At 46.8% G+C, this 142494-nt stretch overlaps 3 protein-coding genes, 1 long non-coding RNA gene and 1 pseudogene across 8 annotated transcripts in view; 3 read left to right on the top strand and 2 right to left on the bottom strand.

Annotated features, from left to right (window-relative positions):
• The window catches only part of LOC147028551 (uncharacterized), a 119924-nt gene extending 108607 nt beyond the window's left edge, over positions 1-11317 (bottom strand). For both annotated transcript variants that reach the window (XR_015057604.1, XR_015057605.1), the window contains exons 1-3: positions 10715-11317; positions 9742-9826; positions 6235-6352 (exon numbers count right to left, since the gene is read on the bottom strand). This is a non-coding gene — a long non-coding RNA (uncharacterized LOC147028551). The remainder of the gene's footprint in view (positions 1-6234; positions 6353-9741; positions 9827-10714) is intronic.
• Positions 11318-20815: 9498 nt separating this feature from the next.
• OTUD3 (OTU deubiquitinase 3) lies at positions 20816-83769 on the bottom strand. Of its 3 annotated transcripts, none has more exons than XM_085879084.1 (7): positions 83475-83769; positions 59840-59988; positions 59590-59702; positions 42017-42139; positions 37344-37386; positions 33431-33597; positions 20816-21981 (listed from the first exon to the last, which is right to left on the bottom strand). In XM_085879084.1, the coding sequence occupies exons 1-7, from the start codon at positions 83681-83683 to the stop codon at positions 21808-21810; spliced, it is 978 nt and encodes a 325-aa protein (XP_085735210.1). In that variant the 5' UTR covers positions 83684-83769; the 3' UTR covers positions 20816-21807. The 3 variants fall into 3 exon arrangements, with proteins under 3 accessions (XP_085735210.1, XP_085735211.1, XP_085735212.1); XM_085879085.1 differs by having other exon boundaries at positions 59590-59699; XM_085879086.1 differs by lacking the exon at positions 83475-83769 and adding an exon at positions 61994-62960.
• A 691-nt stretch (positions 83770-84460) lies between these two features.
• LOC147028549 (uncharacterized) lies at positions 84461-97892 on the top strand. 2 transcript variants are annotated; one of them, XM_085879077.1, is made up of 2 exons: positions 84461-84896; positions 95198-97892. In XM_085879077.1, the coding sequence occupies exon 2, from the start codon at positions 95548-95550 to the stop codon at positions 97711-97713; it is 2166 nt and encodes a 721-aa protein (XP_085735203.1). In that variant the 5' UTR covers positions 84461-84896; positions 95198-95547; the 3' UTR covers positions 97714-97892. The 2 variants fall into 2 exon arrangements, with proteins under 2 accessions (XP_085735203.1, XP_085735202.1); XM_085879076.1 differs by having other exon boundaries at positions 89099-97892.
• Positions 97893-99378: 1486 nt separating this feature from the next.
• Positions 99379-142494, top strand: part of PDCD6IP (programmed cell death 6 interacting protein) — a 98664-nt gene continuing 55548 nt past the window's right edge. Inside the window, exons 1-4 of the mRNA XM_085879059.1 lie at positions 99379-99652; positions 116363-116417; positions 132796-132865; positions 134199-134326. Coding sequence (XP_085735185.1) covers positions 99453-99652; positions 116363-116417; positions 132796-132865; positions 134199-134326 — 453 coding nt within the window. The 5' untranslated portion in view covers positions 99379-99452. The remainder of the gene's footprint in view (positions 99653-116362; positions 116418-132795; positions 132866-134198; positions 134327-142494) is intronic.
• The window catches only part of LOC147028548 (uncharacterized), an 8302-nt pseudogene continuing 849 nt past the window's right edge, over positions 135042-142494 (top strand).

The following is a 142494-nucleotide window of genomic DNA, read 5'->3' as shown; positions in this document are numbered from 1 at the left end:
CTTTGATCGATTTTGACCAAAATCTAATCAGCACTAGCCCTCACCTTCCTGAATCACGTGGTGTAATTTGACATTGGTAGCTTCTTCCATTCTCGAGTTATCTGTACCAAACCATCAAAAATCGAATATTTGACCTCACTGTGACCTTGACCTTTGATCGATTTTGACCAAAATCTAATCAGCACGAGCCATCACCCTCCTGAATCACGTGGTGTAATTTGACATTGGTAGCTTCTTCCGTTCTCGAGTTATCGTGCCTACAAACAAACAAACAAACTAACAAACAAACAAACAGAAACGGAAGGCATCAATATACTTACGAAATCTAAAGATTTCGTAAGTAACAAACAGAAAGGGGTGAAAACAGTAATCTCCGATCTTCGATGGCGGAGGTTGATAAAAGTTCAACCGAGCTTAGAAAAAACAAAAAAAACATTTCAGTTCGGTTTAAGTTTTACATTTATATATACTAGTGTGGGCCCGTAGTTGCGTGCCCGTAGGTGCGTGCCAGAATGTGCAGCTTCATTCCTTCGCTCTCGTAAACGACGACTGGATTGGGGCATTGTTTCAATTAGATCGGACCAACCGTATCATAAATGGCCATAACTTGGGAAACACCTGGGAAACATACTCAGGTCCCCAGCATCAATTGTGACGTCATATCAAACGAAGAAGAAAAATTGTGACGCCCCCTCTCTCTCGCCCCCCCCTCTCTCGCCCCCCTCTCTCGCCACCCCTCTCTCCCCCCTCCCCTTCACCCCTCTCTCTCGCCCCCACTCTCACCCCCTCTCCCGTCCCCCTCTCTTGAATTGTGATTCCCCTCTGTCTCACCCCCCTCTCTCTCTCCCCTCTCTTGCCCCCGTCTCTTTCGCCCCTGTCTCTGTAAATGTATTCACAAATGTCTACCAAGCACAACAATTAATTCAAACCTTGGGGAAAAACAGCTTTCAAACCCTTGGGAAACAGCTGTTTCCCTTGAGAAAATTCAAACCTTGGGATTAATTAATAATTTGAACAATTAATTCAAACCTTGGGAAAAAAACAGCTTTCAAACCTTTGGAAACACTTGAGAAACAGCTGAAACGGATGAAGAACGATATCAAACCTTGAAAAGGCACATACTCAGGTCTCCAGCGTCAATTGTGACGTCATACCAAACGAAGAGAAGAAGAAGAAGAATTGTGACAGAAATCGTGCAAAAAAAATTAAAATAAAATAAACATTAATTGTGACGTCATTCGTGATGTTATAGCATTATGTCTTGTCATTGGTTGACAGACGTTATTGGTCATTATTGGTTGACAGACAATATATAGGTGGTTATTGGTTGACAGACATTGGTCATTGTTTCACGTTATTCTTTTTATTACTGCCAAATATTGTGCAATTATTATCTTGCCAAAACGAAGTTTTTGCAAGATATGTTATTCAGCTTGTATGTTTTTTTTTTTGTTTTTTTTTGTTTGTTTGTCTGTAAACACGTATAAAAAATTCTGCAGAGCACAGTTATCATTGGAAATTTTTGTAACTTCGCGTATCAGAGGCCTATAGAGGTCCCTTTCAGCGCATAAAATTTTCAAGGTCAAGGTCAAAGGTCAAGGTCACTTTGTCACCAATCAGGGGAGTCGACGAAACCCTTATTTTTTGAGTAATTTTGATCGGATCGTCTTCAAACTTCATGGGAATATAGTTCATGGTCTGGCGCTCAGCTGATTAATTTTTGGTGGCAATCGGCCTTGACCTTCATGGTTAGCGCTGGAGGTCGAAAGTTTTTGACCCCAAGGTCAAATTTTGAAATATTAGGTACCATATCATGTAATACCTCAAATTGAACACCTCGATGAGTGCTTTCTAGATATGTCAAGCTTGAGACATTATGACGTCATTTGGTGACGTTATGAGACAAACGCATATTTTTCATGGTTACTCTGTAGAACAATTCGATTCTCATCGGAATCTCTCGTAGGCAGATATTCCTCAAGGAGTCGCTCCTGGTGGATAGCAGCTCTGTTCACCTCAGTGTGACCTTTAAGAAGTCACACGTGGTCACCTTTTGGCAAGATACGGGTCACCCTGTGGGTGAAATTGGTTTGTTAATTATTATTATTAATATGCTGTTATCATTGTTCTGAGATATCTTTGCTAAAAAATGGCATGATAAAGTGGAGCGACACTTCAGCTGCGATATATACACCTTTCCAACACTGGAAAAAAGCAATAAAATGGCCGTAACTGGGGAACCGCTCGTCCGATTAATATCAAACCTTGAAAAGGCACATCCGCGGGTCCCCAGCAATATACCTGGCAAGTTTCAATCAGATCGGACCAGTGATTGTCAAGAAACGGCGGTCACAGACAGCAGACACACACACACACACAGATTGCTGGAATTATAGATAGATTGTTAAAGGTTGTGGAAATTCACAGAACACCATTCAGGTTCCCCGAAGATCAGTTATGTCGATAAGTGTGTGTTCCAGGTTAGATTTCCCCACCGATGTATAACGGGCTGTGAACCTTTGAGTTAGCCATTATTCTTTTCTGTCTTTTATTTCAAACAAACAGCATCTCTTCAACGACACCACTGCAACTACGCCACCTCCACCACCACAACAGCATCTCAACAACCATGCCATCCCCACCACAGCGCTAACCACACTGCAACGACATCCACTTGTGGCAGGGTGATTTCAACCACGTCCGCTTGTGGCAGGGTGATTTCAACACGGCCGCGTTTGACGGCAGGAACGGATCAGGAGGCGAACAGGGACTATAAGAGGCCGCGTTCGCTCGTTGAAAACCAGTTGAGTAAAAGTGGAGCTCTGGAGACAAGTAGAGCTCTGGAGATAGGTTGAGTTGGGAGTTGGTGGAGTCCAGTTGAGTTGGGAGTTGGTGGAGTCCAGTTGAGTTGGGAGTTGGTGGAGTCCAGTCGAGTTCGGGAAGAGAGTTGAGGGAGTCCAGTCGAGTCCGGGCTTAGAGAGAGAGCTAGGAGGCAATGGAGAGCTGTTCGGTGTTGGTGTGGAGAGCTGGAGAGTTCGGAGGTTGGAGTGCGGGCAGAGACACCGAGGGTCGCCGAACCAGAGTCCAGCGAGTCACTATGAGGGTGGCCAGGGAGCCCGCCCGGTCCCTCGGAGCCCCTTCGGTCATCCCAGCTCCGAGGAACATTAAAGGCTTACGAGCCCTGTTCTATCTTTCCTTTCTGGGGTTTTTGCATGAAAGTCTGTGGCGCCTTGTCTACCAAGTAGAATTGTTATAAGTGCATGTACGTAGTAAATAGATATCAGCTGTAGGTTTTTGCCCGTGTCATGTCCCATCCTCCCATTCATTGCAGACGTGTAAAAATAAATGTCCCCATTGTTGAAATGTCACCTGCTCGTTGCGTCCTTTCCTGCCATTGACTGCCATAATTGCGTTCGGAATAAATAGCTGGCTGATTAATAGCCGATAAACCGTACATCTGGTCCGACGGGGCTTGGCGATATAAAACCGCTCGGCAATCACAAACGGAACGAGCTGCTTGAAGCGGCTCGTTTTCGTGCAGGCTCCGTTGAGGTGTAAATCCCCGGCATTTCTGTCTGCGCGAATAATTAGCTACATCGACAATTCGGCGATCGACTCTGTAGCGCGTGGACTGAAAAATTTTGGCTGGTTTATGGTGTAGTTAACAACACCCATAGCGGGGTTTCGGCATTGATCCGAAAAGCTGCGACAAGATTGCTCGTTCGGTGGGCGCGCACGGCCGCAATTTAGCTAAAGGCGGTCGCCCGCACGCCGGGTGGGTGAGAATCCACAGCAAAATATATATATATATAGTTTTTTTTTTAAGCTCGGTTTAAGTTTTATTTAGGTATTATATATATATATATATATATATATATATATATATATTTTTTTTTTTTTTTTTTTTTAAGCTCATTTTAAGTTTTATATATGAGGCGCCACGAGGAGGAGTGATGCAAGGACCACATCGGCCATTTTGGAGTTAATGCCATATAGCACTATTTTAACCCTTCCCCTATCATCATCATATCATTAAAAAATGTTTCTTCCATCACTCCTCGCCGAGCCTCATATATATATATATATATATATATATATATATATATATATATATATATATATATATATATATATATATATATATATATATATATATATATATATATATATATATATATATCGTCGGATTTATACAATTCAATTTCATAAACCATAGATAAGTCGATTTTGGGTACAAGTTGAAAAAAGTTTTGACTTTTTGCCAAAAAATACGGTATACAGCTGCATTACAATTTTCTCTCCGAAAAGTTTATTCATGTCACACCAAGGATTATTGGCTTTTATGGCTGCCGAGGCACAGACATGTGTATTAATATTCCCAGATCTTTTTCTTCTTCAGTGTCCTTCAGCTGAGATTTCCGCATCTCGTAGATGTGGTGTGGGCTGTGGCTTGCTTACGTGCATTACTCCACGTTTGTCACCTCCACCACCGAAGGTGGAAGGAGGTTATGTTTTAACCCCTCTCTGTCTGTTTGTCTGTTTGTTTGTGTGCAGGATATCTCAAAAAGTTGCAGACGGATTCGGACGAAACTTGGTGGACATGTTGGGTGTGTGACGAGAAAGAATCGATAAATTTTTCTTTTTAAATCCAGATCCGGATTTGATCATTTTAAAGTGATTCTTCACCCATTGAGAGATCGAGCTTACCCAATATATTGTTACGAATTTGGAAACCTATCGCACACAACATTCAGGTCCTATAGATTAGTTATATCGGTAAGTTTGTGTTTTATAGATAGCTTCCTTTCCCTCGTCTGATGGGTAAATAAACATTCATGCGCTGTGACATATATCTTCATAGTTAGGATTTCCCTTTATTGGAAAACCTCATCTTCCGCAACGACAGCAACAAAACGACCATTGCGTTGCGGCAGTGCTGCAGAGAATGAGAACAGCCCCGGGATTCTCCACGGCTCGTTTCGCTAAGCACGCGAAGCGACTCGTTTCGTTCGAGTTCCGTCGAGGGTGAATTTCCCCGGTAGATTCCCCGCGTGGATACTTCGGTATATAGAAATTTGGCTATTCACCCTATTCCACACGGGTGACCTGTTGGCGATCTTCAGTCCAGTCAGGACACGTCGGCTCCGGACTGACGACCTAAATTCCGGGCGATCGGTCGAGCCGACGCTGCAGCTCCATCTCGCAGTCGTGCCCGCGGCCGACGTCCGGCCGCGCAACAATATCGCATGATACAGTATTTGAAGAATTTATTGGCCCTGATATGTTCTCATGGATCAGGCATTGCGGGGCGGAGGTCTGCACTCCACCGAATGTCCTTCTAGTTTAAGTTAAGATCACTTGTCATATTTTCAGCCCAAGTCTGGAGGAGGTTTATGTCTTCTAATTCCTTGTTGGTCGGATACTTCATGTGATGTTTTGGTGTCTCCACAAATTTGCTGTTCAGTCTCCTCATGTCAAAACGCAATAAGACAACTTATAAACCACACTCTATATTGTAGTGCGTCAGAAAAACATACGGACAAGACAATTGTCGGGGATCCATTCAAGTTTGGCTTACGTCATCCCAAAACCTTTGGTAACACAGTGTTTGTTGTGTTGGCTTAAACTGACACATCCACGATTATTAACTGGAAACAAATGTATTAACCACCAGTTCGCTTTCTCTTAGTCATTGATGACAGCAATGGTGCTTCATTTTATAAAGCAACAAAACTAATAGCAATACCAAACCTTCTCAACTCACCTGAAATGGCCACTTTATGAAGGCCAACTTCTTGTCCTTTGAAATAATTTGCAAAAACAATCGTTTGAGATTGCTTCAATCAGGTGAATTACCAGTGAAATGGGAGGCTGTGGTTTGCTTTTACCTGGTGGTATTGACTACCAATACGAACACTAACACCGGAGTTGCTAGTCCCATTCCCTTATCTGGAACAGTTAAATCACCAAGAGCACTATTACTATTTTCATAATCCATCCCTGCGTCCAAAGACATTTCATCTCGGGTGACATAGCCATCTTATCTCGTTCTTCAGGTTTCATAGCCTGCCCTTTTAGCTCATAAATGTAATGAGTCTTCTTATTGTTTCGTATCCAGCAAAAGGTTGTGGGGTAGCATCAGTGGCTGAGGGCACGGCTGTGCTGCTGATGCGATGCCCTCTGTATGTTCGTGCAGGAATTTGGAATTTGTTCAGAGTGCCGGCGAGAGCTCACCTCCTCTTTGTGAAGGACCCCGTGGCATCTTTAACTTCCACCAACTAATGCCGGTAGACGGGACGTCCAGTTTACGGTCTGTCGGAGGAACGGCGTACACATTGATGAATCCCTCTACCTGTGAAACACCAGGATGACAGTTTATAGCTGGGTCAGGACTCAAATCCATGTTAGACAGCATAGAGGCGAGTGTGCATACATCCAAGGCTCTCAGCCATCCTGCCAGCACAAAGTACTGAGTAATAGTCAGCAACACCCAAACCACAGGTGCTCTAGTCATTATAGTGGGGCAACTTAGCTAAATATAGCATAACAATTGTGCATTTTGTGAGGAAAGCACCAAATTTGGCACACTAGTAGCCTAACATATTATGAACAGATTTGGATATTGGGCCATCTCAAATTCAGCCGCTGATGGCTGTGGCAGCCATTTTCCACTGCCATCAAAAATTTTGAGATGGCCCAATATCCAAATCTGGTCATAATATGTTAGGCTACTAGTGTGCCAAATTTGGTGCTTTCCTCACAAAATGCACAATTGTTATGCTAAGTTGCCCCACTATTACACCACTGAGTCTAACCACTCACAATATGCCACTGGATTGTCGTCTATCACATAGAGAACATACCCTGAGATACTTAACATCACTTTTGGAGATTTGGGGTTTTTTTTGGCTCAATAGATTTAATTTTATTATGAACAATACCAATTCCACATCACATCCTCAGTCTTCGACACAGCCACAATCCACTGACTGCATGGAGTATTGAACACAACCGAAGACTTTGATTTCTTATGTGCTTGTCACGTGATATTTGCTTCCCAGGAGCCAGAGTATTCCACCACACATTCATATCACACGACAAATATATCACCGCCGAGACTTTTATCATCTTTTTGAAGGTGTGGGCACTTTCTGAATGCTTGCATGACAACCATGACAATCAGTGTCCTATGTTCCACACGTGACTGTACGATGGAGCATTTTATATTAACACATCAGATTCGATTCTGTGACGCGTCATTTGCATTTCATAGTTTTTCCTCCGTTTCAAAAAATTACTACATATATATATATATATATATATATATATATATATATATATATATATATATATATATATATATATATATATATATATATATATATATTGTTGTGAATTCGCGCCCGCCGGCGTGCGAGTGGCCACGTAACTCGAATCGCGGCACGTCGCCCACCGGACGGACAATTCTGTCGTGACCCTCTCGGACTAACGCCGGGAGCTAGTCACGGGTGGGCCTTTCGGCCTCACCACGACCGTGCCAATCGGCCCCCCGCGTGGGATAGGGTTGTTCGCCAAACTCGACCTACCTAAGTACCCACGCGGAGGGTAGACCGGGCGATCGCACCTCGCCGCAGGTCGACTCCGGACACGGGCCACTTAAGCGACCCGTTCCGTACTAGCGGGATAACCGAGCGGTGTTATCGTCGGCCTCGACGGTTCCGATTAATTATCGGGCGTATTAAGCCCACTACCAACCCTTTACGTGAAGCAAGACGGAGATTCAATTAAAGAAAAGACGAAGCGAAACGGGAAAAACAGTTCAACATGAGGCACATTTATTCCGCGGAAAACAGAGAGCACACATATACAATTACAACAATTATGCACCAAAAGCAGATGCTACAAAAGAAACACAACAATGCAGATCTACAACCGACTACGCGTGCACACGGCAACACTTACACAGTTTTACTTTACAGACGGCGCCGACAACACATTCACTCAAAAGCAAAAGAAAAGGGCCACCCTCAAAGACAAGGGGACAGACGGGCCTGTGGGCCGCGAGACCGGGTGGACCGTACCCGTGTCATTGATGATGAGCTGCAAATGTGGCGGCGCCCCGACTCCGCGCTCCTTCGCGGGTTTCGTTGGCACTGCTTGGAGTGGGGTGGGAACAGGGCCCCCTTTTCGCACTATCTCAGCGCGGGGGGAAAAAAGGGGGGAATTGTTGATGCTCTGGGGAAAGAGGATAGCTGGCTTGCTTGGGTCCCGCGACGAGCGACTCCACTGCAACCTCGTCGCCGACCGCCGTCTTCCTTGCCTCGGACCCGAGCTATCCGGTCCCTCCGCAATTCTCCTCAGCCGACTGCAGCAAATCACCTCGACCGCGCTCCAGGCTCCAGGCTTCCTCTCTCTGCAGCTCCCCGACAGACTCCGAACGCCAACAGACTCCGACCTCCGACAGACTGACTCTCCTCCAGACCCGACTTGACTGCCTCGACCTTTTCTCCAACTCGCCTTGACTCTTCTCCAACTGACTGCCTCCAACTCCCTCCGACCCAAACTGACTCTACTCGCCCCGTGCTCGGCGCTTTATAGTCCGGCAGGAGAACCCATATGCAAATTTCTGGATCAGAACGAGCTCGGGAGTGGAGCCACGCTCGCCCATTGGATGGAGAAAAAGGGGCGTGAGTCTCCCCTGATCCTCGAATTTGCATATATCGATTCTACTCCGACGCGCCTGGAGGCGGGGCCAAACCGCCTCGAGCTTGCTGATTGGACGGATCAGAAGTGGGCGTGTATCATTCCTGATCCGACTTCTCCTCGGAAAGGCCGCTATTTGCACCCGCGGCTCCGCGCGCGTCCCACACGAGGCCATGACAGCCTGACGCTCGGTGCCCACAAGCGGTGCGGGAATGGCCGCAGAAGGAGAGGCGAAGGTTGTGGAGGGTTTAAAGTGCTGGTCCATGGCCATGGCGACGTTTGGAATGGCGGCGATGCGATGTTTGCGGGAGCGAGTTGTGAAGGTAAAGGTCGTGGCTGTTGGTGTTGTTGTTGTTGTGAAGCGGCGTTGCGGTTGGTTTGTTGTTGTGTGATGGCGGTTGAGACGTGGTTGGTTCAAAATAAAGATAGAACAGAAAAACGACTATCTCAAAGGGTCGCAGCCCAAATGAATCACATTTATTCCCTCTAAACAACGGGTTTGGGGCTAACTACACATGTACTTACAGAGATATCTCACCTACGGGACCTGAATGGTGGTTTGCGAATTTCCTCAACCGCAACAATATATATATATATATATATATATATATATATATATATATATATATATATATATATATATATATATATGTACTGAAATCAATGCCAAGATAAATTGAATGTTGGCTAAACTGTAAAGGTGGCTGGCTTAAGATCCTGGAGTCTTAAGTTGAAGGCAGTCGTGTTATTGAATTAACAACAGGTGGGTTGAATCATTATGTTCATCCTTCCAAGGTCGGCAAAATGACTTGCAGCTTACTGGTAACACGGGGCACTGCATCAGTGGCACATCCTTGATTCCAGAAAATGATGCAACCAGGCAGCCACAGGCCGCACACAAATAAATAAATAAATAAATAAATAAATAAATAAATGCCGAGCTTTCTCAAACCACGATTTCAAACAAAAATTTGTCAAAATAGTAAAGATATGTATCCATATTCTTTAACTTATTATGTGTATGAGCTGAGTACCCACCAGACAGGTGATCTTGGTTCCGACCATGCAACACATTCTTCTGATGTATACCTTTATTTGGGCGGTGTTTCGGCAACTGACAGCTCTGTATGGGCAAACAACAAACAAACCTGGGTTTCGTGCATGAAGCAAAAACATACCTACTGGGTACAATTCAAAACACCTCATTGCACTGGAAAATGTGGGGACAGGAATACTGTACTGTAAATGGTGGAGACTTGTAATACCCTCCCCAACCTGGAGGGGACGCGACACAATACACATTTACATCGAGAATTTGCATCCTTCCCCCCAGACCACCAGCAAAGATAAAAACATCCCTTTACATTAATTGGGGTCATGCTGATCTTCTGTAGCAAGTCTGGATGGAATTGGCCCAGAACTGTAGGAGGAATATTATGACTCACACACACACACACACACACACACACACACACACACACACACACACACACACACACACACACACACACACACACACACACACACACACACACACACACACACACACCACACACACACACACACACGTTCATGAATTATGGTGAGGATGATTGACTGACACTTTGTCGAAACAGAATAAATGAAGGTTGAATACATTTGAGAGAAATATAATAAAATTGATGTGTGCAGTCTGACTGTGCTCAGGAGTGCATCACAACACTGTTGGGAAAGGGTTGACTCAAACATAATTAATAAACCAAATAAATCAATTCCAAATGGGGTTGAGGCAGTTCTCAAGGCAAAAGGGGGGGGGTCACACTGATTACTGATTACTGTATACGTAAAGACAGATTTGATTTCTCCAATTATTATAATAAATGTTGTATTTTCAAGAGTTCATGGAAATCACTTGAAAGTGCTTTCGGTTTCATATTAGAATGATTTATTTTATCACAAAGTGTTATCACAGATTTATGAACTAGGAACAACAACATATATGTTGCCGCAGAAAATGCTAAATAACACTGACCCAGTGGTACAGACGAGTTCTTCTGGACTACGTTCACACCTGCTGAGTGTATCTGGCACTGAGAACACGCTACGACACGTGCGTTCGGCACAATGTGGGAATGCCACGTCACAGAGAGCGAGACCACGAGAGAGAGAGGGTCACGGTCCGACATCCCTTGCATCCAGCGACCTGTCCTTCACCTGTTCTACCTTGCCGTTTCTTGCTTTCTGTCACGTTAACCCAATCTGGTGCTCCATCGGAATGCGAGTGGCATTATAAAATCTGCGGTTTAGCACTCGGTGAGCACTCAGCCGAAACAGAGACGAAAGAAAAGTTGTGAACGTGCTCCCACATAGTTCGTTCCCTGCAAGTTGTCATCGCCGTCATAGTCAAAGTGGTGCAGTGGGAAGGATAAGGGCAAGAAAGGGCCCTGGTACACGACAACAGAGTAGGATGGGCTCTACATGTCGCTTGTGGAGATTGAGATTTGTGTGACACGTGCTGGTAGCGCTTGCGATTGGTGCCGCATGGTACTGTATGTATGGTCACGCACTATAACGACAGATGGATAACACGAGAGGTGAAACTGAGGCCTTCAATGGAAAAGCATCGTGGGCTGAATAAGGCAAACCTTGGACACAAATGCATTTGTGACCTGTTTTGTCCTCCATTTTGTCGTGAACACCCTCTGTCACCCCTTTGTAAAAACTGTGACATTGCCTTTGTGTGCGGAGTGTTAATTTGTTTCCTTTCTCCCTTTTTACAGAATGCGTGAAAGTCACCATGGGTGATACAGCTGTAATGGCAATGATGGAGCACAAACAGATCCACCAGACACTTAAGGCTTGCATCATTTGCTGTAAAATGTGTAATCAAGTAAGAGTACTGTAAATGTACGTGGTATAACTTCAGTGTTGTCAGCTAATATGATAAAAGGAGATGTCACAGTTTCTACAAGGGGGTGACAATACATTGTGGCTACCCTGTAGGTAAGGGTGACGTCAAAAGCATTCTGTCCAAGGTTCGCAAAGTTTGTTCATAATGCCAGAGAGGCTTCATTCGCCCGTGTTCCGCACCATGTGATACAAGGTACGCAAAAAGGAGTCACAAATAAAATGGAGTGAACTTGTTTTACCATGATCCTTCGAAGGATCAAATCATACGGTTGCATTAGCTCACAAAAAAAATGTAGTTATAAAAAAATCAAACAAACTTTTTTTTATGCGTTTATAAAGGAAACTTTGAAAGACCTTGAATTTTTAATGGAATGAACAACCTTTGATACATACCATGAGTGATGAAGGTTGCGGTCAAGTTTCATCGAAATTGTGTGTGTAGTTTCAGAGAAGCTGAAAGTGTCACTTTCACAATGCCTTGGACCTTTAATGGGTTAGTTTGAAGATTGTGACTTCATGTGAACAAAAGATGTGGAAGAAGAAAATTATGACTGAATGGAAAAATGATGAAAAAAAAAAAAATTGATATATATTCACAGTTGTAAGAAATATTGAAAACACAGAAGCAACTATCGCTGTTCTAAACAAATGAAATCACACTGAAATAATAAAAAAACGACATTTAAACAAGTAAGCAGTCACAATTTGGGAGTGAATGGTGCTCATTTTGTAGTGTAATCTCTGCCAAGGTCGTGCGATATTCGGGGAAATCTACAGGACGTCGATCGAGCTACGGCTCACTGGTTTGGGAAGTAAGGAGAATCAACTGATGTTTCAGGCGTTGACCCTTCGTCGGAGCGTAGATGAAATGTTCAAGCCCTAAACATCTGCTTCTCAATTTTTTCCATCGGTGCTTTCGAATACTTCGATCAACACTGTCGATTCCATCCACTGTTGTACCTGTCTTCAGACACAGATCGACACGAGCTTCTGAGACCTGGATTAAGGCCAGTGGACCATCCTCATCTGATACAAGTCAGGCAGATTCCATTAAAATGTACCTGTCCTGATTCTTGCACGACTTGGGTGAATAATCAAGGAGATGATGGCCCAAGTAGGGAAAAAGATAAGGCCAAACTTTCTCTTGTAATCACTGCTGTTCTGGTGCAGCTCAGGTGAGTAGCGCCTCCTTGTGTCACTCTCACAGTTTCTGTTTGCGATATTTTTGAAATGGAAATTATTTTCCTCGCATGGTGTTTGGAAACACCTTCTTAACCTAAGTTTGGTAACCCCAAGTATGTCTTCTTTGCGCGCGTGATCTAACCAAATTCTTTTTTTTTGGTTTAGAAAACTGGGCAACACCAAAATCTTCCAAAACGCACATTCGCCTCAAAGCTGTCTAGCCTGGGTTTGAATCCCGGTGTTTCACAGGTAAGTTCATCGAGGTGTCTGCCGTCTCTCAGATGGACATTAAACTGGGTGTCCCATCTGCCATCATAAGTTGATGGACGTTAAAGATCCCATGGTGTACTTCACGAAGAGAGTAGGCGAGCTATCGTCGGTACCATGAACAAATTCCAAATTCCTGCCTTAACTACTGTTGTGAGGGAGATTGAAAACCACCCAGCATGACCCTTGGCCAGGAAACTGCTTCAGCAAAACCAATGCTCTGTAACACGGAGTATGGTACATGAATCAGTCAAATTACATGACAAAATAGAACATTGAAGCAAGGCAAAACTCCATTAGATGCTGAGACCAAAGGCATTCAAAAAGGTTTTCAGGATAGGGTATTGTTGTTACCCGAGAACCGTTATATATTAACATGTATGCTGGTGCACCCTTATACTCTACAGTAGCCAAATGGCTGGTGGACTTTCAGCTTTGAGTTTCTTAAAGATAGGTGACCCCAGCTCAGGATATTCAGCAGATGTGGTCAAAGTACAAACTGTTGGGTCAAGAAGTTTTAAGGTTGTCAAAATATCCACAGAACATGGAATTTCTCAAGGTCGAGTTTTCACGAGCATCCAGGAGCACTTCACATGGCTACGGTCTCAGCAAGATGAGTCCCTATATTAGATCTCAGCAATTAAGATTGACAGCAATGGTGGTCTTATGGAAGCTTAGCTGCCGGGGTAGCTATCATTTCTTGAAGCGCGACTATGTCGCTGATACAGTGCCCCTCTACCAGTACACACACTGGAACTGGTACTCATTTCGCCGACCTCGGAAGGATGACGGGCTGAGTCAACCCACTGGTGTATTAATTCAGCGACCAATGGGGCTTGAACTCAGGACCCTAGGATCCTAAGCCGCCACCCTAACCACTCAGCCAACACCAGGCTCATTGACAGCAATGACTGGCATCATGTCAACTAACTTCTTGAACTGGTCAACACAATCAGCCAACTCCACGACTTGTTTAGTAACTGCTGATGTAGTTTAACCACTGGGATTGAAACACCCAATTGGAATCCATGAAATGGAAGCACAAGGGGTTTTGCAATCAACCGTCACCGAAGGTTGATCAGCATCTCAAGGAGATGGGGATGGACCAGGCATCTGCCTGTGGGATGGCCAGACGGAGGCCCCTGGAGTGGACGCAGCGACGCGCTGCTCCGGCGCATGCTCCCATACCTAACCAGACCTGACCTTCACCGAGCAAGATTGTGCTCTGATGAAAGGTTAATGTTTAAAAAGTCAGCTTCTCCTTGCTTCCCATAGTGGTGAGCATTGTTCGATCAACATTCTGTTGATTCCATCTATTGTTTAGTGAGATCATGACCTCGATATTAATTGACTATTACACCCTCTCCCTACAGGAGCGGCGGGAAAGATCATCTAATTATCCTCTCTCAGTTATACAGATGACAGTAGATCTCGGTGTGGGTCCACTAATTTGTGGGGGATGCAATAAGCATACAATTCCTCAAGAACGTCGGGTTTCCTCCCTTTCAGTTTAGTGTTAAACAGTTGCAGCGACTTTAAAAAAGGTAAATCACTCGTGTTTGTGGTTTATAATTTCTTTACTTCTCGTGGCGGTGTGCCACAAAACACCAAACAAATTTGTTATTCTTAGCAGCCTTGGAAAAACGCCACAATTAGCTATCTTTCTACAGATATACAACTTAACACAGATTTCACCCAAGGTGGAAAACCACCTTGGGGATGGGGGAAGGGGAGGGTGCGAGGAAATGACGTAGCTACAACCTCCATCATGTGACCCTTAATCCTCCTGTCAAATTTGGTTGAGATTTGCTAAGTAACAACCGACTGAATTCTGGTTAAAGAGACAGACAGACACAAAATTGCATATTTTAGTTCGATGCCAAGGGTATCCTGCTGATTGCCTCACAAAACTACAATCACCTGGGACTATTATGCCATCCTCAAGAAAAATGGAAGGACAAATGCCAAGGGGTGTTGACCAAACATGTGCTCCTCCTTCATGACAAAGTGTCTGTGCAAAAGGGCCTGCGACCAGGGCCGGATTTACCATGTGAGGGGCCGTGGGCACAATGATTGTGGGGAGGGGGGGGCCCAAATTTGGAGATTAATCAACAACTTAAATTATAACTGCTTTTTCATCAACAACTGAACTTGTATCTATAGATTTGGCAGATCCTGATCAGGAATGATTTGGCATACATGTTCACAAATCTTATATATTATTTCCGAGTTTGTGGTTTCGTGTCGCGCTATCTTCGACTTTGTTCTGTGCTCGAGCAACGTGATATTTGGCTTACATTATCTCAAAGACCATATGAGGTGCATGGTACAAAAAAAGTAAATAAAATGGTTCTGAAACAGTGAAATCGTATTCCACTTACTGCATTAAAGTAAAATTACTACCGATACTCTGCATCAGTTCCTTTCTCAAACACACCCACCCCAACATGTCGCGCAGAGCGCGGGTTATGCTAGTCACAATTAAATCTGACAATATGACAAGATGGACGGATTGTTATTGATATGGCTGATGACTTATCTCTGAGCTCATTCCAAAATGAAATCACAAAAATGCTGTTGCTGCAAGAGTAAGAGATAGAGATGGACCAATATAAGAAAATAACAAACGACGCGCTGTCATTAATCAGACTGCGAACTTCGACTAAAAATCTTCCAACTTCTAAAAACCCTCTGGACAAGAGAAATCCGAAATGGTGATTAATAGCCGACTTCCAGCGACCGCAAACATACGGCAGTGTGATCCACATCAATGAACATACACACAGTGCCTTAATCAATGGACAAGCTTCCTGCGCGACTTCGAACTCAGATATGATGCTGTCCACCTGCATGGAATTGAGCACATCGGATTCGGTTGAAATGAGGGTCAGATTGACCAGTCTCTGCTGCCCCATCGTGGAGCGAAGTTGGTTCTTGATAAGCTTGAGTTTCGAAAACGAGCTCTCCCCAGAGCAGTTCGACACCATCAGTGAGAGGTAAATCCGAAACAGCACTTCCACGTTTGGGAAAGTATCGGTGAGTTTTCGCTCGATGAGAAAACTGTACATCTCGAGTTCAGTACGGCTCGAGTCTGGCTCTGACTCCTTCATCATGGCTTGGAACTGAATCATTTCTTCTGTGAGGTCAGGTGATATATCTTCCCGATACAGCTTGACGAGCTTCGAGCATGACTCTCGAATCTGCTCCACTTCGAGTTGAACAAGAGCACGCAGGAATCCAAATCTGTCGCTCATCTCGCTGAAAGCGTTTGCACGCTTTTCCAGCTGCGACAGCAGTACGTCGATCACTGCAACGTATCCACTGATGCGAAAGGACTCCTTGGCGTCTAGTTCTACTTCTGGAGTGTGTCCGTAGTCCAAGGGAGCGAGGCGGACATTACGCTTTCGTCTACGCGATCCGCGAGTGATTTTCCTCCGTATCTGAGCGCTCCACTCCATCAACAACGAATGTATCAAACTGATCGCGTAATGACTGCACGAAGCTCGCCAGTGACTTGAGGAGCTGCACGGCTGTGTTGAGATCGGTAGCTTGCAACTGAAGGGTTTTACTCATACGATCAAATCTACCAAGGACAGTAGACCAGAAACCAGCATAGAACCCTATCTTGAGCGTGCACATCGTTTGGTGAAGTGTCTCGGCGGTGTTTCTCGTTTCACTATTCAGTTCTTCATTGTTTGCGATTTCATCGAGGACATCCATGATTTCGCTGTAACCGTCTACAAGAGCTCGGGTTGTATCAGAATGAGCCGACCAGCGAGTGTTGCTGAAGCGCTTTGGTACTTGCAGACCTTTGGCTTTCAGGGCATCAAATAATCTGGCGTAGCGCGACGTGGAAGCTGTAAAAAATACATACACTTGTTCCATGAATTCAAAGAATGCTGCTGCAGGTCTACAGCATCCCACGGCCGACTGACCGACTAAGTTCAGTGAGTGCGTCATGCATGGCACAAATATTGCGAGAGGGTTCTCCTGTTTGATCATTCCCTGCATCCCATTGTATCGGTCACTCATATTAGATGCATTATCGTAAGATCGTCCTCGGCAGTTAGCGATGTCCAATCCAGTGGCTTTCAAAAAATCCAGTAATGCCGTCGCTTGCTGGAGTCCAGTGTGTCTTGTGTTGCTCAGAAAGGTCATGAAACACTCCAATGGAGGCTCGTTCTCGATGTATCGTAGAATAACTGTGAGCTGGTCGATGTGGCTTATGTCTGGAGTAGAATCGACTGACACAGAGAAGTATTTTGCCTCTTTCACACGAGCGACGATGTTATCCTGAACAGATTTTCCGATGATGGAGACCAACTCTTCACATGTCGTAGATTATAAGTCGTTGGTGTGGCCACTACCTTGGTTGGCATATTTCTGAATGTGCTACGCCAAAAATGGATCGTATTCCGCAAGTAATTCCATTAAACCAAGGTAGTTACCATTCGTCCGTGACCCAACAATTTCATCCGATCCACGGAACGCTAGACCACGTTCAGCGAGAAACGATATCGCGCTCACACTTCGTTTCAGCACCTCCCTCCAATAGGACGCAATCTCACTCAACTGTTTGACGAGTTCAGTGTCCACACGACCTGCGGATGTTGCTCTGTCTGACAAGCAGATGATATTCGCACAATGTACATGCGAACGCTCATGCACCTCCATAGAACGACTGGCATGCTTCCAGTCATTGAATCCTTCCCCGCCCAGGGCAGTAGCACCTCCAAAGAGCTTGCAAGCAATGCAGTACAGTTTTCCGGTTGATGTGGAGAAGCAAAGCCAGGACCTTTTCACGGACTCTCCGTTTTGTAGTCTACGGTAAAAAAGATTCTTGGAGCAGCAGCGTTTCCTTCCTTCAACGAGCTGTATGGATGAATCAAAGGGACCAGTCCAATTCTGCAGGGGCTCCAAATCTCGTGATGACCAGAAGTCGATAATCTCTGACGACGGTCGATCAGGAGGCCAACATCCAATGTCATTGGCAAAGCATGTTCTTCATTGGTGGAACCTTCCCAGATGTTGGGGAAATCTTGACGCTGGGGTTGAGTTGCCAAATCCGCTTGTTCTGTCTCTGTTGGTGTTCCAGCCTCTGTCATGGACGAATCACCTGTTTGTGCAGGAGTGAAAAACTCTGAGATTTTCTGGGTCTTGTCGACGACGGCCTTGTGTCTTTCATCTTTTTCCTTGGAACGTTTCCGCTTTTGAGCACCACCGTCATGTTTCCGTGGAACCTTGGATTTGTGCCTGTCGTCACCGAAGCCGCTCATTGTGGTTTCTGTAGCTGGGAGGTACCGAGTAACCGAGATATCGTCAGAGTGCACGTGGGACGTACCACAATCACGAACCACAAGTATTGAAAAGTAGGTTCTGGTAACCTTCGGTAAGTCTGCTAATACGGAGGATAACGATGAACAGCGGATCCAGGAAAATACTGTGATCAAACGGCTTGGATGAAACGAGACACCGAAGTTCCCTTTGTGCACAATGTTTATTAATATAATGGCACGAATAACAAAAGTCTCTCTCAGCGAGCAAAGACAATATGGCGACGGTTCACTTCCACCAACCGACATGAAACCGGAAGCTCTCACCATATCCGGTGGGAAAACGCCAAGAAAGTGAGAATTACAGGCTTGCACTACACCGACATGGTATTCATAAATTGCATGAAACATTCATGGGCATAAGAGTACCAAACGTTCATACATATGGTGAAACAGCAAAGACTTTCTAACAAGAATGTTTCACAAACCTGGAACAAAGAAAGTCACACCGTGTTACTGTGCTGTGCGCGCCAGTAAGCAGGGTACTGACGGCGTTCCCTGCCAGCCGCAGTTTCAGTGTGTACAACACTACCCCTGCCGGCCGTGTGCTGTGCTGGCCTGGCCTAGTTTTACCACGTCGACTTTCACATTTTCACCCCTCCTCTGGCTGGACCTCTGTATTCCGTCTGTGCTTGCTGGGCTCTGGCGGGCAGTGCTGTTAGTTGACCACGCTCAACCATCCGAAGCATCGATCCAAAACAGGATCTGAATGCAGGTCCCCAATGCACGAGGCTTGCCCCGGGAATTTTTGACCACGTTGGATCCGATCTGTGGACCGTAGAAGAAACGGCTTGAAAAAGCCAAAGGTTGAAAAGGACCCTCACAATGACGGACAATTTTGAAAAGATATCCTTACAAAGAGTTTACAATCTTCATTCACCGACAATAAAACTTTACAAGCACATTTTCAAGGGATTTTCAAAATGTCATCGAAATTGTGGGGGGGCCTCGAAATGTGGGGGGGGGGCCCGGGGACATGGCTCCACCTGGCCATCCCTAAATCCGGTAATGCCTGCGACACCCAGGCTACTATTTGTGACCATGGGTTCGAGCAGCAAGATCATCCACTGCACAACCTGGACCAGGCCCCAATAACCATTTTCTGTTTCAACATTTAAAATCCCAACCGCGTGCCTGCCGATTCGCAGACAAGTGAATGACTGAACTTCTGTGGCATATCTGATGGAGCAATCTTAAAAAAAAAACAAGCTCAAATGAGCCAAGATCCTCATCCTCTTAATGATGACGTCATAAAAACGAATATGACGTCATTGTGATGTATCAGGTTTGCGATAAATTATCTGTGCTAATGCCCGGCTTGATTCCCGCAAACAAAATTCAAACAGCTTGCCTAGTTTCGGAGATAATGGTATAGGCGATTTCTATTAGCGGCGATATTGTGACGTCAACTTTTTTTCAAGGAAGAATTTCCAAAATCGGAGATGGTTACTGCCTGCACGTGGGCTTTCTGCATATACATGGCAAGTTTCACGAAGATCCGATGAAAACTCTGGGTTGTGAAACAAAAAATGTCAAAACATAGGAATGACGTAATAAAATGTATATGACGTCATAGTGATATCATATGTGCGGTAATTAATCTCTGCTAATGCCCTGTTCGATTCCCGCAAACAGAATTCAAAAAGCTTGCCTAGTTTCGGAGATAATTTTTTAGGTGATTTCCATTAGCGGAGATATTTTGACGTCATAACTTTTTTCTATGAGGAATTTTCAAAATCGGAGATGGTTACTGTCTGCGCAGGGTATTTTTACATGTATATGCCAAGTTTCAGGAAGTTTCAATGAAAACTGTATGCTGTGAAACAAACTAGTTTCGGAGATAATGGTATAGGAGATTTCCATTTGCGGAGATATTTTGACGTCATTACTTTTTTTCTCGGAAGAATTCGGAGATGGTTATTGCATATACATGGCAAGTTTCACGAAGATCCGATGAAAACTCTGGGTTGTGAAACAAAAAAAAAATGTCCAAAAATAGGAATGACGTCATAAAAATTGATATGACATCATAGTGATGTATCATATGTGCGGTAATTCATCTCTAATGCCCTGTTCGATTCCCGCAAACAGAATTCAAAAAGCTTGTCAAGTTTGAGAAACTGTAGGTTGTGAAACAAAAAAGTCCACAAGAACAACAACGTGAGTAAGACTTCGAGATCCTCCATGAGGAACTAAAAAAATATTGAAGCTTCCGTTTTACTAGTGTAAACGGCCTGAAGGACAAATGGAGCATGTTCATTGAGGTCAAGAGACCCAGATCAAATATTAAATAAACGTTGGTGTGTCTTGGAATATTTTGAGTACCGCATTCATCGAACATTTGCAAAAACTCTTGCAGTTTAACATTTGAGAAAGAGTTCGCAAGGGAAGTTATAAATACCAGACAACCTGTGGACTGTAACTTACTGCACAGACAACAGTTGCAGCTCAACCTGTTAACGTTTATTGCACATCCATCCCCAATACCGTCTTATGCGCTTCTGACATTAAAGCACACTGGAAGATATGTGATACATTGCTACCTGTGACAACTCCTTAAATGAGACATGTTTTTTTTTTTCCATAAAACAAAAAAAGAAAATGTTCTTTTGAAAAATTTACCTGAAAAATTATACAGCCCAAAATAGTGATGTGTTATTGAAGCCATTTCTTTCAAAATTAATGCCTGTTAGAAAAACACCAATGGTAGGGATGAGAGCAGGGAAACAACTCAATAATTTATTACTATTATTATTATATTTTTTTTTAGGAACGACTGAAATGCATACTCAGATTACACACAAATGAATTATAACCACAAGGCAAGATATGACTTGCCTTGCAACGAGTTACTGAAGCCTTGCAACTTTTTCCATAAAGATGTGATGATAAAGAATCGCAGTTTTCTGGTTTTGAAAACTGATTGTAGTTTCCCTTTAAGTAAATAATCAGGACATACTGGTAAGATAAACAATGTAAAGATACGATTTATGGGGCCTGCTGGTCACAATGAACATGGTGCTTGAACAAAAGAAAAGGCAAGGCGAGCACCGTCGCACACATCAAAAGGGACACTGGAAATATGATGCGACAGCCAGAAAAGGAAAAAACAAACAAGGGAACTATTTGACTACAGTGCAAAATGTCATCTTTAGTACAACCATGTTATCAAGATAAAGCCAAAAATAGGTCATAATGTGCAAAACCCCCCAAAAAAATTTAAATCACTTGCTTCAAACCAAGCACTTAGCAAAACCCTGGCATAACTAAAATGCAATCCTCAGCCTATTAATTAATCAGCAAAAGTGCAACGTTGTGTATGAAAACAGTGCTCCCTCCATCTCGAGTAAAACAAGTGCAGCTTGTGCCACCATTGATCGAAAAGTCTAACAGCACAATGTTTGAAACTCCCTTGTGTTGCATGGTTTGGTATTTATATCCGCAGGGTAGCCAAAGTACGAACAACGGTGGACGACACATCCTCGGCATTGCAGTTCCCCCTCAAAGCAGCGGCTTCTGCACTTTTTGCAAGCTTCTGCCGACGTCGCTCTTCTGATTGTCGTTTCTTCTGCAGCCTCTTCTGTTGCTTCTTTAACCTCCCAGTGAACTGTGTGGAAAGTGGGGATGGAGAAGCTATACCAGTCAAGGAAAACTGAGATTTCGTATATTAACCCTTACACAGTAGTACACCAGCTTGTAATTACAATCTCACACATTGCAAAAGACGAAATTTAAAAACCTAAATCGAGCACTGCCCTTCTTCAGTCATCCTAGCCACAACGTTTACTCACAAGAGGAGTACACCTTAATGTGATATAATTCACTCAACACTTCTGAAGCATTTAAATTAGCACTGCTAAGACAGGCAAACAAGCAGCACAATTTCTTTTGCCTCTGCTGACAAGGGCAGAGTGGTGTTTGTAATGATCCGAGATGGTTACACTGATAAGGTCACGAGGCTCGTTGACGATTGCAACATTTATGAAAAGGTTGCAGTGAGACTCAACACAGAAAGCAACCACAAAAGCTAACCAACCTCAAGGTTGGCAATGTTAAGATCAGCAGGAGGATTGGATAACACAATTTAGTACAACAAGGAAGTCACCCAAAGGATATATGGCCTTCACAAGATCCATAAATATGGTGTTCCTTTGAAGCCCTAAGTGTTATCTGCAAATACATCTTTCTCCCTGCTTTACAGATTTTTAGAACATATGGTTGGCAGGTTGGTGAAAGAGAAATGCAATCCAAGTATTAAGGAAGAATTTTGCAAGGACTATTTGTGGTGTAGATGGAAACTGCTATTCTTGGACATGCAAGTCAAATACAATAGGAATGCACACCTACCTTCGGCATTTAACTCTGGACTCACACAGTCAGCTCGGAATGAATGACATACAAAGGATTTTGATAGGTTTTTACACTCTCTCCTCCAACTGACATGAGAATGTTCTGTCGTGACCTCCACCACCAAAGGTGGTCGGGGGTTATGTTTTCACCCCTCTCTATCTGTCTGTGTCTGTGAGCAGGATATCTCAAAACGTTGTGGACGGATTCAGACGAAACTCGGTGGACACATTGGGTGTGTGAAAAGGACAAATTGTTTCGATTTTGGTGAAGATCCAGATTCGGATACGACAAATTAATTTTTTTTTTTTTTTTAAGTCATTCTTTACCATTGAGAGATAGGATCAAAAATGATATCGATCACGATATCTCAAAAAGTTATGCAAAGGTTATGACAAAAACTTGGTGGATGAATTTAACAGTGTGACAAGAACATAAGCCGATTAGATTTTAGTGAAGGTCTGGATGCAGATCCGGCCTATCAGTGGGATACAAAACAAACTGTTGAGTCTGTTGGAGGTATGTGCTCTACCGAGTGCTATTCGAGTTACCTCCGCCACCGAAGGTGGATGGAGGGTTATGTTTTCATCTCTATCTGTCTTTTTGACTGTGAGCAGGATATCTCCGGATGAAATTTGGTGGACAGGTTAGGTCTGCAACAAGGACAAACTGATTAGATTTTGGTGAAGATCAGGATACAAGAAAATATATATATATATATATATATATATATATATATATATATATATATATATATATATATATATATATATATATATATATATATATATATATATATATATATAGTGATTCTTCACTACAGACAGGGCAAAAAACGATATATAGAAGGATATCTCAAAAAGTTGGTGGACAGGTTGGGTGTGTGACAAAGAAGAATTGATTCGATTTTGATGAAGATCTGAATCCGGATCCAGTTCTGAAAAATTTTAAAGTGATTATTCACCTTTGAGAAATGAGGCCAAAAACCATATGCAGCATGATATCTCAAAAAGTTGTGGACAAATGACAAAACTAGGTGGATGAGCTGCTTTGGAGACAACAAGCCAATTAGATTTTGGTTCAGGTCCAGATCCAGATCCAGTCTGTCAGTGGGATACAAAATGTAAACTGTTCAGCCTGGTGGAGGTATGCGCTCTACCAAGTGCCGTTCTAATTATTTTTGCTTTCCCTCGGCAGACAACCAAAGGGGATTATTCTTCTAACCACTCCTCATTTGACCCTTTGAACCCTGAGTTCCATGGACTTTCGGCTGCTCCACCCTGGGCTCCCTGGAGAAAAATCCAGCCGCTCTGGTATATGAAGGTTTGAATAGCGGCTGGTTTGCCGGCCGCTCAGGTACAGGGAGGTTTGAATAGCGGCTGGTAAAATGGCCACTCGGGTTCAAAGGGTAAAAGGTAATCATTTTTATGCTATTCACACAGTTTGCATCTGGCGAGATGTGGATCTCTGCTAAGATAGCAAGAAATCCATTCTTTTTCAGGTGATATTAAATGCACTATGCTTTGGTCTATGATAAGGTGTTGCATGGCAATTATATAAACAACCAATAAATAAGGAATCTGGATTTAAAAAAAACAAATTCACAAACCAACTTTACAGCATGGCCATCTTGATTGTAAAGGATGGGCAAACTAAATCAAGAAATGGAATGGTATAAAACAAAATGATAATTAAATGCAAGTGAAATGGAGGTGTGTTTTTCATCCTGAGGAAAGCATGTAAAAACAAGTGAAATCCTTCAATACAGCGCGTGTGGTGAAGCAAATGAGTACACTAATGTTAAAATATGCAATTTATGCTTTTTCAGTTGAAAAACAATAAAAAGCGTTCTTAATATTTGAAATGTAAAAATCTCTTTATTATTGTGATAAGCACATATATATATATATATATTGTTGTGGTTACCAAATTCGCAAACCACCATTCAGGTCCCTTAGGTGAGGTATCTCGGTAAGTATATGTGTAGTTAGGCCCAAACCCGTTGTCTAGTGGGAATACATGTCATTCATGCGTGCTGCGACTCTTCAGGATAGCCGTTTTTCTTTTACTATCTTTATTTTGGACCAACTGCCATTGTTACCACCACCAACCACAACATCAACCACCCACCGCGGCGCCGCTTCACGTCACACCTCGCAACCGTCGCATCGCCACCGTTCTTGCGCCGCTTGTGAGTACCGGTGTTGGACTCGTGCAGGGCGCGCGCCGAACAGCGTGTACAAAACCACGGATTTTCCGCTTCAAAAACGGATCAAAAACGACACACGCCCACTTTTGTTCCGTCCAATCGGTGAGCGAGGGGCGATTTGGCCCCGCCTCCAGGGCGTTGGAGGGCGATCGCTATATGCAAATTTATGGATCAAAAAGCATTCACGCCCACTTTTTCTCGGGCCAATGGGGAGCGAGGTGAAAGGTCGGAGGCAGAGGGTCAAAGATGAGAGAGCGAAGCCACGGGGCTTATATAAGCGACCGCGTTCGTCAAGAATAGAGAGTTAAGACTTCGCAGTCGGTGGAGTTGGGAAGAAGAAGCAAGAAGGAGTTGGTCGTCGTCGTGTGCGTTGGAGTCGGAGCGAAGGGGACGGAGCTGTGGAGAGGCGGCGAGGGCAGACGAGGGGGTGCTCGCGTCGTGCCGGGAGCTGCACACCAGGGAGGCCGACGGCGCGACCTGGCCGAGGTGGAGACGCTCGTCGCGGGACTCGAGGCAGAGTAGAAATCCTCCCTTCCCCGAGCATCAGCAACCCCCTCCTGTTTCCCCCCGCGCTGAGATAGTGCGACCAAGGGGGCCCCTTTCCCACCCCCTACCAGACACTGTCCGCGAGGCCCGCGGAGTTGAGGCACCATCGCCGCTCCGCGTCTCATCACCAGACGGGTAGGCCCGACCCGGTCTCGGCCTCAGGCCCGCCTCATCCTTGAGGGTTCTCTTTTCTTTTGTTTTTGGGAATGTGTGTTGGCGGCGCCGTCTGTGAAGTAAAATTGTATAAGTGTTGCCGTGTGCTCGCGTAATCGGTATTAGATCTGCATTGTCGCATTTGCTTTTTGTGTAAAATTGCATTGTGTTTCTTTCCTTTTCTATGTGCTTTTGGTGGAATTGAATATGTGTGCTTTCCGTTCATCGCGAATAAATGTGCTTTGTGTTGAACTGTTTCCCGCTTCGCTTCGTCATTTCTTTCATTGAATCCTCATCTTGCTTCACGTAAAGGGTTGGTAGTGGGCTGAATACGCCCGATAATTAATCGAACTGTCGAGGCCGACGATAACACCGCTCGGTTATCCCGATAGTACGGAACGGGTCGCTTAAGTGGCCCGTGTCCGAAGTCGACCTGCGGCGTGGTGCAATCGCCCGGTATACCCTCCGTGTGGGTACTTAGGTAGGTCGAATTTGGCGAGCAACCCTATCCCACGCGGGGGCTGATTGGCTCGATCGCGGTGAGACCGAAAGGTCCAACCGTGACTGGTTCCCGGCGTTAGTCCGAGAGGGTCACGACTGGATTGTCCGTCCGGTGGGCGACGTGCCGCGATTCGAGTTACGTGGCCGTCAGCACGCCGGCGGGCGCGAATCCGCAACAATATATATATATATATAGATATATAGATATATATATATATAGATATATATATATAGATATATATATATATATATATATATATATATATATATATATATATATATATATATATATATATATATATATATATATATATATATATATATATATATATATATATATATAAAACAGAAGGAATGAAATCGTTCGATACAGCGTGGTAGGGGGCCGCAAAAGAATGATGTAAAAAAAAATAATCATAAAGTTAATGTATAGACAAACAAATGAGTAAAAATGTAAGCTTTGCTGATGAAAAGATGAAAGCAAAGCTAAAATATTTGTTGAGCAAAACATTGAAACAGTGGTTTCACCAACTACATAATATTAGTTATATTGTTATTATATAAAATATAGACGAACACATTTTGAATTTAAGCATATTTAATTTTGGCATATTTTGAATGTACAGTATAAAGTTATGAAAATAATTCAAGATGTCCCTGGTTGAAAGAACCACTTATCACTTTGCCACCAATATCTGCCATAATTGTAAGTAGATTTCAACTACTAATGCATGACGAAACACTTGTTTATGGCTAATATTAAAGAGAATGATGGCATAAGAAGAACTTTGCTTTCAGCGTTCGGTGCGAAATGCCATGGTGGGTGGAAATGACCTCTTTCGTTCGTTCGTACATCAGAGGGGAGCGTTTCTTGGTTTTTTTCCGTCAAGCAATAAATTCAATGGTTTTCACATATATATAACACGTTAGTTTCACAAATTTCCATTGAAATACTCGGGTATTTCCGTCAATTGTTGCCATTTCCGTCTAGGTTATGCACCGCCATCTACTGGACGGCCGTCATTGGCTGTCACTTGAGGCGCGTGGTGGGGGGGGGGGGGACACCGGAGACATGGTAGACACTGGGGACATTTCAAACTCGGTGCAATTGTATACCAGCGCACGCGCTGAAAAAAGAAATCTGTGAAAAACAACACAAAAATAAAAGCAATACAATATGAATAAGATAAATTAATGCAGGTGGGAAACCTGCCTCAACTTGGGGAGGGTGAGCAGGCGAAGGCATCTTGAGTAACGTGTGTGACCTGGTGTGGCCAAGGGAAGACAAAGGTCGAAGAGGGCAGGAGGAACAAGGCCACATGTAAAATTGTATGAAATAGAGGACATACCAACTTGCCGCTGATGGGAGAGTGACCAACAGTCTTTGGGAATCCTCTTCCTGTCTTGAGATACCCATGGAGCAGAAGGCCTTGTTTTCAAACGCCTAAAGAGCAGCAACGTAGGAAGCAGGAACACCAGCTCTGAGTGGGAAGCCATACTTCATGGAGCTCTGTATGAAAGTTTTGTGCACCGTGAGAAGCTTGGTGTGGCTCAGAAATTCCTCAACTCTATGAAGAATACCCAGATGGTGACTGGCCTTTGAGGCTTGCTTGGTGATATGAAAGACCAAAGAGTTCCAGTGGCATTACAGAGAAGTGGATTGGATCGTTTGATTGCCGATCATTGTGGAGAGACTGTGACAGCATGTAACTTTCCAGCATTGAAGGTCATGTTCCGAGCAGCTGACCAGCAGCTTAGCTTTCTCAGGTCTGAAAATAATTCAACAGCAGCCAACCTTTCACACCGAGTAATCGGTAAAATGGTAAGGTTGGTTTTCAAGATAATCCAATAGATCAAGAATAACATTGGGCCGAAGACATTGCCTTGTGGAACTCCAGCTTCAAGGGAAAGGACACCATCAAAGGTCACTCACTGTTTTCACTCATAAAGTTAACCAGACAACCAGTTGGGCAGATGGCCCTGAATAAAAAAAAAAAAAGGACAACTTGGAAATGAAGGCTGGATGCCAGACAGCATCAAAGACTCAAGATCTATCCAAAGAGATGGCCCTAACCTCTTGCTTGTGGTTAAGTGCATCGATCCACTACTGTGTCAGAATAAAAAAATACATCCAATCTGGAATGGTCATGTCAGATGCCAAACTAGTTGTCAGACATTAGCAGTTGGAGAGGAGATAGTGTCGTGGGTCAGCTACAATGATGAACTCTTTGCTTATGATGGGGAGAAGCCCAATAGGTCTGCAGCTGAGGGGATCAGTTTTGGAAACTTTCTTATTTATAGGAGTGATGTTTGCCACTTCAAGAAGGAGGAAGTTGCCCATCAAAGAAGGACCTGTGAAAAAGAGAGGGTACAAGACTGAAATGCAATTATTAAGGATTGGAGCACCAATGCCATCACGACTGGTTGTAGACGAGGTGGTGAGGTGGGTATGAAACATTGTCATGTTGGACAGGCTGGGTACAGGAAGTGATGGTTTGGGTCCTTGACCATTTAAGAAAACAAAAACTCAAGAACTCTGCTTTTTCTCAAGGAATGTCCAACAGGACTCCATCATTTAGGAGGGGAGAATCATAAAGGGAAATGTGTACCAGAAACAGACCTGACATCCCACCAAGTTTTGGAGGATTATGAGAGTCTGTAGAACTTGGATCATAAATGATCCTGATGTTAGGGACTCTGGCTCTTCATAGAACAGATATACAATGGTTCCTAGCCATACGGAAAGACCGCAAGATACCACTTTTGTCGATGAAATTTGTTTTCACTTTTTAACAAGTAAAATGAGGATGAAAAGTATAATGAGGCAAAAATGGAAAATGGAAAAAGGAAAATGCAAGGGAATGGTGAGGAAATAAAGAAGTAGCAAAGGAGTTAAATGAGGTTACAGAGGGTGTTGAACACATGGCCAAAAAATGATGAAAACAAAACGATCAAGCAGCAGACAATTACATGAGGGCTCTCTCTTTATTTTAAGACTGTAAATTAGAACGAGAGTGGGAATGCGGATGGTTAGAGACAATGAGAGGAATGACCAGGTGTGTGTGTGTGTGTGTGTGTGTGTGTGTGTGTGTGTGTGTGTGTGTGTGTGTGTGTGTGTGTGTGTGTGTGTGTGTGTGTGTGTGTGTGTGTGTGTGTGTGTGTGTGTGTGTGTGTGTGTGTGTGTGTGTGTGTGTGTGTGTGTGTGTGTAAATGGTTAAATGGGTAAGCAAAAAAGGTCGAGGCAGAGCACACATGATCATAATAACTGCACAGGCATGCAAGGTGACATGGCACGAAGAACAATCGATATGAACAAAGGTAGAGACCATATACAACAACAGAGAGAAATCCGGAATAATAAAGCTTTGGAATTGAGTCACACGGAGCAAGGATATAAGGATACACAAGGAAGCCATTCCGTCCATCATGCCTGCACTGCACCAACCCCAGAAACCATCACCAATCCACACAAAAGCTACATGCACGTCCTGCTAATACCCCCTGTACCCTTCTATCTCCAATGCATCTCGGTGTTCGTCTTCTTTTTGTATAAAGAATCAAGGCTCTCTTTGCTGATGCTCAAGCCTTTGCTCAAGGCTCTCTTTGCAAATCTCTTTGCTGATGACTCCACCCTCTGCCGTACCATCTGTCATCCCTCAGACCGGCAAGCAACAGCTTCTTCGCTCACTGCAGATGTGGATAAAATCACAAACTGGTCCAACACGTGGAACATGTCTTTCAATCCGGACAAATCTCACACTCACTATGTCTCTCTGAAAGGACCGTTTAGAACCCCCCCCCCCATCCACTTTCTCAACAATCCTCTGGAAAAAGTCTTCTTTCTTTCAAGCTTCTGGGTCTCACTATCTGCTATGACCTTTCCTGGGAAAGCCACATTTCAAACCTGGCCCCCAAAGCCAGTCGCCGACTGGGAATCCTCCATCGTGCAAAGTCCTTCCTCGGCCCACCTGAGCTCCTAACCACTTCCAAAGCCTTCGTCTGCAGCCTGATGGAGTAATGCTCTCCCCTCTGGGCTGGTGCTCCTGCCTCGCACCTTTCTCGGATTCACGCTGTGGAAACCAAGGCATTTCGGATCATTGGCATCTCCCGCAATGAGGCCGAGTCTTTGGGCCTCTCACCCTCTCTCACCGCAGGCAGGTCGGTGGTAGTTCGTCTTTTTCTGTCTCCTCTCCAGTCTCACCCCCCTGCTCTCTCTGCGATTTGTCCCCACCACATTTCTGCAGGGCACTCAAGGTCCGCCAACAACCCCCTTCTGGTAAAACTACCAAAATCACGAATCGCTGCTCATCTTCACTCTTTCATTCCTCTTTTTTCCCGCCTTTGGAATAAACTTCCTCACTCTGTTCAATCCCATTCTTCCCTCCAGGCCTTCAAAACAGCTGTTCACCACCACCTGTCATCCCCCGTCCAAATACTTCTTTTCTACCCCCGTTTATCCACCCCAAGCCCACCTCCTTCAAATTCCCTGCTTTTCTTCCTGAAAGTCCCTGTAATGTCCATCTTGTATTCCCCATGTTGTCTGGCCCATTCCTCCCCCTTCCACAGATCTCCTAATGTCTCTGTTCCCCACTGTTTTGTCCTTCCCACTCCCACCCCTCTTGTCTCATGCTCCCCTTGCTGTGTATTGTGTGTTAGCTCTCATACGAGCCTCGACAAGGTATACAAAAAAAAAGAAAGCTCATGAAAGAGTGAGAACATGAACGGATCAGGCGCAACGGAACAAAAGAGAACAGTAGAAAGAGAAGGGGGCAGGGCCGAGAGAGAAAATAGATGGAGACAGACAACAAGGGATGCGGATAAGGATGAGGGGTAGGTGAGAATGTAGAGGTGAACAAGATAGATACAGTATTCTCTCAGGAAGAAAAAAAACTGGAAATTTGTGGGTGGGCAGAGGGGGTGGTTTAACTAGGGTAGAAAAGATCATGGTTTTGGATGGGGGATGATCTGAGATGGTGGTGAACAGCTGTCTTGAAGAACGAGATTAAAGAGAATGTGGAAGTTCCTTCCACAGGTGGGAAGAAAGAGCATTGAATGAGTATAGGTGACCAGTGATTCTGGATTTTGGGAGTTTTACGAGAAGGAGATTGTTGGTGGACTGCGTGCACCTTGCAGATAACTGGGGAGCGAGGGAGGACAATTCACGGAGAGAGAGCAGAGGGTGCAAGACCAGAAAGGAGGGGGAAGAATATGGAGACCACTGACCTGTCTGTGATGGCAAAGTAATAGGCCCGTGGATTCAGCTTCATCACGGTAGATTCCAATGATCTTGAAGGCCTTGCTTTCCAATGCATTAAGCTGAGCAAGGTGTGAGTATTTCCAATTTAAACCTATCTATGTACTATTTCTGCTGGCAGTACCTTTCTTGAGAGCAGGGAAAAAAAATAGGAGTCCTCTGCTGGAAACCAGAAACCATTCTGGCTGTTCTGTTCTGTGTTCTCATTTGTCCATAAGCTTCAACTTTGTATACAAAAACAAATAAACATCAATATAATTGATGTTTTGCATGTGGTGCAGAGAGTTCATGGTTGGGGCTTCTCGTGAAAACAAGAGTCCAATAATACAAAGTGAATAGTTGCTTCCATCACAACCATAACACGTTTTATTGAATAAGACTATAATGCCATGAAACAGCATAAGATGCCAACTGTGTCGCCAGCATACAACGTACATCTTTAGCAAAGGATGCAAAGTGTGCACCCTGGTGCTAATTACAAGTTTTGAATAAATATATAATTACACATAATTTTAGAGTTTTATTTTCCTATCCAAGCCTGGTGTTGGCTTAACAGTTGTGGTGACTGGCTTAGGATCTTAGGGTCTTGAGTTTGAGCCCCTGTCATCCCATTAAAATAACACCAGGTGAGTTGACTCAGCATGACATCCTTCCGAGGTCAGCAAAAACGAGTACCAGCTTACTGGGAAGAATGAGCCATTCGAGTATCCTGTGTTGGAGTGGCGAACCATCCATGATAGCGCCCCTGAGCTAAGGAAAAAATGCCTCAGGAGCCCTTTGCATAGGAAGATGTGAAACAAGTGGTTCGTCTTTTCTCCTTTCTCCGATCCATAGATTTATTTGTGTTCACAAATCATTAAAATAATTATTGTAATCCGACTATAATGGAGCAAACGTGGATGTCATCACAACTCCAAAATTGACATTTAACAGTTGTTGGGCCAATGTCGAGGTTCTAAACCTGGTTCCAACCCCAATGCTGCTTTAGGTGCAGACGAGCACGTACTTTAGCCTTGCTCCGATAAACTGAGAAGGGTACTCCTGCCTGGAAGGCGGGAGTGCCCGCTAGTTGTGAAAATGATTGCAAGTTTTCATAACATTAACTGCTGCTGGAAACATACCATTTGGAGAAAATCAATTGCATCGAATTAAATATACTGTATTTGTTCTTCAGCCAAGACCTCAACACATATCCTTTCCATTAATTCTCTTTTTTTCTCTCTGCTCCCTTCATCACATTTACACTCTTCATAGCTTCCCTAACTCCAACCCTCCTTAACCCATGCATGGGATATTCTCCTGGATCCCTGGTCTCACTGCTCAACAATTAAGATGTTACAGGGAGACCTGTGTGGTGGGCTGGCAATCTGTGCGGTGGGCTGGCAATCTGTGCGGTGGGCTGGCAATCTGTGCGGTGGGCTGGCAATCTGTGCGGTTGGCTGGCAACCTGTGCGGTTGGCTGGTAACCTGCTCACCCTGATGATGTTTCTGAGACCAGAATTACCATTCCGTACAAGGTGAATGTCCATCCGTGCATGGACATCAACAATGCAGAGATGCCACTGCCCTTAGCAATGAAAATTACCCCCCGGTTGGGAGATGATGGTCATCTCTGTTTTGACCGTATCACATCGATGATTTTTCCAACTTTGAAGACACGTGACTCGATAACCAGGACGAATTTCAAAAAACCGGCCTGACCAAATTTAGATATTGTTCCATATTATCAGAATCCGAAGGAATTTCGAAGATCGGTCATAAACGGTGGAGGAGATAGATTTTGAAAATGGACGATTTTGCAACTTTGGAGTGACCTTGACCTTCAATCGGGTCAAAGGTCATACCGTCGTGCATCCCTCCCCTCATTGACGTCTACCCACATCAAAATATCAAGAAAATCGGAAGAAAAAAATGGGGACGGACGGACATCGAGACTGGTTTTATTAGGTCATCTCGTTAGAGATGACCTAAAAAAGGAGCTTAAAGGATCGAGGTGTGAGTGCAGAACAACAATGTACATTTAATAGGGAGAGAAAACAGATGTACCTTGTTTTTGGTGCTGCCAACCTTTTCTGCAGCACCACCACCAGTTGTCGTATTGTTTGGCTTGCTTCCACAGGAAGAACAGCTTTTCTGGTCATGTATGACAACTCCATCTTTCTCATGAGGTTCACTGGGCAAGGATTCTGCTGTGTTCTTCAAAAATGAACCACCTGGAGATAGGGGTTAAATGGTTCGTAAATGAATCAGTACATGTACACTTTGAACACTTGTGACTATATCTGAAGTAGTAATGGCTGTCTGATAAAGCTAAAAGTGAGTTCCAACACTTAGTTCTCAAAGGAAAATGTTTAAAGTTAATGCAAGAGTGAATACTTCTCAAACTGTCTACAAAAAAAAAAAAAGATACAGACACAGTCAAAGGTTTTCAAAATTATCCCACACATAACAATAATGAACTTATTACTAACATCTCTGACATGTGGAATAGGCATATTACACCAGATGATAGCATTAAGGTTTCCTTAAGGCCTAGTCACACCTTGACGTTTTAGCCAGCAATGGCAACGTATTAAGATGTATATAAAACGCTGGCTTACGTTGAACTTTTGATGTTTTTTTAAAGATTCGGACGTATTCATAACGACTTGGTCTTATGCATAACGTATTAGTAACGGACACGGAACGTTTCGTTGTGTTATAGATAACTTATACCAACGAATGCTGAACCTGTTATCGACCTTCACAACCTATGCCCAACGATAGTCTAACTTATGCATAGCGCGCTGCACGCATCGCCGACGATGACGTGGCGTAGGTTATGAAAAGGCTGCCGCACAACAATTCAAATCATAACCGCCGCAGAAATGAAAGTGTCAACATCGCAGTCACACCTTGGCGATCTTGCCAGCGTATGCCGACCTCTGAAAAATGCGTCTAAAACGCTGGCGCACGTCGAATACGGTATGGGTAAGTTTGGTATGCGTGAAGAGAACGCTAAAGTACGCTATCATACGTCGTATTAAATGGAGTACGTCTTGTAATTTTGAACATGTTGAAAATTTTACGACGTACTTGCCGTATGACACACGCTCCGCATGTGATGGGAATAAGTTGGACGCACGATATGTGATCGTTGATACACATTGACACACGTTACTTGTAAGGTGCTCATAAGTCGAAACACGTCAAGGTAATGGTTAGCGTCAGTGTTCCAGGCTCCCGGTTTTTTTTTTTCTTCGGTATGACGGTGTTCAGTGTACAGTGTGGTTATGATTTAAATCGTTGAGCGGCAGCCTTTTAATTATATTGTTATGGTTGACGAAATTCGCAAACCACCATTCAGGTCCCGTAGGTGAGATATCTCTGTAAGTATATGTGTAGTTAGCCCAAACCCGTTGTTTAGAGGGAATAAATGTCATTCATTCGGGCTGCGACCCTTTTAGATAGCCGTTTTTCTTTTACTATCTTTATTTTGGACCAACCGCCATTACTACCACCACAACCACCACCAACCGCATCTCGACAACCACAGCCACCTTCTCCAGAACCGCCTTCACAACATCCACTTTCTCCACAACCGCTTTCACACACCAACCACCAACCGCAACGCCGCTTCACAACAACAGCAACGCCAACAGCCACAACCTTTACCGTCACATCTCGCTCTCGCAACCATCGCATCACCGCCATTCCCGCGCCGCTTGTGGGCACCGATCCTGGACTCGTACAGGGCGCGCACCGAGCAGCGGGTGCAAAAACACCAGCCTTTCCGAGAAATCGGATCAAGAATGATTCACGCCCACTTCTGTTCCGTCCTATCAGCGAGCGTGGGGTGATTTGGCCCCGCCTCCAAGCGCGTCGGAGTATAATCGCTATATGCAGATTCGCGGATCAAGAATGATTCACGCCCACTTTTCCTCTGTCCAATGGGGAGCATGGCTCCGCCCCCGAGCCGTTCCTGATCCAAAAATCTGCATACGGTTTCTCCTGTCGCACTATAAAGCGCCGAGCGTGGAGCGAATGGTCAGTCAAGAGTGGTGGAGTTGAGAAGAGAAGAGAGTTGGAGAGTTGTGGCGGCGGCGAAATCAGTCGAGAGAGTGTCTGTCGGGGTCCGGAGAGTCCGGAGAAGCCAAGAAGCTTTGTGGAGGTCTGCGCTCGTGTCAGAGTCGGGGAGCTGCGGAGAGGGGAGGCCGGGAACGCGATCGAGGTCGCAGTGGAGTCGCTCGTCGCGGGACCCAAGCCAGCCAGATATCCTCTTTCCCCCGAGCATCAACAACCCCCCCTGTTTCCCCCCGCACTGAGATAGTGTGAGAAGGGGGCCCCGTTCCCACCCCATTCCAGGCAGTGCCAGCGAGGCCCGCGGAGTCGGGGCGCCGCCGCCATTTTGCGGCTCATCACCAGACGGGTGGGCTCGACGCGGTCTCGGCCCCAGGCCCGTCTGCCCCCTTGTCGTTGAGGGTGGCCCCTTTTTCTTTTGCTTTGGAGTATATGTGTTGTCGGCGCCGTCTGTGAAGTAAAACTGTGTAAGTGTTGCCGTGTGCTCGCGTAGTCGGTAGTAGATCTGCATTGTGTTTCTTTTGTTGCAATTGCTTTTTGTGCAGAATTGTCGTGTTACTTTTACATTTGCTTTTGGTGTATAATTGTATATGTGTGCTTTCCGTTTGCCGCGGAATAAATGTGCTTTATGTTGAACTGTTTTTCCCGTTTCGCTTCGTCTTTTCTTTTATTGAATCTCCATCTTACTTCACGTAAAGGGTTGGTCGTGGGCTAAATACGCCCAATAATTAATCGAACCGTTGAGGTTGACGATAACATCGCTCGGTTATCCCGATAGTACGGAACGGGTCGCTTAAAGTGGCCCGTGTCCGAAGTCGACCTGCGACGAGGTGCGATCGCCCGGTCTACCCTCCGTGTGGGTACTTAGGTAGGTCGAATTTGGCGAGCAACCCTATTCCACGCGGGGGGCCGATTGGCACGATTGTGGTGAGGCCGAAAGGCCCACCCGTGACTCGTTCCCGGCGTTAGTCCGAGAGGGTCACGACAGGATTGTCCGTCTGGTGGGCGACGTGCCGCGATTCGAGTTACGTGGCCGCTCGCACGCCGGCGGGCGCGAATCCACAACAATATTATATTATAACCGCACTCGAAATCGAAGTGTCAAAATCACCATCATACCGAAGGAAGGAAGAAAAAACTAAAAAAAACTAAAAAAAAAAAAACAGGGAGTCTGGAACACTGACGCTAACCATTACCTTGATGTGTTTCGACTTATGAGCATCTTACAAGTAACGTGTGTCGATGTGTGTCACCGATCGCGTAACGTGAGTACAACACGTAACTCATAGGTTAGAAATAAGTTTCGGGTACGCTAGACATTACCTCGACGTGTTTCGACTTATGAGTAACTCACAAGTAACGTGTGTCGACGTGTGTCAACGATCGCGTGACGTGCCTACAACTTAGGGCCAGCGTTAGGCGGAACGTGTGAGTCATACACTGGCATAAGTCTTAAAATTTCAAGCATGGAAAATTTGAGGACAACCGAAAAGTACAACGTTTAAAGCCAGCGTACTACGACGTTTGGCAGTGTTTTTCAGCGTGCTCTCAATGTTATCAAAACTTACCCATAACGTATTCGACGTGTACCAGCGTTTTAGACAAATTTTCCAAAAATCGGCATAAGCTGGCTAAAACGTCAAGGTGTGACTGGGCCTTTAGGAGAAAAATCTTTAACAATTTTGAGACTGAAGGAAGGAAGGAAGGAAATAAATAAACAAACAAATGTCATCCATTATAAGGATCATGAGTGTCCTCCAACTAAAGCTGAGCTCTTTCACCAAACACAATCACAGAAAAACCACAAGTTATCAATTAAGACATGGTTTACCATGCATTATCAGAGATTAATCAATAACTTCCATTGTTTGCAGGATTGAGTTGATATGTAGGTCAGTACCTCCATTGTGCTTCCTAAGTTCCTTGGCAACCATCTCGATGTCCTGCCTCAAACAACAACCAGGGTTAGACATGCATATTCTTGTAAATATGATGTAGAAATTCTAGAATTTCCTAGAGGGTTCCACTTTTTAAAGTACTAGTAAATTGCTTCCTCTTCATTTGCAAACAGCACATATATATATACCTCATAATCTATATGCCATATCTAATCTGACCTATTTCTGGTACTCTGCCTGAAGGCAGACTCAGAGCCGTCAAAGTAGCCTCCTGACATGGATTATACTGGGTGTTTTTTCGTTGGCTGCCCAGTGGTAGTCAGAGCAAGAATTTGGAATTTGGCCAGGGTGTCTAGAATGGCTCACCTACTCTTTGCAAAGGACACCATGAGGTCTTTAATGTCTATCAACTAATGCCAAGAGACGAGATATCCAGTTCAACATCTACCTGAGTGGCAAGAGACACAATGATGATTCGCTGTGCCTTTCAAATACCAGGATGATAATTTACACTTGAGCTGAGATTCAAACCCAGGCCAGACAGCTCAGAGGGGAGTGTGCATACCTCAAGGACAACATATATATACATATACATATACATATACATATATACACACACACACACACACACACACACACACACACACACACACACACACACACACACACACACACACACACACACACACACACACACGGAGGGTGACTGAGACAATGTAGGACATGGTGGGCTTCATTGGATCATTAAAACACCACAGACAATAAAGTTACATTATGTACTTTAATGTACCTTCTTAAAAGATTACCATCGTTTGATGTTAAAAATGGCTAAATATCACAAGGTCTCTCTCACAACACAGCTTTGTGATTAGTCGGTCGGCTGATTATCCAAATTAGCATCACCAGAGATCAAGCGTGTAGATAGCACCACATCATCCTTTCAAATCCTTGTATTATTTCACTCTTCAATGTGCTATCTTTTCCTCGAATAATTACCCTCTTTTGAAGAGTCACTCCGGTGTGGAGTGGTTGGTGAGTGGACTCTTTCCACCTGACGCGATGTGTGGGACATCACATGGCCAATAGAGCATTTTGGTTGGTTCGTGCATGTTTTTCCCAAATTAGATAAAAGCTCTCGGAGCGGGTATAAAAGAATGGCGGACAGAAGAGAAGGGAGGTGATCAGTATGGCACCAGAGAAAGGAGCAAATTGGTGCGAGAGACAGAGGGACAGAGAGAGAGAGAGAGAGAGCGAGGGACTCGGAGAGAGAGAGAGAGAGAGACTCAGAGAGAGACAGAGACAGAGACAGAGACAGAGACAGAGACAGAGACAGAGACAGAGACAGAGACAGAGACAGAGACAGAGACAGAGACAGAGACAGAGACAGAGACAGAGAGAGAGAGAGAGAGAGAGAGAGAGAGAGAGAGAGAGAGAGAGAGAGAGGGAGAGAGAGAGACAGAGAGAGAGAGAGAGTGAGAGAGAGAGACAGAGAGAGAGAGAGAGAGAGAGAGAGAGAGAGAGAGAGAGAGAGAGAGAGAGAGAGAGAGAGAGAGAGAGAGAGAGAGAGAGAGAGAGAGAGAGAGAGAGAGAGAGAGAGAGAGAGAGAGAGAGAGAGAGAGAGAGAGAGAGAGAGAGAGAGAGAGAGAGAGAGAGAGAGAGAGAGAGAGAGAGAGAGAGAGAGAGAGAGAGAGAGAGAGAGAGAGAGAGAGAGAGAGAGAGAGAGAGAGAGAGAGAGAGAGAGAGAGTGAGAGAGAGAGAGAGAGAGAGAGAGAGAGAGAGAGAGAGAGAGAGAGAGAGAGAGAGAGAGAGAGAGAGAGAGAGAGACAGAGAGAGACAGAGAGAGACAGAGAGAGACAGAGAGAGACAGAGAGAGACAGAGAGAGACAGAGAGAGACAGAGAGAGACAGAGAGAGAGAGAGAGAGAGAGAGAGAGAGAGAGAGAGAGAGAGAGAGAGAGAGAGAGAGAGAGAGAGAGAGAGAGACTCAGAGAGAGAGAGAGAGAGCACGAGGGACTCAGAGAGAGAGAGAGAGAGCACGAGGGACTCGGAGAGAGAGAGAGAGAGCACGAGGGACTCGGAGAGAGAGAGAGCGAGGGACTCGGAGAGAGAGAGAGCGAGGGACTCGGAGAGAGAGAGAGCGAGGGACTCGGAGAGAGAGAGAGCGAGGGACTCGGAGAGAGAGAGAGCGAGGGACTCGGAGAGAGAGAGAGAGCGAGGGACTCGGAGAGAGAGAGAGCGAGGGACTCGGAGAGAGAGAGAGCGAGGGACTCGGAGAGAGAGAGGGAGCGAGGGACTCGGAGAGAGAGGGAGCGAGGGACTCGGAGAGAGAGGGAGCGAGGGACTCGGAGAGAGAGGGAGCGAGGACTCGGAGAGAGAGGGAGCGAGGACTCGGAGAGAGAGGGAGCGAGGACTCCGAGAGAGAGGGACCGAGGGACTCGGAGAGAGGAAGCGAGGGACTCTGAGAGAGGGAGCGAGGGACTTGGAGAGAGGGAGCAAGGGACTTGGAGAGAGGGAGCGAGAGACTCGGAGAGAGGGAGCAAGAGACTCGGAGAGAGGGAGCGAGAGACTCTGAGAGAGGGAGCGAGAGACCCGGAGAGAGGGAGCGAGAGACCCGGAGAGAGGGAGCGAGAGACCCGGAGAGAGGGAGCGAGAGACTCGGAGAGAGAGAGAGCTCACTGTCAAACCTCAACTCTGATTCTGCAAACGGTCCAGAGAGCATTCGCGACTGGGCATCCTCAATTGTGCAGTCCTTCCTTGGAACACCCGAGCTCCTGACTACATACAAAGCTTTCATCCGCAGCCTGATGGAGTACTGCTTCCCTCTCTGGAGTGGTGCTCCTGCCTCACACCAAGCTCAACTTCATGCTGTGGAAACCAAGGTTTTCAGATCATTGGTATGTCCAGTGATGAAGCTGAGTCTTTGGGTCTCTCACTCTCACCACAGGCAGGTCGGTGGTCTTTGTCTTCTACCATCTCCTCTCTGGCCTTGCCCCCCCCCACCCTTACCATCTCTGTATGTGCTATGTCCTCTCTCCCCCCCCCCTCCACCCCATTTTTTCTGCAGGGCACTCAGGTTCACCAGCAACCTCCTTCTGGTAAAACTACCAAAATCAAGAATCACTGCTCACCTTCACTCTTTCATTCCTCTTTTTTTCCACCTTTGGAACAAACTCCCACACTCTCTTCAATCTCACCCTTCCCTCCTGGTCTTCAAAACAGTTGTTCACCACCACCTCTTATCTTCCCCCATCCAAAACCACGATCTTTTCGACCCCCGTCAATCCACCCCAAACCCATCTCCTTCGAATTCCCTTTCTTTCCTGAAAGTCCCTGTGGTGTCCATCTTGTTTACCACGTGTACCCCACCCCATCCCTCTCCCTTTCACAGATCTCCAAATGTCTCTGTTCCCCATTGTTGCTGTGTGTCCTTCTCCCGCTCCTCTCGTCTCCTCCTCCCTTTGTTATATGTTACGAGTGTTTGCTGTTATACGAGCCTTGACAAAGTAGAGGGGGAAAAAAAACCCTCATTCACACAGCGGAATGTTGCGGTTTTTAAAGTCAGAACACCTGTCCCAAGGATGAAACAAAAACTACCCCAGCGGTACTAAAAAGGAAAAACAGCTCATCAAAATGGGGAAAGGGTTAAAATTACCTGAAATTAACTGTTTTTGTTCCACAAGCAACAGAAACAGTAAAGGGTTTTCGGTCTCGCAGATGTGTTGAAGTGTGTTCAATTACCAATAAGCTTGCTATCGCTTGCCAAGCCAGCCATTCCTTATCAATGGTTTCGCTGGACTGCTCCCTTGAGTGCTTAAGCCACTTGGCAAGCACTCCACAAGAAACCTTTAGCTCTTCCACGAGCCTCGTCTATGTGTCCAAAGAAATAAGAAAATAAAAACGCATTTCTGACATCACCGTCACGTCGCACTACACTGCAAACCCAAGAGAGAGTCTCAACATAAATCAACCCTTGTGGGCAATAGTTCAAAATGCCACAAGTAGAGAAAACAGCATAGCTGCAGACATGTTTCTCCCCCATTATTGCTCAACAGTATAGTATCAAACAATGCTTAAAATGCACATTGAATGTGCATTTTAAGTCGGGCCGGTTTTTTTACATTGCACATTGAATGTGCAATGTAAAAAAATGCACATAAAAAATGCTTGGGCTGAGTTTTGGAATTTATAAATGGTAAGATCCCCTGACTGTATAGAGCAAGGACAAGACAAATAGTGTCCCATTACAGCCATGCTGCATGATTTGTGATCAAAAACATCATCTGCTAAACAAAAGCACTGTCTATTGCCCTACTACAGCACCGTTAGGACACAGTTTTGCGGTTAAACACAAATATAACACTTTAATATAGGAAGAACAATGATCCTGCACTTTCTATAGTGCACTTCACTGTAAGAGTTCTAAAAAACCAGACAGGTACATGATGCATTATCACACTGTGAACACTTTTCCTTATAAAGTGTGATTGTAAAGCAATTCTCACAGTAGTCCGTTTACCTTATTGAAATGGTTTACACTACAACTTATCGAAATAATGTACGCATTACGAAATGTACAACTTTTTGAGAAGTTGGCAAGAATTGACGTATCTGGAATTTAAACGGAGACTCCAATTTTTCCTTTACATGAACACATGCACATCCATAACTTCTGTTACCTGCAGGCAGATGCTTGTTGGCTGGCTAGTCACATCGCTGAGATGTCGAACACTGTCGTAGTGATCACCATGATGGTATGCAATGTGCAGTTGTCTCACTCCAACCTTCTCCAAGCCTTTCACCTGGTCAAAAGTTAATTTTCATTTTTACAATGATACAAGGATTTTGATAACCACATAAAGAACTGATTCACCCAAGAGAATCCCAGGCAATTCAGCTCAATGTTGATCATGCCTCACCCAAGAGCCGTCCACCTTGGGTTTGCTTCAAAATCGCATGCGATTTACCAGAAAATAACTTATTTCACCCGAATATCATTACATATTAATTGCTGAGCAGGAAGTTATCCACTGTGACTGATTTCCTGGTGATTTTTTTTGTATACAAAAATCTAGGCTCATGGAAAAGCAAGAGGGAAAAGGCAATATGGTAATGTGCTGACACAGTGGGGCCACAGTTGGATAAAACAAGGATTTTTCAAAAGCCATTGACAAATGAGAACGATACTCAGTTGAGCAGGTACCTTCGCCAGGCTGAACAGTTTACGTTTTGTATCCCACTGATGGGCCGGATCTAGGTCAGGACATGAACCAAATTATAGTTGACTTGTTCTCATCACCTACAACTTATCCACCAAGTTTTGTCATAATCCGTCCACAACATTTTGAGATACCGTGCGATATATCATCTCAACGGTGAATAATCACCGTATATTCCGGTGTATTAACGGCATCCCTGTTTTTCACCTTTTCACCCTCAAAAAATATATACTGTATATACAGGGTGAGTCAGAAGTAGCGCCAAATTTCTGTCAGTTGATTGTTTGTTTGCCATTTGTATTCCAGTGTACAAGAAGGTAGAAATAAATGAATGACATGTTTATCTAACCATTTATTCAAGAAAAAATTATTACGGAACTGTACCAAGCTGTTTTACTTGCTATTTTAAAAGTGCCCTCCCTCGTGATCGATGCACAATTGTAGCCGAGCAGGCACAGAGCGGCACACACGTCTGCAGAGTTCGATATCAATTCCCTCAAACTTTGCAGTAATTTGAGCCATCAATTCCTGAATGGTACGAGGCTTTTCACGATAAACAAGGTCTTTCATGAGCCCCCAAAGAAAGAAATCTGGAGGTGTAAGGTCTGGGGAGCGTGCCGGCCACTCGATCGGACCGCGGCTGCCGATCCACTTTCTGGGAAAGTTTTAATCAAGCCACTGACGAACATAACGTCCATAATGAGGTGGAGCTCCATCATGCTGGAAATAACAGTCCTGATCTTGTACCCTGGGCCAAAACAAGGTTTGTAGCATATCCAGATAAATATCTGCAGTGACAGAGCCATCAAAGAAAAATTATTCCCGGTTGGGGGTGACGCTCATCTCTGAAGCTCTGTAGATGTGGATCTCTGATCGGCTTAGAATGGCTTCGATGTCGTCTTGTCTTTTGTTTCAACATACAGACGAAAACTCGGGAGTAAAAAGGATAGAAAACCTCAGAAATCAAACTGCATTTCTGAGTTATCCGGAGATAGATTTTGAAACATTTATGATCAATGCGTCTTCAAAAGGATAGAAACCGGACCCCAGAAATCAAACCGCATTTCTGAGTCATAAATGGCAGATGATATCTTGACAATGGATGATTTCACAAGTTTACAGCATCGGTGACATTGACATTGACCTTCAATCAGGTCTAAAGTCATACCGTCGTGCATCACTCATCGACCCCCTACCTACATACCAAGTTTCATCAAGATCGGGCGAAATTTTTTTGACCGTATCACAGACGATTTTTCCAACTTTGAAGACACGTGACTCGATAACCAGGACGAATTAAAAAAACCGGCCCAAACAATTTTAGATAGCATTTCATATTATCAGAATCTGAAGAAATTTCGAAGATCGGATCACAAACGGCGGAGAAGATAGATTTTGAAAAAGGACGATTTTGCAACTTTAGAGTGGCCTTGACCTTGACCTTGACCTTGACCTTCAATCGTGTCAAAAGTCATACTGTTGTGCATCACTCATCGACCCCTACCTACATACCAAGTTTCATCAAGATCGGGCAAATTATTTTTTGACAGCATCACAGACGATTTTTCCAAATTTGAAGACACGTGACTCGATAACCAGGACGAATTAAAAAAAAAAAACCGGCCCGACGAAATTTAGATATTGTTCCAGATTATCAGAATCCGAAGGAATTTCGAAGATCAGATCATAAATGGTGGAGGAGATAGATTTTGAAAATGGACGATTTCGCAACTTTGGAGTGACCTTGACGTTGACCTTGACCTTCAATCGGGTCAATGGTCATACCGTCGTGCATCCCTTATCGACATCTACCCACATACCAAATATCAAGAAAATCAAAGAAAAAAAAATAGGGACGTACGGACATCGAGACTGGTCTTATTACGTCATCTCGTTAGAGATGACCTAAAAAGGGTCCAATTATCCCTAATGGAGATATGGCTGCCCAAACTGTCACTCCAGGTAAATTTACCTCCTTCTCAACTGTCACTCTTGGGTTATTCGCAGCCCAGTAGACACAATTGTGTCTGTTAATTGTGCCATTACGCTCAATTTGGTGCAAATTCAGTAACTTTCCAAACTCGCAGCAATAACCTGCAAAACAAAATCAAAAATAAATAAATTACGAAAATGAATAATCTGCAAGACAAAATTATTAACACGACTTCCCAGAAAGAATCCGACAGCCAAAAAAACAGAAATCGGGCGCCACTTTTGACTCACCCTGTATAGTAAACATTAAAAATTTGGTTATTTATTTTCTGATCTGGATGATTGGGTCTTAGTACCTTTGTAGATTTACTTTAAGTAGCACAAAATTAAAAGTTTGAAATTCAAACGAAGCAGAAAAATATTGAAACATTTAAGTCTTTTGTAATTCTGTCAAACCTTTTGGGGGTAAAAATCAATGTCCAATTACTTGATCGTCGAGTTCCGTAATGGCTGGTGTGTAATCCTGAGAGCCTGAACCAGTAAGGCCCACGACGGGCTGGCCACGAAGCCAACCATAATTCTTCTTTTGATGAGAGACCAGGTGAGTTTTCCCGTCAATTATTCCTCACTCCTGTTTGTCAATCAATCAGAATTGACAAGAACGCAATGACAGAAGGCAAAGGGGCCAACCGACCGATCAACTGATACGTGTAGACATACGTGTACTCCATGCATGCTTAGCTGAGACCACCCCATTGGGAACATTCCTGTATCCAGGGCCCAATAGACCGGGAGCCTGCGGGGCTTAGCTCAACCGAAGAGGCGAACAATTGCCGTCCTCATGGTAAGATGCCAGATGATATTCTCACCTCAGAACTCTGCGTCTGCTGGGACACTGCTGCTGGGTTGACATTCTGTGGTCAATATCCGTATCGCATAATCGGCGCTAGCTCAACTCGGCAGCGGAATGGCCCCAAGTAGGTTTCTGATATTATTCGTATAGCTTGTAACACGGTATAAACAATGACAGACGATTTTGCCGCTGGAATACCGGTGACAGACGCCAATTAGATACCGCGAAAATCACGCCAGCTCAACCGAACAGTGGAACGGCTAAAACCAACGCAGAATGCTAGTAAGGGGTCCCCTGAGTACAAAAGGAGCACCGTCAGACAACTTTGTCGCTGGGCCCCCCAGGACAGACGATCCCTAATTCGGGACCCTTTGGTTGCGCTAGCTCAACCTAACAGCGGAACTGCTAAAACCAACGCAGAATGGTAGTACCAGGTCCCTCGAGTAAAAAAGGAGCACTGACAGACAACTTTGTCGCTGGGACCCCCAGGACAGACACTCCCTAATTCGGGACCCTTTGGTTGTGCTAGCTCAACCGAACAGCGGAACGGCTAAAACCAACTCAGAATGGTAGTACCAGGTCCCCTCATTAGGTCGCCCGCAGGCGACCTGAAGTACTCTGTTGAATTCGGTCATACGACGAGTTTTCTCCATCTGTTTTTAGACAACTGTGTCTGCGATTGGTCAATCGAAGTGATGTCATGGAATCACCACGAGGCGACCAATAGGTCATCCAGGGATGTAGTCAGAACCGAAGATGATTTAAGAGTCAGACCGGAAACCGGAAATGGAAAACGAAATTGAAATAAACTATGAAAAAAAAATTGTTTTCAGCTAAATTTTCTCTTCTCCCCACCAGGGAGCAGTCTACTGTGTGTGTAAAACATGTTTGGAGTGATTGTAAAACTATAAATCAGCGAAAATCGCGTCCAAAGCACACAAATGATCTGGCACCCGACTTCGCTCGTGGAGTCGGGTACCAGATCAGCATACAAATACTTGACATGTCGGTTTCCTTTTCCACTTCTGGTTTCCGGTCTGACTCGTAAATCGTCTATGAGCCGTCGGAATTGGATTCGGTCTGACTCGTAAATCGTCAATTCGCCATAGCATTCGCCACGTATATAGTAGGGCCAAGGCATATATCATGTCGTTGCCGAAGCATAGTGCTAGTCTACATGCAACTCGCGAACCGAAAAGTTAATCCTGTTGCATGAAGTAATGGATACTTCTCGTGCCGACGATTCGCAAGACACAGAACGGAGTCATCATGCGGAATTGGACCCAGGTTTATTCGTGCTTCTCCCACAAGACGGCGATCGGACTAACACTGTAACTGACATGGATCAGTCAGGATCAGATCGACTGGACGAGTCAGTGGTGAGTACCGGTTACCATTACATTTTGATTTTATTTCGATCCATCCAGTGACTGTTGGACCGACTGATCATCGATGTATTCAGGGTCGTGGGTGTGAGCATCGAGCCATAGGTGTCGAAAAACCGGGCGTGATGGGTCGCTTACCGTGTGAATGAGATCGTCCTTTATGTGTCTCTCTTGTGCCTGCAAAGATTGTTGTGCCTTGTGCCTCCCGAACTAGGGAGCGTCTGTCCTGGGGGCCCAGCGACCAAGTTGTCTGTCAATGCTCCTTTTGTACTCAGGGAACCTGGTACTACCATTCTGCGTTGGTTTTAGCCGTTCCGCTGTTCGGTTGAGCTCGCGCAACCAAAGGGTCCAAAATTAGGGAGCGTCTGTCCTGGGGGGCCCAACGACAAAGGTGTCTGACAGTGCTCCTTTTGTAGTCAGGGGACCCCTTACTAGCATTCTGCGTTAATTTTAGCCATTCCACTGTTCGGTTGAGCTTGCGTGATTTTCGCGGCATCTAATTAGCATCTATCACCGGTATTCCAGCGGCGAAATCGTCTGTCATTGTTTATACCATGTTACAAGCTATACGAATAATATCAAAAACCTACTTGGGGCGTTCCGCTGCCAGGTTGAGCTAGCGCCGATTATGTGATATGGATATTGACCACAGAATGTCAACCCAGCAGCAGTGTCCCGGCAGACGCAGAGTTCTGAGGTGAGAATATCATCTGGCATCTTACCATGAGGATGGCAATTGTTCCCCCTTCGGTTGAGCTAAGTCCCGCGGGCTCCCGGTCCACAAGAGTCGTGATGGCAGCCCTATATGTCGGGATTATCGTGCATGACTCAACGGGCAAAAATGTGCAACTGAGATGAATTTGACTTGCATACTTTTACTTTACTTGTATGTCAGGTCAGGTCAGGTTAGATCTGTGACCTGCTACAGGTACCATGTAAACATGTACTAACCTGTTCCATGGTCGGATTGTCGGCGACTAAACCGTCTCCCCCACCAGGTTTTCTGGTGAGGAGGGTGTTTGGATATGGACACCCAGCAGGATTAAAAACAAAACCTGTCAAAGGGCGGAGGAGCTCCTTGTGAGCCAATGGCCGGCCATCCATATCTTGTGCCCAACTGTGTCTGCGGACGTCCTCCTGCAGTTGGGTTACTTTTTTATGAGGAGGTTGGTGGCAGGATTTGCACTCCGGCCACCGTAAAACCCTTCATTCCACAAAAAAATCTGAAAACCCACTCCGTGGGGGTACCTCCTGTGCAGCTTCCCTTCGCAGGGCAGCTCACCGGATGACGGGATTGGGGCAAAGCCTTCGGGACCCCCAATCTTTTATGATAGGAGGGAAACCACGGGGTAACATCCCTGGGTCAGATTGCGGGAGAGTGTGTCGGAGTGGTGCTGAGATGTCGTCCACCAGACGGCTGTCTCCTTGGGTTAAGCTGAGGCGGTCCCTTCGGGTGGGTGCCTGGAATGTCCTATCCCTAAGAGAGGATGATCACCTGTCTCTGTTGTCATCTGAGCTCAAGCGATTGGACATCGGGATTGCAGCTCTCTCTGAGGTTCGGAGACCGGATTGCGGCGAGATAATGGTGGGTGGTTACACCTACTATTGGTCTGGTCGCTCTGATGGTTGTCATACCCAAGGAGTTGCTGTGGCTGTTGTAGTGTCGTGGTAGAGGTGTGCCAAGGCAGACACGAGCCAGGGGATAGCACAACCCTGCTTTATTGCCACGAGCGAGAGTGTGAGTGTACGTTGCCCGTAACTCCACTTTATTACGTACTCGATGCACTCTACAGCCACACGACCTACAGGCTCCACAGACCACCACAGCTACAACCACGCCTCAGGCGGCGCGCACTCCTATATCCCGTGCAAGCACGTGACCACTCCAAAACCACTCCTCCACGCCTCCACCACGCTCCCCGCCCTGCCCCCGCAGGCCCAGTACACCACACTCCTCCCTCCTAAAACTATGATTATAAAATGACCATCATAATAATAAGCATAATCGGCACAGAATACCATGATATAAAAGCAGAGAGGCACAAAAACGATAATAACCAAAAAGAACACAGGCACATCACACTATATAATGTGTCGATGCGAGCGAGTTGAACTGCAATGGACAGGTTCCGAAGACTGAGTTGCACGACGAACCCACAAAAACCCTGACCGCGTTACAGATATCAAGAAGCAAGGCGGGAAGTACAGCATCACTACGCAGCAGAAACGCCCCCAGGCGGCTCATGCTTACACGCCCTCTGGCGAGGTCGCGACGACCTCCCGAGCAAACCTCCCCCGGCACCATCAAACGCCCCCGGCCAACAAGGCGGCACATCTCCCCCAGACAGACCCGAATCAGATAAACATTCCGAGCCCAGAAGCTCGTTGTCTGGAAGCCCCGTGGCGCCAGCGCAGCCGACCTTGGCGAGTACAGAGGTTCGTGCCGCCCAGCGCCAAACCCGTCTGACCTTGGGCGGTGACACTGAACAGCGCCGTCGGCTGGGCGCACCATCAGTCCCATAACAAACCCACGCATCACAATCAGCCGAGATCCCAACGCACGTCCGAACGGCTTTGGCGAGAACAGAGAGTTCCGCCCCAGGGCGGCAGGCACGTCTGACCTTGCCAAAACCAGAGGTGGGGGTAACACTGAACAGCGAACCAGCCCCGGCTCTGAGTCGATCTCTGAGACCCACACGCAAGTCGAACCGGCAATTAGTCAGCTGCAATCCCAGCAACCCCATACAAAACCACACATCACATCCAGTCATGCCATAAAGCAACAAGAACATCGTCTGCGCAGATGCAAACTCCCCTTTTCGTACAGCACGTTCTCCCAATATAATCCCCACACATGACAGGGTAACGACCCGTGGACTGCCCTCACAGCTGGAGACCAGAAAGACCTCTTTATTTGCGACGATCGCCCCCAAGGCCTTCATATAACATCGGTCATATCGAACATCCCATCGATTGATCCTAGCCAAACATATGCTCACATACGAACTGTCGGCATTTATTTTAACAACGCTAAACTGCATCACTTGAGCAATGAAAATCAAATACGCAACGAACAGCAACCCATGAATCACATCACGTGTCCGTCTCTCGGTCGTCGTCGCGACGTTGCGATGACCTGCTTGTCGTCGACGGTCGCGATCCACGAACTTCTTGAACGCGACCGGCTCGCTCCAATTCCCCGCTGAAATCGCCTGAACGACACGGGCGCGCATTGTATCATGAGCGCAGCCGAAGCGCGAGAGCTCCTCGCAGCTGGCATGGCTCCCGTTGCTCCAGAACCGTACATCATCGTCGCAGGAAGCAATGAACGGCAGCCCACGCTGCATCGTCGCGGCCCCCGTCGCCGGAACCTCGCCCTCGCTTCTCGAGGGAGGCCCGGGCCCACACGGAGGTACGTGCCCCGAAGGAGGTACAGGTGCACCTGGAGGTACGAACTCCGAAACAGGAACTGCGAGCCCCTCCCCTCGCACCACAAACCACGGGAGCGCAACCCGCTGACCCTGCTGGGCAACCAAGACGTGTGACCCGCCAACCGCCGGCAGCGCTTCACCGGCACACGTGTGCCATGCGAGGGTAGCACGAGCGGACTCAACTCGACACCCGATCAGTGCCCCGATCATCTCGACCTCCACTGGCATTGGTCCTGTCACCGTCGGACCAATTGAAACCAGGTTCAACATTGGCAGCATCAGTGCCCCGATCATCTCAACCTCCAATGTCATTGATCTTGTCACCTCCGGACCAATTGAAGACAGGTTCAACATCGGCAGCATCTCCCGCTCCGGGATCCCTATACCCAGGCTGCAAGACTCGACCCGGGGCGTCAAAGTGTACGCCATGCACCGAACACCGTACCGGCAGTAGGTCTCGACCCGGGACGTAAGGGTCGCTTCGCACACCGCCATCCATGACCGTTATGATGGGCAATGACTCAGCACACACACCGTAGACGTCCCCGAGTGCTCAGACCGCCGTCTGATTGACTGCATTGCAACGCTCGGCCACGACCCGTGCCAAAGACCGTGCGTGCAGCTGTGCACGCCTGGAACATCGCGCTGACCTCCGAATCATCCGCTGTGCACCGACCATCGAGACCCCGGACATTCCTCAGAGCTTGTGCGACGCCATGTTCCGTTGATAGCGAGGCGAGCAAGATCGATTTGCGTTTGCTTTCATCGTCTACAGAATTCGCGTGGAAATAGCAGCCCAACTGTTCAGAAAACAATTCGAAGTCATCTCCGATGAAGATGGGCACACGTCCGTGCGCCGTGCCCCGACCTTCTGCCATTCTCGAGCCGTCCGTGACGGCGAGACGCCTGGCCCCGAAGCCTGTGCGTGCGGCGCGCGAAACTTGCGATGCGCTCCTCCGGGACCCTCGCCCGGTATAGACCTCGAACCGCGCGAGATGCGCTGAGTTACTCGCTGCTGCGATCCAATAACCTAACCACTCTGCACACGCCGATCCGAACAGACTTGTCGCCAAATGTAGTGTCTGGTAGAGGTGCACCAAGGCAGACACGAGCCAGGGGATAGCACAACCCTGCTTTATTGCCACGAGCGAGAGTGTGAGCGTATGTTGCCCGTAACTCCACTTTATTACGTACTCGATGCACTCTACAGCCACATGACCTACAGGCTCCACAGACCACCACAGCTACAACCACGCCTCAGGCGGCGCGCACTCCTATATCCCGTGCAAGCACGTGACCACTCCAAAACCACTCCTCCACGCCTCCACCACGCTCCCCGCATCACGCCCTGCCCCCGCAGGCCCAGTACACCACAGCTGTGTCCAATAAGCTGACCCCAATGATAATTGAGGAAACACCGGTCAACGAGCGTATTATGAGATTAAGGATTCGTCACTCCTTAGGTGTCATTTCCCTGGTCTCTGTTTATGCTCCGACTGAGGCAAGTGATATCACCGTGAAGGATGCATTCTACGCCACGCTCGAGTCTGTGGTTGATCAGTGCCCCAGACGAGATACACTTCTAGTCTTGGGGGATTTCAATGCATTGACTGGAACTGATAGGGATGGTTATGAGACATGTGATGGTCCCCATGGGTCAGGAACTATGAACCAGAATAGCACTAAGTTCCTTGACTTTGCAAGAAGTAATGGACTTAGGGTGGCTGGTTCATGGTTTCAGCGCCCACAAGCTCATCGCTGGACTTGGTATTCCAACGCTGGCGGTGCGGCAAAGGAGATTGACCATGTCCTCATTGACGGTTGTTGGAGGATGATCCAGAACTGCAGGGTCTACCAGAATGCTCAGTTCCTCAATACTGACCACAGGCTTGTTGTAGCAACTCTAAATCTGCACCTTAAATCCTGGAGAATGGTACCATCCCAGCCTAGGCTGGATGTTGGCAAGCTCAGGGATGAGAGAGTAGCTGAGGAGTTTGCGAACAGGCTGAGTGGACACTTGGGGGGTCTGGGTGCTTTGGGGGTGTCCTGAAGAGTTGTGGAGTGCCTTCAAGACCACCATCCTTGATGTTGCCGGTGGATGTCTTGGAACTCACCGCAGGGCAAAGAAGAATTTTGTCTCTCAAGGGACACTGCATACCATTGACCAGAGTCGCAGGGCCAGGCCGAATGGCAGAGCTGAGCTGTTCAGGGAGCTGAGGCGTAAAACTGTACGTGCACTGAGGGTGGACAAGGAGGCCTATGTGCGAGGAATCTGTGAGGGGGTAGAGCATCACCTGTGGACAGGTGATTCTCGTCCCGCTTACAGGGGAATTCGCGCATTGCATTCATCCAAGCCCATCCCTCGGAGCACTGCAGTTAGAGCAGAGAGTGGTAGGCTCTTGACAGAGGAGTCTGAAGTGAAGGCCTGCTGGGCCGGCTACTTTGAGCGGTTGTACCAGGCTGATCCCCCAGCTGTCGAGTTGGACGTCAAGGGTGTTACAATCCCTGTTGCTGACTCTCAAATCAACTGTGGTCCACCTTCGCTTGTGGAAACACGGGCTGCGGTGAACCGGTTGAAACGGGGCAAAGCTCCAGGGATCTGTGGCATCCATGCTGAACTTCTCAATGCTGGTGGAAATGCTGCACTCATGTCGTTGCATGCAGTTTTGTGCTCTGCCTGGAACACAGGCATCATCCCAATTGATTGGAAGAGGGGCCTTGTTGTTCCTCTCTGGAAAGGGAAGGGTGATCGCCAAGACTGCAACAACTACTGAGGGATGACGCTGCTCTCAGTGCCGGGCAAGGTCTTGGCTCGGATAATTCTTGATAGGGTTCGCCACCATCTGCCTGAGCACCAGCATCCAGAGCAGTCAGGCTTTACACCAAAGAGGTCAACGATTGACCGTATCCTTGCTCTTCGTGTCCTCACCGAACGCAGGCGAGAGTTTCGGCAGGGGCTGCGTGCAGCCTATGTTGATCTCTGTAAAGCATTCGATTCAGTGAATCGGGATGCCCTCTGGAGGATTCTCGGTCTTCGTGGGGTGCCACCAAAACTGATCGATCTGATGTCTGAACTCTACTCTGGTACTGAGAGTGCTGTGAAGTGTGGTGGTACCATCTCTGACTTATTTCCAGTTGTTAATGGAGTTTGTCAGGGGTGTGTACTGGCCCCCACACTTTTCAGCACTTGTATGGACTGGATTTAGGGAGGATGTCGGAGAGATCAAGCTGCGGTGCATCGTTTGGGAATGTCAAGATCTCGGACCTTGATTTTGCAGATGATGCAGTCATCTTTGCGGAGACTTTAGATATCCTTTTGGGGGCCCTCGAGGTGCTGAATGAGGAGTCGGAGCCGCTGGGATTACGGGTTTCTTGGGTCAAAACTAAGATCCAGGCTTTCGGTGACATCTTGGATGCTGCTGTCCTGTCTGTGTCTGTTTGTGGTGAGGATGTTGAGGTCATGGAGAGATTCACTTACCTTGGCAGTGATATTCATGTCTCTGCTGGCTGCGAGTCAGAGGTCAATAGACGTCTGGGTCGGGCCTGGGGAGGCATGGATTCACTGGATCATGGGGTATGGCGCTGCCGGTACCTGTGCGGGAGGATGAAAGTCCGAGTCTTCAGGTCCTTGGTACTTCCAGTCTTGCCCTATGGATGCGAGACTTGGACTCTGACCAAGGATCTGAGACGGAGACTTAATTCCTTTGGTACCAGGTCTCTTCGGAGAATCCTTGGCTATCGCTGGTCGGATTTTGTGTCCAACGAGCGGTTGCTGAGAGAGACTCGGATGAGATTTGTTACCTGCATAGTCCGTGAGCGTCAGTTGCGGCTGTATGGACATGTGGCTCGTTTTACTGACGCTGATCCTGCTCACCAGATTCTCTCAGCGAGGGAGTCTCATGAGTGGAGGAGGCCAGTGGGCCGACCACGTGCCTCGTGGTTGCAGCAGGTTGACCATCATCTCAAGGAGATGGGGATGGGCCTGGCATCTGCTTGGGGGATGGCCAGATGGAGGCCCCTGGAGTACCGGCGGAACGTGGACGCAGCGACGCGCTGTTCTGGCACATGCTCACATACCTGACCTGACTTTTACTTAATTATGAAAGTTCTAAAAGTTCCTCGATATGTACAACATAGATCTACTGGTATATCAATGACAATTGGAATACAATTGAAATTCAGCAGTGGCAAATTGATTGTTTATAATACCGAGTTTTTTCTATGCCTGTGTATTAACCACACCCCCGACTTTTAACTTTTTTCCACTGATAAAAAGTGCGGTTCGTGCACCAGAAAATATGGCATTTCAAAAATTATAGTATCCAGATCCCTACCTTCACCAAAATCTAATCACTTCTTCCTTGTCACACACCCAACGTATCCACCAAATTTCGTCCGAATCCATCCATAACTTTTTGAGATATCATGCTATATTTATATATTGGCCCCATCTCTCAATGGTGAAGAATCACTGAAAAAAATTATCGTATCCCGATCTTCACCAAAATCTAATCAATGCATCCTTGTCACACACCCAACCTGTCCACAAAATTTTGTCGAAAACTTTTTGAGATATTCTGCTTACAGACAGACAGACAAACGTGAAAATATAACCTCCGTCCACCTTCGGTGGTGGAGGTAATAAGGCCAAAGTTTGATGATTTAGTAGAGAAGTCAGCTTCTCAAATGATAAAAAGGAAGGAAGCAAAGTCTATTTTTAAGTGTAGATTTAAACAAAAGACTTTTAAACTTAAGGAGATCATGTCAATGCTTTTGAAATTCATCTGAAAATTGAACCAGTGTTGGCTCAGCTTCACAAAATCATGTGAATGTGTTAATTATTCTTGAAAAATCACCTGGGATTCAAAGATCAATTCCTTCAGAGTGTGGCTGGTTTAATAGAGGGGCTCATACATACTTATGTAAGACCATGACATTAGCAGACAATAAACGTTATATACATGGTTGACGAGATTTGAACAAGTTGGGTTTCCAGCATCACGAGCTATAATTAGATGGGAATGCTGAGGTCAATCTTGCATTTGGGCAACATAACACGACCCATAATTCCATCTTGGAGATATTGCCGTTGAAAAGGTAATCAATCTCTGTAGTGCATGCAGCATGCATATTTTCCCCAATACATATAATTTATGAATCTATCTACTGGTATATATATATATATATATATATATATATATATATATATATATATATATATATATATATATATATATATATATATATATATATATATATATATATATATATATATATATACATATATTGTTGTGGTTTCCTGCCCGTCGGCGTGCGAGCAACCGCTTCTAGCCAATGGCGGCCGCTCTCGCCCACCGAACGGGCAAACCTAGTCGCAGCTTTCGGATCAACGCCGAAATCCAGCTATGGGTGTATCTTTAATCACACCGAAAATCAGCCAACTATTCTGTCCGCACACGACAGGGTCCGATCGCCGAATTGTCGATTTACCTAATTATGCGCGCAGACAGAATGCCGGGGATTTACACCTCGACGGGACCTGCTTCGAAACGAGCCGCTAAGCAGCTCGCTCCGTTTGAGATTTGCCAAGCGGTGTATATCGCCAAGCCCCACCGGATCCGATTCTATTATCGGCTATTAAAAAGCCAGCTAATATTCCGAACTTAACTATGGCAGTTCAATTGAGGGAAGAGGACGCAACAAGCAGGTCAACATTCACACAATGAAATTTATTACAAATTCGACACGTATGCAGGCATGCAGTCATTTATGCAATCAGGTCTTCAAGCACGTATGCAATAAATGGGGGGTAGGGCCAAGACACGAGCAAGAAAAAGAACTACAACCGTTGGTCTATTTATTATGTACAATTACTTAAACATGTTAACTTAAGGACACGGCGCCACATCTCTCATACAAAAACCCCAAAAAAGAAAGAGAAGGAAGGAAAACGTGACCGTGTGGTGAATCCTCGGGTCCCTGTCCTCCTTCTCCCGACCTCGTCACGACAGACCTCTGCTGGCGTCTCGGCGCCTCCGACCTCGTCACGACAGACCTCTGCTGGAGTCTCGGCGCCTCGTCACGACAACGACCTCTGCTGGCCTCTCGGACCTCTGACCTCGTCAGGACAGACCTCTGCTGGTGTCTCGGCGCCTCCGACCTCGTCATGACAGACCCAGAGAGAGAGAGGGAGAGAGAGAGAGAGAGCTTTAGCACGCACGATCCAGAAAGAGAGAGAGAGCTTTAGCGCGCGATCCAGAGAGAGAGAGAGAGAGAGAGAGAGAGAGAGAGAGAGAGAGAGAGAGAGAGAGAGAGAGAGAGAGAGAGAGAGAGAGAGAGAGAGAGAGAGAGAGCTTTAGCGCGCGATCCAGAGAGAGAGAGAGCGCGATTCTCCTCAGCTTTTTATAGCCCCTCCCCCTCGCCCCCTCCCTTTTCCCAGCGCGCGAGGGAAGCTTCCAGAAGAAGCAGTTTTCCTGCTCAATCGGGGCCGTTCCCTCGCCACTGCGCCACATTCGTTATTGCTTCTTGTTTTTCTCCTGCACGTGTTGAGAATCCACTCGCAGGGTTGGGAGTCTCCTGCGTTGGCCGGCAGAGTTGTCATTCGTTGGGGGGAGGGGGCGTCGTCTGTTCTCCCTCGACGAATGCCAGGCTTCTGGAAACCGTATGCTGAGGTGGAAACGTGGTGGTGGTTGTGGTTGGCGTAATGGTGGCATCGCTGGCGTTTTGTGATCGTGATGGTGGTGTGGTTGGGCGGTTGTGGTTAAGGTGGTTGTTCCAAAATAAAGATAGCAAAAGAATAACGGCTGACTCAAAGATTACAGGCAGATTACACGAATAAATCCCTTAAAAAATAAAAAATAAATAAATAAATAAATAAAAAAAAAAAAAATAAAAAATCGGTGGGGAAATCTAATCTGAACACACACACTTATCGACATAACTGATCTCTAGGGAACCTGTATGATGTTCTGTGAATTTCCACAACCGTAACTATATATATATATATATACATATATGTATATATATACATACATACATACATATATATATATACATACATATATATACATACATACATATATATATATATATATATATATATATATATATATATATATATATACATACATATATATATATACATACATATACATATATACATACATATACATATATATATATATATGTATATATATATATATATATACATATATATACACACACATATATATATATACACACATACATATTGTTGCGAATCTGGAAGCCGTGAGCACTCAACATACAGGTCCAAGAGAACAGTTATATCGCTATGTTTTTTTAGTAAGGGTCCCCGTCCCGTGTCTAATGGGTGAATAAATGTACATGCGCTGTGAGTTACTTTTAGTCAGGGTTTTCTTTTATTTTTAAATCCGCAAAACTACAACAACGCCAGCATCATCCTCACCTTCACCTCGCTTCCTCACGCTGACGCCATGGTGGGCGGAGTTCAAGAAGGAGCCTCGCGGCAACCCTCGACCAATCAGCGTGCTACGGGTGGGGTGGCCGCCGCTCAGCCAATCAAACCTTGCGACGGTGAGAAAGGCAGTCCGCGTGACTTCACCACGCCCCCGGGCCAATTGACGGACTTGTCGCTAGTTTTGGCCAGTGACAGGGCGACGAACGATTCTGCGTGCCAAAACCGTCCAGTGAGGGAGAGCGGGGAGGGCGGATGCGTTCCCCCCCCCACCCCCGAGACAGGGTGAATAAGGGTGTTGCGTGATCGGACCACAAAGAGAGCTTGAAGATCCTCCTCGTCAAGAACCGCAAGTCGGTTGCATGCCGTCTCTGTCGGTGAACAAGAGAGCTTGAGAGATCCTTCCTCGTCCAGAACCGCAAAGGTTGCGCGCCATGTCTGTCGGTGAAGCAGGAAGGAGAAAAGGGTGACACGAGTGGAGATCGCGTTCGCCTTACACAGGTCGTTGTCGCGTTCACCTCACACGCGAAAGGTCTGAGTCCCGCCACCCCGCCAGCTCGAAGACCACACGAGGTGGACAGGTCCGAGGCAGGCTCTGGTCCTCAGCTCGCCTTTCCCTCCGAGCTAGAGGCCTCAATAAAGGCTGTGGCCACCGGTTCTTGGGTGTAAGTGTGTGCGTGTTTGTGGTGCCAGTCTATCAAGTAAAACTGCATAAGTGCTTGTACATAAATTGCCTTGCATCTCTATATTTGGTTAACTCTGCCTTCTTGCGTGCTTCCCTCCTTCCCCCCAATAATAAATAAACCCATGTGTTAAATGTATCAGTTCGTTACTGTGTTTCCTCCATTGGCTTAGCGTGACGCGTGCTGGTGAATTATAAAGGCTGTTGCCACGGTAAATGTAAGATTGGACCGACGGAACTTCGGCAACCATCCGCTCGGGTTGTGCATGGGTTGGGCACACTAACAGCTCGACTCGTACGAGGGCCGTCGAGGGTGTGAATACTCAGTAACTCGCCACGTGGATTTTTAGGCATTTTGAAGATTGGCAAATAACCCTGTACCACGTGGTGTAATTATTGACGATTCACGGTCCGGTGAGGGACCCGTACTTGTCGGAGTTTTCCGAAAGGTACGATCTAGATTCCGGGTGTTCGGTGGAGTCGACTCTGCAGCTCCATCTAGCGGTCGTGCTCGCAGCCGATACCCGGCCTGCAACAACATATATTTATTTATACATATATATATATATATATATATATATATATATATATATATATATATATATATATATATATATATATATATATATATATATATATAGTAACTACGGAGACATAGTGATATTGCTGGTGTAGTAGATGAGGCAGGAATTTGAAATATAATGAGGGTACCACAAAACAATGGCCAACTTTTTTTTTTATAAAGTTATTTTGGCATGTTTAATTGCGTCTTTCACCAAAGGTAGACAGAGGTTATGTTTTCACTCCTGTTTGTCTGTGAGCAGGATATCTCAAAAAGCTACAGACGGATTTGGACGAAACTTGGTGGACAGGTTGGGTGTGTGACAAGGATGAATTGATTAGATTTTGGTAAAGATCTGCATCCAGTAACGATAATTTTAAAAATATTCTCAGTGATTCTTCATGATTGAAAGATGGGGCCAAAAACAAAATGCAGCATGATATCTCAAAAAGGTTTTGGATGCTTTACTTGGACAGGTCATGACAAAACTAGGTGGATGAGTTTGGTAGATGACAAGAACAAAACCGATTAGATTTTGGTTCAAGTCAGCAGATCTGACCTATCAGTGGGATACAAAACATAAACTGTTCAGCCTGGTGGAGGTACACGCTCTATCAAGTGCCATTCTAATTTCTACAAGCAAATCCTAATATATGGGACAAGGCAACCAACATTGATAACAAATCAAACCGCATCGAAAGACAAGTAAAATGAGAATTATCAATTTCCTACCTCCCAGACCGGAGAATCCAACTGGTGGATTACCACAGTCAGCTGGTGGTTTCGTGCAAATGCCACAATAGCATCATTCCCAGCAAATGTACCATCCTTGGAAAGATTGGCTACTAATGCACAATAGCATAGAGATGGAGAAAACAGGAGAAGTTGATGCACATTGAATATGTTATGGCAATATTTCAAAGCAATCTGTCTAGCAGAGTCAATATTATCAACAGTTTCAACAACAACGGTGTCAAATTACCATGGCGCTCAAACGGCATGTCATCCTCCACAAAGGGCTCAAAATCCAAGCGGTGTTTAAGGATGTATTCGATTGTCTGGGATCGGCGAAGAAGGTGATTATCTTCATGTCCATCAAGCTGATCACCAAGTGCACGAAACAAGCAATTCCTAAGGGACAATTTTGGGGTCATACTGTTGCCAAGGCCTTCTTGTCCTTTGCTGCAAGCAGCTTAAGCTGTCTTTACTAATCTTGCACCTTACCACACTCTACCCATCTCTTATTAGCGAGCAGAATGTTTTTCATTAGAGATTTTTCACATTTGAATTTTGAGGAGTTTTACAAAAATTTTTTTTGCTATTTTATTCATTCGTGTATTTATTTTTTTACAAAAATTGGATTAATGTGCATAATTTGTATAACTTTGCAATGTGATTTATTAAACCACGAGCAAAAGTACCCATCCCTAGTGATGGGACAAGTAAGTTAATCTATCAATTTAAGTTATTTCATGGACTTTCAAAAGGTTAATTGTGTTGCCCTTTTGGTTTCACTCAGAGTCAAAGCTCCGAGATACTTATACCCACCGCAAAATGGTGGTGCAACATCGGGCAACGGAGGTTGGATGTGTCTAACAAAAAATAAAAGAGGGCAAATATCCTGTTTGTGAAATGGAATTTTGCATTCACATTATTTGTGCCTGTTCTCCCATCACTTCAAAAGCGAATGTGGAGCTTTTCAAGCTGTAAAAAGGAGGCAGACACCACAGTTCGCTATATATTTTGGAAGACCCCAGGGAGTCAAATGCAAGACATAAAGGGACCCTGGAGTTTTGATATATACATAGTATTATGTTTCATTAGATTACCTCTCCCTTCCGATCAGTGAAATGGGAAATGCATTGCATTTGTGAAGCAGGTTCAAATTCCTTTTGTAACCCTTCCTTTTCGAGCTCTCCTCTCTTCTTATCTCTCTCCCCATCTCTCTTAATCCCTCTCCTTCTCCACACATCTTTACAGCACATCCATATGCACAAGCAGCACGCTTTACAAAACCAATATGACAGCTACAAAACTCATGTTTCCAATCAGACCCATCATAGCGCTTGGGTGCCACTCGGTCCTGCGTGGAGCCTGTATCATAGCGCTTGGGTACTGCTCGGTCATGTGCAGTACCTGCACCGAGGGACCGTGGGCTCAATCAATGACAACATTACTCACGCTCAAGCGTGACAACAGGAATGCACCGATGGGAAGGCAGACCCGGGAACAACAAGCTGAACCGGATGCTGGTCGGCTCTTAAGCTATGCCTCTGCTGAAGGCCTTTAAATTCCCAGGCATCCCAGGACTCAAGCCTGTATGTGCCCTGAGAACCCCGACAGCCAGACAGAGTCTGCGAGGAGTGCGATCGTAAACCTCTGCGAGGACGGGATTCACTGGGAGTGATCGAGCTGGTGCCTTGAATCGAGCGGATAAGCTGCGGAGTTCTTTCACTGGACGTGCCAGCAAACAAACACTGACTTGGACCATCTTCTCTTTCTGTCCCGATTTCTAATCGTTGACTTGGAACACACAGAGTATCCAACGATTTCCCTCTTGACTCATTCAGAGCTAGGTTACCGATTCGCATTCATGATTTCCTCTATCACATTACAAAGCAATCACTCGCGTCTCTCCCACATGGCGCACCGCACCACACCACACCAAGTCCTTCTCTCCTCTCTCCTCTCAGGACCAACATAAGCCCACAGGCTTACGTCAGGCGAGCAAGGGGTCGCCAATAAGCCCAGTCTTCTTCATATTCAGTTCACATTCGTGTTCAAAATAGAACATTAAATTTAAATAAGTTGTTCGTCGATCATAAACTGATGTTTACAGACAGACATAAACCAATTGCTTAACTGCAATTTTGGCTTAGCGTGTGCAGGGTAATGAAAGAGGGCCAAGGTCAACATGTGACAGCATCCAAGGCCAACTCCACACATAGCTTACTGACTTCCTGTACTCCCATAGCCAACTTGTTGCACTAAACAGAATCCTTTCATCTCCTCTCCCTGTCAAGGTTGGAGTGCCACAAGGCAGCGTTCTGAGCAAAGTCCTATTCCTGATCTTCATTAATGATCTCGCTGACTCTCTGGAAAATCCTCTTTAATATCCATTTCCTGATGACTCTACCTCTGCCGTGCCATCCCTCATCCTTCAAACAGGCAGGCTGCAGCCTCTTTTCACTCTTCAGACTTTGAAAAAAAAACACAAGCTGGTCAAACACATGGAACATGTCCTTAAATCCTGACAAATCTCACACTTTCACTATCCCTCTCCGAAAGAACCAGTTAGCAAAGCCTCCAATCTACTTTCTTAACAAAATTATTGAGGAAATTCAGTCATGCGAACTCCTGCGTCTCACTATCAGTCACAATCTTTCTTGGGCAAACCCCATTTCAAAGTTGGCCTCCAAAGCCAGTCGCCAACTGGACATCCTCTGTCATACAAAATCCTTCCCTGGCACACCTGAACTACTATCCACCTACAAGGTCTTTATCTGCAGCTTGATAGAGTCCTGCTCTCCCCTCTGGGCTGGCTCCCCTGCCTCACATCTTGCTCAGCTTGACGCCATGAAAACCAAGGCATTCAAGATTAATGGAATCTCCTGTGTTGAAGTTGAGTCTATGGGCTTGTCACTTCGTCATTGCAGAGAGATCGGTGGTCTGTCTTCTACCATGTCCTTTCTGGTCTTACACCTTCTGCTCTTTCTGTGCTTTGTCCCCCCACCCTCCCCAGGTTTATGCAGGGCTCACATGGTCAACCATCAACCCTCTTCTGGTGAAACTAACTAAATCCAGGATCACTACTCACTTCCACACATTCATTCCTCTTCCACCCCCCACCCCCACATGTAGAATCAACTTCTACATCCTCTTCAATATCACTCTTCCCTTCAGGTCTTCAAGACAGCTGTACACCACCATCTCCGATCGTCTACAATTCAAAACCATATTGTCTACCCCATGCATTTTCTGTGTACAGGGCAAGGGAAGGCAGTGTGAGGGGAGGAGAAGTGAAGGGAAGGAAGCATGAGGGGAGGGGAAGGGAAGGGAAGGAAGCATGAGGGGAGGGGAAGGGAAGGAAAGGAAGCATGAGGGAAGGTAGAGAGGAAGGGAAGGCAGCATGAGGGGAGGGGGAGGGGAAGGGAGCATGAGGGGAGGGGTGGGGAAGGGAACATGACTGGAGGGAAAGGGAAGGGAGCATGATGGGAGGGAAGGGGAAGGGAGCATGAGCGGATGGGAAGGGAAGGCAGCATGAGGGGAGGTGAAGGGAAGGCAGCGTGAGGGGATGGGGAGGGAAGATAGCAAACCCGGGCATTACTGGAACAAAAGTGCTTTTAATTGTCGATTGCAAAAGCGAACTTAATGCTGATGCAGACTTTGGTTTCTTTAAATCTACATTCTAAACAGTCACAAATAGGTACTCTCTCTGGTGTTTGGTTTTCAAACATTTTAGCATATTGGTCTCATTACAGTGACGAGTAATGTCGATTGAACAAAGTGAGCATACAACTTTCTGTCTGTCTTCCTGAAATAGTTCCAAACTGCACTTCTAGACCTTTTGAAGGCATGTTGTCAAAACCTTATCAGTCGATTTAATGCCTACCTGTCTGCCAGCAAAGCAATCAGCACGATTTACCTGCCAACTCTAAATACCTTGCTTTCCATATAAAAGGAACATACCCTAAGGGCATGTTTAGTTTGCAAATGACTTGCTTTTGCTGCAATATTGCAAAGGGGACACCCTAGGGGCATGTTCCTTTTCAATTATTACATTACCAGGCCATGTGAAACCGGACCATGCCGAACAGGGACGAGTACTTTGGAATTGATTCCGTCCATCAATATTAAGCATTCAAGCAAGTACTCCAACAAAACGGTTGGTAAGGAATGGCTGACTGGGTCATACTAAACACCATCCAGAGACGTCCAGAGTATTAAACAATGTGCGAATTGGACAAATGAACAATTTTTTTTATATCAATCGGAACTGCTGATAAGTTCAATTCCACAGTTTCAATTTTGAAATTTAGTTCAGGTTAAGAAATTCTAGAGCTTATCGTATTTCAGCTGTAATGCTTATAAATGACCAGAGTTATATGGGGATGTGGGGGCGGGGTGGGGGTTGGGAAGAGGAAAGCATGAGGTGAGGGGAAGAGATGGCAGATGTGCCGTGGAGCATCAATTACGATTCATACTGTCTCGTCAAAATGATTCTCCATAGAATAACAGTGAAGATGGAAATAAAATAACATCTGAAATACACTTTCTTCAGGTCATACGATAAACACCGCCCGGACACATCCGGAGATAACCACATACTGCCTACCACCGGGTGGGGCTATATGATGCACATTTACAGAGAGATTTTGGATCTTACCCACACACGGAACTCCCTACCCTGGAGATTTTAAAATGTTTTCTTGCATCTCCATTTGCCAAGAGGATTCCAACGGTTTGCAATATGATGGAGCTGATTCTATTGATGGACAGAAAGAAGATGGCATAATTATATATGCAATTTAAAAAAAAAAAAAAATTTTAAGAAGAAAAAGGCGCTTCCAACCAAAGTAAAAAAAAAAACTAGATGAACTCTGCTAATTTGAGCAAAAAAATGTAGAGCAGACCCGGTCTTGGGCAACGTTTCACCGGCTTCATCACACACAACAGACAGACATTCACATTTCCCATCACTGGTGGGGGTGGCGTATGAGGAGGTGGAAGAAGTCTATTGTGCCTGATGAAGCCAGCAGCAAAGCCGACAAAACTTTGCCTGAGACCGTGTATGCTCTCGCTCTTTTGCTCAAATTAGCGGAGTCGATCTAGTTTTTTTTACTTTGGTTGGAAGCGCCTCCTTCTTCTTTAAAAGTGTGTAATCTCAACCGCCCCAATCTTATATATATATATATATATATATATATATATATATATATATATATATATATATATATATATATATATATATATATATATATATATATATATATATATATATATATATATATATATATATATATATATGTCCCAAAAAAATGTACAACTATTAAAATGCTTCGTTTGATCCTAAAAAAGCAGCAATTTTGTCAGTAATGCTTCATTTCTTGTTGCAGAGACCCTGAAGTTTATTTTGATACCAAGCAAGCGCCAGAAAAATGCCAAGACTGACCGTACAACAACGGACGAAAATTGTTGAGCTTTGGCACCAGACGAAAAGTGTCATACAGGTGCAACGTCTTTACTCGAGACATTTCGGTATCGACTTGCACCACGCACCAAACTTTCGGACAATAAAGTGCACCATCGCAAAGTTTACCAATGTGGGAACCATGTGACATTTACAAGGGTCACAGTGGTCGGAAGAGGACAGGTCGTAGTGAAGAAAATGTGGAAATGGTGAGACAGGTGTTCGTTCAGAGTCCAAAAAAATCGATTCGACGACTTTCTGCCGAGACAAACATTCATAAGAGCACCGTTCAGAGGATTCTTCGCCAAGACATTCATGCCTTTCCAAACAAAATTCAAATGGTAACGGTGCTCACTGATCAACAGAAACGCAAACGAGTAGACTTTGCAAATTGGTTCTCAGGAAAGTTGGAGGAAGATGCAGACTTCCTCAAAAAACTTCACATGACGGACGAATGCCATGCTCACTTGTCTGGGGAGGTAAACAAGCAAAACGTTCGGTACTGGGGAACTGAAAATCCTGGTAATGCATCAACTGAACTGGTGCCTCGATCTGTTCTCAAAGTCACCATGTGGGTGGCGGTTGGTTGGTATGGGATAATTGGTTCATACTTTTTGAAGATGACCAGGGACGCACTTGCACGGTAAACCAGAGGAACTATCGCGAAATGATTCAGGAATTCTATCTGCCTGAGCTACGTACTCAGGCCCGTAGGAGAAACAACCTGATCCAGATGAGAACCCAGTGGTTCCAGCAGGATGGGGCATCGCCGCATACAGCCAGGGAAACAAGGCGTTTTCTCAACCAACATTTTGAGGGCTGCTTTCTCTCCCTCTACGAAGACGTTGAGTGGCCACCGTATTCCCCTGACCTTACTCCTCCAGACTTCTTCTTGTGGGAGTATCTCAAGGTCAGGATCTATGGAAACCCTACGCCTCAGACTCTTGATCAGCTGAAGGAAAACATCCACCGAGAAATCCAGAACATTCCTCAGGAAACGTTTCCCAAAGTGATGGAGAACATGACAACACGTTTGCAGGCAGTGATCGGACAATGTGGAGCCTACGTCGAACATGTGGTCTAAAAGAAAACGACGATTCTATACCCAAATTTACATTTTGGTGGCAATTTTGACATTGGTACAATAAACTTCAACCTTTCAGCTTTCTCTCCAGCCATATATCTTTTTAAAAAATATACGTCACGACCATCCTCTTTGCAGATGAAAAGTATTTTTTTGGGACACCCTGAATATATATATATATATATATATATATATATATATATATATATATATATATATATATATACATATACATATATACACACACACATACATACAAACAAACACACTCACAGAGACATGACAGAAGTAAATAGACACCTTTAATTTATTAATTTCATCTGTATAACGCAGTTTTACTCAGTGATTTGTACGAACATTCAACTCTTTATTTGCAGAAACGAGTTCCTGGGTCTTGTACGACAATTAACTCTGCCTCAAACCCAGGGAGCACACGACCTTTGTGATTTTCAAAGAGGACGAATTGTTGGCAAATTGGAAGGTGGAGTCAACCAGTGTCAGATCGCTCAAAACCTTGGCATTCCGCTTTCTACGGTCAATCGGGTGATTGTGTAATTCACCAGCGAAGGCAAGGAATCCACAGCTTCGTGTTCTGGTCGATCTTGGCTCTCAGAAAGATGTATTCGAGCTGTCAAGCGGTCCATTGAGAAAACTCCCTGTTGCAAGGCAGTAGATGTTGCAGGAGGTCCAAGTTAGCTCAAGAACTACCGCGCGATACCTTCATCAACCCGGCTAGTATGGGACAGCAGCTCGGAAAAAACCTCTTCTTAGACCAACCAAGATTCAAAGGAGAAAGAAGTGGGCTGACAAGATGGCCACCAGACCCTTGGAGTTTTGGCAAACTGTAATTTTTTTCAGCTGAGTCCCAATTTGCTCAGTTTTCTGACAGTGGATGCGTATGGGTCTGGCGACTTCCCAGTCAAGAGTTCTCTTTCAACTGACTGCAGCCAACTGTCAAACACGGTGGTTTTTTAGTGATGGTGTAGGGAGCAATCTGGAGCGCTGGTCAGTCAGAGCTTGTGGAGTGTGTGGGCAACATTAACTCTACGAGACACATTTCTATCCTTGAGGATGGACTTCTCCTAGTCTTCTCCACTGGTCAGATGGTCAAAAACAACACGTTGTTCATGGAAGATGGAGCTCCATGCCACACTCCAAAAAACACCAAATAATGGCAGGACAGAAAGGGGATCAAGCGACTTCCATGGCCAAGTCAGTCTCCTGACATGAATCCCATTGACCACCTCTGGGCCATATTGGATCAAGCTGTGCAGAAAAAGTCCAGGAAACAAACATCACGGGTAAAATTGCTAACCCGTTTGCGTGAAACCTGGGCAGAAATCCCACAAAAGATAATTTCAGAACTCATTAGTTCTATGTCTGAAAGAGTAAAAGCGTTGAAATCTGCAAATGACAAGTCGACAAAATACTAGTGTATGCATTAAAATGGATCAAATGTTCGATAAATAAATTATTTTAAAAGCATGGGGTCTATTTACTTCTGCAATATCTGTTTATTTATACGTGTATATATATATATATATATATATATATATATATATATATATATATATATATATATATATATATATATATATATCGTATTACGGATTTCAGAATCCGGTCTGATGAATGCATCCACACATCCAGGTCCTGAGACCGTTATTTCCTTAAATGCATGTCCAGATTAGCCCCATCCCCATGTTTAGTGGGATTTCAAATGTGGTGCGTTGAGAGGGTAAAGAAAAGATCCCCTCTCTTATGGGAAGCTTTTTTCTTTATGATAGAGACATTTATGCACATATTTCTTTCGCGAGTGCCGAGGCCCACCCTTTTTCCAGCAACGTTTTCACACATTTCTTTCACGGACGCCGAGACCCGCCCTTTTGCAAGAGCACGGGTTGTCATGGTCACGGCGCGCAAGTGGGGCGGGGTGAACTTAAGGGGACTCGGTGCCCGCCGAGACGGGCCGCATATATAAAACGAATTGGAGGTCCGTTCTGGATAAAAAGCGAGAAGAGAGCAAGAAGCGGGCAAGCGAGCCAGAGAGGGAGCGCACAAGCGAGCGAGTGAGCGTGTGGTTGTCTGACCAGCGCCAACAGGACAATTCGTCAGTCAGTTCGTCCTTTCCAGTGATTGAGCAATCGAGCGTGTGGGTGTGAGCAGCGCCGACGAGGGGTGAGGCACGGGTCAGTCACCAACGGACCGTGTGGGTCACTGGACATCAGCAGTTTCGTGAAGTGTGAGGAGCTGCCTGTGTCGCAGCACCAGGGTCTAAACCCGCGACAGACGATCTCGGTGCACCCCAGACATCAACTGGCGTTCAAGGCTGTTGGCGAGTGAGTGCACGGCAAGGCTGGGTGCTGGCGACGGACAAAACACGCACACACACATTTCAGGACGTTTTCACTTCATGGACGACTTTGCTCTGTTGAGCGAGATGACTCCATATATATATATATATATATATATATATATATATATATATATATATATATATATATATATATATATATATATATATATATACACACACACACACACACACACACACACACACATATAAATACACATATACATACAGTGAGGAGAACAAGTATTTGATACACTGCCGATTTTGCAGGTTTTCCCACTTACAAAGCACGTAGAGGTCTGTAATTTTTATCAGAGGTACACTTCAACTGTGAAAGACGGAATCTAAAACAAAAATCCTGAAAATCACATTGTATGATTTTTAAATAATTAATTTGCATTTTATTGCATGAAATAACTATTTGATCACCTACCAACCAGAAAGAATTCCGGCTCTCACAGACCGATTAGTTTTGTCTTTAAGAAGCCCTTCCATTCTCCACTCACTACCTGTTAGAACTCGTTAACTTCATAAAAGACAGCTGTCCACTTCAATCAATCAGTCTCCAACCTCTCCACAATGGGCAAGACCAGAGAGCTGTCTAAGGACATCAGGGACAAAATTGTAGACTTGCACAAGGCTGGGATGGGCTACAGGACAATAGGCAAGCAGCTTTGTGAGAAGGCAATAACTGTTGGCATAATTATTAGAAAATGGAAGAAGTTCAAGATAACAGTCAATCTCCCTCGGTCTGGGGCTCCATGCAAGATCTCACCTCGTGGAGTCTCAATGATCATGAGAAAGGTGAGGGATCAACCTAGAACTACATGGCAGGACCTGGTCAATGACCTGAAGAGAGCTGTGACCACAGTATCAAAGAAAACCATAAGTAACACTACGCCGTCATGGATTAAAATCCTGCAGCGCACGCAAGGTCCCTCTGCTCAAGCCAGCACATGTCCAGGCCCGTCTGAAGTTTGCCAATGACCATCTGGATGATCCAGAGGAGGAATGGGAGAAGGTCATGTGGTCTGATGAGACCAAAATAGAGCTTTTTGGTTTAAACTCCACTCGCCATGTTTGGAGGAAGAAGAAGGATGAGTACAACCCCAAGAACACCATCCCAACTGTGAAACATGGAGGTGGAAACATCATTCTTTGGGGATGCTTTTCTGCAAAGGGGACAGGACGACTGCACCGTATTGAGGGGAGGATGGATGGGGCCATGTATCGTGAGATCTTGGCCAACAACCTCCTTCCCTCAACAAGAGCATTGAAGATGGGGCGTGGCTGGGTCTTCCAGCATGACAACGACCCGAAACACAGCCAGGGCAAATAAGGAGTGGCTCCGGAAGAAGCATCTCAAGGTCCTGGAGTGGCTTAGCCAGTCTCCAGACCTGAACCCAATAGAAAATCTTTGGAGGGAGCTGAAAGTCTGTGTTGCCCAGCGACAGCCCCGAAACCTCAAGTATCTGGAGAAGATCTGTATGGAGGAGTGGGCCAAAATCCCTGCTGCAGTCTGTGCAAACCTGGTTCAGAACTACAGGAAATGTCTGATCTCTGTAATTGCAAACAAAGGTTTCTGTACCAAATATCAAGTTCTATTTTTCTGATGTATCAAATACTTATTTTATGCAATAAAATGCAAATAAATTATTTAAAAATCATACAATGTGATTTTCAGGATTTTTGTTTTAGATTCAGTCTTTCACAGTTGAAGTGTACCTATGATAAAATATTACATACAAAATATTACATGTACCTGGCTGCTTGGTGCGGGACGGAGGGTGCAAGAAGGGACGGAAACGGACTGGGAACATTTCTCACAAGTTTAATTTGCAGTAAAAGACAAAGGCAAGACTTAACGCGAATATGCAAGCAAGGAATATTTGCAATGATCCAAAAACACTTATTCAGTTCTAGTTACCAGACGGGCCCACACGCAGACACACACACAAATGAAAATAAACCCAGAGTTCCTTATTGGACCCTCGCAGGTGAGGAGAGAGACAAGCTCGAGGTCAGAGTTTGGATGGGTACCTGGACGTCGGAGAAAGGGGGTTCTCCGTGCTGTGGCACCTGACAATGGTCGCTGGTTTGGTCCCCAGTCGCACGTGTGGGACTCGAGGTTCGTGGCAGAGCTCGGGTGGTGAATAGCGGGGTCCATGGAGGGGGTCAGGGTTGCTCTTTCCTTCCTTGTAGAGGGCCAACAGAGACACGTTCGCCACCTTGACGACCTTCTGCTCAATCATGACAGCCCTTGTAACAACCACTGTAACCACCCCTTTGTAACAACCTTCGTAACCCCTTCGTAACAGCAAAAACCCACCAAAACTCTGCTCTCAGAGAGTGCTCGGGGATTTTTTTAACCTCCCTCAATGGGGAGGGGACCTTGGTGAAACACACCTCGTTGTCTGCCTTTGATTGGACAGGGTCCTACGGCCCACCCTTCCGGGGTGGGGCCTCGGCCCCTGCCGGGAAACCCCAGCCACTCTTCCACGCGGGTTCATACTTGACGAGTCACAGTATCAACGTTGCAAAAAGGTCGCCGTGAAAGAGTTACAACGTTTGTGGAAGGAACGTTTGTGGAAGCGGCAAGGAACGGCCGACTGGACGTTTTTGCCCCGTATGCTGTGACCAGCGAGGCGAGGGTTGCAAGCGCTGGAAGGAACCGTGGTTGGTTGTTGGATGTTTGTTGGATGGTAAAGATTTATTTAACCTCACTAAAAAAACAACGCAACGCACACCTTTGATTCTCCCACGAGACAAAAGGAAGAGGATCTGACTACACACACACTCAACGACATAACTGACTTTTGGGACTTGTATGTTGAATGCGTATGGTTTCCAGATCGGTAACACTTTATACATATACATATATATATATATATATATATATATATATATATATATATATACATATATATACATAAATATAAATATATAAATATATGTACGCGTTCGTCTGTTCGTGATTTACACTGATTGGCTGAGGCTAGATGAAATGCGATTGGCTCCTGGCAACATTGAATAATGTATTGTGTTGGCTTATTAAAAACTGATATTCGAAATCTGATTACATATTTGACGATTGAAACTTATGGCCTAATGATGTCGAAATCTTTAGTGGAATTAAAAAAAAAATTATATGTATGTCCGCACACGATGTCACCATTTTCTTTCACTGGCAACGTATTTCGCTTCCATAAAAGTGTCTGCTCAGTTTTGAACTCCACCCCTGCCCTGTACCTTCATCCCCAATTATCTGCCATTGGAAAGGTAATCATCGATTTACTTGGTTGAAAAAAAAAAAAACACGTTGCCATGGTTACGTATTCTGTTCAAAGTTCCTATAGCGATGGAAAATTTTGAAAATCATTTTCACAAATCTTCCTTCTTCTTCTTCTTCTTCCTGAATTCTCAATCCTCTGTTAATCTCATAAATCCTTTTTTGATCACAAATCTTTCGATCTCATGAGCAAGTTCAGAAAAAGCCTTGAAAGTCAGTGGGAAGTGGGAAGGAAGGGTGTTGGGTAGTGATGGAACTTAAAATGCCCATTCACATTTCCCATCACTGGTGGGGGGTGTGGTAGGAGGAGGTGCAAGAAGGAAGGAGAAGGGGTGAGGTGGGAGTCTGGAGGGAGAGGGGTGGGGTGGGAGGAGGGAGAGGGATGGGGTAGGAGGAGGCAGGGGGAGAGAGGACGGTGGGGAAGGAGTGGGGGAAGAGATGGGAAGGCGTTCGATGGGAGTCCAGAGGTAGTAAGGAGAGGCGATGGGGTGGGAGTCCAGAGGGACGGGGCGTGAGAGGGACCCAGCATTGCTTGGCAACGCTAGGTATCATTGCCGGTACAGTGTGTGTGTGTGTGTGTGTGTGTGTGTGTGTGTGTGTGTGTGTGTGTGTGTGTGTGTGTGTGTGTGTGTGTGTGTGTGTGTGTGTGTGTATATATATATATATATATATATACATATTATCCCTGTGTCGTAAGAGGCGACCAGGGTTGTGTCAGGAAGGGCATCCGGCGTAAAACATGTGCCAAATCACGATGCGGATCATACCGATGATCCGCTGTGGCGACCCCTAACGGGAGCAGCCGAAAGAAGAAGATATATATATATATATATATATATATATATATATATATATATATATATATATATATATATATATATATATATATATATATATATATATATATATATATATATATATATATATATATATATATATATATATATATATATATATATATATATATATATATATATATATATATATATATATATATATATATAGCCTGGTGTTGGCGCAGTGGTTAGGGCAGCGGCTTGGGATCCAAAAGGTCCTGAGTTCAAGCCGCGTTGGGCCACTGAATTAATACACCAGGGGGTTTACTCAGCCTGTCATCCTTCCGAGGTCGGCGAAATGAGTACCAGTGTACTGGGCCGGTGTATACCCCGGTTAAAATAGGTGTACCATATCCCTGTGTCGTAAGAGGCGACCAGGGTTGCATCAGGAAGGGCATCCGGCGTAAAACATGTGCCAAATCACTATGCGGATCATACGGATGATCCGCTGTGGCGACCCCTAACGGGAGCAGCCGAAAGAAGAAGAAGAAGATACATATATATATATATATATATATATATATATATATATATATATATATATATATATATATATATACACACATATAGTTGTGGTTCCGGGAACCACATCCCTCCAACACCAATGGCATCCAACATACAGTGGTCCTCAGACAGTTATTTCATTAATATATGTTCAGATTGTCCCATTAGACAAGAAGGAAGGGACTAACGGGAGAGTGCCTTGTGTGAATCTCATAGTTAGGTCTGATAATATCTCTGAGCTCATTCCTATTCTTTTTTTTCTCTCTTCCTGACGTAAATCCAAGCAATGGGTCCTTGCGAGGCCAGAAGGCACTCCGCTCAGACACCCATCTGTAAAAACCACGGCCGCACCCTTCGCTATGTGAATGCGTCCTCACAGAAGAGCAAAAGGAACAAAACACCAAGCGCCCACGCTGCACGGAACATGTGCAGCATCGCGGTAATTTCCACCCATTGGGCGGAAGAGAGGGGAAGGGTAACCAACATGACGGCACACTGCAGGAATGCCGTGCCAAGGAAATAGAAGGAACAACACACCAAATGCTAACACCGTACAGTTCGCACACGGTGCACTCTTCTCAAGCCATTTCTGATTCTAATAATTATATCTATCTTCTTCTTCAACCCAAACCTGCATCTAATAATTATATCCATTCTGTTCCCTCAATTCCTGGCACAGATCAGGGCCGGTACCGCGCACACCACCGCTTTTGATGAATGACCGCATGCTCAATGGTAGCGGACCCACGCGCAGCCCCGGGGTAGTTTATTATCGTGCACAGAGCAGGGCACGGATAGCACACATCTTGTTCGGGTCTGCGCATGTGTTACCATAACATCATACCGTTGGTCTATGCTGACCACCGCGGCTGCGGGTGTCTCCCACGGATGGCAAGCATCCTCTCCCCTCTCCGCCCAGTAAGGCTGCAGCCAGGCAGAGGCGTGCTGTACGGCTCGGGCTGCATGGCTTACAGACAGGCAAGCACATTGAGTGGCACTGACCGCCGGTTGCCGTGGACGGCAAGGGAGCTCAGTGCAGGGCGATTTGTGACACGGTGCTTGGAGCGAGACGATCCCGCAGCTTGGAACCATCTGGCCGGAAGTAAAGTGGAGCCGCCACCGGCCATCACGGCTGGGCCATGTGCTGGCCGAGGCTCAACCAGAGCGCCCGATTCGGGTGACGACACATCACTTCGGGTTGTCACCCCCGCCAGCACCACAGGGTCTATAAAAGGACGGGTCGCAGGGCTGTCTGTCATCATCTTTCCTGCTCAGCGTTCCTCACCTGCTGACTCCGCATTCTTCACCGCCTTGCCGCTGACTCCACCCATCCACCCACTGCCTTCTGATTCCGCCCAAAGTCCTTCCTTCACGCCTGTCGGTCGGCCCCATTCTCTGGATCGGCGCTTCGCTGCTCGAAGTGCCACGAAGCGGGAGACAACGCGCTAGCTGTCAGGGAGGTATCGCCCAGTGGAGCATCCCCAAAAAACGTATGGGTGGTGCGGTCAGGCAATCATGCAAGGTATTGAGACACCGTTAGCCTCATCTCCTCTCTTCTTTCTTCTCATCAACACCTCTTCCACAGGATGTGTGTGTGTGTGTGTGTGTGTGTGTGTGTGTGTGTGTGTGTGTGTGTGTGTGTGTGTGTGTGTGTGTGTGTGTGTGTGTGTGTGTGTGTGTGTGTGTGTGTGTGTGTGTGTGTGTGTGTCATGGCGCCTGTCCTCGTTTAAGTTAAGAGTGGAGAAGAATTTAATTGGGATAACTCTGCTCTGTGTCTGCTTTTGCAAGTTGCTTATATTATTGTCGCACCACACTTTTCTTCCTATCCCTACTCACACACAACAATAAAATCTATTAACTGTGCCACATACCTTTTCTCTCCTGCCTGTTAATAAATCCTTTGTAGAAATGTTCCCAACTAATGTTTGCATTTTCTTTCATTAATCCAGCATGGTCCGTATCCTAAACTAGCCGGGACTTTATTCCCAACGATCCGTTACTTTTAACCGGTACGTCCTTGGCAGTGTCGCTCGGCTGCATTTGATCTGATAAAGTGATCCGGTTCGGACAAGGCGTACCGAGGGCGTGTCCCCCGGTAATTAGATCATATGATTATTTTTAAGTAACCGGATAAACTAGAAGGAGGACCCCAAGTCATGTGGTTGAGTAATTGGCATTCACCCGAGATAGCTTCCCCCTCCTGGTGGCCTTCTCACCAGACCCCCAACAATGTAATATATATATATATATATATATATATATATATATATATATATATATATATATATATATATATATATATATATATGTATTGTTATGGCTGTGGAAATTCGCAGAACACCATAATAGTTCAGTTAGATCGATAAGTTTGTGTTCTGTTGGATTTCCCCACCGTTGTTTAATGGGAATTATTCGTGCCACCGGGCCATGATCTTTGAGATAGTGTTTTTCTTTGACTATCGTTATTATGGACCAACCACATTTCAACCACCTTCACAACCACGATCGCCTCAACCACCAACCACAACCAAACCACCACCACCACCAACGTCGCTCTCAAACAACCACTTCAGATCCACCGTCCTCCCACCACAACAACCACACGCGCCTCTCAACAAATCACGCCATCCTCATCACCTCAACCACAATTACGTCAATCACCTAACCACCTTTCCCGCTACGCCAACTACCGATCCCTTTCTCCACAAACCAAATCGCAACCCTCTCCGCTCATAAAGTCCATCTTTGCGGAGGAAAAGGAACAAGGGATTTCGATAACGCGAGGGAAAAACAAGAAGGAACATCGGTGGCACACGGATTTTCCCGCCTGCTTTTCCCGCGCTTTGGTGTGGAGGAAGTGGGATTCGAGCCAGAGGTCAAAGGTCATGTGAAGGAGGGGCCTCATTTTGAGGGAATGAATCTCCCTAGTCCTGGGCCATGTAACGATTCCCTCGCCCCCCCCCCCTCCCGCGCGCCGGGAGAGGGGGCGGTGAGAGGGTTGGACATGGGCAACGCCCCTTTTCTCGAAGCTTCCCGCAGGAGCTCGAAGGAGGGCGGAGCAAGAAGCCAGGAGGAATATAAGGGCACGCAGGAGCCAAGTCGGGTGTGTGTGGTTTATTTTGGTGGCTTCTTCTTCCTGGTCGGGATCTTCGGCTCGTGGTGGCCTGTCTCTGGAGAAGCGGTCCATGGAACGACCCATTCGTCGGAGCTCGCAGTCGGTGGGGAGTCCGGGCGTGGCACCAGGGACACAGACTGGAGGCGCTGCTCTGCCAGCTCTGTGGCGCAAACCTGCGTGCCCGAGTGTAGAGCGCCGGAGAGAGCTCGCCGGCCCCGTGGAAGGCCCGGGTCAGCCGCGGCTATCCTAGCTGCCATGGGGACAGACGTCGCGAGTCGCCCATCAAGGCACCACGGGGGTGCAGTTAACCTGCAACGGTCTCGTGGGGCCCGTTCGGTCACCAAGACTCCACGGTATAAAGGTCTACGGACCCTGTCTGACTCCCTTGTCTTTGAGAGTAGTCTTTTCTTTTCTTTTGAATGAATGTTGGTGGCGCCATCTATAAGTAGAACTGTGTAAGTGCTGTACATTGATAATTGCTTATAGTCGGTTGTAGTGCTTTTGTTGCCTGTATACGTGTTTGCATTGCTTACTGCATGCGTGCTTAGTATTCCCTGTATACGTGTGTCGTAGTAAATAAATGTGCTTGGTTAAATGTACCCAGTTCGTTGCGTCCTCTTTCCCCTATTGGAATGCCATCTTGCACTGCGGAATAGTAGTTGGGTTTTAAAACACCCAGTAAATAGAATCGGATCCGGCGAGGTCGGGCGATAATACCCGCTCGGTTATCACTGAAGAACGGAACGGACCACTTGAGCGGTTCGTGTCCAAGCCGACCTGCGTCGAGGTACGGTCTCCCGGTAGGCTACCCGCGCGAGTACTTAGGTATATCGATATTCGGCGATTAACCCTATTTTGCGCGGGTAGAAAATTGGCTAGACCGTGGTGGGATTAAGAACCCACCCGTTACTGGGTTCCAGCGTTGTTCCGGAAGGTCACGACTGAATTGTCCGTCCGGTGGGTGACGCGGCTGCTATTAGAAAAATGCGGTCGATCGCACGTGGGTGGGCGCGAATTCGTAAATATATATATATATATATATATATATATATATATATATATATATATATATATATATATATATATATATATATATATATATATATATATATATATATATATATATATATAATACGAGAAGCATATACTGCAGAAGAGCAGATAAATTACAAAAATTTACTGGGTCAAGAAAACTGAAATACTTGTATTTCTTAGACAATTGAGAACACAATGCTATTCTGCTTTTCCTGAGCTTGTTCATTGCTTCACTTATTTAAATATTAATAATAATAATAATAATAATAATAATAATAATAATAACTAAACAACCCATGAACCAGGTGGGTTCCCGTTGTGACAGCGGTTGAAGAAAAAAAATAATTTCAAGAAAAAAAAAAAGATAGCTCGAGCGAACTATACCGCTGAGGTCGTTTCCATTGATCAAATTCTCCCAGAGTACTTGACTGAATCGGGATTTGATTTTTTAATAATTTTTTTCGTTGCCCGATTTTAACGAAACTATACTGCACACCGCAGGAGAATGGTGAGTAATGTGGGCTGAAAATTTTGGCGTTTTGGCTGAAAATTTAAAAAATTTAAGACCATCACAGCCTGTCATTGTAACGTCAACCTCTGGTTGTTTGTCTATTCTCTTATATCCTTTTATTTATATGCTCTCTGTTCTTGCACAAAGCAGCTTGGCTGACGGGTAGCTATTATTTATTGGAGCATGGCTGTGCCGGTGATGCTGTGCCCCTCAACCAGTACACTGGTACTCATTTCGCCGACCTTGGGAGGATGACAGACAGAATCGACACCACTTGGTGGAAATTCAGCAGCCAACGGGACTCGAAATCAGGACCCGAGGATCCCAAGCAAGCCACCCTAACCACTAAGCAAACAGCAGGCAGATATTTACATGCTGTATGTCACGCAAGGAAGCAGCACAGGGTTCGAACCACAGATCTCCCGAATTAAGAGCAGACAATCCAACCATTACGCCACTGAAATAGGACAATCATGGCCTCCCGTTAGCCGGAGTTCCAATTGTAAGGGAACATATATAATAATATTAATTAAAAGTACATTGGTCGAGAAGAGAACACCACATTACAGTAATACTCTCTGTACTCTGACCAAGGTGGGGGTAAGGGGGGGAGACGCTTCCTGGGCGGGTTGTGGTGCTCCCTGCGATGGGGGGAGGGGGAGGGGGAGGGGACGATGCATGACATTGGGGGGGGTGGGGTCGCTCCCTGGGAGAGGATGTGGCGCTCCGTGCGATGGGGAGGGGAGGCGGGCGCTCCGTGCGATGGGGAGGAGAGGCGGGCGCTCCGTGCGATGGGGAGGAGAGGCGGGCGCTCCGTGCGATGGGGAGGAGAGGCGGGCGCTCCGTGCGATGGGGAGGAGAGGCGGGCGCTCCGTGCGATGGGGAGGAGAGGCGGGCGCTCCGTGCGATGGGGAGGAGAGGCGGGCGCTCCGTGCGATGGGGAGGAGAGGCGGGCGCTCCGTGCGATGGGGAGGAGAGGCGGGCGCTCCGTGCGATGGGGAGGAGAGGCGGGCGCTCCGTGCGATGGGGAGGAGAGGCGGGCGCTCCGTGCGATGGGGAGGAGAGGCGGGCGCTCCGTGCGATGGGGAGGAGAGGCGGGCGCTCCGTGCGATGGGGAGGAGAGGCGGGCGCTCCGTGCGATGGGGAGGAGAGGCGGGCGCTCCGTGCGATGGGGAGGAGAGGCGGGCGCTCCGTGCGATGGGGAGGAGAGGCGGGCGCTCCGTGCGATGGGGAGGAGAGGCGGGCGCTCCGTGCGATGGGGAGGAGAGCTCGGCGCTCCGTGCGATGGGGAGGAGAGCTCGGCGCTCCGTGCGATGGGGAGGAGAGCTCGGCGCTCCGTGCGATGGGGAGGAGAGCTCGGCGCTCCGTGCGATGGGGAGGAGAGCTCGGCGCTCCGTGCGATGGGGAGGAGAGCTCGGCGCTCCGTGCGATGGGGAGGAGAGCTCGGCGCTCCGTGCGATGGGGAGGAGAGCTCCGTGCGATGGGGAGGAGAGCTCCGTGCGATGGGGAGGAGAGCTCCGTGCGATGGGGAGGAGAGCTCGGCGCTCCGTGCGATGGGGAGGAGAGCTCGGCGCTCCGTGCGATGGGGAGGAGAGGTGGGCGCTCCGTGCGATGGGGAGGAGAGCTCGGCGCTCCGTGCGATGGGGAGGAGAGCTCCGTGCGATGGGGAGGAGAGCTCCGTGCGATGGGGAGGAGAGCTCCGTGCGATGGGGAGGAGAGCTCCGTGCGATGGGGAGGAGAGCTCCGTGCGATGGGGAGGAGAGCTCCGTGCGATGGGGAGGAGAGCTCCGTGCGATGGGGAGGAGAGCTCGGCGCTCCGTGCGATGGGGAGGAGAGCTCGGCGCTCCGTGCGATGGGGAGGAGAGGTGGGCGCTCCGTGCGATGGGGAGGAGAGGTGGGCGCTCCGTGCGATGGGGAGGAGAGGTGGGCGCTCCGTGCGATGGGGAGGAGAGGTGGGCGCTCCGTGCGATGGGGAGGAGAGGTGGGCGCGCCGTGCGATGGGGAGGGGAGGTGGGCGCTCCGTGCGATGGGGAGGAGAGGTGGGCGCTCCGTGCGATGGGGAGGGGAGGTGGGCGCTCCGTGCCATGGGGAGGGGAGGTGGGCGCTCCGTGCCATGGGGAGGGGAGGTGGGCGCTCCGTGCGATGGGGAGGGGAGGTGGGCGCTCCGTGCGATGGGGAGGGGAGGTGGGCGCTCCGTGCGATGGGGAGGGGAGGTGGGCGCTCCGTGCGATGGGGAGGAGGGGTGGGCGCGCCGTGCGATGCGGAGGAGGGGTGGGCGCTCCGTGCGATGGGGAGGAGAGGTGGGCGCTCCGTGCGATGGGGAGGAGAGGTGGGCGCTCCGTGCGATGGGGGAGAGGTGGGCGCTCCGTGCGATGGGGGGAGAGGTGGGCGCTCCGTGCGATGGGGGGAGGTGGGCGCTCCGTGCGATGGGGGGAGGTGGGCGCTCCGTGCGATGGGGGGGAGGTGGGCGCTCCGTGCGATGGGGGGGAGGTGGGCGCTCCGTGCGATGGGGGGAGGTGGGCGCTCCGTGCGATGGGGGAGGTGGGCGCTCCGTGCGATGGGGGGAGGTGGGCGCTCCGTGCGATGGGGGGGAGGTGGGCGCTCCGTGCGATGGGGGGGGGAGGTGGGCGCTCCGTGCGATGGGGGGAGGTGGGCGCTCCGTGCGATGGGGGGGGAGGTGGGCGCTCCGTGCGATGGGGGGGGAGGTGGGCGCTCCGTGCGATGGGGGGGAGGTGGGCGCTCCGTGCGATGGGGGGAGGTGGGCGCTCCGTGCGATGGGGGGGAGGTGGGCGCTCCGTGCGATGGGGGGGAGGTGGGCGCTCCGTGCGATGGGGGGAGGTGGGCGCTCCGTGCGATGGGGGGAGGTGGGCGCTCCGTGCGATGGGGGGGAGGTGGGCGCTCCGTGCGATGGGGGGGGAGGTGGGCGCTCCGTGCGATGGGGGGAGGTGGGCGCTCCGTGCGATGGGGGGGAGGTGGGCGCTCCGTGCGATGGGGGGAGGTGGGCGCTCCGTGCGATGGGGGGGAGGTGGGCGCTCCGTGCGATGGGGGGAGGTGGGCGCTCCGTGCGATGGGGGGAGGTGGGCGCTCCGTGCGATGGGGGGAGGTGGGCGCTCCGTGCGATGGGGGGGAGGTGGGCGCTCCGTGCGATGGGGGGGAGGTGGGCGCTCCGTGCGATGGGGGGGGGGAGGTGGGCGCTCCGTGCGATGGGGGGGATGTGGCGCTCCGTGCGATGGGAAGGGATGTGGCGCTCCGTGCGATGGGGAGGGGAGGTCGGCGCTCCGTGCGATGGGGAGGGGAGGTCGGCGCTCCGTGCGATGGGGAGGGGAGGTCGGCGCTCCATGCGATGGGGAGGGGAGGTCGGCGCTCCGTGCGATGGGGAGGGGAGGTCGGCGCTCCGTGCGATGGGGAGGGGAGGTCGGCGCTCCGTGCGATGGGGAGGGGAGGTCGGCGCTCCGTGCGATGGGGAGGGGAGGTCGGCGCTCCGTGCGATGGGGAGGGAGGTCGGCGCTCCGTGCGATGGGGAGGGGAGGTCGGCGCTCCGTGCGATGGGGAGGGGAGGTCGGCGCTCCGTGCGATGGGGAGGAGAGGTCGGCGCTCCGTGCGATGGGGAGGGGAGGTCGGCGCTCCGTGCGATGGGGAGGGGAGGTCGGCGCTCCGTGCGATGGGGAGGGGAGGTCGGCGCTCCGTGCGATGGGGAGGAGAGGTCGGCGCTCCGTGCGATGGGGAGGAGAGGTCGGCGCTCCGTGCGATGGGGAGGAGAGGTCGGCGCTCCGTGCGATGGGGAGGAGAGGTCGGCGCTCCGTGCGATGGGGAGGAGAGGTCGGCGCTCCGTGCGATGGGGAGGAGAGGTCGGCGCTCCGTGCGATGGGGAGGAGAGGTCGGCGCTCCGTGCGATGGGGAGGAGAGGTCGGCGCTCCGTGCGATGGGGAGGAGAGGTCGGCGCTCCGTGCGATGGGGAGGAGAGGTCGGCGCTCCGTGCGATGGGGAGGAGAGGTGGGCGCTCCGTGCGATGGGGAGGAGAGGTGGGCGCTCCGTGCGATGGGGAGGAGAGGTGGGCGCTCCGTGCGATGGGGAGGAGAGGTGGGCGCTCCGTGCGATGGGGAGGAGAGGTGGGCGCTCCGTGCGATGGGGAGGAGAGGTGGGCGCTCCGTGCGATGGGGAGGAGAGGTGGGCGCTCCGTGCGATGGGGAGGAGAGGTGGGCGCTCCGTGCGATGGGGAGGAGAGGTGGGCGCTCCGTGCGATGGGGAGGAGAGGTGGGCGCTCCGTGCGATGGGGAGGAGAGGTGGGCGCTCCGTGCCATGGGGAGGAGAGGTGGGCGCTCCGTGCCATGGGGAGGAGAGGTGGGCGCTCCGTGCCATGGGGAGGAGAGGTGGGCGCTCCGTGCCATGGGGAGGAGAGGTGGGCGCTCCGTGCCATGGGGAGGAGAGGTGGGCGCTCCGTGCCATGGGGAGGAGAGGTGGGCGCTCCGTGCCATGGGGAGGAGAGGTGGGCGCTCCGTGCCATGGGGAGGGGAGGTCGGCGCTCCGTGCGATGCGGAGGGGAGGTCGGCGCTCCGTGCGATGGGGAGGGGAGGTCGGCGCTCCGTGCGATGGGGAGGGGAGGTCGACGCTCCGTGCGATGGGGAGGGATGTGGCGCTCCGTGCGATGGGGAGGGGAGGTCGGCGGTCCGTGCGTTGGGGAGGGGAGGGCGGCGCTCCGTGCGATGGGGAGGGGAGGTCGGCGCTCCGTGCGATGGGGAGGGGAGGTGGGCGCTCCGTGCGATGGGGAGGGGAGGTCGGCGCTCCGTGCGATGGGGAGGAGAGGTCGGCGCTCCGTGCGATGGGGAGGGGAGGTCGGCGCTCCGTGCCATGGGGAGGGGAGGTGGGCGCTCCGTGCGATGGGGAGGGGAGGTCGGCGCTCCGTGCGATGGGGAGGGGAGGTCGGCGCTCCGTGCGATGGGGAGGGGAGGTCGGCGCTCCGTGCGATGGGGAGGGGATGTGGCGCTCCGTGCGATGGGGAGGGGAGGTCGGCGCTCCGTGCGATGGGGAGGGGAGGTCGGCGCTCCGTGCGATGGGGAGGGGAGGTCGGCGCTCCGTGCGATGGGGAGGGGAGGTGGGCGCTCCGTGCGATGGGGAGGAGAGGTCGGCGCTCCGTGCGATGGGGAGGAGAGGTCGGCGCTCCGTGCGATGGGGAGGAGAGGTGGGCGCTCCGTGCGATGGGGAGGGATGTGGCGCTCCGTGCGATGGGGAGGGGAGGTCGGCGCTCCGCGCTCCGTGCGATGGGGAGGGGAGGTGGGCGCTCCGTGCGAGGGGGAGGAGAGGTCGGCGCTCCGTGCGATGGGGAGGAGAGGTCGGCGCTCCGTGCGATGGCGAGGAGAGGTGGGCGCTCCGTGCGATGGGGAGGGATGTGGCGCTCCGTGCGATGGGGAGGGGAGGTCGGCGCTCCGTGCGATGGGGAGGGGAGGTCGGCGCTCCGTGCGATGGGGAGGGGAGGTGGGCGCTCCGTGCGATGGGGAGGAGAGGTCGGCGCTCCGTGCGATGGGGAGGAGAGGTGGGCGCTCCGTGCGATGGGGAGGGATGTGGCGCTCCGTGCGATGGGGAGGAGAGGTCGGCGCTCCCTTTGATCGGACGTGGGGTTCGGGGTGCTTCCTGAGAAGGGAGGGACGCTCACTAACTCCGTCGTTGCTCCTCTGGACATTTCTTTTTGAGACCAGGCCTTACCCATCGCCCACAACTTCTCGTAAAGTCAATCCCAGCTGCTTCAGTTGAAGCTTCAAAGCCTCATTCGCATCCTGCTGTTGTTTCTGTTGTTGCTGACGATCACGACTCGGTCCCCGCTTCCGCACTGCCCGAAGACTCACGTTTTCAGGTTTCGCGGAACGTCGAAATTTGTGTCGAGACATTTGAGTGAAAATAAACAAATAAGTCATTTAAAGGAGGGACTCGATTTGAATCGCCGCTGAAACCGAGAGCCTCGTTAACCCGCACATGCGGGTCCGACCGGAAACTCGAGACCCCTCACGCCTTATTTGAGGGCAGTTCCGAATCCAGAAGTACGAGCTTTGTCATGAACCGGTCGTAAACAGCATCGTTTCATTCGATCATGTCGATGGAGTGCGATGTGTAAACCTTGAAGGTTGTTTATGAAACCCCCAGATTGATCGACTCAATCACTCGGCGAAAAGGATTGTCTTGTATTCATCCGCCTGGAAATTAAAACATCTTTTGCCTCCCTTCGTATTTTTTTTTTTAATCCCCGTGTGTCAGTTTGCGTGGTATTTGTGTTTTCGTCTTTGCTGTAACACACAGATACCGTAGTAAAGAAGAAGAAGATTAAAAATAGGAGAAGCAGATGTTTGCGTTCAGCTGGAATGTACGCATGAATATGACGTCATCACGTAAACGGAATTCGTGGCTGTTAACGTACAAGTCACAGAAGTTGTTTGAGTGTTCCAAGGACATCTCGAGGATGCCAAAATAAAAATATGGAAATAGATTGATTTTTATTGTTTAAATAAAAAAGTATTTTTTTTATTCGTGTCTCGAAAGAGCAGCAGCTTCTTCTTCTTCTTCTTCTTCTTCTTCTTCTTCTTCTTCTTCTTCTTCTTCTTCTTCTTCTTCTTCTTCTTCTTCTTCTTTCGCCTCGGCTCTTTTATATGCCGGATCCGGATCTCCTTAAATACTAAGCACCTGTACACATCCTCGCATTGACGGTTCCTTTTGAGAGCGTCGATCATCAACTTTTAAATATATTCGGACATTTGCTTTAAACTTTCGAAAAGTTCACGTTACTATTTAAAGATTATTCCATTTAATGTGTTGTAATTTCGTAAATATACGATTTTCTCGTCATGAACAGGAGCCTCCATGACGGGTCTCGCTATTGGCTCTATCAAGGCACGTGACGAAATATCGGAAGTTGTTGTTGTTATTGCCTTTCGGACGCGGCTCCTGGACACATTTGGCCTTGTTTTTATTTTGTGTGGAGCACAGGAGAGTCCCGATATAAAAGAGTTGCGACAACCCGGATTTTGAAGCCATTTTGTTTCCAACGAGCCCGGTCCACTGAACATGTTCCCATGCTGCGTGAAGCGTAATGTGTCCGTTTTCTAATCAAGTTCTTTCTCCTCACCCAAAAGAGAGGTTGTATTACCTGATGCTTTTTTATCGTTTTTTCCATCGCGTTAGAATAAACTTACAACCAGACGGGGTTGATTTAACCCTCAACCCGATCGCAGAAACCGCGGCAAAATGAAGTGAAATGTGTGAGTGAACGTTCACGCTGATGAATGCTGAATTCTCGGGTAACAGAGTGAGTGGAGGAAACAGAAGAAAAGGTAGTGACAGAATGCAGAAATATGAATGAAGTGGAAGAAGGAAAGTGAAAGTGATAAAAGGCGTCACACTATCCACACCAGATGTGCATACACCATTAGATCCACACCATCCACGCCAGATGCCCACACCATCAATCCTCACCATCCACGCCAGATCCGAACACCATCGATCTGCCCATCCACGCCAGATGCCCACACCATCGATCCACCCATCCACGCCAGAAGCGAACACCATCGATCCACCCATCCACGCCAGATGCGCACACCATCGATCCACACCATCCACGTGAGATTCCCACACCATCGATCCTCACCATCCACGCCAGATGCGCACACCATCGATCCACACCAGATGCGCACACCATCGATCCACACCAGATGCATGCACACACCATCCACACCAGATGCACACACACCATCCACACCAGATGCACACACACCATCCACATCAGATGCACACCCCATCCATGCCAGATGCATGCACACCATGCCAGTTTCACACAAACCATCCACATCAGATGCACACACTATCCATGACAGTTGCACAGCATACCATCCACCCCAGATGCGTGCACACCATACCAGATTCTCACAAACCATCCACACCAAATGCGCACACATCATCCACACCAGATACATGCCCATACCATCCATGCTAGATGCATGCACACCGTACCAGATTCGCACAAACTGGAGACAAACAAACAAACATAAACACCACCCAGACACGTCCGGAGACAAACTCCCATCCAGACATGTCCGGAGGCAAACTCCCATCCAGACACGTCCGGAGACAAACTCCCATCCAGACATGTCCGGAGGCAAACTCCCATCCAGACACGTCCGGAGACAAACTCCCATCCAGACATGTCCGGAGACGCATCCGGAGACAAACACCGCCCCGACGCGTCCTGAAACAAACACCGCTCCGACTCGTCTGGAGACAAACGCTGCCCCGACGTGTCCAGAGACAAATGCCGCCCCAACGTGTCCGTAGAGGAACACCACCCGATGCGTCCGGAGGCAAACACCGCTCCGATGTGCTGGAGATAAACACCGTCCCGACGAGTCCTGAAACAAACGTTGCTTCCACTCGTCCGGACACAAATGCTGTGCCGACGTGTCCAGAGACTTATGCCGCCCTGACGCGTCCGGAGACAAACACCGCCTCAAAGCGTCCGGAGAGGAACACCACCCCAATGCATCCGGACACAAACACCACTCTGATGCGCCGGAGACAAACACCGCATCGACGCGCCGGACGCAAACACCTCCCTCACGCATCCGGAGACAAACACTGCCTCGAAGCATCCAGAGACGAACACCACCCTGATGCGTCCGGAGAGGAACACTGCCCCGATGCACTGGAGACAAACACCGCCCCGACGAGTACCGCTCTGATGCGCCGGAGACAAACACCGCCCCGACGAGTCCTGAAACAAACGCTGCCCCGACACATCTGGAGACAAACACCGCAGAGACGCGTCCAGAGACAAACACCGCCCCCGACGTGTCCCGAAACAAACGCTGCTCCGACTCGTCCGAAGACAAATGCTGCCCCGACGTGTCCAGAGACAAACGCCGCACCGGCGCGTCTGGAGACAAACACTGCCCTGACGCGGCCGGAGAAAAACACTGCCTCGAAGCGTCCGGAGACGAACACCACCCTGATGCGTCCGGAGACAAACACTGCCCCGACGAGTCCTGAAACGAATGCTACTCCGACTCGTCCGGAGATAAATGCTGCGCCGATGTGTCCAGAGATTTATGCCGCCCCAATGCGCCGGAGACAAACACCGCCGACGCGTCCAGAGACAAAGACTGCCTTGACGTGTCCGGAGACAAACACCGCCCCGACGTGCTCGAGACAAACACCGCCGACGCGTCCAGAAAAACACACCGCCCTGGCGCGACCGGAGACAATCACCGCCGCGACATGCTTGAGAAAAACACCGCCCAGACGCGTCTGGAGAGAAATACTGCCCCGACACGTCTGGAAACAAACGCCACTCCGACTCGTCCAGAGACAAATACCGCCGACGCGTCCAGAGACAAAGACTTCCTCGACGTGCCCGGAGACAAACACCGCCCCGACGTGCCAGAGACAAACACCGCCGACGCGTCCAGAGACAAACACCACCGTGGCACGACCGGAGACAATCACCACCCCGACATGCTTGAGACAAACACCGCCCAGACGCATCTGGAGACAAACACAGCCCCAACACGTCTGGAAACAAATGCCACTCCGACTCGTCCAGAGACAAACACCGCCTCGAAGCGTCCGGAGAGGAACACCACCCCCATGTATCCGGACACAGCCACCGCTCCGATGCGCCAGAGACAAACACCGCCCCGACGAGTCCTGAGACAAACGCTGCAATGACTAGTCTGGAGACAAACACCGCCCCGACGTGCTCGAGACAAACACCGCCGACACGTCCAGAAACAAACACCACCCTGGCGCGACCGGAGACAATCACCGCCCCGACATGCTGAGACAAACACCGCCCAGACGCATCTGGAGGCAAACACTGCCCGACACGTCCGGAAACAAACGCCACTCCGACTCGTCCAGAGACAAACACCGCCGACGCGTCAAGAGACAAAGACTGCCTCGAAGCGTCCGGAGAGGAACACCACCCCGATGCATCCGACACAAACACTGCTCCGATGCGCCGGAGACAAACATCGCCCCGACTTGTCCTGAAACAAACGCTGTTCCGACTCGTCCGGAGACAAATGTTGCACCGACGTGTCCAGAGACTTACGGCGCCCCGACGCGTCTGGAGAAAAATACCGCCCTGACGCGTCCAGAGACAAACACCGCCTCGAAGCATCCGTAGATGAACACCACCCTGACACGTCCGGAGGCAAGCACCACCTCGACGCGTTGGAGACAAATACCGCCGATGCGTCCAGAGACAAACACCGCCCCGGCGCGTCTGGAGACAAACACCGCCCAGACGTATCTGGAGAGAAACACCGCTCCGAGCGTCCGCAAGCAAATGCCACTCAGACTTGTCCGGAGACAAACACTGCCCCAATGTGTCCGGAGACAAACACCAACTGGATGCATACGGAGTCAAATGCCACCCTGACGCGTCTGGAGACAAACACCAACCGGACACATCCGGAGCCAAGCTGTCCAAAGCCAATCTCCCATCTGGACACGTCTCGAGATAAACTCCCGTCCAGACATAAACACCACCCGGACGCTACTGGTGACAAACACTGCCCGGAAGCGTCCGGAACCAAGCTGTCCAGATGCAAACACTGCTTGGACACATCTGGAGACAAACTCCCATCCAGACATGTCCAGATATAAATACCATCCCGACACGTCCAGAGACAAAACCTGCCCAGAGACCAATACTGTCCAGACATAACCACCATCTGGATATGTCCAGAGACAGACAGACAGACAGACAGACAGAGAGAGAGAGAGAGAGAGAGAGAGAGAGAGAGAGAGAGAGAGAGAGAGAGAGGGCGTGAGAGAGGTGTGGGGGGAGGAGGGTCCTGCACTGTATTTGGAGAGCAAGGATGGGACGAGGAAAGAGAGAGAGAGAGGGGTGGTGGTAGGAGAGTTAGCAGATAGAATATGTTATGCTTTATGAACAACACACACACACGCACACACACACACACACACACACACACACACACACACACACACACACACACACACACACACACACACACACACACACACACACACACTCTCTCCATACTGTATAGGATCCTTTTAACTTTAAAGCCAGTTTTCACCGTGCATGCAGCAGTTAAAGAAATGAAATGAATTTGTTCAAGTAATGACTTTATCCACAAAAGAGTTGCTGTTTAACGAAGAACAACCCTGGAGACATCGCAAAGTTTAATCGCCCGTGAAATAAACATTGCAGATAATCCACCATGTTGCCTGCTCGTCTGTGCATGTATCACGTAGGACATCGTTCGTGGTCCAAGCAATCGTTATAACTATATTTTAAAACGTCCGTTTTTCACCAGATTTGCTTTGATTACCTGCAGAGCACCTCGCGAAACCTCTGAAAATCGACAAAGATCTGTCAGACACCATGGACAGGCAAGTCCCTGTGGGGGACAGGGTGCGAGGTCTTGCAGTGAATGCATTAAATCATACAGCTCAATGAAGCTGGTTAATTTTGGCAGCTTCCCAAATTTTTTGGTTTACTCGATATATTTCTCCAAACAGTAGAAAAAGTAAGTTTAATGCTTTAGAAATTCCAGATTTTCTTGTGTATATATGGAGAAGGAGGGAACATAGCCTTGTTTGTTTAAAGTAAATAGGTATATCGCCTGAATGAAAAACTTCTTATCTGTCTATAATTCCAGCAATCTATGTGTGTGTCTCTATGTGTGTGTGTCTGTGACCGCTGTTTCTCGACAACCACTGGTCCGATCTAATTGAAACTTGCCAGATATATTGCTGGGGACCTGAGGATGTGCCTTTTCAAGGTTTGATATTAATCGGACAAGTGCTTCCCAAGTTATGGCCATTTATTTACCAACCAATGACAAGACACGTTGCTGCGTGGGCGTGGCCAATGGGGGAAGGGAACCTCAGCCGCGTTCTCCATTACGGGTTACAACGTACGGACTTCCGGAGAGTGATGACTTCAGGTATTGTAATATTTTCTCGATTTCTTATGCGCATTTATAGATAAAAACAATGCCCCAAGTTATGATCGTTTTCATATTAGACGCTACATAAATTTCGGTAACATCAGAGTGAGCTGTTGTGCTCCGAAGCAGGAAGTAATTATTTTTTTCTCTTCTCTTCTCTTTGTGTTTTTCCTTGCGATGACATTGCGAAAAGGCAAAATACGTTGGCGCTAATTGAATAATTGGCCATTAAAACTAAATTGCGAATAATCGTGACTGCGATATGCGAACTTCCGGGCCACGCACGTGCGGGGCACGCGAGAGCGATGGAACGGCCTGTGTGGTTGTTGTTTCTTGGTCGCGGTTTGAATTTTTTTATTTTTTTTTAACGGGCACGTACTAGTCTATCTATAATTCCAGCAATCTCTCTGTGTGTCTGTCTGTCTGTCTGTCTGTATGTGTGTCTGCGACCGCCATTTCTCGACAACCCCTGGTCCAATCTAATTGAAACTTGCCAGAAATATTTCTGGGGACCTGAAGATGTCCCTTTTCAAGGTTTGATATTAATCGGAGAAGCGGATTCCAAGTTACGGCCATTTATTTATCAACCAATGACAGGACATGGTGCTATGACATCACTACTGATGTCACAATTAATGTTTTTTTGTTTGTTTTTTTGCACGTACGGCCACGCACGTACGGCCATGCACCTATGGGCCGCACCTACGGGCACGCGAGAGCGATGGAACGGCCTGTGTGGTTGTTGTTTCTGGCAAAGGTTTGAAAGTTTGTTTTTTTTTACGCATGTACGGGCCCGCACCTACGGGCATGCACTAGTCTATCTATAATTCCAGCAATCTCTGTGTGTCTGTCTGTCTGTATGTGTGTCTGCAACTGCTGTTTCTCGACAACCCCTGGTCCAATCTAATTGAAACTTGCCAGGAATATTACTGGGGACTTGAGGATGTGCATTATCAAGGTTTGATATTAATCGGACAAGCAGTTCCCAAGTTATGGGCATTTATTTACCAAAGCAATTACAGGACACGTTGCTATGACATCACTATTGACGTCACAATCATTTTTTTTTTGCACGTTCGGGCATGCACCTACGGTCACGCACGTACGGGCACGCACCTACGGGTCCACACCTATGGGCCCGCACTAGTTTCTTTAAATTACTAGATTTCACTGCACATTTCGACACGTATTTCGCCCAGACGATATCCGATCCTCAAAAGAAAAAAAATATTTTGATGCTGTACTTTAATTAGTCCGTGAGAGTAGATCGGGGAAAATCATATAATTTCGGCTGTCCCAAAAGTCACCAAGGGATTTAGAAATTAAATAACATTTCTGTTTTTTAATAATTTGTTTTTCTTTTCAGAGTTTAGATTAACATTTGGAAATTACCCATGGAAAAATTCACAACTCAACAAAGAACCAAAATCGTGGAATTTTATTTAAAATTTCATCGATCAATTATTTTCACTCAAAGAGCATACTGCCGATACTTCAATGCCAGAAAACCACCTTCAGATTTCATGATTTGTCGGTTGATTCAACGTTTTCGGCAATATGGGTCACGATCTGGAAGACCATTTTCAGTCCGTTCGCAGATTAATCGTGAATGTGCACTGGACAGAATTCAAGAAGAACCAGGAACATCGATCCGCAGACATTCTGACCAGTTGGGGATGTCTCGGATGTCACTGTATCATTATTTTCGTCATTATCATTTTCGTCATTGTCATCATTTTCGTGATCATCAACGTTTTCGTCATCGTTATCGGCATCGTTTTTGTCATTGTTATCGTTTAGGTTATTGTCTTCGTTTTCGTCATTGTTATCGTCATTGTTATCGTTTAGGTCATTGTCTTCGTTTTCGTCATTGTAATCATTTAGGTCATCGTCTTCGTTTTTGTCATTGTTATCGTTTAGGTCATTGTCTTCGTTTTCGTCATTGTCATCATTTTTGTCCTTGTTATCGTTTTCGTCATTGTCATCATCGTTTTCGTCATTGTCATCATTTTTGTTCTTGTTATCGTTTTCGTCATTGTCATCATCGTTTTCGTCGTGAAAAAAAGAGGTGAAAGTTCTTCGTTTTCAGCTGGAACCACCACATGATGGGTGATCCCGCTGTCACGGTGCAGTAGGTTTTCTTCAGTGAAGGCCATGAAGCACTGATAAAAGTCTTCAGGACGCTCATCTGGATCGAGGCGAATGTCCAAAAAGCCATTGAAGTGAGCGCCGTGGACAGGAAACCATGGGGGATGTGGAGGTGTATGACCCACCAAATGCTGTGTATGGATGTGGAATTTTTCACAGTAGTACTTCGACAAAACACGGGACAATTATTGGCTGTCTGGCCTCGTATTCATTCCAGCATGGTAACTTTCTGCTGGGCCGTGTGGCATCCCGCTTCCTGGTTTTCTGCTCCATCATCGCTAAATTCCCCTGAGGGGGCACATCTGGTCTTCTTCCACCATTGTGAATCATCAACAAGAAATGGGACAAAATTGGCGTTCTGTGAAAGCGCTCAATGCAAGTTCTGGCGCCAATTTTCAAACGAATCAACAGTTTCAATCTTACTGAGACGCCATTGTCTTTGTGCTCGACGTGTAGTCGCCATGTTGGACACTGCGTGATGACGAACTGAAAAAGCTCGTGCGATCCAGATAATATTCTTTCGGCTCGCTGGCCACGTGTTTGTGCAAACGCTCGTGTGCAGAATGAGGCAGGATTTTTACCATTCGTTCCGTCTCCATTGTTGAGCCAGCGGGTGAATGAGTTCGAGAAACTTTTTCCAGCATGAGAAACTGAAAGGGCACTCATTCACAGGCACACCTCTGCCCCGTCATGCCTGATGCACAACATCTCGGGCACAATATATTTTTGAAATGTCATGCGATGTGTCGTTTTTGGCCTAATGTCTCAATGGTGAAGAATAACTTTTTAAATTATCAGATGCGGATCCGGATTCGGATCTTCACCAAAATCGAAACAATTCTTCCTTGCCACACACTCAACGTGTCCACAAAGTTTCGGCCAAATCCGTCCACAACGATTTTTTCATCGTTTTCGTCATTGTCTTCATTTTCGTCGTCTTCGTTTTCATCATTGTCATTGCTTTGGTCATTGTCTTAGTTTTCATCATTGTCATCGTTTTTGTCATTGTCATAGTTTTCATCATTGTCATCGTTATTATCATTAACCTCTGTCATCGAAGATGGACGGAGGTTACTGTTTTCACCCCTGTCTGTTTGTTTGTTTGTTTGTTTGTGAACAGTATTACGGAAAAACTCCTGGACGGATTTCGACGAAACTTGGTGGGGGGATTAGGTATGGTCCAAGTATCATGCCATTAGATTTTGGACTTGGTCCAAAGTCCAATATGGCTGCTATGGCGGCCATTTTGAAAAAATATTTGAATTTTTGTTTTTGCATTTCTACATGTTTTAAGTGATTTCCAACCAAAAAAAAAATTTGTTAGAGAAAAAAAACAACAAATTTTGCACCTTTTTTTTCAAAAAAATTTCGATTTTCATTTTTTGCCATTTCTACATACGCGTCGATCTAGTTTAGTTTATTCAATCGTGGTTCAGTGGAGTCTGATCCGTTTTGACCTACAATGAATAGGATATCAGGTTCACTTAAGTGACCCAGCAGTATTTGCGGCGGAGGTTTTGCACTCTACCGAGTGCTCCCCCTCTAGTTGTCATAGTTTTCATCATTGTGATTATCATTGCTGACACAGACAGACAGAGGTGCAAACATCACCTCCATCCATCTTCTGTGAGTGAGGTCATAACTGCATCTCAGATCGCTGCAACTTTCACTTTGACACGTTACTTGTCCAGTGAAGCTGAATTCGTTTTTTTCAGAATTTGCAACAGGTAAAATATATTTTTAGATTGAAAATGTCAGGAATGTTTTATAAGATAATAATTCAAGGCAAACTTTAATCGGAAATTTCACACCGTGTTCCCACGGAAGAGTTCACAACCGTTTGGAGGGAGGATGGGACTGGTAAAATGGTTGACATGCGGCGTCAAGCTGCAAAGCGGAAGAGCGATCAGGATATCGGGGAGATCAGTTGTCCTCGCCCCCCCCCCCCCACAAGTGAAATTAAATAAACTGTTGGATTAATATATTAATTGGGTATGGATAAAAGGCAGACATGATGGGCAAAACATGGCCTCCCCTATGTCCAAGTTCCTTGTATTTCCACGTTTCAACCTTTTGTAATCCATTACTTTCTGTGGCCCAACTCAGGGTCCAGCCGCCCAGCAAGCAGTTTTATGAGTCTTGGTCGGTTAGATATTATACTATCATGCCTCAGCGCACCTGGACGTTTTTGACCTGTTCCCCTCCACTCCCATCACTTCGTCCAGAGTGTAAACACCACTTTTCAAGATGACCTTGCATTTGGGTCCGCCCAATGTTTTTCTGCATTTTTGTGATCACCAGACCATCTGAATGAATGTTCCGATTGAGGCCACTCTGGCACCCTTGATCATTTTTGTAGAAATCCATTAATATGCAAATTAGCGATGGCCATTGTCAAAATTACTATTTTTCTTAATATCTCCAAAAGTAAGCATCCAAACAGCCTGGTTGAGGTGTCCACACCCATGTTTTTATGGTCACTGGTCATGATAAACCCACTTAAAATTTAATAACATTTAAATATAGCTCATTAATATGCAAATTAGCACTCGCCATTATCAAAATGACAATTTTTCTTAATATTTCCAGAAGTAAGTATCCAAACAGCCTGGTTGAGGTGTCCACACCCATGTTTTTAGGGTCACTAGTCATGATAAACCCACTTAAATTGTAATAACATTTAAATTTAACTCATTAATATGCAAATTAGCACTCACCATTATCAAAATAACAATTTTTCTTAATATTTCCAGAAGTAAGCATCCAAACAGCCTGGTTGAGGTGTCCAAACCCATGTTTTTAGGGTCACTGGTCATGATAACCCCACTTACAATTTGATAACATTGAAATTTAGCTCATTAATATGCAAATTAGCATAACACTACACCCTGAATTTGTCTGCGCCGATTGGCGTTTTTGCAGTGCAGTTATACAACAACAACAAAACTGTTTGAAAATAACTTGCGCAGAGCCGTTTATCCCCAGTACAGTTGTGACGAAATGGCTGACCTCAGAAGATCAACAGCATGAACTGTTTCTGATCAAGTAAGTTGAGGCTTGTAATGTAATGAAAGAAACATGGAGAACTGAGTTTTAAGTAAGAGTAATGTCTTCTGATATAGTAGAATGATCGATATTATTTGCAAGCAAGTTTTTTTTTAAAATTATTTAACATGATCTGGCTGAAAGCAACTGTGTATTTTATTGATTTTTTTAAAGTACACAGGGTGGAACCTGTTTCCTGAGAATTTTTTTTAAATACGAACAAAGAAATTAAATGTTTTCTGATGTTTATAATTACCTCTATTGTTACAGGTTGAGGCTCCATCACCATGGGAGACAGTTTCTTCAGTCCATGCGATGCAACTAAAGCTGGAAAACCTCTGGTTAACAGTTGGTCCAGACAGAGTGCAAAGTATCATCCGGTCAAGCAAAGCAAGACAAGATGGTATACATGAAGAGCTTGAACAGAGATTACAGGCAGACAAATCTATCGAGCTCGAATGCCATAGAGACTGTGTGTCAACGTACACATCACGCTCACACATAGAAAGATACTTGAAACGAATGAGTAATGTCTGTTTGGAAGATGCTTCAACAAGCAAAATAAGCCAGCGTTTGTTGGTGCTGAGCATGAAGGAGACTGGCCATTGCATCTTTGGGCTATGAAGGAGATGCTCCCTTACTTCTTCGCGGCTGGACATCGCAACTATGCTAGATATGGGCTCTACTACCTTCGATCGATGGAAAGGCTTCATGGAGACATTCTGGAAATGTTCTTAAAAGGAGATCACGTGATGCGGCACAAGAAGGGCCTATGGAACGGCATATGGTCGGATGTGTACATCGAGTCCACGTTCATGCACTACGGTCATGGCATACATGGAATCATTGGCATTACACTGAAGCTTTCTACACTGAAGAAGTCGGTCTATAGTATGCACACATTTACTCAGATAGTCCATGGTCTCACAGATATGTCTGAGGGGCACATAGTCACAGAGGTGACCATTCACAAGGAAGAGAAGCCATCACGCATACGATCTGATGCAGAGGACCGAGATAAGATAAGGAGAAAACTCCAGTCTTGTATCGACCCACTTGACCCAAACGAACATGCAGACAGAGTTGTCAACATTGTAACTGGCAGAATTGGACCGGAGAAGGTGAATGCGCTAAGGGCAGTTGACATTGGCCAAGCACAGATGCATTCGTATGAAGAAAGCTGGCCAGCAGGATTCAACGCTCCCTTATCTAAACAAGTCATAACTATGGCAGTGACACGGAAAGTCATGCGTGTGGGATCTACTGAGGTTTGTGATCTAAATCTCATCTACTCCAGGGTCATGGGACTCCAACAAAGTCGAAACATCAAACTATGTGACGTCTTAAAGTACGAGCTTGCACCTGTGCCAACATCAATGTTCAGTGAAAAGGGGGAGATGAGAATAGCAAAGACAAAGTCGACATTGAAGAATAATCTCCAAGTGGAAATCTCAACAAGACTGGGTCCACAACCTGAAGTCACCATCTTAGATGGTTGTGCAATCCTCTGGGTTATTCATTGGCCTAACAGGGGAATTGTGCAAGACTTTGTTGACAACTTCACGAGCTACATCATGGCAAAGGTGGACAAATCAGATGTATATCTGGTATTTGACAGATATCATGATTTCAGCATCAAGAGTGGAACAAGATTAGCAAGAGCTGGGCAGCAAGCTAGCAGGCGCCACAGGTTGAACCACCAGACTCCACTGCCTCCACAGCTGGTGATTCTGTCAGTAACTGAGAACAAAGTTCAGCTGATAGAACTGATTTGCCAGAATTTTATTGACGTTAGTCAACAGAGAAAGCAGAGCCAACACAGGCTCGTCATTACGGGACAGGAGTCTACCCCAGTGGAAATACACCACGGAGCCCAAATATGTCACACTGATTTGAAGACGATGCATGAGGAGGCATATGTCATCATGATTCAGCAAGTTGCTCAAGTTGCCGAAAATGGCGCAAAATGTATCACAGTCATTTGTGATGATACTGATGTGTTCATCTTGCTTGTTTATCACTTCACAGAACTTCATCTGCAATGCTGCGTAACAATGGAAGCAACATGTCCTGGCCGATTGTTGATCGACATTGGGGCCACTGCTAGAAAGCATGCCAGGATGGTGCAAGACCTACTAGCTTTACACGTACTGACAGGTTGCGACACCGTTGCCCAGATGTATGGTGGAGGTAAACTGACTGGCAAGAAGACACTCGCAGCAGGCCATTCACTTCAAAAACTTGGGAATGTGGATGCATCTATTGACGATGTCATCGCCGAAGCCACTGTGTTCATGGCTGTTTGCTATGGTAGCAAGGAGAGAAACAACATGTCTGATGTTCGCAAAGAGGTGTGGTCTATGAAGATGGCGAAACCAAATGCCATCAAAGCACCATACCTAAAGGCTGTGCCACTAACTACAGAGTCTTTTGAACAAAACGTGCGACGCGCTCATATCCAGACAGCAATATGGAAGTCAGCTGCTGAGCTGCAGCCACCACCTCTGGATCCCACTCAGTACGGATGGAAACGTGATGAGGCATCAAGATCATTACTTCCAATTATGCTGCCGCCCAACGTTTCTCTTGCACCACCAGAGATCTTGGAGCAAATACCATGCGGATGTTCCTCCGACAAGCAATGCTACACAGCTCAATGCCGCTGCACAGCAGCCAAGTTACCATGCACAGTTTTCTGTACATGCCATGGAGATACTGGCTGCAGGAATGAGCGCACCAAGACAGCTGCTGCATTTGCCCTTGATGATGATTCTGACACTGAATGAGACTCCAAGCACTGAAGTAGCCTTCATAAGGTTTACAAACCTATTATACAGATGAACATTTGATTTACACAGGAATGTCTTCTTTTGTTCATGTTGTTAGCTGCTTTCATTGCATACTGTCGAATTGTTGATTCTGCATGAATAATAAAGTGATCTATATTCACAAAGACTGAAGCGTTTTTTTTCTATCTATATGTCTATTTTTCTACATTTTCAATAATGGTGACTGCTAATTTTCATATTAATGAGCCAAATTTCAATGTTATCAAATTGTAAGTGGGTTTATCATGACCAGTGACCCTAAAACATGGGTTTGACACCTCAACCAGGCTGTTTGGATGCTTACTTCTGGAGATATTAAGAAAAATTGTTATTTTGATAATGGCGACTGCTAAATTGCATATTAATGAGCTAAATTTAAATGTTATTAAATTGTTAGTGGGTTTATCATGACCAGTGACCCTAAAAACATGGGTATGGACACCTCAACCAGGCTATTTGGATGCTTACTTTTGGAGATATTTAGAAAAATTGTTATTTTGATAATGGCGACTGCTAATTTGCATATTAATGAGCTAAATTTAAATGTTATTAAATTGATAGTGGGTTTACCATGACCAGTGACCCATAAAACATGGGTATGGACACCTCAACCAGGCTATTTGGATGCTTACTTTTGGAGATATTTAGAAAAATTGTTATTTTGATAATGGCGACTGCTAATTTGCATAATAATGAGCTAAATTTAAATGTTATTAAATTTTAAGTGGGTTTATCATGACGAGTGACCCATAAAAACATGGGTGTGGACACCTCAACCAGGTTGTTTGGATGCTTACCTCTGGAGATATTAAGAAAAATTGTTATTTTGATAATGGCGACTGCTAATTTGCATATTAATGAGCTAAATTTAAATGTTATTAAATTGATAGTGGGTTTACCATGACCAGTGACCCATAAAACATGGGTGTGGACACCTCAACCAGGCTGTTTGGATGCTTACTTCTGGAGATATTAAGAAAAATAGTAATTTCGACAATGGCCACCGCTAATTTGCATATTAATGGATTTCTACAAAAATGATCAAGGGTGCCAGAGTGGCCTCAATCGGAATATTCATTCAGATCGTCTGGTGATCACAAAAATGCAGAAAAACATTGTGCGGACCCTAATGTAAGCTTTTCTGGCCAACACGAGGACGACTGTTGACCTGCCCGCTGCGCCCCCTCTCAGGCCGTTTCGCTTTTCTCTGAATATGGGCTGAAAAAAGGTAATAAAATATATAATAGGAGAGGGGAAAGGCAGTGGAGTGGACATAGTATCAAGGGAGTCAGAGAAATGAGAGGGAAGAAAAAGAAGGAAGGAGGTTGGTGAAGAAAAAAAGAAAGAACGTATGAAAGAAGAAGGAATGAAAACAAAATTCCTCAATGTTTGCGTACGTATAACATAGATGTCCCCGATGGGTGTGTACTGATGTTCGCTCGGGCGGACAAATCGACTTTCTGTATTCCTCTCAGTTATGCTTTCCGCCAAATATAAAATCCTATTTTACGATAAAATACTCAATGCCGACTCCAATTATATCATTTAAATACAAATAACATTTTTTTTTAAACTCGGAGGACAAGGACAACCAATCAGATAACACAAACGATGTTGATGATTTCCTTTTGCCTGTTCCGATTAGTGTGTCATAATCACGTGACCAGTAATTGTGTGTGTGCGCGCGCGCGATCAACATGGCGACTTTCATTACAGTTCCTCTCAAGAAATCTTACGAGGTGATGGACATGGTGAATTCGATTCTTAACTTCATCGGAAACACTTACGGTTCACAGGAAGATCACAAACGGGCTGTGGAAGAGTTTGCGGCCTTGCGTAAAAATGCCGTGTGTCGCACGCTCGATAAACACGTCTCGTCACTGGACATTCTACAGAGGTAAAGGTGTGGCAGGTGTCGGTGCGATGGAATGTCCTTCATGGATGTGTGTGTGTGTGTGTGTGTGTGTGTGTGTGTGTGTGTGTGTGTGTGTGTGTGTGTGTGTGTGTGTGTGTGTGTGTGTGTGTGTGTGTGTGTGTGTGTGTGTGTGTGTGTGTGTGTGTGTGTGTGTGTGTGTGTGTGTGATCGATTTGGGTGTCATTGGCTGGTTATGGACGATGTTCGGATGGATTATAATGGAGGCTTTGTATGTGTTGACGTAGCCGGTTCTGAAAGGTTTTCTTGTGCTTGAGGGAGAGGGAGAGAACTCGAGGGAGAGATAGATGGAGAGAGAGTGCTGGAGGGAGAGAGAGAGTGCTGGAGGGAGAGAGAGAGTGCTGGAGGGAGAGAGAGAGTGCTGGAGGGAGAGAGAGAGTGCTGGAGGGAGAGAGAGAGTGCTGGAGGGAGAGAGAGAGTGCTGGAGGGAGAGAGAGAGTGCTGGAGGGAGAGAGAGAGAGAGTGTGCTGGAGGGAGAGAGAGAGAGAGTGTGCTGGAGGGAGAGAGAGAGAGAGTGCTGGAGGGAGAGAGAGAGAGAGTGCTGGAGGGAGAGAGAGAGAGTGCTGGAGGGAGAGAGAGAGAGTGCTGGAGGGAGAGAGAGAGAGTGCTGGAGGGAGAGAGAGAGAGAGAGTGCTGGAGGGAGAGAGAGAGAGAGAGAGTGCTGGAGGGAGAGAGAGAGAGAGAGTGCTGGAGGGAGAGAGAGAGAGAGAGAGTGCTGGAGGGAGAGAGAGAGAGAGAGAGAGTGCTGGAGGGAGAGAGAGAGAGAGAGTGCTGGAGGGAGAGAGAGAGAGAGAGAGTGCTGGAGGGAGAGAGAGAGAGAGAGAGAGAGAGTGCTGGAGGGAGAGAGAGAGAGAGAGAGAGAGTGCTGGAGGGAGAGAGAGAGAGAGAGAGAGAGTGCTGGAGGGAGAGAGAGAGAGAGAGAGAGAGTGCTGGAGGGAGAGAGAGAGAGAGAGAGAGAGTGCTGGAGGGAGAGAGAGAGAGAGAGAGAGTGCTGGAGGGAGAGAGAGAGAGAGAGAGTGCTGGAGGGAGAGAGAGAGAGAGAGAGAGAGTGCTGGAGGGAGAGAGAGAGAGAGAGAGTGCTGGAGGGAGAGAGAGAGAGAGAGAGTGCTGGAGGGAGAGAGAGAGAGAGAGAGTGCTGGAGGGAGAGAGAGAGAGAGAGAGAGTGCTGGAGGGAGAGAGAGAGAGAGAGAGTGCTGGAGGGAGAGAGAGAGAGAGAGAGTGCTGGAGGGAGAGAGAGAGAGAGAGTGCTGGAGGGAGAGAGAGAGAGAGAGAGAGAGTGCTGGAGGGAGAGAGAGAGAGAGAGAGAGAGAGTGCTGGAGGGAGAGAGAGAGAGAGAGAGTGCTGGAGGGAGAGAGAGAGAGAGAGAGAGAGAGTGCTGGAGGGAGAGAGAGAGAGAGAGAGAGAGAGAGTGCTGGAGGGAGAGAGAGAGAGAGAGAGAGTGCTGGAGGGAGAGAGAGAGAGAGAGAGAGTGCTGGAGGGAGAGAGAGAGAGAGAGAGAGAGTGCTGGAGGGAGAGAGAGAGAGAGAGAGAGTGCTGGAGGGAGAGAGAGAGAGAGAGAGAGAGTGCTGGAGGGAGAGAGAGAGAGAGAGTGCTGGAGGGAGAGAGAGAGAGAGTGCTGGAGGGAGAGAGAGAGAGAGAGAGTGCTGGAGGGAGAGAGAGAGAGAGAGAGAGAGTGCTGGAGGGAGAGAGAGAGAGAGAGTGCTGGAGGGAGAGAGAGAGAGAGAGAGAGAGAGAGTGCTGGAGGGAGAGAGAGAGAGAGAGAGTGCTGGAGGGAGAGAGAGAGAGAGAGTGCTGGAGGGAGAGAGAGAGAGAGAGAGAGTGCTGGAGGGAGAGAGAGAGAGAGAGAGAGAGAGAGAGAGAGTGCTGGAGGGAGAGAGAGAGAGAGAGTGCTGGAGGGAGAGAGAGAGAGAGAGAGTGCTGGAGGGAGAGAGAGAGAGAGAGAGAGAGTGCTGGAGGGAGAGAGAGAGAGAGAGAGAGAGAGTGCTGGAGGGAGAGAGAGAGAGAGAGTGCTGGAGGGAGAGAGAGAGAGAGAGAGAGAGAGAGAGAGAGAGAGAGAGAGTGCTGGAGTTGGAGAGAGAGAGTGCTGGAGGGAGAGAGAGAGAGTGCTGGAGAGAGAGAGAGAGAGTGCTGGAGGGAGAGAGAGAGAGAGAGAGAGTGCTGGAGGGAGAGGGAGAGAGAGAGAGAGAGAGTGCTGGAGGGAGAGAGAGAGAGAGAGAGAGAGAGTGCTGGAGGGAGAGGGAGAGAGAGAGAGAGAGAGAGAGTGCTGGAGGGAGAGAGAGAGAGAGAGAGAGAGAGAGAGAGAGAGAGAGAGAGAGTGCTGGAGGGAGAGAGAGAGAGAGAGAGAGTGCTGGAGGGAGAGGGAGAGAGAGAGAGAGAGAGTGCTGGAGGGAGAGAGAGAGAGAGAGAGAGAGAGAGAGAGAGAGAGAGTGCTGGAGGGAGAGAGAGAGAGAGAGAGAGAGAGTGCTGGAGGGAGAGAGAGAGAGAGAGAGAGTGCTGGAGGGAGAGAGAGAGAGAGAGAGAGAGAGAGTGCTGGAGGGAGGGAGAGAGAGAGAGAGAGAGAGAGAGAGAGAGAGAGAGAGAGAGTGCTGGAGGGAGAGAGAGAGAGAGTGCTGGAGGGAGAGAGAGAGAGAGTGCTGGAGGGAGAGGGAGAGAGAGAGAGAGAGAGAGAGAGAGAGAGAGAGAGAGAGAGAGAGAGAGAGAGAGAGAGAGAGAGAGTGCTGGAGGGAGAGAGAGAGAGAGAGTGCTGGAGGGAGAGAGAGAGTGGTGGAGGGAGAGAGAGAGAGAGAGAGTGCTGGAGGGAGAGAGAGAGAGAGAGAGAGTGCTGGAGGGAGAGAGAGAGAGAGAGTGCTGGAGGGAGAGAGAGAGAGAGAGAGAGAGAGAGAGAGAGTGCTGGAGGGAGAGAGAGAGAGAGAGAGAGAGAGTGCTGGAGGGAGAGAGAGAGAGTGCTGGAGGGAGAGAGAGAGAGAGAGAGAGAGAGAGAGAGAGAGAGAGAGAGAGAGAGAGAGAGAGAGTGCTGGAGGGAGAGAGAGAGAGAGAGAGAGAGAGAGAGAGAGAGAGAGAGAGAGAGTGCTGGAGAGAGAGAGAGAGAGAGAGAGAGAGAGAGAGAGTGGTGGAGGGAGAGAGAGAGAGAGAGTGCTGGAGGCAGAGAGAGAGATAGAGAGAGAGAGAGAGAGAGAGTGCTGGAGAGAGAGAGAGAGAGAGAGAGAGAGTGCTGGAGGGAGAGAGAGAGAGAGAGAGTGCTGAAGGGAGAGAGAGAGAGAGGGAGGGGGGAAGGGAGAGAGAGAGAGAGAGAGAGAGAGAGAGAGAGAGAGAGAGTGCTGGAGGGAGAGAGAGAGAGAGAGAGAGAGTGCTGGAGGGAGAGAGAGAGAGAGAGAGAGAGAGAGAGAGAGAGAGGGAGAGAGAGAGAGAGAGAGAGAGAGAGAGAGAGTGCTGGAGGGAGAGAGAGAGAGAGAGAGAGAGAGAGTGCTGGAGGGAGAGAGAGAGAGAGAGAGAGAGAGAGTGCTGGAGGGAGAGAGAGAGAGAGTGCTGGAGGGAGAGAGAGAGAGAGTGCTGGAGGGAGAGAGAGAGAGTGCTGGAGAGAGAGAGAGTGGAGAGAGAGAGAGAGAGAGTGCTGGAGGGAGAGAGAGTGCTGGAGAGAGAGAGAGAGAGAGTGCTGGAGGGAGAGAGAGAGAGAGAGTGCTGGAGGGAGAGAGAGAGAGAGAGAGAGAGAGAGAGAGTGCTGGAGAGAGAGAGAGAGAGAGAGAGTGCTGGAGAGAGAGAGAGAGAGAGAGAGAGTGCTGGAGGGAGAGAGAGAGAGAGTGCTGGAGGGAGAGAGAGAGAGAGTGCTGGAGGGAGAGAGAGAGAGAGTGCTGGAGGGAGAGAGAGAGAGAGAGAGTGCTGGAGGGAGAGAGAGAGAGAGAGAGAGAGAGTGCTGGAGGGAGAGAGAGAGAGAGAGAGTGCTGGAGGGAGAGAGAGAGAGAGAGAGTGCTGGAGGGAGAGAGAGAGAGAGAGTGCTGGAGGGAGAGAGAGAGAGAGAGAGTGCTGGAGGGAGAGAGAGAGAGAGAGAGTGCTGGAGGGAGAGAGAGAGAGAGAGAGTGCTGGAGGGAGAGAGAGAGAGAGAGAGTGCTGGAGGGAGAGAGAGAGAGAGAGAGTGCTGGAGGGAGAGAGAGAGAGAGAGAGAGAGAGAGAGTGCTGGAGGGAGAGAGAGAGAGAGAGTGCTGGAGGGAGAGAGAGAGAGAGAGTGCTGGAGGGAGAGAGAGAGAGAGAGTGCTGGAGGGAGAGAGAGAGAGGGAGAGTGCTGGAGGGAGAGAGAGAGAGGGAGAGTGCTGGAGGGAGAGAGAGAGAGGGAGAGTGCTGGAGGGAGAGAGAGAGAGGGAGAGTGCTGGAGGGAGAGAGAGAGAGAGGGAGAGAGTGCTGGAGGGAGAGAGAGAGAGAGAGGGAGAGAGAGAGAGAGAGTGCTGGAGGGAGAGAGAGAGAGAGAGAGAGAGAGAGAGAGAGAGAGAGAGAGAGAGAGAGAGAGAGAGAGAGAGTGCTGGAGGGAGAGAGAGAGAGAGAGAGAGAGTGCTGGAGGGAGAGAGAGAGAGAGAGAGTGCTGGAGGGAGAGAGTGCTGGAGGGAGAGAGTGAGAGTGCTGGAGGGAGAGAGAGAGAGAGTGCTGGAGGGAGAGAGAGAGTGCTGGAGGGAGAGAGAGAGTGCTGGAGGGAGAGAGAGAGAGGGAGAGTGCTGGAGGGAGAGAGAGAGAGAGAGGGAGAGAGAGAGAGAGAGAGAGAGAGAGAGAGAGAGAGAGAGTGCTGGAGGGAGAGAGTGCTGGAGGGAGAGAGTGAGAGAGAGAGAGTGAGAGAGTGCTGGAGGGAGAGAGAGAGTGCTGGAGGGAGAGAGAGAGAGAGAGAGAGAGAGAGAGAGAGAGAGAGAGAGAGAGAGAGAGTGCTGGAGGGAGAGAGAGAGAGAGAGAGTGCTGGAGGGAGAGAGAGAGAGAGTGCTGGAGGGAGAGAGAGAGAGAGAGTGCTGGAGGGAGAGAGAGAGAGAGAGTGCTGGAGGGAGAGAGAGAGAGAGTGCTGGAGGGAGAGAGAGAGAGAGAGTGCTGGAGGGAGAGAGAGAGAGAGAGTGCTGGAGGGAGAGAGAGAGAGAGAGTGCTGGAGGGAGAGAGAGAGAGAGAGTGCTGGAGGGAGAGAGAGAGAGAGAGTGCTGGAGGGAGAGAGAGAGGAGGGAGAGAGAGAGAGAGAGAGAGAGAGTGCTGGAGAGAGAGAGAGAGAGAGAGTGCTGGAGAGAGAGAGAGAGAGTGCTGGAGAGAGAGAGAGAGAGTGCTGGAGAGAGAGAGAGAGAGTGCTGGAGAGAGAGAGAGAGAGAGAGTGCTGGAGAGAGAGAGAGAGAGAGAGTGCTGGAGAGAGAGAGAGAGAGTGCTGGAGAGAGAGAGAGAGAGTGCTGGAGAGAGAGAGAGAGAGAGAGAGAGAGAGAGTGATGGAGAGAGAGAGAGAGAGAGAGAGAGAGTTGGAGAGAGAGAGAGGGGGTGGGAGGGAGAGAGAGAGAGAGTGCTGGAGAGAGAGAGAGAGAGCGCGAGAGAGATAGAGAGAGAGAGTGCTGGAGAGAGAGATAGAGAGAGAGAGTGCTGGAGAGAGAGATAGAGAGAGAGAGTGCTGGAGAGAGAGATAGAGAGAGAGAGTGCTGGAGAGAGAGAGAGAGAGAGAGAGAGAGAGTGCTGGAGAGAGAGAGAGAGAGAGAGTGCTGGAGAGAGAGAGAGAGAGAGAGAGAGAGAGAGAGAGTGCTGGAGGGAGAGAGAGAGAGAGAGAGAGTGCTGGAGGGAGAGAGAGAGAGAGATAGAGAGTGCAGGAGGGAGAGAGAGAGAGAGAGAGTGCTGGAGGGAGAGAGAGAGAGAGTGCTGGAGAGAGAGAGAGAGAGTGCTGGAGAGAGAGAGAGAGAGTGCTGGAGAGAGAGAGAGAGAGAGAGAGAGAGTGCTGGAGGGAGAGAGAGAGAGAGAGAGTGCTGGAGGGAGAGAGAGAGAGAGAGAGAGAGTGCTGGAGGGAGAGAGAGAGAGAGAGAGAGAGTGCTGGAGGGAGAGAGAGAGAGAGAGAGAGAGTGCTGGAGGGAGAGAGAGAGAGAGTGCTGGAGGGAGAGAGAGAGAGAGAGTGCTGGAGGGAGAGAGAGAGAGAGTGCTGGAGGGAGAGAGAGAGAGAGAGAGAGAGAGAGAGAGAGAGAGAGAGAGAGAGAGAGAGAGAGAGAGAGAGAGAGAGTGCTGGAGGGAGAGAGAGAGAGAGAGAGTGCTGGAGGGAGAGAGAGAGAGAGAGAGAGAGAGAGTGCTGGAGGGAGAGAGAGAGAGAGAGAGAGTGCTGGAGGGAGAGAGAGAGAGAGAGAGTGCTGGAGGGAGAGAGAGAGAGAGAGAGAGAGTGCTGGAGGGAGAGAGAGAGAGAGTGCTGGAGGGAGAGAGAGAGGGAGAGTGCTGGAGGGAGAGAGAGAGAGAGGGAGAGAGTGCTGGAGGGAGAGAGAGAGAGAGAGAGAGAGTGCTGGAGGGAGAGAGAGAGAGAGAGAGAGTGCTGGAGGGAGAGAGAGAGAGAGAGAGAGAGAGTGCTGGAGAGAGAGAGAGAGAGAGAGAGAGAGAGTGCTGGAGGGAGAGAGAGAGAGAGAGAGTGCTGGAGGGAGAGAGAGAGAGAGAGAGTGCTGGAGGGAGAGAGAGAGAGAGAGAGAGTGCTGGAGGGAGAGAGAGAGAGAGTGCTGGAGGGAGAGAGAGAGAGAGAGAGAGAGAGAGAGAGAGAGAGAGAGAGTGCTGGAGGGAGAGAGAGAGAGAGTGCTGGAGGGAGAGAGAGAGAGAGAGTGCTGGAGGGAGAGAGAGAGAGAGTGCTGGAGGGAGAGAGAGAGAGAGAGAGAGTGCTGGAGGGAGAGAGAGAGAGAGAGAGTGCTGGAGGGAGAGAGAGAGAGAGTGCTGGAGGGAGAGAGAGAGAGAGTGCTGGAGGGAGAGAGAGAGAGAGTGCTGGAGGGAGAGAGAGAGAGAGTGCTGGAGGGAGAGAGAGAGAGAGTGCTGGAGGGAGAGAGAGAGAGTGCTGGAGGGAGAGAGAGAGAGAGAGTGCTGGAGAGAGAGAGAGAGAGTGCTGGAGAGAGAGAGAGAGAGAGTGCTGGAGAGAGAGAGAGAGAGAGTGCTGGAGAGAGAGAGAGAGAGAGTGCTGCCGAGAGAGAGAGAGAGAGTGCTGGAGAGAGAGAGCGAGAGCGCTCGAGAGAGAGACAGAGAGAGTGCTGGAGAGAGAGAGAGAGAGAGTGCAGGAGAGAGAGAGAGAGAGAGTGCTGGAGAGAGAGAGAGAGTGCTGGAGAGAGAGAGAGAGAGAGAGTGCTGGAGAGAGAGAGAGAGAGAGAGTGCTGGAGAGAGAGAGAGAGAGAGTGCTGGAGAGAGAGAGAGAGAGAGTGCTGGAGAGAGAGAGAGAGAGAGTGCTGGAGAGAGAGAGAGAGAGAGTGCTGGAGAGAGAGAGAGAGAGAGTGCTGGAGAGAGAGAGAGAGAGAGAGAGAGTGCTGGAGAGAGAGAGAGAGAGAGTGCTGGAGAGAGAGAGAGAGAGAGAGAGAGAGAGTGCTGGAGAGAGAGACAGAGAGACAGAGAGCTTTTATTGTTTCGTTTGGCTGTGGAGCTCGAACCAGACGTTCTTTAAAACCTGTTTCCACTTCCTGTATATGCAGTTGCCAGATTTGTCCAATCAAACGGTGCTCACTTGGCTGAGTGCTTTGTCGTTGGGTCACAAGATGCCAGATGTAATGGATTGCACTCTCAGCCATCGCAATGACTCATCATGATTTACTTTTATCATGGGTGTGATCATCAGGGCTGGCAGGATAGCCGCGAGGTACATGCACACTCGCGTCTGATTCGTTTATACCTGGGTTTGAATCCATACCCAGGTATAAACTGTCATCCCTGTGTTTCACAGGTGGAGTGATTTTTATTTTTTTTTTATTTTTTTAAATCAGTGTGTGTGTGTGCTGTCCCTTGGATGGACGTTAAGTTGGACGTCCCATCTGCCGGAATTAGTTGGTGGACGTTAAAGATCGCACTTCGCAAAGAGTAGGCAAGCTATCACAGGCACCACGAACAAATTACTCCAAAAAAATTGCTACCTTAACTATAAACTTGCTCGCTTGGGACCTTATAGTCCTGAGTTCAAGCCCCTGTTTTAACTTTTTGAGATATCGTGCTATGTATCATTTTTGGCCCCATCTCTGAATGGTGAAGAATCATCAGTGAAAAATTTGTCGTATCCTGATCCAGATCTTCACCAAAATTTAATCAGTTATTCCTTGTCACACACCCAACCTGTCCACAAAATTATCTGGATCCGTCCACAACTTTTCGAGATATCCTGCACACAGACAAGCAAGCAAGCAAGCAGACAGACAGAAAGGGGTTAAAACATAACCTACTTCACCTTCAGTGGCAGAGGTAATTAAAAAATTATTCTAGTATCCGTATTCGGATATTCACCTAAATTGAACCAATTGGTCCTTGTCACACACCCAACCTGTCGACAAAATTTCATCCGAATCCGTCTACAACTTTTTGAGATATTGTGCTATTTATCAGTTAGGCCCTATCTTTCAATCGTGAAGAATCACTGAAAAAAATTATCAAATCCAGATTCGGATGTTCACCAAAATTGAATTAACCCTCCCTCGTCACACACCCAAAGTGTCCCCCAAGCTTCGTCCGAATCTGTCCACAACTTTTTGAGATGCCCTGCGCACAAACATACAGACAGATGTGAAAACAAACATCACCTCCTCCCATCTTCGGTGGTGGAGGTAACAAGAACTGCTTTGCAATACATGTCTCAGCTACTGCTGTGATATTTTCAAAGCCCAAAGAGGATGTCGCTGTGTGCAATTGATGAAACTCCCTCAAACTCAAACTTGTTCTGAAACTTGTAAAGCCGTGCACCAAGTTTCAGTTGAATATGTTAAAGAGTATTGGGGGGGGGGGGGGAGGGGGGCGGAGTCTGAAAAACCACAGGTGGGAAGGACTGAGAGCAAACCTACTGTACAGTCCCCTCCAGTGAAACTAATAGATACAGTCCACTTGTGTTCAATTTGCCAGCAATGTAATTTAAACTTTGAAATATCAGTCTTTAGTGCACACACTTTATATGGCTTTATATGGGATGGTTGCAACATAACATGCCACGGGTTTTTGTTTAGTATCCCGGTTTGTGTGTCTTTTTTGACATTGTGTGTCTTGTAAAGAAGCAGAATGCTGCATGTGACACAAACTCGTCTAATGTAGCCTCTGACTTTCTGATGTGTTCTTGCTAACATTCCAAAACATCATTGCCTATCAATAAACATGCATATATATGCTCAATGCAGCATAACTATCTGTACAGATAGATGGGTGTGTTGACGGTTAGAGTACAACCTGCACGAAAGTGAAAGATGTGCATATGTGAATAAATTCTCAAAATAAACAAATTTGATAATCAGCAGAAAATTAAGCTCTAAACATACAGACATTGCTCTGGAACTGAGTGCACGTCCTCCCGTCATCCGTTCTCTGCATGCAAATTGCAATTATTCCCACAACCTTGTGGGATCGGCCCACAAAAGCTTTTGGCCCGAGGCTTTCATGAACTGCTTGGCTAAGCCTGAGTTCTGAGTTTAGGTGACAGTAATTTGACTAGGGCGCTGGTGATAGCTTACCTACTTTTCAAGAAGGGCATCGTGGGATATTTGAAGTCCATCAAGTCATGCAACCACCCTGTCCATCTGTGGGTGGTGCATATTGTGATGCAACGCACCAATCCCACAGTTTATAGTTGGGTCGGTAATCGAACCCAGGTGACAGGTTGAAGGTAAGTCTCCTACCTCTGCACCATTCTGTTGGACAACCTTCTTATGCATTTCACCTTGACATTTTTCCCCTCGCTGAAGGAGAGGGTATTGCATTTGGGTCTGCCTGCCTGTCTGTTTTTGTTCGCTTGTTTGTTTGTCTGCACAGAACTTTTGTGTTTTTCTCTGCAATCGCTTGTTGAATTGAGACGAAATTTTCACCATTGGTGTGACTACTCATGTAGAATGTTTTAATGATAATTATGACGTCATCGTGTTGTAGTGCCGGGTTCGGTGGCGAAGACGACCGCTAGATGGAGCGATTGGGCCGTCTCCCACCGAACACCCAGAATTGAAGGTCGTCGCTCCGGATAACTCCGAAGTCGACGGGTCGCGTAATGGACCGTGGTCGCCAATATTTTGATGGCGTGGGGTAGGGTTTATTTGTCTTCCAATTTACCTAAGTACCCACGCCGTCTAACTACCGGGGAAGCCACACCCTCGGCAGGCTTCATCCGAACAGAGTCGCTGTTACCGACTCGGGTCCGGCGTAACCGAACGGAAATTACCAAAAGCTGCCGGTCCAAATAGCAATTTACGGCACAAGCGGCCTCACCAATTCTCAAGTCTGAACCATACTGGGTCAATGAAGGAAAACACAGACAACAAACTGGAACATTTAACAGTTATTTATTTACAGTAGGCAATAGGGAGGGAAACGCAGAGCAGACTTCATCACGAATATAAATGCAGGGAAATGTACAATGGCAATCACTTAACAGTTTTACTTACAAGACTGGCCACAGACACACACACACACCCAAAAATAAATGGAGCCTACTGGCCTTTATTCGACCCTCCAGCCGCTGAGGATAGGCATGCTGCGGGTCAGAGTTTGGTCAGGTACCTGGCCGCCTCGTGCGGCTTTACCGACTCACTTGTGGAGCTCGGAGTCCGTGTTAGGGAACGGGGATCCCAGGCTCGAGCACTCCAACACAACCCACCACGGTGGGACTCGAACCCACTAACCAGATTCCAACGAGCGCAGCCAGGATCCCACGAACGATGACCAACGACCAGGAGAGCCCGGCAGACCAGAAGCAAGGAACGACCTCCAAGGAACCAAGGAACAACGACGACGACTGGATACAGCTCGCGATCCTTCTTATCCCTCCCCCGTGCGGGGTGGAGGGATTCGCTCTCGAGTAACTCGCCTCCAGATTGGAAGAGAGGAACATTCCATCTTGCTGGGGCGGAGTCGGCTCTCAGGCGAGGGGGGGGCTTCCCACACGTCCGTAGTCAGAAACACGTGCATTATGGTGCTGAAGGAGTGGAGGGGATTGATGTAGAAAACTAACGAGGCTTGTAGCAAGGTATTAGGTACACATTTGGGACACGGGACCAAAAAATGAAAGTCATTGTATGATTAAGTTTTGCATATCATTTGTTAGCCAACATCATGGTGATTTAGGATCTATTTGGGCAGAGCTTAATTCTTCCTCTTTCTATTGCTCTGACAGGGTCAAAGTTTGTTATCAAATATCTGTATCAAGGAACCACTCATATCATTTTAAAATTGGTCTGATGGCTTAGATATGTATTATACACTAATTGGAAACCACATATATGGAGAATATTTGGTTTACCTGATACTTGACTTTGAACAAAGGTTCAAGGTCATATGAAATTAACAAATTGATCAGTGTTCATTCAGGTCATAAATATATATGCACATAAACAACCATAGAAATACATGCTGTGATGAACCAAACTAACATCTCAGCATTAAAAGTGCAGATTTCTTTAAAACATTACGTACTTCCTAACGATCTTTGTTCTGTATACTGAACACAAACTGGCCTTTGGTATTGATTTTTATATCGTAGAGAGAAGAGGAATGAAATCTTGGTCAACTTATTCTATGGTTGTAAAATCAAGCTTTGAGCTACCAGTAATTTTGTAGCAGCTTGGTAAATGCAATTTGTTACATACTTCCTAACATTTATGACCCAATCATGGAAGTGAACCTAAAAATTGGTATGTATTCATGATCCATGTTGAAACTTGCCATTTTAAATCATCACTTTATGCAGAAGTAAATTGCTATTTAAGATGTTCTATCAGATGCATTTCAATTTTCTGGAATAAGATTTTGTAAGCTTCACTATGACTGGGGGAAATTTTGCAAAATCTGAGATTTTACATATTTGAAGGTGCCAAGATATGCAGAAGGTCATAAGAAATGTACTGTTTCAAGGGATTGTTCTATTCTTATGTATAATGATATATATCAAACAAAAAATGCATTTTCAACCATTTTGGACAACTTATACAATCGTATATGTAACCCATTTCTAAAAAATGGAAAAAAATAGCCTGTGTTTGGATAAAAAAAAACATGCTTTGTAAGCAACTATATCCATAGGAGCCATAGCAAAGTTTACATATTCTGAAAGCACAGACACTTCGGCATTATATAACATTAAGATTGTTTATCTTATTAAAACTGGGTTCAATTTCTCAGCTTTCTCCCCATTTAGGACTACATTGTGCACATACCATGCTACAAGCCACTAGAAAGAAACTCGCAGCGCACACATGAAATTCCCATTAGACATAAGGGAGGGATTCTAACTATCCCCATATACTTAGCGAAATAACTAAACTTTGGGTCAACTATATGTGTGGATGCGAATGGTTTCCAGATTCGTAACAATAGGTCATGTGGTGTGGCAGCCATGTTGGAAAATCTTTGGACCTCTACCTCTGAAACTGCACTAGGGAAAAAATTGAAACTTGGCACAAAGCAACTACTCACTGTGTTTTTAAAAAAAAATGATGTCATAGGTGTCTTCATTATGATGTCATTATTGCGTATGTACATTGCTACATCTGATCGATATGAAAATTTTTGAGGGTCATCTCAGGATAAAATGATCCTCAAATTTTTTGACATCTTCGGTCATATGATTCGGCAGCCATATTGTTTTTTTTGTTTTTGTTTTTTTTTAAACCTTCAAAAATCTTCTCTGAAATGGCTGAACAGATCGAAGCAAAACTTTACACGTATGACTGCCTATCCATGTGGAACAAAAGGTGAGTCAGAGGTCACATGGTTTGGCAGCCATATTGCATTTCCTCCAAAACGTAAAAATATTCTTCTCCAGAACAGCTGGACAGATTGAGTGGAAACTTCACGTAAATCTTCCCCAAGGCATGCGTGTACAAGGTTGTTGAGGAATAATTGATGTCACCCATTTTGGGTTTATGAGAAATTTTAATGTTTTCTCTGGAACCGCTTAATCAATCAACGTGAAACTTCACAACTGTGATCTAGTAGTGATGGGGAATGCATGTTTTAAATTTCAACTTGATTGGACATGTGGTCTGGCAGCCAGAATTATTCAATTTTTTTTATGTGGTTTTTAAATTTTATTTTTGATAAGCTTCACTTGGCTGTGCCTGGATGGGTTTAAGGGTAGAGGAGTAGCATATCGAACCCGAATCCTATCCAGGTTACTCCTGATGACTTCATCTTTGCTATTTGCTTTTTTTGGGTTCCTTCTGATTACTCCAATGCAGGACTGTACCTATTTGGTTGTCAATTTGATTTGAATTGAATTTATCTTAATCCCATTCTAAATTATATTGAATAATAATTTTAAAAACCCCTCATGGGTCAGGGTCAGGTGTCCAATCAAAGTATAACGTCTTGGTACCTGGTCATCACTGCCAGCAGTTATAAAGTGGCGATTTCGAATTGTCTTAATTACTTTGACTAAGTAATTACGACGACACACCACACAAAAGGAGTCCTGGTGAGGGTCTGCAATTTCTGATTGCTCTTTTTCCTTGTTTCTGATACCTGGAATCTGTGGCATCCATGCTGAACTTCTCAAGGCTGGTGGAAATGCTGTACTCCTGTCAATGCATACAGTTCTGTACTCTGCTTTTAACACAGGCATCATCCCTACTGATTAGAAGAGGGGTGTTGTTGTCCCTCTCTGGAAAGGGAAGGGTGATCACCAGGACTGCAACAATTTCCAAGGAGTGATGCTGCTCTCAGTGCCGGGCAAGGTCTTTGCTCGGACAATTCTTGAGAGGGTTCGCCACCATCTGCTTGAACACCAGCGTCCAGAGCAGTCAGGCTTTACACCAATGAGGTCAACGATTGACCATATCCTTGCCCTTCAGGTCCTCGCCAAACGCAGACGAGAGTTTTGGTATGGGCTGCTTGCAGCCCATGTTGTTCTCTGCAAAGTGTTCAATTCAGTGAATCGGAATGCCCTCTGGAGGATTCTTGGTCTTCATGGGGTGCCACCAAAACTGATCAACTGATTTCTAAACTATGCTCTGGAACTGAGAGTGCTGTGAGATGTGGTGTTACCATCTCTGACTTATTTCCAGGTGTTACTGGAGTTCATCAGGGGTGTGCACTGGCCCCCACACTTTTCAGCACTTGTCTGGACTGGATTCTGGGGAGGATGTCGGAGAGATCAAGCTGCGGTGCATAATTTGGGAATGTCAAGATCTCTGACCTTGATTTCGCAGATGATGCAGTCATCTTTGCAGAGACTTTAGATATCCTTTTGGGGGCCCTCGAGGTGCTGAATGAGGAGTCGGAGCTGCTGGGATTACGGGTTTCCTGGGTCAAAACTGACATCCAGACTTTCAATGACATCTTGGATGCCACTGTCCTGTCTGTGCCTGTTTGTGGTGAGGATGTTGAGGTCGTGGAGAGATTCACTTACCTTGGCAGTGATATTCACGTCTCTGCCAGCTGTGAGTCAGAGGTCAATTGACATCTGGGTCGGGCCTGGGGAGTCATGGATTCACTGGATAATGGGGTTTGGCGTTGCCGGTACCTGTGCGGTAGGACGAAAGTCCGAGTCTTCAGGTCCTTGGTGCTTCAGGTCTTGCTCTATGGATGTGAGACTTTGACTCTGACTCTGACCAGGGATCTGAGATGCAGACTTGATTCCTTTGGTGTCATGTCTCTTTGGAGAATCCTTGGCTATCGCTGGTCAGACTTTGTGTCCAACGAGCGGTTGCTGAGAGAGACTCAAATGAGATTTGTTACCTGCATAGTCTGTGAGCATCAGCTGCGGCTGTGTGGACATGTGGCTCGTTTTCCTGACGCTGACCCTGCTCACCATATTCTCTCAGCGAGGAAGCCTCGTGAGTGGAGGGGGCCAAATGGCTGACCATGTGCCTCGTGGTTGCAGCAGATTAATCAGCATCTCAAGGAGATGTGGATGGGCCAGGTGATGATCCGGATCTGGATCCGACGACTGGAGTTTTTTAAAAGTGATTCTTCATCATTGAGAGATCTGGTCAAAAAACAATATATAGCATGATATTTCAAAAATTTTATTGGGCCCGGTATGTTCTCGTGGATCAAGTATTACGTGGCGGAGGTATGCATTCTACAGAGTGCCCTTCTCGTTTGTGTTTGTGGGGAGCAGAGTCTCGGACAAGATTACCTGGTCTTTACATAATCTTTACATATTCAGTCCATATCTAGGTTGTAAAAAAACGTAATTTTATTACTCTGTGCACTCATGGTGAAAAGGGATCAAGCAATTGGTTCTTTGTCTGTCTCTACATCATGTCAGTTTATGATCAAGGAAGAACTTGATTTTTATTGAATGTTATATTTTGAACCTGAATCGGACAACGGACCTGCAGTTTAACAGTATTTTGGTTCTGAATTTTTCCCGATCGCACATGCACAGAGAGGAGTGAGATAGCTTTTTTATATATTTTTAATTTTTTTTAAACTCTGGCAGTCAAAATTGAAAATCATTCCAAACGGGAAATGTACTGCTTTTAAGGACGTCATAAAGGACACAAACAGGTGTGAGTAACTAATGTGACACGTTAAATACGGCGGTGTGGCATACGCTGCATCAATGGCTGTAAACTTCTGAATTTTTTTTTTTTCTGCAGCCTTTAAAATCTTTATTTCAAATTCATTATATACTTGAACACTTTGGAACACAAATCGCCTTTTTGGCACTTCCAAAACACTTATGTTTAACAGTTCTTGGACAAAATAATGTGGCATTTTACGTCATCACAACCAATCAAATTTGCTGCTCATAAACCCACCCATGTCCTTTCTCAAGACAGCATCTATATATTAATACTGAAGGACCAATTTTGTGCTCCTCCTAGCGGTGGCGTCACGTTTTTCTCGGTACTGTGACATGGACTGAAAGACTTCGTACCTGTAAGAGTGCATCACACATAGTGGCAATAGTCAACTTTCAACTCTGAAGCAGAATAAACACTTTTCGTTGAGACGGGGGCGAGGAGTGAAGAGGCGGGGGCAAGGTAAGCAAATTTTTGGGCGGGGGTAAGCAAATTGAAAGCAGGAGACGGGGGGGGGGGGAATGGGGCGGGGGCTGGGGTGAATTAGGCGGGGTAGAGTGTGAGGGGGTGGACAGGGGGGCGGGGGCAAGTGGGGCGGGGAATGGAGAGACGGTGGGCGGGGAGTGAAGAGGCGGGGGCAGGGCTGGGGTAATGAAATTTTTGGGCAGGGGTAAGCAAATTGAAGGTGGGAGGCGGGGGCAAGTCCAGTCCATGTCCCTCGAGTGTGGTTGAGCTGGTGAGGGTGGTTGAATGAACGGAATCCGTCTGTGACGGGTTTCGGCTCGTGGGTAATTATTTGCATGGTTTAGTTGTCCTCGAAGCACCCGCTGGATGGACGGACGCATGCATGCATGCACGGTTAGACTGAGATCCTTTTATATATTATATTCTCAGTCGTTTCTCTTTTATTATCGGCTATAAATTTTAATGAAATAACGTCTTCATTTGCATTGTACATATTGTTACGTGCAGTCATTCATGATGTTTGCATTTTATCGAATAAGCAACCAAATAAAATGTCAACTGTTTGCAGGTACTATGACCAATTGTGCTCTATTGAAGCAAAGATTCCAATCAATGAAAGCCAGGTGAGGTTTCATGCCTTCTTTTGTTGAACACCACAGTCCCTTTATGAGCTAAATAAAGCTTCAATGAAGACCTTTGTCTGGGTTTTTTCCCCCTTTTCTTTTGGTGCAAGGCTTGGTGTAATGGTTTCAACCAGCATGCATGCATGCCGGCATGTTGTTTAATCTGTACAGTGTATACTGCATATTGAAGAGGACGTGAGAGTGCACAGTGATGAAATATCAGCTGATGCTGAGTCATTGTGTGTTCTCATGCTTTAGTCATGTGATGCATGGTTTATCAATTCCAGTGTTACTTTAGTAGTTCTTCTTCTTGTGTCCTTGATTGTGTATAGTTCAGCATATCCATTAACTCATTTTACCAACACAAGTAGACATTGTGTACTTTCTAACATAGCATTGTGCCTGATGCAATTCTCCTGCCTTTCCTGTGATTTATTTTTTATTGGTTGGCTGATTTTTGTTTAGAGATTTTTATTTTTCACATCATGGATGCAGATTGTTTTTCAGGCATACTTTAATTGTTGAACCATCTTCTACTGGTTAGTTGTTTTGTGGCTGCTGTTCTTTTGTAAATGTATTGACGTTATCTTTTTCTGAACCCTAATTTTTTTCAAATTTGCTTTCGAAGTGTTTCAAAATTATATACTTGAACACTTTCATGTGCTCTCCATGAACCCCATTCTTTTCTTTTTCTTTCTTTCTTTATTTTGTTGTTCTCCGCCACCCTTCTGACAAAGTCGGAGACTGCAGACATTAAAATGAGCTCTGACCGACCGACCGATCATCTGTCCATGTACTTTTGCGGAAGCGATATTTCAAAATCGTTGAACGTTTTGCTTTCATATTGCAGACATCTATTCCTCATGACATTATCTCAACCTGATGAGATCACGACGGTGATTGGCTGAATCCTGCTGCCATGGCAACTAACTTGGCTTGTGTCCGCGATATTTCAAAAACCGTTGAACATTGAGCTTTCAGATTACACAGATCTATTCCTCATACCACCCAAAAGGTGTGGTGGTGGTGGTGGGGTGGGGGGGGCAAGAGTATAAGCTCCTTGCTGTCGTAGTCAGATGGCATGTGTAATTCTGTGGGCCTTTTTTGTGATAAAAGCAAACTAACTAACTATTTAAAAATTATATAGTTGGCTAACAGACAATACCTGTTTTATCATTCCAGATATAATTGACATTGGGATGCCCACCTGATTTTTCATTGTTACCTATAATTTATATTCCTTGATTATGGTTAAAATTCTTGAAAGGAGATATCAGAATGATTCTGTAATTTTGAAGTTTTTGGACCCATCTTCAATCTATCTCGAATCTCCCACCTTCGATATCTTCTTCATCTCTGGCTCTTATCGTTTTGGTGCAACAAAACCAATTGTGCAATACTCATTATTATTTTTGTTTCTTTTCTCAACTTCTCTTCTCATTTCTCTCCTTTGTCTCCCATCTAACCCTTAACAACCACTCGATATTGGTAGTACATGATTTATTCAGGCAATTTCGAGATCAAAGTTAAATTGGAAGTACACAAAAACTAGTGTAGAGGTGAATGGATGCTGGCTTCAAACAATTTTTCTCAGTGCTTGGTTTGTTAGGAATGTAGTTTTCATAATTTGGTGGGGGGTTTTTTTTCCTACAAATTAGCAAAATTTATTTAGACTACCTATAAAATGATTAAATATATAAAAGACAACACAGAGATTGATCATTCCTTGAAATAAATAGAAGACTAGAAAATGTAACTCCAGAACATTTGGTTGGGAAGACTGCTCCATGGCATAGATCATGTTCCCAGCCCGGACAATGAACAAAGGGCACATGTGTCGTGCAAAAGAAAGGTATGAAAAAAGAAAACACAAGCTCGGTGCTCATTATTGGGAGATCAGCACCAGCAGCGCCACGAAATGTGTTACGCGTCTCTGCATGACAAAAGTAATCTGTTTGTTTCTTTTGTGATGAAAGTTGCATCATCTACAAAACGTGGCAACTGATTTTGCAGGTAAAATTCTTAAAGCTGTGGTTGACATTGATACAAGCAATGTTTCAGCAACAAATAAGCACCCTTCTCCAGCTGCAGTCCTGGCAATCCCCCAGCTTTGATATCCAGTGCGTTTCATCTGCACGGTTGGTCTCCATCAATCCGTTTGCCAATGATGAACCAAGCCATATCAACCTGATGACAAAATCTGTCATGTCAGACCCATTAAAGAGGACATATGCAAACTCGCTGAGATTTGGCAGGGACAGGCTAGGACAAAGACACAGTTCGTAAAACTTTGAGCGACAATGAAGAGAATTTCACTGAACACTTTGGAGATTAATTCCAAGAGTGTGAAGGTGAAATTGCAGGACATGGTTATGGAACTGAAGGAAGACCAAGGGTTGTTTTTCCACATGCTTATTGTCTCATTTTGTAGAGCAGACAGTGATTTGAAGCTGAGCATCAATCGACAAGCATGAGTTTTCATTCCATCATTCTTGTTCTTAGCTGAAATGCACCATTGATTCTGCCAAGAGCATTCCAATGATGGTTCAACATTATTGGAATTCCTTGTTATGAGATCGAAGCGCAATGTCTGCTGCTGCTCACATCACAGGCAGGTTGGTTTTGATTTTTTTTTTTTTGTACTTTGGAGTGAGTGAGGGAGGGGGAGGGCCAGAGGGGAGAAGAAAAGGAAAGCCTCAGTTGTTTTTTGTTGTCAGGAACAAATGTCAAATGTTGCCAGTTTTTTTTTTTTTTTCAAATATAGCCTCTAAATTTTTAAATAGCTCAATGAGCATAGAGAGCTGGTCTCGCTCCTTGTGCCCTCTTCACCCGTTGACCATCCACAGCGACTCTCGGATATACACGTTCTTACAGTAACCCTCTCCTGGTTGAGCTTCCAAAGTTTGGGCTCGCTGTACACTTCAGTTTTGTTCCTCATTGCTCAGTGTGTGGAACCACCTTGTAGGGGCTATTCTATCCCATTCTTCCCTTCTAGATTATAGGGCTTCAAGCAGGCAGTGCACTGCCATATCAGGTCAGGTCAAGTGTGGGAGCCAGAACAGTGCGTTGCTGCATCCACTTTCAGAATGCGTATGCGCCAGAGCATGTGCCAGAACAGTGCGTTGCTGCATCCACTTTCTGTCAATACTCCGAGGCCTCTGTCTGGCCATCTCCCAAGCAGATACCTGGCCAATCCCCATCGACTTGAGATACTGATCAACCTGCTGCAGCCACGTGGCATGTGATTGGCCCGTTGGCCACCTCCACCCTTGAGTTTCCCTCGCTAAGAGAATCTGGTGAGCAGGATCAGCGTCAGGAAAATGAGCCACATGTCCACACAGCTGCAGCTGACTCACGGATTATACAGGCAACAAGTCTCAGCAAACTCTTGTTGGACACAAAGTCTGACCAGCAATAGCCAAGGATTCTCCAGAGATCTGGTGCCGAAGGAGTTGAGTTTTCATCTCAGATCCTTGGTCAGAGTCCACGTCTCACATCTGTAAAGCAAGACTTGGAAGCACCAAGCACTTGAAGACTCGGATTTTCATCCTCCTGCATCGGTACCGACAGTGCCACACTCACTCCGTGGTCCAGTGAATCCATGACTCCTCAGGCCTGATCCAGATGTCTATTGACCTATGGCTTACAACATGCGGAGACATATATATATATATAACACTGCCAAGTTCAGTGAATCTTTCTGTAACCTCAACATCCTCACCATAAACAGGAACAGACAAGGCAGCAGCATCTTCCTTCTACTTTTGCCGTTCCACATTCACCATTCACCTTCATGATCTTTGATTCAACCTTTCCTTTAACAAATCTTTAAAATATAACAACAACAAAAAAATTCTCATGTTTTCGCGTCTCATCTTACACCTCCCGTAACCACCTGATTTCTCTACTCCCTCTTCCTCTTGCTGTTACTTTTGCTGATCCACCAGCTTCCTTCTATTTTAGCCGATCCACATTCACCATACACCTTCACAATTATTTTATTTCAACTTTCTTTGACCGAATCATACCTAATCTTGATTTAAATTTTTTTTAAAGCAAACAAAAAAACGCTCTTAAAATGTTTCAACTTCTTTCACGTGTGTGGTTCTCTGTATTGTCATAATTCACTATTCTTCTTCTGTTATGTCTCTTCTTCTTTTCTTCTTCTTCTTCAAAAGGCTTTTCAATTTGACCTTTCCTTCATCCTGTGTCTAAAAAGTCCAACTGTTACAATGGTTCTTTTCTCCATTTTCTCAATTCTCCTTTATTGCATCCTTCACATAATGCCTCTAAGCGTACTGATTTTTTTTTTTTTTTTTTTTTTTTAATATTCATTCCAGTTTGCAATGCATGTTCATATTCCACAAATTATTCTCCCCCCCCCTCCCCCAACTTCAATGCCAATTCACCCCACCTTAAATCGACCTAACTCCTCACCTGTTATATCCTCTCCTTACCCCTCCTATCTTGCCCATCATCCTACCTCCTCTCTTAGCACATCTTCACTGTCCTCTGCTTTAGTATCAGCTCCTCCTCTGATGTTCCAAACTGTGTGGTGTTCTAACCTAACAGATATCTCACTCTCTCCATCAGTACACTCCTCAAAATGTCGAATGTGCACATTCTTTCCTCTCATCACACCTCCCCATCTTGTTCCTCCCCTGCCCGCTCCCTTCTTCACCACCCTATTACCAAGTGTCATCCTTCCTCTCTTCCCACCTCTCCCCTCGCTCTCCTGCCCCTTGGCCATGCCTTCTCTCGTCGTCTCCCCTCCCTCTCAAAACTTCCCTCTCACCTTTCTCGAAAACTCCCCTCACCCTTCTCCCTCAACTCTCCCTTCTCACCCTCCTCCCTGCAATCTTCCCCCTCACTCCCTCTTCTCAATGTTACCCCCCACCCCCTCACATCCACAAAGCTGCCTCTTTCCCCTGCCCTCACTGTTCCATCTCATCCCTCCACCTCTTCCAATCTTCAACTTCCCTCTGCCCCCTCTTTTATTGCTCCCCACTGTGCCTCATCCCATCTCCACCGAGTCTTTTATCCTCCACATCCGGCCCTCTACCCTAGCTCTTTTGCATTCTCCCACACTTTCAACAGCCCTCCCTCCCTCATCCTATCCTCCCCCTCCCCTCCTCTGCACCCAAAGCCTCTTCCCTTCCCTCTTCCTTAACAGTGTGGACCTCAAACATCCGGGGCCTTCACTCTAGTCTGACTGATTTGTCCATACAGGTTGCCACTGACAAACCAGATGTTGTTCTTCTTTCGGCTGCTCCCGTTAGGGGTCGCCACAGCGGATCATCCGTTATGATCCGCATACTGATTTGGCACAGGTTTTACGCCGGATGCCCTTCCTGACGCAACCCTGGCCACCTCTTACGACACAGGAAATAAGGATTGGGTTTCACCATGATTCCGGGCTGCCCTACACCCTCTCGTAGCGCGGTACAGTGCAGAGTACCCGTCCTCAAGCGATCCCCCAACCCAAGCCTCCGAGTATCCGGATTTCAGGCGCATGCCACTACGTCTGGTTACAAACCAGATATAATTTGCTTAATAGAAACTTTTCCTCCTTCAAGACGTCTCTGATGATTTCTTCGTATCTCTTCTCGGTTACTCCCTCCTCCGGTATGACAGATCTGAGCCTCGTCCTGGCAGCGGAGTTGCTCTCTTCATCAAAAACTCTATTCCTCACTCTCCATGCATTGTCCTTGCCCCCAGGAATACCTTTGGTTCCAGTTTCCCCTCCATTCCCACCTGATATTTAAATGTGTGTTATACCATCCACCAAACAGTGATGATTCCATTTACATCTCACTTGCCAAAGTATGGACCAACGTCTGTCCTATCATCCTAACTCTATCTTCCTCATTTGTGGTGACTTCAATTGTCATCACACCAGTTGGTTGGGTGTGGGTACCCCTCTTAGCTGTCATGGCACTGCAGCATAGGACTTCTGCGAATCATTGGGACTGACAATCTGTCAACTTCCCGACCCGAGTCTCAAACAACAGTACTCCATCTCTTCTGGATTTGTTTTTGACTAATTTCCCTGAAAAATCTGCCGTTCTTCCTCTGCTCCAATCAGTTCATCTAACCACATGCTTGTCAAAGTAGACATCTCTCTGGCTATTATTAGAAAACCACCTCAGTGCCGACAAGTCTGGCATTTCACTCAGGCTGACTGGCAGGGACTTCAAGCAACCATCAAACTTCTAGAATGGTTTTCCATTTCTATTTTCTCTGACATCAACTCATCCTGGGAATTCTTTCAAAGAAATTTTCTCTGTCTCTCTCTGTCTCTCTCTCTGTCTCACACAGATTTATGCCATTTCGTCTTCAGTTGTCCTACCCTACCTCCCGCCCATGATACATTGAGGCTTGTGGCTGAGCAGTTGTCTTGAAACTACTTGCTTTCACCTCATGGAAGGCAAACCCAACTGAAGGCAATCCCATTTCCTTCCACAAAACTTGGAACAAGTGTGTGTATACCCTCATGAGAGCCAGGAAACACCATCCTTTTAATCTCAAGTCTGAACTCTCAAACCTCTCTCTCCCTACTCCAAATCCTGGGGTCATCTAGTTAAGTCTGTTTCTGATGTATGTTCCCCCGACATGCCCCCTCTTCCCCCCCCCCCTTACCTAAAATGGCTGCACAGCTAATGCTGTCCATGTGAAAAGGCAGATTGCTGAAACTGTTTGCTTCTAAATCTTGTGTCCCAAACCCATAACTTTCTGTACCTACCTTACCAGTCGCACCCAGCTGTTCATGGACTATGTGTCCTTTTCATCTGACAAAGTGGAGAATTGCTGTCAAACCTCAACTCTTATTCTGCAACCGGTCCAAACGGCATCAGCCCACGTGTCCCAAAAACCTGCTCTGCTGCTCTTACTCACACTCTCTCTGTTCTATTCACCCTCTCATTCTCTCAAGGTCATCTCCCATCTGCTTGGAAATTGGTAAACATGACCGCTCTGCATAACAAAAGGTGCAAAAACAGATCCCTGCAACGACAGACCAATCAACCTTCTCCCAAACATCAGCAAAGTTATGGATTCCATCATCTTCCCTTCTGACATTAAATACTTCCTCTTTTGCAACGGCTTGATTTCCGATCAAGTTGGAATCAGAGCAGGTCACTCTACCCTGGACATGCTGCTTCTGCTTTCCCCACAATGGATGGAGGTCCTCAATGTCAGACGTGAGATCAGAGCCATTTCCCGAGACATATCATGAGCTTTCGATGCAGTCTGGCACCTTGCCCTACTCACCAAACTCTCTTCCTATGGTATTCAAGGCAATCTCCACTCGTAGCTTGCGGACTTCCTCTGCTGTTGCAGTCAATGCGTGGCTCTTAATGGAATCCTCTCATCCCCTCTTCCTGTCCAGGCTAGAGTTACTCAAGACAGTGTTCTGGGCCCTGTGCTTTTTTTTTCTGGTTTTCATCAATCATCTCTCTGACTGGAAAATCCTTATCTCTTTGCTGATGACTCCACACACTGCCGTACTATCTTTCATCCCTCAGATTGGTGAGCAGCAGCCTCTTCACTCTCTGCAGATATGGATAAAATCTCAAGCTTGACAAAGACTTGGAGCATGTCTTTCAATGCTGACAAATCTCTCACACTCGCCATCTTTCCGAAAGGACCGTCTGGAACCTCCGCCCCCCCCCCCAATCATCTTTCTCAATAATCGTCTAGAAGAAGTCCTTTCATTCAAGCTTTTGTGTCTCTCCATCGGCCACGATCTTTCCTGGGAAAGCCACATCTCCAAGCTGGCCTCCGTATCAGGTCGTCGACGGCATCCTCCGTCGTGCAAAGTCCTTCCTTGGCACACCTGAGCTCCTGACCACATACAAAGCTTTCATCCACAGCCTGGTGATGTACTGCTCTCCCCTCTGGGCTGGTGTTCCTGCCTCACAAATTTCTCGGCTTCATGCTTTGGAAACCAAGGCTTTTAGGATTATTGGTCTCTCCCGCAATGAAGCTGAGTCTTTGGATCTCTCACTCTTTCACCGCAGGCAAGTCTGTGGCTTTTCTGTCTTCTACCGTATCCTCTCCATCTGTGATCTGTCCCCCCCCCCCACCCACCCCAATATTTCTGCAGGGCGCTCAATGTCCACCAGCAACCGACTTCTGGTGAAACTACCAAAATCAAGAATCACTGCTCACCTTCACTCTTTCATTCCTCTTTTTTTCTTGCCTCTGGAACAAACTCTCACACACTCTTCAATCACACTCATCCCTCCAGGTCTTCAAAACAGCTGTTCACCACCATCTCTTATTAAAACCTTCCTCTTCTCCATCCAAAACCATGATCTTTTCTTACCCTGTGAATCCACCCCAAACCCACCTCCTACAAATTCCCTGTTTTTCTTCCTGAAAGTCCCTCTGGTCCCATCTTGTTTACTCCGTGTACCCTGCCCCATCCCTATCCTTTCCAAAGATCTAATGTCTCTGTTCCCCACTGTTTTGTGCTTCCCTTTCCTGCTCATCTTGTCTCTTGCTCCCTCTGTTGTTGCGCGCGCACACACATGCACACGTGTTTTGTTTTTTTTCTTTTTTCAAGATCTCATTGAAAGCCTGGATCTTAGTTTCAACACAGAAAACCCGTAAATCCAGTGGCTCCAACTCCTCGTTCAGCGCCTGGAGGGCCCCCAAAAGAATATCCAGCATTTCCGCAAAAATGACTAAATCGTCTGAAATCAAGGTCAGAGATTTTGGCATTCCAAAATGATGCACTGCAGCTTGATCTCTCTGACATCCTCCCCAGAATCCAGTCCACACAAGTGCTGAAAATTGTGGGGGCCAGTACACACCCCTGACAAACTCCAGTAACAACTGGAAATAAGTCAGAGATGGAACCACCACATCTAACGGCACTCAGTACCAGAGTGTAGTTCAGAAATTAGATGGATCAGTTTTGGTGGCACCTCACGAAGACTGAGAATCCTCCGGAGGGCATCCCGATTCAATGAATCAAATATTTTGCAGAGATCAGCATAGGCTGCGAGCAGCCCTGCCAAAACTCATCTGCGTTCAAGGAGGACCCGAAGAGCAAGGATCTGGACAGCCATTGACCTCTTTGGTGTGAAGCCTGATTGCTCTGGGCATTGGTGCTCAAGGTGTTGGTGGTGAACTTGATCAAGAATTATCTGACCAAAGACCTTGCCTGGCTGAGAGCAGTGTCACCCCTCGGTGAATGTTTCGGTCCTGGGGATCAGCCTTCCTTCTCCAGATCGGGACAACAAGGCCCCTCTTCCAGTCATTTGGGATAATGCCTGTGCTCCAAACGGAGCACACAACTGCATGCATCGACACGACTACAGTATTTCCACCAGCCTTGAGAAGTTCAGCATGGATGCCACAGATCCCAGGAGCTTTACCCCTTTTCAGCTGGTTCACCGCAGCCTGTGTTTTCACAAACTAAGGTGGTTCAGTTGATTGCAGGGTCAGCAATTGGGATATCCAACTAACCCCTGACATCCAACTCAACAGATTGTGGATCAGCCTGGTACAGCCACTCAAAGTAACCGGCCCAGCGGGTTTTAACTTTAGACTCCTCTGTCAAGAGCTCACCATCTTCTGCTCTAACTGTGGAACACTGAGGGACAGGCTTGGAGGAAAGCAATGCACAAATTCCTCTGTAAACAGGGTGGGAATCGTGAGACCACAGGTGATGCTTTACCCCTTCACAGATTCCTCGCACATGGGCCTCCTTGTCTGCCCTCGGCGAACGTACAGTTTTACTCGGCTCTGCCATGAAGCCTGGCTCCACGACTGGTCAATGGTATCCAGTGTCCCTTGGGAGACCAAGTTTTTCTTCTGCTGACTGGGTTCCAAGACAACCACTGGCAACAGGATGGTAGTCATGTAGGCATTCCACAGCTCTTTTGGATCCCTCAAAACACCCAACCCCCCCCCCCCCCAAACCCTCACACAGCCTCTCATCCTTGAGCTTGCCAACATCCAGCCTAGGCTGGAACGGCACCATTCTCCTAGATTTAAGCTGCAAGTGACATCCATCCATCCATTGGGACTGTACTCTGCAGAGTGTTGGTGCCGCCTAAGCAGTCTCCTTGGCTGTTGGGTACAATCCTGGATGGGTCGCCACTCAGTCACAGTATAACAGCATGCGGGCACTCATTTTGCCAACCTCGGAAGGATGACAGACCGAGTTAACCCCACCTGGTATTAATTCAACAGCTGAGCGGGATTCAAACTCATGACCCAAGGATCCAAAGCCCACCATCCTAACCATTATGCCAACACCAAGAATACTGCAACTTTAGAGTTGCTATAACTAGCCTGTGGTTGGTATTGAGGAATTGGGCACTCCAGTGGATGCTGCAGTCCTCGATCATCTTCCACCGACCATCAGCGAGCACATGGTCAATCACCTTTACCACACCACTAGCATTGGAATACCAAGTCCAGAGATGAGGCTTTGGGTGCTGAAACCATGAACCAGCCACCTTTAGTCCATGATTTCTTGCAAAGTCAAAGAACTTGGTCCTTTTCTCGTTCACCGTTGCAGACCCATGGGAATAACACCTGTCAAAAAAACCATCCCCATCAGTGCCAGTAGATGCATTGAAATCCCCAAGATCAAGAGTATCTTTCCTGCGGCAGCGATCAACCACATACTCGAGTGTGGCATATAATGTCTCCTTCACAGCGAGATCACTCGCCTCATTCGGAGCAGATACAGAGAGAGACCAGGGAAATGACACCCAAAAAGTGACATCTTCAGTCTCAGTATGCTCGTTGACAAGTGTTGACTCAATTAGCATGGCAGTCAGCTTGTTGGACACAGATACAGAAACTCCTTGGGAATGGTAACCATCAGAGCGACCAGACAAGTAGTAGGTGTAACCACCCACCATGATTTCACCATTGTCCGGTCTCAACCTCAGAGAGGGCTGCAATGCTAATGTTCAAGTGCTGGAGCTCAGATAATTAATAGAGACGAGTGATCATCCTCTTGGGGAAAGGACATTCCAGGCACCTACCGATGGGACCGCCTCAGGTTAACCCGAGGAGACCACCATGTAGTGGATCACATCTCAGCACCACCCCAGCACACACCACCACAACCCAACCCAGGAAGGTTACCCCATGCTTTTCCTCCTCGTGGTGGCTTGTCGCCCTTCTTCGTGAGGTCCCGTTTGGGGCACCGCAGGATGTCGCAGCATTGGTGTTGGGTTTTGTGGCACGAGAATGTGTGCTGGCACAAAATCTGGAGCCTGTGTCTGTGGGGGAAACCACATGGCTTAGTGGGAAGGATAATCTAGACTCTAGAGGGTGATGGACAGATGCAGGTAGCTTGACAGACGATTAGAGATTTTGAAGATATATGACTGCAAAGGCCTTAGTTATTTTAAAACTTGGTTTACAGATCTGCCGATGGTATATTTGCCGAAATGAAATATAAATATAAAACACATTTTTAGCCTTTTTATATTTATAAATTTTCCGCCGAAGATGAAAAAGTTTCAAAACCCGAAATGTAAACGTCGGCATCTATTTTCAAAATATAATTTCGCACGCATGCACAAAAATGCCGAGTCCCCTTAAACCAAACTGCGCAGTAGTCTTCGGTCATGACATCTGAGCAATGGCCAGCGTGGTTCATATTGACTGTGGTTTCTGGGGTGAAAGTGATTGTTAAGAAGTATGTCAGCGGTATAAATTTGAGTGACTGTGTGTGTGCGCGTGCGTTTTTTTATTTTATTTTTTTTCTTTTTCAAGATGTTATTGAAAGCCTGGATTTGGAAATTATTAATCACGCAACATCTTGACGACGAATATTCTGGCCAAACGATTACATCAATTCAGTGCAGCAGCAGGGATGATTCGCAGGCTACTCTCGATCGTGCCGATTTTGTTTCCGTTGTTGTACACCGCTGTTCGTATTGAAAGATTTTAGTGCCAATACGTCAAAGTTTCCCTGCGAGATGCTGATATTCAGCCTTCAACGGACCAGAAATCAGCCTTTGATGTGCTCATGGGGATGGGGAGACGGTATGATCAGATGCCCGCTGAAAAGTAAGAGCTGGTTTTGGCTCTGATTGATTGACCGTTTTGAGCGTGTTGACTCCCAGTAAACACCTTTTTTTTAAAATCATATCCAGCACTACGCACTAGTGTGCACACACACATCTACGACTTGGACAGTAATTTCCTTAGCATTGTTTCCATTTGTTTGACTAGTACGGGCCCGTAGGTGCGTGCCTGTAGGTGAGTGCCAGTACATGCAGCCTCTCTCTCTCAAACCTCAAAGGCACATCGGTGGGTCCCCAGCAATATTCCTGGCAAGTTTCAATCATGCAAAAGAAATAATAAAAAATAAATAAACATGAATTGTGATGTCATAGCACCATGTCCTGTCATTGGTCGACAGATAAATGGCCGTAACTTGTGAACTGCTTGTCCGATTAATATCAAACCTTGAAAAGGCACATCCGCGGGGCCCCGACAATATTCCTGGCAAGTTTCAATCAGATCGGACCGTCAATCGTGCAAAAAAATAAATAAACATTAATTGTGACGTCATTCGTGATGTCATAGCACCGTGTCTTGTCATTGGTCGACAGATAAATGGCCGTAACTTGTGAACCGCTCGTCCGATCGATATCAAACCTCAAAGGCACATCCACGGGTCCCCGGCAATATTCCTGGCAAGTTTCAATAAGATCAGTCCGGCGGTCGTCGAGAAACGGCGGTCACAAACAGACAGACGCACACACAGATTGCTGGAATTATAGATGATCCAACAGGTTTTTATAAGAAAAACATGCCAGACTATATTGTAACAAGGGCAAATGTGTCCAAGAGCAGCGTCTTAAAGGTTTTGTCGGCTAAAAAAAAAAATAAAAAAAAAAAATAAAAACTTCCCATATTTCGTCACGTGCCTTGATTAAGCCAATAGCGAGACCCGTCATAATGTATTTACGATATATAGTGTATTTATGAAATCGTGTATTTACGAAATTACAATACGATAAATGGAATAATCTTTAAATAGTAACGTGAACTTTTCGAAACTTTAAAGCAAATGTCCGAATATATTTAAAAGTTCATGATAGACGCTCTCAAAAGGCACCGTCAATGCGAGGATGTGTAGATGTGCTTAGTATTTAAGGAGATCCGGATCTTGTATATACAAGAGCAGAGTCCTAGAGGTTAAGGTTTTGTCTTCACAAGAATAATACGAAGAAGAAGAACGAGAACAAGAAGAATAACAACGCCGAGCTCTCTATGAGCAGCGTTCGCTACATGAGACGCTGCTAAAAACAAGTTTTGATCCTTCTTTATTGTTTTTCACATCAGATGATGCAGTGAACATGGGCATCCTGCATTTGAATGGTCTTCCATCTTCAGTTTTCTTCGATCCTCCTGGTCCGGGATTTATATTTATTTCCCGCCACCTACCCTTGTCTTTTCCATGGAACATCCAAAAAAAAATCATAAAAATATATAATTTCTAAAAATTGAAATTGTATTTATATTTATATTTCGATCTACCGACCCTACATTTTAGCTGAAGAACTGTGTAAACCAAGTTATAAAATAACTAAGGCCTAAATTATAAAATAGTTAAAATATATGGTAAGCAAGATAAAAAGATGTGTGGGTTTTAAATTTGTGAAATGTGTTGTATTATTCTGTTTTGTGTGTTTCATCCGTATTTTTTGATCGCTCGGCTTATTGAGTGGTGTTTGTGTGGAACATATCCCCCTAATTACATTAATTAGCTGTTATTATTGGTAAAGATTACCTGCTGTCCGTTTCATAAGTCCAACTTTTTTCTGGAACTTATTTTGGACGTGTAGCGAGTCCCTCCTGTACTACAAAGAAGACATTTGTTATGTTCAAAAATGTTCGTTATCCCGAAAGTGTTTAAATTTTTTTAAATTAATTAATTTATTTATCTTTAAGTGGCAGCACAGGTGAAGGGGTTGTATTGTGATTGGTTTGACTGCCTGCCTGACATGCTATCATACAAGCCTTTATATTGTGACGTCCACGGGACTTGAACAGTCCCGCCAACGTAGAATGAGCCGAAACGATGGAGGCGGTTTATTTGTTTAGAACCCAAACATGGCGGTTCTAATCGCTCTACCGCAAACGGGACGAGGAAGGTGGCACGAGTCGCTTTTCACTGAGTTGATGATTGTTTGTTTTTATTATTACCAGAAATAAGACTCGGCAAGAAGAGGGATCCGGGGCGATTCGACGGGATGCTGTGGGATCGGGCGTGGGGGAAAACAGACAATTCCAATGAATATACAGTTCTCAATCCCTCTAAAGCGCCAAGCACGCACGCACGCACGCACGCACACACACACACACACACACACACACACACACACACACACACACACACACACACACACACACACACACACACACACACACACAACGTAGCTATTTCTGGTGGTCAGGCTGGACCGTGGTGTGGACGCAACTGTCCCTGGATCGGCGTCGGACGAGCTGGCCTTGCTCTCGTCAGGGGGGCAGGAGAAACCGTGGTGCTGTCGACCTCCTGGTCTTGGCCCAAGTCCACTCACAGCCGCCAGGGAACCAGTTCTGGCGCCAAGTTGCGAGCAGGAGAGGGAGGCAGGTTCGACCCCGTACTCCGAGTCAGCAGAACTCCAGAGCCAACCAAGGTGCGGCACGAGGCTCAGCAAGGCTCAGGCTCCAAGACACGATCAAGAACACGATCGAATCAGCACAACAACAAGGATGCTCCCCGCGCAACAGCCTCCCCACCAAAAAAACACGATCTTTTTGGTTGTAATCTTCTTCCTCTTCCTTTTCGACCCCGAACAGAACCTTTTTATCCTCCTGTCCTCGTCACTTCCAATCGAGCCGTTTATTGGCCCACCGCCGTCGCCTTCTGCCAATCGTGATCACGGGGCGGAGCCATCCGCTGCACTGTCCTTTGACGTCACGACCAGTCTCCAGAGAATACCAAAAGGGGTTTACGCAGACACACTTACCCTATCCCGTGTCCCTATCTAATTACGTGACAATTATCATTTCCCCCCTTGAAGAAATGAACATTTACTAGACAACTTATCACCACTGAATTGCTACTTATTACATCGAGATCCTGGTAAACTCGAACAGCATGGCATACCTAATTAAACATCCTAATTACCCTTTGAATGCATACCCCCCCCCCCCTCAAACGTAACAATATTTATATGGTAACTCGTAATGGCCTGGTGTTGGCGCAGTGGTTAGGGCAGCGGCTTGGGATCCAAAAGGTCCTGAGTTCAAGCCCCATTGGGCCACTGAATTAATACACCAGGGGGTTGACTCAGCCTGTCATCCTTCCGAGGTCGGCGAAATGAGTACCAGTGTACTGGGCCGGTGTATACCCCGGTTAAAATACGTGTACCATATCCCTGTGTCGTAAGAGGCGACCAGGGTTGCGTCAGGAAGGGCATCCGGCGTAAAACATGTGCCAAATCACTATGCGGATCATACAGATGATCCACTGTGGCGACCCCTAACGGGAGCAGCCGAAAGAAGAAGAAGAGGAGGAGGTAACTCGTAATGGCGTCACATGTTGTACATGCTTGGGAGCCTCGGTGGTGTGCGTTTTGATGTACGTTGTCGCTGATGACTCGCGAATGAGCGATGAAACCAGTCCGGTGCCCGAGTGTGTGGCATTGGAGTTCTCAGGTATGTGCTAGTTGTGAATGTCAACTGCGGATGAACCTTGGTCAGGTTTGAAACGGTAAAGGGCTTGTCTTGTGTAGCTTTTTCTCTGGTTGCTTCATGCAGCCTTCCTTGGGTAGAAGTGCATGACTGCTTAGGGGGCTAGTAATGTTCCGAACATGTGTCAGCTTTACTCCCGACTTGTGACAGAATCGCCCAACTTTGCCACATCACAGGTACACTGAAGTGAAAAAAAAATACAGATAGCCAGATCGTACATGGGGACTTTGTAGAGTGTGGGGAGGGGAAAAGATTGGGTGCTTGAGAGACGGATGTTTAGGGTGGAAAAACCAGAGCTTGCTAAACACTACTCGACACTGCCTCTTTAATTACAGTAATCACATTATGCTTATGCTACCACACACAATGAAATAACTATTCTAAACTAAGCCCCATTTACTTCTAAGGTCAAGTCTGTAACTTCCTATATTTATATGTAACATTACACGTGCACTGCTTTTTGAAGTCAATGTTCTGTCATTTGCTTCCTAAAGATGATTGGAAGTTTGTACCACTTTATGAAGCTGGTTTGCTTTGATCCTAAAAATCCTCTGTGGAAATGTTCTTCATGCCCTTGTTTGCTGACTGAGACGGTTTTTAATTGGGTGGTGTAATATATATTAATTTGATTTCCTGTTTCCCATTTCAGCTTCCAATTCATTTCATCTGGAAAGATGCCTTTGACAAGGGGTCGCTGTTTGGGAGTTCTTCCAAAATCTGTGAGTCTGCAGTGTTCAAAATGCTGTCATTTTAATGCATGACTTGTTGTATGCATTATGCTTGCTGTCTGGCTTTTTTTAACATGTAAAACTTGAACTTATTGTTTTTAAAGCTTTTCAAAAGCAAGTAAAAATTTTGCTTTTTAATAGGCTCATCATGGAAGAACAAGGTAACAGAGGGTATGAACTGGAACTGGTAATGGCGGTAACAGTTTGATACAAGCAATGGAATGAATGAATGAACAGGAACAGAAGAAGGGAGGAAACGACCTGCAAACTGGAAAGCATCTGAAAATGCAAAGCCCGTCCACTTTTTGTAATCGGACTACTTCTTCTTCATGCTAAACAGTACCTTTGACCAAATTCTTAATTTGTCTTCTCCATATTCTCATAATGAAGCTTTATTAAATTTGATGGCAAAAGCTCAAATGGTAAAAAAAAAGTTGCGGCATAGGCAAACAGACACACACAGAAGTGATTGCAAAACCCCGTCTCCCACTATGCGGGGAGAGGGGTGTGGGGGGGGGGGTGGACATGCTCATAAAAGGATTTGGTGAGGCAGGTCAATGTGTGTTGGAGAAAAAGTGGTGGAGGGAATGAAATGAGATCGAGCACTGCATGCTTTTGAAGCCCTGGAGAGAAGCGTGGGCAAAAATCGGCTTTCAAAGGTAGTTCCACAGGTGTGGAAAGTGAGGAACAAAAGAGTTGAGGTTTGAAGTACAGTCATGCGCCACTTCACGACGTTCCGGGCAACGACGGATTGCATATACGACGGATCTGCCAGCTCTGAAAAAAAAAATGTAGCTGAAAAATTCCTATCGCCGAGTGATGTAGCCGACATAGCGCTGCCAGTCGTATAAAAATAGCACGTACAATTATGTACACTGTACAGTACATAATACCACATAATGATTTTCCAGAATTTAAGAACGTGTTCCATTCATCAGACCAGCGTACATAATAAATTCTAGATCGGCAGAGCAATGCAGCTGGCATGTTTTTTTTTTTCCTTTTTTTTTATTTGTTTTTTTTAATTTCCTTTTTTCAAATGGTAATACTTTATATAAAAGGTGTCTCCCTTCCCCCCTCCCCACATCTCTCTTACCCACACCCAATTAATTGTCATAAATAAGTTTTGCTAGAATCATCATGGAGTGTCTTTTTGAATGAATGGTTAATTTTCAATGTATTTAGCTATTTATATATTTCCAGTGTATTATGATTTACTTATTAGTTTTGTCTTCACATACTATTTAATTCAGCTTGGTGATGTTCAAAATTTTCCTACATCTGTGGATAATCCTAATCTTAACTTGGGATATTTTACCACCAGCTGTTCCACGAGCCAGCTTTGATAAGATGTGTGTGCTTTTCAATATTGGTGCCATGATGAGTCACATTGCTGGAGATCTGAACCTGGACAGTGACGAGGGCATGAAGACTGCAGCGAAGTACTTCCAGGTAGACTTTTTGTTTGTCCTGCTGATGTAAATTGTTCTTGCAAGCTCATTGAATATTGAGTTTCACATTGACATAAAATGCACGTTTTATTTTTTTCCCCCAAAATTCAAAAACATCCACAATAAATCAATCTAAAAATTCACATAAGTTGTCACGAGACTGTTGCTTAAATTTGAGAAGTTGCTCTGAGAAACAAAGATGGCCACCACCGACCATGGTGTTTACTTTTGCTGTGTGGATAATGTGGCTTTTCTCTCAAAGTAATTGATGAATTAGGTTAGCACGATGAGGCTGTTCTTTGTGTATAATTCTCTCTGATAGGATTGTGCGGTGGGTAGTCCTTTTAAAAAAAAAAATAAAAAAAACTGTCTGGAGTAGTTGTTCAATTCTCAGCCATACTATAAGCTTTCAGATTGGTGCTTTGTCAGCAAGGGGTTGAATTGGTGTGCTCGCTCGTGTATGGCCATTCAGCTGGGTGTCCTGGCTGCTGGCATAGTCAGGGATGTTTGGGCATTATAGGGACTGTTTGGTTCAGATTCTTCCAAAAGCACCAAATTTAGCCCATATGTCGCCCATGCCATACTTTTTCGATTTTAGACAGGTGCCCCCCGGGGCCGCCATATTGGCGAAATCCAATTACGGCCGCCATCCAGGTTAGAAGTCAATCGTAGTTAAAACACCAAAAGGGCTTGAATCATGAATAATACCACTTTTTAGGGGTTTTCTGGGTCGGGGAATCTGATTCTGATTTTATTTCAACGATTTGAGATTAAGGTCACCCCTCAAGGTCATGCTCAAGGTCATTTGGGGGTCAAACCCGGCGTTTTGGGGGCGTCATTTCAAAAATGGCCTACCTGGGTTATCAATCAAAAGAACCCGTTAATCATTTAGAAAATAAGACGAATGTTTTTAATTTTGACTCGTAATGTCATAAACTTTTTGTTTCATTTTAAAGATAATACCAAGTCTGTGAGCGTCGACGTGTCCAGCAACGGCGGTGGTGCATGATGCCATTCGGAGTTGTGACGTCGACCCTATCTCACGAGACTATCCTATCCCTATTCTTGTGTGTTCAGGAGTGGATCCGGAACCTGCGACTTGGCCTGCTATCGTGATGACGAGACGAAAGTTCATCGCGACCAAGAGCCTACATAATATGAGTGTCGAACTATGTCCTCTACCAAAATTATGAATTGGGGACTCTGTTGTCTTTGTCAATTGGACAAAACTGGAGAAGCCTTGCAAACTCCAAAGGAGGAGGGACTTTTATCACTTAAGAGAGATCTCAAAGACTTCAATGCTATCAATGCCAATAATCTTCCTTCTGGCATCAATGTCACGATTAGTCAGTTGAATGATGGCTCAGGTATTGCAGCAACTCTTAAATCGCATAAGGCTAGGTATCACAAAACTTGCAGGAGTTATTGTAGTCGTTCTCTTGTCAAACGGGCGAGAGAGAAGCTAGACAAAGAAGCCGGCTCTCAGGATAGTCCCAAAAAAAATCAGGTCATCTGGGGAATTTCAGCCTCCAACCAATGTCAAGTGTTGTGTAATCTGTGAGGGGAAGGACCAGGCCAACCTCCACAAGTTAGTAACCGATGTCATAGATGCCAATCTAAAGAGTTGGGCGAAGACAAACAAAAACTTTCGTTTACTTGGCAGACTGGTTGCCATAGCGTCTGATGCACATGCGGCTGATGCCTGTTGTCACCATCAGTGTTATGTACGTTTGCGAGACTCCGCTCGCGCTGCCGAGCGACAAGAATCGGGTCCCGCACCTCCACCCTTCGATCCCATCATCTGCGCTCAAATTGTAGCCCTGATCGAACATTCGGACACCACCGTATTTAAGCTCTCAGAGCTACGCGAGATATATCAAAAGCTTATGAGTGATCAAGGTCGCCCATGCCGAGACAAAAAAGAGCCGTACTCAACTCGATACAAGGATCACCTTCTCGACCTCCTACCTGAGTGGGCTGAGTTTTCCAAGGGGAATGAAGGCAAGAAGGATATTTACATATCTCACAAACTGAAGGTGGTTGATGAGCTGGCCAAGATATATAGGTCTCAGATTGGTCAAGAGGACGCACTTACGTTCATGCGGGCTGCGGTGATTATGCACAAGTTTTGTCTACAGAGTCAGGAGCCTTTTGACGGCTCCTCCCCCCTTAACTGCCTCACGGCTCCAGTCACCGAGGAGATGAGTTTCTTCAACATAGTTCTCCGGGGCCCGTCAGCTCTTCGTGGACGTGAGAAGATAGGTGGCGACGACAATATGGATGTGCGGGAGAAGATCGCATGCAACATCTCACAACTGCTCATCTACAATACCAGTAAGGGTACGCACCATGCAGTCAAGACGTCTGCAGTACGGCACAACAAGGAGCGAGAAACCCCCTTCCCACTGTATCATGGCCTCAAGCTGCACGGACACGCACGGGACAAAAAACAGATTGGGATTGACCAAGAACAGGCTATCTCGGTATCGTTCAATCGTGTCATGGAAGTGAAGCAAGATGTTGCGCGTGCTCGCCATGTTCAAGATGGGGTGGTGGTACCCACCAACAGCCGTCTCAAGGTCTTCACCCCCCACGATGTGGATAATATAGATAGTAAAGCTCAGGGCAACTTCTCACTGGACGAGTTCCACGGATATGTCCTGAGCGTACATAGCGGCGTTTTGTCAGCAGATGTTATTCCTGAAGTATTTTAATAAAAATTTTTGTTGAATTTTTAGTAGTACCACTTTTGATCTTTGACCTTTGAACCCAAAATGGGGTGACCATGACCTGAAATCATCAAAATGAGATCAGAATCAGATTCCCTGATCCCGAAAACCCCTAAAAAGTGGCATAATTCATGATTCTATCCCTTTTGATTTTTTTTTTAACTCCCATTGACCTCTAACCCAGATGGCGGCCGTAATTGGATTTCGCCAATATGGCGGCTCCGGGGGGCGCCTGTCTTGGCGCCTGTCTAAAATCGAAAAAGTATGGTATGGGCAACATATGGGCCAAATTTAGTGCTTTTGGAAGAATCTGAACCAAAAAATCCCTAACATCTTTGACTAGCATTAGTTTTATGGACATTGAAGATCCCACAGTCTTTTGTGAGATATTGCTGGCACCCTGGCCAAATTGCTGTCACCTTCATTCAAACATCAGGCCTGGTCAATCCATTTCTGCAAGACTTTGACCAAAGTCGTTCCCTGGCTGACTTCACAAGCAGGTAGTATGTAATGATTGGGGCCATTAAAGTAGTTGTTGACGTTGTGCTTGTCCCTTTATTTTTATTTTTCTTGGCTCACCTGGACATTGTTCCTGGGAACTTATGGGATGGCGCGTCGCCACACAGGTGGTCGCCACACCTTGGGCCACACAGGTGTCATTCTAGTAGGATAGGTCTTCTTTAACACCAGCGAACGGCAGCTCCTAAGGCAGACGGTATGGCCATCCAGTCCTGATGTAGGTGCAGAGTGTTGAGGGTGGGGTCCTGTTCAGAGGCCTGCTGGTGCTCCTGTAGGGACACCGTGGCTTGGAGAGGGGCATGAAGCAACTGAATGAGGTCGTGCTCCACACTGTCAGAGCAGCTGGTGGAGACCAGGATGTCAACAGAGTGTGAGAGTAGGTCTGCCACCACAGTCTCTGCCAGGCGTAACATGGAGCTGAAAGTTGTACTGATGGAGGTGTTCGGACCACTGATGCAGTCGGAGCGGTATGTGGCCAGTGCCTGAGGTTGACAGTGTGGTTGTGAGTGCTTGGTGGTTTGTCCGGAGGGTGAACACACGGCTATACAAATGCATATGCCACCGCTCACATGCCCAGACACAGGCCAGCACCTCACATTCACCCACAGAATACCTCTGTTCCGTTGGGGTCATAGCCTGCGAAGCAAAGGCAATGGGCTTCTCCACGCCATCCTGGAGCTGCGAGAGCACAGCTCCCATGACAGCGGCCAATGCATCGCAGGTGAAGAGATTGGGGATGGCCAGGTTGAAGTGAGCCCGGATGGGTGATGTGGTAAGCTGAGATTTCTAGAGCCACATGGCCTCAGCACAGGCCAGTGTCCAAACCCAGGGCTCGTCCTTTCTGAGCAGCTGGCGCAGCGGTACCGTCGTGGTGGAGTATTTGGCCAGGAACTACAGGCAATACACCGTCATGCCGAGGAAAGAAGCAACGTGGGCTGCCAAGGTGGGCTCTGGAATGGGATGGATTGCCTTGATGTTGGATTGAAGTGGGGGAAATGCCCTAAGCTGACAGGCGAAATCTCACAAACTCAATGTCTGGCACAGAAAACGCATACTTTTCACCATTCAAGGTGACGTGTTTGGCGAGCGCTGCAACCACCCTGTGCAGACACTAGTCATGGACAGATCCGTCAGACCCGTGTACGACGATGTCGTCTCGGTAAACGGCCACTCCTGAAATCCCTGCTGGGACAGAGGACATCACTTTCTGAAAGCAGCTTGGGGCCAAGCTGGTCCCAAAAGGCATCCTGGTGTAGTGGAATACTCCAGCATAGGTTAAAACACCACGAGGTCCCTGCTATTGAAATGGAGGGACACTTGGAGATAGCCCTGATGAAGGTCCAGCTTAAAAAACACCATGGAGCCATAGAACTGGGTGGTCAGTTCCTCAGATGTGGGTAGGGGGTATTTGTCTGAGATGACAGCCCTGTTTACTGCATGAAAGTCCACACAGGTACGCAGTCCTCTTGACTTTTTTTTCTTCTTCTGGAAACCACCAGGTTTGAGATCCAAGGGACCGCATTGACTGGTTCGATAATTCCATCTTCCAACAGGATTTTGAATTCAGCAGCCACCCCATCACGGAGAGCAAGCGGGATGCGTTGCAGTGGCTGGATGACCAGGGTCACCGAAGCGTCGAGGAGGGGCTGGTGGGTGATGGTGGCGAGGCAGCCCAGTGCGTTAAACAGGATGGGCCATTTCTACTGCCAAGGGGAGGCGACTTGCAGAACTGCTGACTCACTGGCATCCATTAGGAAGAAACCTAGCCCCGTGAAGAGATCGAGGCCCAGGAGGTTGGTACCGCAATGGGCGATGTGGAATGAGAACGCAGTCAAATGCTTGGTGCCACAGCACAGGTAGTTGGATGATGCCCATTATGTCAATTTTGGAGCTGCCATACCCAAAGAGGGCAGTGGAGGGGTGCTGTAGCAACAGGTGGGTGAAAAATCGTTTATAAGTGTCCAGGTTGAGTCGAGATACTGTAGCCCGTGTCCAATAGCAGGGGTACACACACTACCCAGTTGAACGGCGCATGTTTTGAAAGCCACCGTGCTGGTGCACTCATTGTATATATTAGTGGGCGATGTGTGTGGAGGTTGAGGCCTTCGTGATGCTGGTGTCGTGGCAGGGGCAGAGTGACGCACTTTGGCAAAATGATTTAGTTTTCCATAGTTCCTGCATATCTGTCCACGTGCAAGGCAATCCGGTGCTCTCGTAGCTTGGAAAGCAGAGCCACAATTCCCACACCGCTCTCTGGGGTGCAAGCATTGCTGCTGCATTTGTTAAACGAAAGTGTCCTGGTCTGAGTCATCAGGCTGCCGCAGCGTCTGCACTGCCTGCTGTGTGGCTGTGGAGTGCGTCTGCAACGCAACCAGCTAACTGCGCACATGGCAGCTGAATGAACTTGAAATGCAATTTCCACAGCTTTTGAAGGTGGTAAATCGTCTGCTTCCAATAAAATCTCTTGCACACTTTTACACTTGACATTGTTTTTGATGAGCAAGTCCCTCATCATTTCATCTTGCAACCCCAACAGCTCGGCCCCAAATTTTATAGGAGATAACTAATCCTCTCAAGTTCGCTACGTACTGGTGTATTGACTGACCTGGCAGTTGTTGACGCTGTCTGAAGAGAAACCGCTGGAGAAGAACACACTGTGGGGCTGAGAAATGTTTTTCCAGAAGGTCACGGTCATAGCGATTGTTTGCAGTGCTCAGTGTCCCAACTACCCGCTGGCCTTCTGCACCCAGGCAATGGAGCAGCAAAGCTTTTTATTATTTTTATTTTATTTTTGTTTTTTCTCTTGCATCACTCGCGTCTTCCAAGCCGAGCGCAATGATATAAGTTTCAAAGGAGCGAATCCAGCTAGTCCATGACATTGAAGGCTCGCCTGGCAGAGCGAGGAAGGGGGGAAGCGGTGGAAGAGAAATTCCAGCCATCTTCGTCGCCAAATGTTGTGTTCGAGACGGTATACGACTGCATAGGTCAGTGTAATCAAACTCACAGCTTTTAATCATCGGTTCTCACAAAACGGTGGGAGCACCGTAAAAGAGTACAGTTGTTGGAAAGCAACATTGTGGACAATCATTAGCTCACAGAGCTGATGTAACATGCCAGTCTGCAGACATAACAGCATCCTGCTGGTGTTTTTTTTTTGTTTGTTTGGTTTTTTTAAATAATCCCTGAGGAATGAGATATATTTATCCCATCTCATTGTCAGATTACTGATGACAGTGTAGCACTCTTTAGGGTTGGTGTATAGGTATGCTCTGGCAGTCTTGTTGATTTCCTCATGCTGTACTTGGTGCTTTCCATGTTTCCTCCTTCAATGGCCCAACCAGGTTGTAATCTGAGCATGGTGTCACAACCTTCCACTTAAAGTTGGTGATTGTGCCTCCTGTCAATGCAAGCAATATGATGTCTGGGATTGTCCTGTAGCAGAAGTATACCCTAGGACAGGAGACCGAGACAACTTTTACAAATCTCATTTCACAATAGGGGAGCTGGTCATTGTCTGTTCTTGGAGTGAAATTGATAGGGTACCATTCATGTCCCAGAATGCCATTGGCATTAATTTGCCAACAGACCACTGGACCATGAACTTATTCGCAGGAGATGTTGGATGCATACCCTCCATGCTTTGTCTCTGATTCCAGTTTATATTTTTCCACCAATATCTTGGCCCCAGTACAATATGAGCCAGAAAGTTGTCCCTTTCAATGTGTCGGTTTTGGAGTTGGGTTATGCTGGTTTCCAAGTGCTGTTTCTTTTGGGCACCCATGAGCATAACACCTTTCAAAAGTCGTTGGGTGTGAACAATTGTGTACCTGATACTTTAATTTGCAATGTCATCTCATGTGATGGAATCACTGCGCATGTTTGTTCACACAGACTTATGTTATGTGCATACACAACCTCCTGTTGTCCCCAAAATGCTACTTGTCATGCACAACCTCCTGTCGTCCCCAAAATGCTACTTGTCATGCACACTTTGTCTGCCTTCTCCAAGCTTATCTCTCGACCTGTAAACATTTATTCAGTCCAAGCATGATAGCCCATACTGTACACCCATTCTTCTGTAAATTTTGATTCCACTCGTACCTTCTGCTAATATAAAATGGTTAACTGCTAGTTCCTCATGTGTACAACTTTCCAACGATGCTGCAATCTTAGTCATACGATTCATATTTGCCACAACAACCACAGATTATCACCCATTGAGAACATTCATTATGCAGAGTTACCAACTGATGAGCTCGATCAGTGGTTCCCAACATTTGTCAATATATGACCACCTTAGTGTCTATTTTTTTTTCTCTCCTTCGGACCATGTACCCCCTTTTTCACATTTTAAAACTAATTTTTATGTGCATATACCAGACTAAGTGATGTCACACACAATGAGCGTTTGTGTGTAGCCTGTCAAAAAGCAGACCCTTCTAAATGTGTTCAAATTTGTGCTTTAAAATGATAACAGTACAAAACTTAACAATTGTAGTATTTTTGCGACATTTTAAATGATACAAGTACATGGAGAGGGTAAAGGATGAGTATAACTTAACCAACTTGGTGAGAGCCCTGGGCTTGAATCATCCCTACCAGTTCATCAATGCAAGGATAATTCATTGATAGGCAGGCAAACATGTCATGTTCTGGCTGGACCTGAGATTTGTATTTTGTTTTTAGGGCTGTTCAGCAAGAGAATCCAGCTTCACAAGCATAGGTTATTGCACATGGAAGCAATATTTTATTACCCTGATGTTTGACTGTCAATAGGAGGGGTTTCAAATTGTGTGTTTTTTTAAAGTTCAATTTAATTCTGTTTTCACTTTTCGCAGTCGCTAAGGTTGATTCACACTCGGTTGTCATAAAGTTTGTAAACATCACATTTTATACCATTTGAACGTTGTGTGCTTGCTGT

This window comes from Eptatretus burgeri, chromosome 4 (genome assembly GCF_056783735.1).
Source record: "Eptatretus burgeri isolate ZD-2024b chromosome 4, Ebu_testis_v1, whole genome shotgun sequence".
In the NCBI taxonomy this organism is placed as follows: Eukaryota; Metazoa; Chordata; class Myxini; order Myxiniformes; family Myxinidae; genus Eptatretus; species Eptatretus burgeri.
Note: the sequence above shows the minus strand (reverse complement) of the source record. Positions and strands in the feature narration are given on the sequence as shown.

What these genes read in the sequence shown, in the direction of transcription:
- OTUD3 (XM_085879084.1), bottom strand. Translation starts at nt 83,683, where the DNA reads ATGACTTATTTGTTTATTTTCACTCAAATGTCTCGACACAAATTTCGA. An exon ending in CATGCCGTTTGAGCGCCATG is followed by an intron (nt 59,703 to 59,839) that starts GTAATTTGACAC and finishes ATTGTGCATTAG; the next exon opens with TAGCCAATCTTTCCAAGGAT. An exon ending in TTGGCAGCACCAAAAACAAG is followed by an intron (nt 21,982 to 33,430) that starts GTACATCTGTTT and finishes CTTTCCACACAG; the next exon opens with TTCACTGGGAGGTTAAAGAA.
- LOC147028549 (XM_085879077.1), top strand. Translation starts at nt 95,548, where the DNA reads ATGAAGGAGATGCTCCCTTACTTCTTCGCGGCTGGACATCGCAACTAT.